This window comes from Oenanthe melanoleuca, chromosome 1A (genome assembly GCF_029582105.1).
Source record: "Oenanthe melanoleuca isolate GR-GAL-2019-014 chromosome 1A, OMel1.0, whole genome shotgun sequence".
NCBI classification, from domain to species: domain Eukaryota; kingdom Metazoa; phylum Chordata; class Aves; order Passeriformes; family Muscicapidae; genus Oenanthe; species Oenanthe melanoleuca.
In genome coordinates this window covers 36,767,777-36,911,955 of record NC_079334.1, presented here as the reverse complement: position 1 = coordinate 36,911,955, position 144,179 = coordinate 36,767,777, and the positions used below count along the sequence as shown (strand labels likewise).

The following is a 144,179-nucleotide window of genomic DNA, read 5'->3' as shown; positions in this document are numbered from 1 at the left end:
AGAGCCTCCTCAGGGCAGGACATATAAAGGCAAATGGTTCCAAGAATAGCACAAGGAATTTCTTTCTCCCCCTTCTGGTTACAGTAGCCTCAGTAAACTTGCTTGTTAAAAAGATTATTTCTTCTAATATGCAGTTAATCGTCCTCTGCTTGGCATGCTCTTTGCACTGCCTTGTGATTTATGAGCCATCTCCATTTTAGGCAATGAAATGTTGACATGTGACATGGGATGCATGGAACTGCTCTCAACTGCCCTTGGGGCTAAATTTAAGCAAATCAGTCTGGAGTCTGGCTGTTGCCAAAAGCTTCAAATGGGAGCATCCTCTCCTTGGCAATCCCTTTTATGGTGTGTGATCTCTTTATGGGCATTAGCTGCTCGGGACGCATAAACCTCCATTTATTATTTCCAGTAGCAACTGATATTTTCAAAGAAGGAGGAGATGCTAAGAAGGAGATCATTAGTTCTGAAGTAGTGGTATGAGTGACTGACATACAAATCAGCCTTTAATATGGTTCATCTGCCTCTCTGAAGGTATCTCCAGCATCAGGAAGCCCCCAGGGGACACAGAGCTGCTGCATCTGCCCCCACTGCCTGGGGACTGGCATTTTGGCATTCACCCCAAGGTGGCAGCTCTCACACTGCTGGAACAGCCCTTGTGGTTGGCAATGTAATTTATGGCAACCATCAAGTTTCCTCACTTGCAGCTCTGGCCAGCACTGCTGTGCAGCAGCAGGGAGTGGCACAGGCAGCCATGTACCTCTTCACCTCCTGTTGCTCACCATCTGTGCCCCTGGGGCCTGTTGTGCTGCCCACAGCATCAGGAGAGGGTGCAGCCAGAGTAAAACTTCAGAAATAGCATAATATGCTATGACAAATGAGAGAATGGTACAGCTTTTCATCATCCACCAAGACACCTCCATCCTTCAGAAAGGCAGCTTGTTTTACTACTGCCTTTTGAAGCCTGGTGGCTTCTTGAGCATGACTGGTGACTCTGGATGCACTGATCATGAAAGATTTACACAGCTGACCAGATTTTCCAAATTAGTGAAAATTAATATTTATTTCCACAGCAGCGGCAGCTTATGGATGTGAGATCACTTGTTTACCCACAGAGATACAGAAATCACTCTTCTGCCTTTGATTGGAGCACCTGGAACTTATTTAGTACCTGATAAATGATTTGTAAACTGCTAAATTCAATTAGTGTCAGTAGAGAGCTCTCCCTCAAACACATATTTTGCCTCTCTCAATGTACAATCCATATTTGGGGTCATGTGTGAAATAGTCTGAGCTGTTAATGAACTTAATAAATCCAAGATTTTTTCATTGCATTCTTAAAGCGAATATTTCATGATTGGTGTTGTTATTTCAGAATACTCTAACAGTTCCACTTTTCAGTAGGGACCACATTAAAACCAAGGAACTTGGAGAAATCATATTGTCCTGGGTTCCTGGTACTCGAAGACTTTCAGAAGTCATGCAGAAGGAAGATGCCTCAGAAAGTGTGCAGATAAAGATTTTGCATGGGAATACCAGCACAGAACAAATGATGCATGAAAATTTCTTTCGGGTGCTAAGGGTCCTTGTTCACAGGGTTTTCTCCAGATAATTAGAGGCTTGTTTTTGTTTTAACTTCAAAGAACTTTATAAGCAAGGGAGGGGCTCAGGAGACCTGGAAACTTTCACATACATTCATTTCATGATCTATAATCATACATATCTGCTCCATATGAGAAGCTAGAAATTCTGTGAGTAAAACAAAACTAGTTATGAACAATAAATCAGCCCTTCAGTAGTCACTGGGTATGACACTTTTTAAAGTATTTCAAAGCATAACTCGAAGAGATGTGCAGGCAGTTCTCCATTTTAGTGAATTTTCCTAATTTTGGTGCCATTTAAATCCAGTCTCTGCCCCAGGACCCTCTGAGAAAGGGTAGAGGAAGGGAGTCAGGGGGTGAAGCTGCAGCACTGCTGGATGTTAGCTCTGGTGGGACTCACTGAACCACATCCATCAGAGGAAAGAAACACTTTTAGAGGGACTTTTGTAAACAAGAAGACTGAATTAGGATTTGTCTTACCATGGTATCATTTGCATAGCCTCTGTATTGGAGAGAGTATTGGAGAACTTGGGCTGTCATTTAAAAAACCTTTCCATGCTCTTTTGCTTGTTGCTTGGGGTCTGTTGCTGAGCAAACTCAGCAAGGAAAATGAGGTGAATAAATAAAGCTTCATTAATAACAGATGATCCCTGCTTTCTGTAAAAATACTAAGACCAAGTTATTTAGCTGATGCAGTAGGTGCTGTTTAAATCACTCCTATAAGCAGTAAGGTTTAGAAAAGTGCAACTAGTGCAAATTATTCTACATTTTAATAGTGTATCTTTTCGTGTAATTGGAAACTGGCAGGCAAAGAACACAGCAGAAACCAAATTTTTGCAGGGTGAGCAGTAATGAAACAAAAACAGTTTCTTCTGTGCTCATGACATAAAAATTACCGAAATGAGATTACCCAGTCTACCCGAAATAGTAAGAAATTAAGAAGTGGGGGAGGGAAATTATCTAACTTTGAAAGAAAAGGAAACAAATGGAGAAATAGCCTCATGCTGTGGTAGAAACTGGTTTTGCATTAAGAAAGAGACAAATTTCATTTTGACATTTAGAGGAGCCAAACCTTCGTTCTTGTCAGAGCTGCCTGTGCTGAGCCCATGACAATGTGCCTTCTTAACCACAGAGCTTTAGCTCTTGCTCAGATTAATATCCTGCTTGAGAGCAGCCAGATTTGGGATTTCTTTTAACATACAGAGAGAGAGAGAGAGAGAGATGGCATATGTAGCCTAACCCCTGTCCCATCATTACATGAGAAGGTTCCAAGATCCAAGGAAGCAGTGAAACCTTTATCTTGGACCTTCATAGAGCCCCAGACCTCAGCCACCTTCCCTCCTGTTTCAAGAGTATAGATGCCAGCCTTGACAATCCAGACTTGCAAGCCACATTGGACATTTAACAGGCAGTAAATCCATAATTATATCATGAGCACATGGTGCTAGGAAAAGCTGAGAAAGATGCAGCTCAGTCTGAGAGAACCAGTTTGTAGGACAAGGGTGATGTGTGCCACTGACTCACCTGTTGGTGCTGGAAAACCCTCTGGATAGGGACTGACAGAGAAGCTGAAGATTCTTCCCCCATACATTTTTTATAAAGATGGATTCACAAAAAATGCTGCAACACTGGAAAGCAAGGGTAAGATAACATGTGAGAAGAGAATAGTTGAAAGCAGTGTCTGGAGGGGAAAGGACTTGGGAAGACTAAAGAAGGGGAAAATAGAGGCCAAAATCAGTGCAGTACAGTTGTCATAGTGAAGAGGTTTTGAGTTTCTGAAATATTAATAGTGACCATTTTCATAATAGTTTTTTATGTTTATCAAATAGATAAATAAGTGAACAGCAAACATGCCAGCAAACATTGAAAAAGTAAATGGTTAAGGAGAACATTTACAAATATATTTTTCCATATTTACTTGAATAACTAGAGATACAGCAGCCAAATTTAGGGACAAGGCACAGAGGTAGCATGATGTGATTATGTTCTCTCTCTCTGTAATTAGACAAACACTACCATCCTAAGCCTAGCTTGGTTTTCTAAAAACTGCATTGTTATTTTCACTACATGATGTGATACTTGGCTGTTACCAAAGTGCCTTTTTCCTCTGGAAGGACAATACTGATGAGATACAATTCTTTGCCTCTTTACAAGCAACAGGTTTGAATCTTTACAGGGTGTGTTTTCTAAATCCCTGATTCTACAAATCAAGTTAGACTAATGTAATCAAATAATAACCCAATAGGTATGAAACATTGTGCATTTCTTACCACTTCTTAACTAATGTCTTTTTTTCATTGCTTATGACTAATTGTTGCTATGTCAAAAGCAGTAGACAGGAAAATTGGTGTTTCTCCCAAACATATCATTACAGTCACTAAAGTAATGAGAAATACATGAGATATTTTTAGGTCATAATTTTTTTCGTCAGGGAAAATAGCAACCTTTTTGAATAAACTGAAAATCATTATTGCTTCCTCTGGGATTCACACTGAATGCAATAATTATGGTAAATTCATGTGGTACTGACAAAGTTACAACAAAGTAATTTCCTCCATGATATGTTGCAGGGGGCCAAGTTGTCTCTGGGCCAGAAACTTTTCTTTTGTCTCTGACAGGCAGTCTGTCCCCTGATGGGCTGCCAGAGGGAGAACAAACTGGGTGGAGAGGGTGCAAATCCCAGTCCCAGCAATCCTGCAGCCATGTAGGAGAAGAACGGACACCCTGGGGCTGGGGGAGAGGCTGGGAGCAGCCCTGGCCCTGCTGCAGGGCTTTGGGGCATCTCTGGGAGCAGTACTGCACACACAGGAGTGCTCAGGGGTTCCCTTTGCAAGGTACCTTCATGTACAGACACATCCTCAGGAAATTAATCCACATTGACTAGAGGTAAGTGTGTAAAATGCCTCATTAAACCACAGCAGGCTGCAGTACACAGATGCTCCCTAGACTTCCAACAAACCAAAGTAAAGCTATCTTGCTTTCAGCCAGGAGAGGCTCAGTGCAGCCTGAGAAATGTGGGTATCAAGCACAGTGCTTGATTCCACTTGACATTGCTCAGTCACAATGTCAGCTGCAGGCTCTCCTTCCCTGGCAGGTCCTGGTGACAAGCTGCCACCACTGTTTGTGGGGCTGAGCAGGGAGTGCTGCCAGGGACTGCTCCAGGTGCAAAACAAAGCCTTCCCTCTCTTCATGCAGGGCTGCTTTCAATGTGAATCCATTATTTGACACAATTTTACCTGTGGCTCTTAAACCAGCTGGGGAGGCACAGAAGGTGATGGGGAGCAGGAGTGGGAGGCTGAAATCTGATGGAAACGTTTGAGCCAACATTAGCATGGGAATAAAACTGCGGCATGTGGAAATAAAACTGTGGCTTTCACTTGCCTGTTAGCATCTTCTCCCTCAGAGTGTCCTTGTGATCCTCTGTGCTTTGAAGATGCCAAAATGCTCAGGTACTGTCCTAGTACAGACACCAGACCTAACTTAAGAAGTGAGAAATGCCCACAGAAGCAACTTCTTGGAGGCTTTTCCATAACTATGACTCATGGAACCACCAGAAAATACTTCCTTTTGTTTTTTAAACCTTGAAAATCAGGAGAAGGGGAGGGCAGGTCCCTTCCTAACACCACCTCCAGTTTCCTTGGTTGTTGAGAGGATCACCTGCACAAACACAGCTGGTTTGCCAGGAACAGTGATACCACAGTGATCACTTCCCTACCTGAGCCCCCCTCATCTCTGTGTTTTGATTGGTGCTGAAATCTGGTTGTTTGGTACAGTTTCCCATAAAGGCAGGTCTGCTCCTCACAACTCTCCCAGGTGGGAGGGAACACTGTTGGCCAATGCAGCTGAATGTTCAAAACTAGGAATATCTGATTTTATATATAATTTCCAAACACAGTCATTAGAAACTCAACATTTTCTGTTATTCTCCAGTAATGAAATTATTTTTTAGTTTTCACTGATTATGTTTACATTCTAAACTAGAATCTAGTTGCCTGAACTAGAGCAGTAGGAAGGTGTGCTTTTTGTCTTTTTTTTTTTTTTTGCTTTATTTAAATAGAAAGCATTAAAAACATAAATCAGTTTGGCTCATAATTTATTTAGAATTAATATCTTGGTATTGACTGCTAACAATGCTCCTATGTTTTAAAATTCATATCACAACCTTATATTTTATTATTTTCAAAGCTTAGTGGGCTGAAGTGAGGTTAACAAGTATTGTTAAACTTTGTCCATTAACTAATAGGCAATTCTGGAACAAAAAAATATGCTGGAAGACATAGAAAAATCCTGCAAGGTTTCTACTAGAAAAAAAGAAATAAAGAAGAGAAAAAAATAACCAATTGAGATGTAATAACAAGAAAAATGTCTCAGAGTCAACTTACCTAAAAATAAACATGCCTAAGTCATTCCATAGATGCAAACTACTAGGATAAATATATCATCCTGCTCCTCAAATGTATCATGAATCAAAAGTCAGTGTTATTTTTTATGAGTTCCTAAAGGAGATAGTCATAACCAAAGTATTTATGCTTACTTACTTTTTTTGATCAAAGATTCACCTCACAGAGTGGTTCCCATAGCAGGGTAGGAGAGTGATCAGAAAATGAGGATGGATTTTGCTACAGCAGGCAGATTTACTGATTCAGCTTAATTTAGCAGAAAGGTAATTAATGTTTTAAATAATGGAATGTATTGCAAATTGATTAATGGTCACTTCCATGAAGCCCTTTCTCTTTTATCTCAGTTCAGTATTTGGAAGCTCAGGACTCAATTTTTCTTTCTCTTCCATCAAAGGTCCATATTAAAGATTTCCTTTTGTGGTCACCAAAGGATTGTGTTCTGCAAACTCATCTCCTCTGCTACAATAGCCATGAGATCTCCATGACCATTGGAGACCAGAGGAGCTTTCCTATCACCAGATCCAGCATCACACCTCTTCCTCCTTCAATCAGCATTGAGCCCTGGGAGCCCTGCTGACTTGTTTCTGTGGGCAGACTGGGATGCTCAGGGCATTCTGCAGATACACTATCTGGGTATGGCAGAACACCTCCAAAGGTGACCTTGCAACTTTTTGGTTTGGTTTGGTTTTATACAAAACCATTTGTATTTTTATATATAGAGCAGAAAAATAAGTCTGTCTGATGAGCCAGCACTCAGAAGCACTGCTAAAGGATCAGCATCAGCCTATGCTGATAGAGGCAGATATCAGCTCAGATACCTTTAAATCTCTAATTCAGCATTCCTTTGATGCACTAAATTCTGGCAACTAATTGGGAAAAACCTCTGCAATGCTTGGAGGTGTTGCAAGACTTCCAGGAGTGAAACTTAAGGAGACTTAGACTCTTGAATGATGCTGTGGCTTCTGAAGTCACAGTCATGCTGGGAAACAGCAATACAAAATGAGTGGAAAAGATAGCCCCACATCACTTTCTGTGGTGTACAAAGACTGCCCCCAGAGCCTTGTAGCTGCACACCACCAACTCTTGCCATTTGTTGAACCTGTCATTCAGATATGGGTCTGTGCTGTTCCAGAGGGGATCAGGTTTTTTGTCTTCTGTCCACAGACACATATGGGTTAAAAGACAGCCATGGAATGCAAATCTATTGCCAACAGTCTGAAATCCACTGTGCAAGGACTGGCATCTCAGCTGGAGGTCATCAGCATGTACTTTGCTACCTATAATCAAGTGCCTTCATAGCTTCACAAAGGCATTGTATTAGAGAACATCTGGATGAAACCCTGACACTGCTAAAGTCAACAAGAGCTTTGACTGTGATTTTCTAGGTCTTTGTCTGCAATACTGCTTCATTTTTTGAAGGTCAGCTGAAAGGGCTGTGTAGTTTTGTGTGTACAAGAAAAGAATGACAAGGCTGAAAAGCTTAATGATAGTTAATTCAGGGGCACTATTAAGGCTGAGTAAAAGTCAGTATTTAGAGATATAAGTGGATGAATTCATTTCTTGAAAATAATAGAATTACTGTAGTATCAGAAAAAGTATATTTTATAATAGTTTTTCAGAAAATGTCTGTTCTGGGACAGAAAGAAAATTTATATGTTGTTCTTAAGCTTTCACATATATTATAAAACTGCTCTCACATTAATTTTCTTGCAATTGCATTTCGCATCTTCTCTCTTTTTGAATCATTCAAAATAAAGGCTGTCAATATTCTTCATACTTTCACTGGACATAAGGACACAGTTAAAGCTTTTTAGCAGTCTGTGGCTGAGTAAATAGTTTTCTTAATGCCCCTTGCTTGGTGTCTGGTGTCCCATTATACAAAATGATTGTGAGCTAAGGTTTATCATCCCAGGCATTGTCTTTGCAGAACAAATGGAAATCACTGAGTTTCCTGACATTCAGGAGGGACTGCAGAGATGTGTATGCATGTATGACCTACTTTTGTGTACACAACCTGCATTTAAGGAGAGGAGACATGCAAGGTGCCAGCTCTGGTGAAGCTGTGGAAAGGGCACAGCCAGAGTCAGACTCAAAGTCCCGAGTCCTCAGATTTTGTGTAACAACTAGAATATAACCTGCCCCCCAGCCATGGACTGTACTGCTCTGGATAGATGTAATAAGTTGAAATAATTACATAAAGTGTCTAAAGATCGTGTTCACATCGGGTTACACACAGACAAATGGAGACTCACTTTGCTGGGAGGACTCTGTGTCTGTGCCACTGGAGGGTACTTCCCTCACAGCACTGCACCTTTTGCTGAAACATAGCTCCTGAATTTAGCTGATGTTATATATAAAAAGACATGTGAATTTGGCTTAGCTTGCTAGCTGCAAGAACCATAATAAAGGAACTATCTTGCCCAGCTTAAAGATGCCATTGTGTTTTCTCTCCACTGGTGTTTAGAGCAGAGGCAAAATAGGAAGGCCTGAAGTCCGGAAAGGCACAGAGGCAGCAAGAAGAATAAGTCTCTAGAGGTAAATGAGCAGTGTAAATTACACCTTTTCAGTTTATTAAGTGCTAATTAAGGCTTGCAAGCCTGGCATTCTTCTACCAGATGTGTGGTGCCAGGAAAGCAGCCACCCGTGTATTTGGAGGTCGATTATCCGGTGGTTATACAGAATCCAAGCGTGGCTTTTTCTTTTTTGGGTATTGCTGCCATTTGAATAATATATCCCCAGTATGCCTGGCTGGGGTGATCCTTTACTCACAGGCAGTTGTTGTCCAAGACTGACTGCTTCAGGAGGCTCATGTGACACTCAGGCAGCCTGCCCGTGCACTGGGAGCCTCCTGGAGGTCTGAGCGACCTCAGGAGATGAAAAAAAGATTCCCTGGCCATCCCTCAAAAGCAGTGGGAATAAGCTGATCCCTGGTAACTTTGGTCAGGATATTCCTGACTCTGAATGAAGCCATTGCTACTGAATATACAATAAATCTCCATGTAGCTCCAAGCAAAAAATACATGCTCTCTGAAGCCCTCCTTGGTGAGGAATGTTTCATTTGCAGAAGGTTTGTTCTGGCTTTTTTCTGCAGTGAGGCAATGAACTACAGAACCTTCCAATGTGGCTGCAACCAAGTCTGCTACAGCTGTCAAAGCCAGGCAGAGAGTGAAGGAAGGGACCATAAAAGGATGACAAGGTAAATCCAGGAGCAGGTACAGGGAGCATCCTGCAAGCAGGAAAGTGCACATGAAGGACCTGGTTTGAAAATTAGTGGAAAAGTTTAAGATGAAACAGAGGATCACCTCCTCATACCTAAGGGAGAAGGAAGATTTATCAGGGGGTGAGGAACAGAAGAGATAGGGAAGTGGAATAAACACTGGGAAGCTGCACCAGGGAGGACAAGCAACCTGTGCTGCAGAGGAGGGAGGAAAGGGAGGTGCTGCTGAGGAGACCAGCAAGGAGATTGCTGTCTGCAGCCCTGCTCTGCCAAGGCCAAACAGGAAACCTCAGCTTTGAGATGTTGAAAACCCAAACAGGACCTTTGTCTAAGAGTCTAGCTTAGCTGTCTTGGAGCTAGTTTAATCATGCACTAAAGTGTTTTTCTCTCACATTCCAGCAGAGGCAAACAGTAGTAACTTCACCAAAGAGTTTTAGTGGCAGTGAATCCAATGTGAGATCAAGGGTGGCAGTTTGGTCATGCACAATATGATCTGCAAACTTCAAACAAGGAGCTGGCTTACTCTTGGCTGTTCTCACACGCCTTTCTTTGTGCAGTCACTTTGTGCTGCTCTACAAAGGCAACTTAGTCTAGGCTATATTTTACCCATACTCTGTGAATGTTTACAGTGAGCATCTCCCAGACAGGAAAAGAAGCATGATGGATGTTCCTGCTAAATCCCATACCAGCTAAACCCCAGCAATCTGAACATCTTCAGCATAATTCCAAATAATCCACTTGACTGAATACAGATAAATAGAAGAAAGGTTAGGCAAGATTAGATTACTGGCTTTCTTTCAATGTTTTAGATGTTTTGCTTTCCCTTCCTTAAGTTGCACTAACAAATGCTAAAACTATTTTTGCTTTCACAACTTAAGGCAACTGTGATATGACAGGTTTTTCGGTTTACTGACAGGTTTTTCAGTTTACTGACAAAACTATTAAAAAAATACAGGAACTCCCCCAACCCTGTTCATTTTTATGATGTTTTCAAGATTCTTTTTCCTTTCTTACAAAGCTAAAAGCATTTGGGAAAAAAAGTTTGAGGACAGATGAAACTGAGTTTCAGTTTTATGCTTGCATAGTAATAACAGAGGAACAGCTAGGCTGAAAAGTTTAACAACAGTTAATTTAGGATAATTATTTAACAAAAGAGAAGGTAGCATTTAGAGATAAAAGAAGATAGAGGTTTTCTGAAAAAGTATTTCTGGGAAAATAAGACTAGGTGTTGGATCCCAGAAATTTTTGAGTTTCCTGTGCTTTCTTGCACTGATCCCCTGGAGACACTTCTTTTGAACTGAGGCCTTGGAGAAGGCTTCCAAATTTGAGTGATGGAGTTAGAGTCATGAGTGTGTAGTTAAAATAGAAGTGTGTGATTTCACATGGTGAAGGGTTTTAAATTTGAGGTTTTTATAATATAGTAATAGGTATGGGACAAGATGGAGAATTTTGAGTATTGTTTCCTTTCTGTCTTCTTCTTCCTTCTTCTTCATGGTTTGAGGTGGTAGTTTCTGGTTGGCCACAGTGCTGCACTGCAGGTCACAGGATTTTGGTTGTTGGGTCAAAAGTAATATAATATATAATATATATAAACATAATATAACAATATATTCATTATAATCAATTATATTAAATAATTAATCATATAGCTGATTATATTTAACTAATTATATAAAATATTATACTAGTATATAAATAATATATATTAATAATATAATTATATTGGACTGTGTAGTTTTAAGAGACCTTGTAGCTAGCTAGGTTCCCCTGCATTTTGCTCGCTTTTAGCTGGTAGCTAGGAGTGTTGCTGAACTCTCTGTACTTTAGATAAGATTTAATGAACAACCAAGCCCAAACACAAGGAAATTCTTCTCCTTCGTGTTTTTAATCCTGGCTCTGAGTGAAGACAGAAGAAAAGCAGACAGGTCACTAATTAAGTGGTGCAAATACCACCTTTACAACTAGGAAATGCAAAACCTCAGCATGTACTTCCCTTAATAGCTGAATGACAAAATTACATCTCAGGACATTGCAGAGCCCAAGGTAACACCTGCATGCCCCTGCTTTGGCTTCATAATTAACCAAATATTAGCGGTGGATATCAGCATAAAACTGTTATTTGGCTTGACTACATGTAAGCTGTTGTGTGTAAAACAATATTGTGTGGCACAAACAGGAGAGAGTGCAATTTCAGAGCCATCCCTCCCCAGGTGGCATTCCTTAATATTGCAACGACTTTGTTTAATTATGCAAATGCTACTGAGAGCATTAAAGGAAAAAGCTGGAATTGTTAACTGTGTGGCCCTCCTTGCCTATGTTCTGGGTACATCCAACTGTTAAGCTGTAATACTTTTAAGACTGTTTGTTGTAGTAATAATTTGGTGCTAACTCTATTCTGCACAGCGGAATTACTGAGTTTTTCTAATTTTGGAAGAGACTCCTCCATTTTTGGCAATCATAGTTTGAACTGTAAAATAATTAGTTGATAGATATCTGTTTAATCAGACATTAGTTCTAGAATGATTTCTGCTAAAATGTGTAGAAACAAGACTTCAAATTTTAACTTTAAAATAGTAGAAATGAAATAAACATGTGGACCGAATACCTTTTTTTTTAATAGATTCCCACCTCAGTTTACAAAAATGCAACCAAATAAGAAATGTTAAAGTAACAAATTCCCAATCCTACATTATTGCTAGGATAGCAGTATGTAATTATAAAGAACCCCAAACACTGTAAAAGTTGTCTCTGCATCTCACACCTGTGGGGCAACTGACTTACCTGGAATACAACAATACATAAGCAGCATCAGTTTAAGTCTGGATTATTTTAAGCTGTTTAAGAGGAGGGTTCGATCCAAACCCACCTTCCATCACCACATGGGACTGAATATAATGAAGATTTACTCATTTGAATGAAAACAGGGAGAAAGTAACTTCATAGGTTTTTTGAAGGCTTATCTAGTGATGGGTCTGTATATTTTTGTCTAATGTACCAACATACCATGGGATACAGAAACAAATTATATCATCTCTAACAGATTCTTTTCAACTAGATGATTATAAATTTGCCTTATTCAAGAAGGGATTATTCTGGGATAGTATTTGAATCTCCACTATCACTTTTGCACTTTGCATCAGGAGGAGAAAAAGAATGTGATCAGGAGAAAGCAAAGCTGCTGAGGGCAGCAAAAGTGGCTGGAGAAACTTGAGTTAAATTGCAGTGAATCAGTTCCTCAGCAAGAAAGGGGATTAATTACTGTGCACAGGTATGCAGTCAGTAATGGCAGATAATTTGGAATGAAGATTAATTGTTTCCTTAATATGTTATGTTTGCTGGCCAGACTCTTCTTGCCTGCTACCACAGCCTTGTGAGAGCCCTGCCAAACACTCTCTTAGGACCATGAGAAAACAATGAGGGACTATCCCTTCATGTGCCCTTTATGGTGACTCCCAAATATTTCAGTTTAGGTTGTGCTTGTGTCACTGCATCAAGCTGAGACTGCCTCTGAGGCTGACTCATGCTGTGAAGGTCTCCATCTCCCCAGGCAGAAAGCTTTCACATTGGAGAGGTCTGGGAAAATGGAAAAGCTGGCAAAGGAATAAGAAATATAATGTCTAGAGAAGACCAGTATTCATTCTGTAAGGATCACTTCTCTTTAAGGAGGCTGGGATTTAGTGAAGCTGCCATTCTGAAACATCTGCCTCTGGTTTCTGTGCTTACTTGTATCTGTCCTGCACTCACAGCTTTTTTCTAACTCCAGAGAAGCTACTTACTATCATATGGTGATCCTAGAGGATAGGAAAATCAGGTAATGTGTCTATCCTATGTAAACATTGTCATCCTGCTATGGTGGAAATTGTCATTACAGGACTAGGAGCTGACTTTTAGAAAAATGAGTTTTGTATCAGTGCCTGGAGCATCGATGAGATAGATCATCAATGATAGTTTGTATTAAAAGTACAGCAGCAAGAAAGTTGAAGCTCCACAAGATTAAGCTCTTGGAAACTTTTAATGATTATATGAACAGGGTTCCTCATAGTCTAGATGTCTTGGGGATCTCAGATATTTACAGACTCATTCAGCTCTCTGCAGGCAGTAGGCTGAAATTCACCCAAGTCTTTATTAATTGATGCTTGCAAGTGACTCTGGTTCTGGCAGCATAATTCCCCAGGAGCATTTGGATGCATTGCAAAAATTACCAAGAATTACATCTTGTCTGCAATCCCAGTTATAGGACTAAGTAGTAAATGGATGTGTAGCCTGAATTATCCCTTTCCTTTTGGAGGTGGCTCTTGCAGTTAAGGAACAGCTTGGAGGAAGAGGGCTTAAGCTCTCTCTTCAGGTGTCAAGCCAACATTTGTTCCTGCCACTTATTTGCTTGAAATAAGCAGTGCATTATTTTTCACAGCACAAGAGTTGAAATCCTGCTCTTGCACTGAAAATGTAAATACCAAAGGAAAATAAAAAGCACCAGTGAAGATGGCCTTAAAAGGATGGATCTTTATAAATACTAGTGTTGCTATATAGACCCTTAGTAAGCCAATATTTCCTTGTTTCACTGGACTCCAGAAATGTATGAAGAATTACTAAATTAATGCATGATGTCCGGAAGAATAGGAATTTTTATGAATGTCATGTGTTAATCCCTCTGATCTAGCAGCATGGTTGCAGCATATAATTAGCAGCTCTATCAGTAGGAGTCAACATTTGTCAAATATCATTACATTAAAATATGCTTTACATGCACATCTTGTATAATCACAGAAGCCAAGTTTTGTATATTCTCAAACAGCAAATCCAGCCTTCCTGTAGAGTGATCCAACTGACTTCTTTAAGGGTGATAAGTTAAGGTGATATAGACCACCTGGTTATGGATATAGAAGCATCTAGCCCTAAGCACTCTGTAGTGCTCTCAGTTGACTAGGGAAGGTGGAAGTGAGTGAAAGTACGTTGATGTAATGTTGATGTAAAGCCCTTCTTAGCCCACATTATTATGGGTCTCCTCACAAGAGTTATGAAAGAAAAATGTAAGGGTAAGGGGACTAGGACAAGGAAAGAGGTATGTGGTAGTGAAGAGATAAATCATCTATAGTTCTTAGAGTTTATTCATGTACATAAAAAAATTAATTTTAAGCAATTAATTTAATTTTAAGATTGCAGATAAGGATTGGTTTTAATTATGACTTCCTGTAATTAGGACTTGTAAATTTGAGCTTCTAACTGTGCTACTTGCAGAGCTGTTTGATCTGTATCCAAATGTATTGCTGCTGCAGCAAGACATGGTCTTGCAGTAAGACATGGTCTTACTGATAGCTTCACTAAGTTCAATGTTGCAAGAGAAAGGCACTGCTTTTTAGTCTCAGTTGTTACTCATGATTAATAATGAATCCTATATTAGTAAGGCTGTCTATACTTAGCAGTCCTCATAGAACAACTTTATGAACCTTTCCCTTGTAGTGATACAGATATGTGACTTCAACATGCCATTTAATTAGCATTTTAAGTACTGTGAGGTTTCCTGCTGGATGAATTTGGATGCTGTTCTTATGGTTTAATACCATACCCATGCAGTGCCAAAATCTGCTCTTGTGTGTATGACTGCAAGCTCACTGGGGCAAACTAGATCTTGTTGAAATGAGACATCTACTGAAGTGAAGCATGTATTCACCTTGATTTCCTTAACAGCTGATGCAGAAATTTCAGTGGACTAATCAGCCAACAGGAAGATACCTATGTCCCTTATTGATGATTGGGCATGCCCAGACACCGAAATAGCTGAGATGAATCTGAGCCAATGAACTAAGATATTCTTAATATTTTGAATGGTTCAGTTGAAGAATATGCATATAATCAACAAATCAGTGCACAGAATGGTCAAAAACTCAGTATCTGTCTTAAGAAAAAAAGCCCAAAACAATGAGTCAAAGTTAGTGTTTATTTTTTCTCATGTTGCTCTCCACACTGGTGCTGTTGGTCACATCTTGGTATACAGATACTTCTTTCTTCTTTTTACTAACTTCTTATAATCTAAATTACAAGTTAAAATAATTTGTGGAGTTTTAAACTTATTTGGGGAGAACGCAAACTATTTTATCTCAGAAAGCAATGGCAGGAACTAGATCTTAATGTAGAAAACTTGACTGTGGTCCTTCAAGGCCACACCACATCAGAAGTCACTTAAACTATATTTTAAAGTAATATTTTGGACTCAGTTCTGATGGACAGGAAAATCAATAAACTCATCTTGTGTTGGAATCTTCCATCAAAAGCAAGCATTACATAAAGGATGATATTGCAGGCAAACAAAATTAATCTTTAACTGATTGGAAAACAAGACTTACACACTGCATGGACGTGTAAATCCTCTCTGCCTCTTGACCTCTCTTGTGATTGACAGGATGTCAATTAATCCATCACGAGGTTTGTGTGTTTTCTGGTGAAGAGCTAGACTGAAGTTGCCAGCAGAAACTTCCAGTCACCATTTTTCAAGTGTCTTTCCTACCATTTCAACTCTATGTTTGGTAGTCCAGGAGTGATCAGAACTGTAGTAACCTAAGATGTCTAAATAAACCACTCTCAGGTTTTGAGTGAAGTTGATTAATATGGCTGAGCCTGTGTTAAGAATTTCTTAACTTGCAGTGTTTCATTGCAAAGCCCTCAAAAGTTTCTCAGTATTGAATGCAGTATTTCTCTCACTTATTCCTTAAAGCCTAAGTGAAATTTAAAAAATTTAATAGTGTCATTTGCAGAGGTCAGCTCCCTCTTCCCCTTCCCACAAAAGAAATATATGTGAAAAATCTCCAAATATGAAAATCAGTGAAAATAGCACCGATAAAACATGTATCCCAAAATCACTTGGTAAATTCAAACAAGAAAAGTGGACTTTACTATAAGCTAAATTTTAAAAGCCACTATTTGATTTTCAAAGTTACACTAAAGAAACTACCCCATTTCTGTGGGTATACAGAAAATGCATTCACTAAACATTTCTTATTTTCAAGAAGTATCCTAAATGTCTCACAACAGCACTGAGAAATATGTGAGAAAAATCTTTATAATTGTTTTCAATTTCATATTGTTGTAGGTATATACTTTATTTTCCCCCATCCCAAATAATTTCAAAGGTATTTTACAAACAGATAGAAAAAACAAAGTGTTGGGGAAATGTTTCAAAAGTTGGAGGAAATATGTATGTACAGATGAAAAGCTAATATTTTTTCTTTCCATGGTTGTTGTCTATCCAGCTACATTGAAAATATTGCCATGTGTATCTACTGTTACTAGTGAATGAAGAAAATTAAAAAATTTAAGACACATGGCATTTAAGAGATGGCAGAAGGAAATAGAAATTGCCTGGTTAAAATACCAGTTTGGACTTGGACCACTCTCATGTTTCTGTCTTTTAACCAAAAGTATTGTCTTTCCTTCTGACCATATTAACAGTATATATGGATCTGTTACAATTACAAAAAAAAAGCCCAAAACCATCTGTATTTTTGCTGGGGTGCATACACATTTTCTTGCATGTTAATGAAACAGTCTGCTATATGGAAATATATTGATTGCTATCAATATGAGCTACATTTACAGGTCCTACAACATTTAACATCTTCACCTTCAGATACATGAAAGCAAGGCTCACTTCCTTTACTGAAGTTGGGAGATCAGAGCCTTTTCCTGAACAAATGAATCAGAACCCACAGTGTCATAAATGGATAGGAAAACAAAAAGTTTGTCTTAGAAGGAAGATGCATAAACACAGCTGATGCAGAAGGACAGAGCAGTATTCTCCCTAATACAGGCTTCCAGCATCTGGCAATATCTGCGTTATTCCTGGAGCTGCTCCTCACCAGGACCTATTGGGTTACTTGCAGCAGCTGGAATCAACTAGTATACAATGGCATGTTAACCAGCATTTAAATTGCCATATATGTTGCCCAGTGTTATGAAAGAAGTTTTACAGCAGGAACTACTGCATTCTTTCCCTGTAGTATTAAATTTCCATTTCAGTCGCTAGCAGCATGAAGGCAATCAGATAATTTCTTTGTACAGGCTGGACTTTGATCCTGGGAACTCCCTGCAACAACATAGCATTCCAAGAAGATAGATTGGTGCACAAGAATCAGAACATAGGAGCTATTTTGTTTATTTATGGTGCCAGGAAAGTTTCAATTATAATAATGAACTTCTATACATAAACTTGAAAAATAATTCTGTATGTGAACTTTCTCTCCTTTTTTAAAGGGAGACTTGTGAAGATAAACTCACAGAAGATGAGGTAGTTTTTTCCAATAGGAAAAATCAACATAGAGCATCTCAGAGATTAAAACTCTGAAATGCAAAGCTTTTATTTGTTTTTGGTTTACAACAATGATACAAAGAAGATGATTTACAGAAACTGTTAGACATGTGGGATCTGTACATTGTCTGGGCTAGTCTGGCATAGGCTTTACCTTATCCTTTTCAAAGTTTGCAACAAAATGCTGGAAACCATACCTTTCTTTAGTCTCCAGCTGTTCCTGTAGCCCTGCTCCCTGATTTCCCCCTGCACCCAGCTTCCTTCCACTGCATCCACCCTGCTTCTGGGCAGGTCTCAGTCCTTGTGCCACGATGTCTCCACTGCAGGCTCACCATGAAGCGCATGGAAACTTCCACACCTCCTCCTTAGGGCAAATGGCAGCACAACAGGCCTTGGGCAGACTGCCAGGGCAGCACCTTTGCTCTCCTCACACAGGGTTTATTGATGGGCAAAGCTGATTGTCAGTACCTCAAACTGCTCACAAGAACAAAATTTGGAAAAGTATGTGCGTTGATCAAACTGCTTATGGAGACAACCTCTCCAACCTCTCAGGGTTGAGCACAACCCTTTCACTGGTGCTTAGTCCTTAGGGCTGGCCTGCAGAAGTCAGTGATCCTGGCATCCCTTACTCATTAATACCAAATTAATGCTGAAGCCTGGAGAAGCACAGCTTCAGTCTTGCCCAGGCATGTCTGCAGGCTGGAGGTGAGTTAACCCATCCACATGACAGAAAGTTCATGTTTCCAGCCTGGCTGTGGGAACATGAGCACTACTTTGCTTGCAAGGGTTGCACATCCCAGTTCCCAAAGATCCGTCAGGCAGCTCAGAAAGGGAGAGCAGCCAAAGTACAGGAGCACTGAATAGTCTCAGAACCAGTTACACTTCAAATCTGCTTGATGCTCCTGCTGTGAGTTACACAGATGCAGCAGCATTACTGTTGTAGGACTGGCTATTTTAAGACAGACCAACAGAGTCAGATTTCAATATTTGTTTACATTCTTACTTTTGCCATTGCATATGTTAGCTCTTTTTTTTTTCCCCCAAAATGGCTCAGTTAGACCTAATACCTAACACATATTCCCTGGGGAGGGCTGCCAAACTGAACTGTGACATACACTTATTGTTTCAGGCTCTTCTACTGTTACTTGGAGTGATTTTGGTTACACCAGTGCTGCTCATGCTCTTCTAAAACAAATGAATCAGATGGAGTCTGTGATTGTCCACAAATTTTAAGAGCAGCAGAGATGTGAGACTGGATAAAGGAAACTGTGATCACTGTTCAAAAACTTTTCAGCTGTTCAATCTATTTAAGATTTCTCCTTGGTAAAATAGGGGAAGCATGTCAAAATTTTTGGTAAATCAAGTTAAAGTCCATGGACAGAGTTGCAGAGAAAAATGTTTAGGGTTTATAAGACTTAGCTCTCAATGATGAATTTTCTTCCTTCCCAGTGAGACTGCTGTGCCATCCCACCTAGATTGCCATCATTATTTTTCTCTCCAGTACTTTCTTGCGTTTGGCATTTTTTACTATATTTGAGAGTAGAAAAGACCTTACCGTGACCTCTTTACAAGGATATTAATAATTTAAACTCCCTGAGAATGAAACTCCTTTTGTCACTTAGCCTCAAATAAAGAACCTTCTTAGGATATGCAATTTGATCTCCCATTAGTCTCTTCTTGTGGCCTGAATTTCCTCTTTCATGTCCTCTCTTGAGTTTTAACACTGTGGAGATTGTTTGAAGCCAGCAGCAAGCTACAGAAGCTTTTTGCTGCTAGAATTTCTTTTTCAAAGGAGCCTTGCTATGGCCACTCCAGTCTCTATTAGCAGAAAATGCCTTTGAAATGCATGAAGTTCCACAGCATGGTCATAGTAATGATGAGCACACACACACACACATACACACACACATACACAAAGCCCAAACAAAAACCAAACACACACATAAAAAAAAAGCTGTTTTAACTGTTGGTAGCCACCATATAATTAAAGTGATGAGAAGGTCTGGAGTCTGTTTGTCTTTTACAGGAAGGTTACTCACACAGTGGTTTCTGCTTTACTGCAGGTTGGGTCAGCCATAGCCCTGCGACTCGTGCTGTGACTGCCTTGTTATTTATTATATCCCAGATGGATTTGGCTCTTGCACCTTGTCACAACCTCAGTGTTTCCCTGCTAACCTGTGACTGTCTCCTGCACAGTAATGGGAGGTTACCCACGCAGTGCAATCCCTCCCACAGCAACCACAGCATGTCTGGACTGGGAGGCTGCCCACTGACTTAGGGTCTGACAGAGACAGCACTGGTGCTGGCAGCCAGGGTCTGCCTGGAGATGTAGTTACAGCATATTTTTGTTTTGATGAGCCTTCTCCTACTGGACCTGGCTGATAACCCCTCCAGGAGTGAGACCTCACCACAGCCTCAAGCCACAGTGAAGACCGTAGGTGTAGGTCCTGGGATAAGTAATATCAATGAAGTAATGCAAGGAGAGCAAAGAAAAGAGTCAATCTGTTTCATCCTATCTGTAAGCACTGGCAGGTAATCCTGGCCTGGATAGAATTAAGTTTGTTAGTGCCTTCAGTGAAGCAGCATTAGCTAAAATGAGGGCACATTATATTCAGTCTATCAAGCTAATCTGCTGTGCTAATGCAATAATCTTGGAAAGAAAATTTTTGGGAGATCTCTAGGAAGCTGTGAGTTACTTTTGTTTTTCTTTTAGTCATTTTTGTGAGAGTTCTAGGCTAAATATATGAACCATCCAACTACTGAGAAGGTATTGGATTTAAAAAAGGTTAGTAGAAAACAATATAGCTCCATCCATGGAATGACAAATAACTTCATCATTGCAAAATAAGCATTTTGTTACCACTGTGGCAATGCTTCTTTATAGTCCATTTCAGAGTGTAGCCATGAAAGATTAGACAAATATGCTAATAAAAGAGCAAAATATGAGATGCTATATGAGTGTAGAAGAAAAAAGCAATGTGGATTAAGCAAACACAATCTTGCTTGCTCCTGCAGGTTAGCCTCTCCACATATCTGCTCTGCCCTGTGAACCTTAACAATAAAGATAGCAAAGCTCACATTTGGAGATATTGAGCTTTTTAACTTCATGGAGTTAGGATCAGGCCTGGAGGGTCACGAGGCACAAAATGACCTTAACAGAACACTAAGGCATTTTAGAGTCTAATGATATCTGGGGGGAATCACTTCCATGACAAAATGAACTGTAGTGATGCAGGTACCTCACTGATCAGTCTTTGTCACAGACAGGCAAATACTGTGATTTGCTTGGCACACTCAAGGTCTTATCAATTTCCTCTCCTGCCCAGGTGACCTGTAGCCAACATCCACAAGAGTGTCACCCATGTTACCCTCCCCTTTAATTCTTACCCATAAACTCTTAACTCATTCTTCATCCACCCCTAGGCAGTGCTCCACCCATTCCAATTGCTCTCTCACATAAGAAGTAGCTCCACCAATTGGTCTTGCTGTCCTGTTTTACCTAAGAAGTCCATAGCCATCCATGGCAGCACTCCCAACCTGTGAACTATGTCACCATGTCCCTGTAATTGCAATGGGGTCATGGCACTGTGACCACACACAGGCCTCTAATTGCTCCTGTTTATCCCCTGGGCTGTGTGTGTTGGTGTGCAGGCATTTCAGAGAGGTAATCAAGCATCCAGACTTCCCAGGAGGTGTGCAAGAGGGTCCACCACAGCTACAGACACCCCTGAGGTGGTTTACCTTATGCCTGTCTTCTAGGCTAAGGAATATTTGTTGCTGCTCTGGCAGCAAAAAGTTATTTGGGTTATTCCCCAGAAATTCCTCAAAGCCATTTTGGTAAAGCTGTGCTCCAGTCAGACCACTTAAGCTAATGTATTCCTATTTGAAGGGATGTCTACAATATAATATGCTGGCATAGTGTGTAAGGGGCTGGAAAACCTGTCTGTGCTGTCATCACCTTGAATTCAGCAATAGTATAGCTGCAGGTGCTCTATGTATGTAGCCTATAGCTTTCATGAATCCAACTAGATGGATATGTGAAAATACTTGTCTTTTATTCACCAGTGGTATCTGGAACTTGTTGAAATTTTTATTTTCATTAAACATGCAAGAACACTATGTACTGTGGTGTGATTTGAATGTATAATTTAGAGGGAAAATTATTTCTTTATATTTTATGAGGTTGTTTGCTGCCATTTCTGCCTAGAATTTATTAAATCTGACTTTTTTTGTAAAACCAGTTACATATAAGGTAATAAAGGATGCAACATTGCATTTACAGATTCTTTTGCCAAAAGCAATACTAATCATGTACATGCAAAACTTTAAAAAATATTTTTGTCAGTCTTTATGAACCAGCTTAAATCCATGCTTTTTAACAAAAAGAATCTATAGAGTATGAAAGGTTGACAAGTAATTCCCTGTATAATGCATTCACCAGGTCAGAGTAATTATAATAAATATGGATTGTCTGCCCAGATTTCAACAGACAAAATCTCTGAGTCACTTCTGCCTTTACAGCTGCAAAGGTTGTTTGGTTGGATCCCACACTTTTAATCTCCCCATTCAACTGACCTTCATCATTGTTCCACTCCTTTCTTCACAATGAAATCCAGAAAATTTCCTAGGCCTGTATTGGTTTTGATATAATCCCAGCACTGCACTCAATCACATACTGCTCCAGACACTCTAAAAAGCCCATTCTCCTGTACATAAATTTTATCAGGTCACTTATTAGTAAAGTTTACTTTAAGATGAGCATGTTCACCATGGAGAGAGCAGATTATGAATATTGGTATCACCATATATAATTGCAGTGTTTAGTGTGAAATTCAAAATGCAGATATGCACCATAAAGCTCTTGCTTCCCCGAAGTCCACTGAAGGAGAAAATAATTTTGAAGCTAAGCAAGGCATGATCAAATAAAATCCCCTGAGTGATACTCTGGATTTTTAAACTTGCCTTAGTCAAGTAATTTTCTACAGTTTACAAAATTCTAGCAACAACACAGCTGAAAAATATGATCTAGTATTTTAAGGGTCTTTCAGATTTTCAGGAAAATACTTCACCGTGTCATATCTGTTACAATGCATTAACATTGGTGACTATTTTGTTTTGTTTGTGAGATGAACTACTTTATCTAAACTGCATTACAGCAGCAGAATTGCTAACCTCCTCATGAAGAACTTCAAAAACATTAAGAGGTTGTTTAAATTTTGATTGCAAAAGTTTTTGCTAGAAGAAGTAGGACGTAAATTAGAGAGGAGGGAAAATATCCCTCTGTTTTCTTTCAAGTTCCATTTAAAAAAGACAGAAAAAGAATAATGTGAAAATAGTGGGAAGGCAAATAGCTTGGCCATATATATATTTGCTGGAAATGCTGTGTGTATTAACATGAAGTGCTTGTAGCATTCACTTTTAAAAACCTTAACAGGGAAAAAATTTCTCTGTTGTGCAGAGCTAGAGAGGTGATGCAGAGCTTGGCTTGGTCTGTGCCCTGCAAGTGCTTAAGTGTGGATGCTATGATATCCTGGGCCAGATGGGGATGGATATTTTGTCCCAGGACTCAGCATGGTATGGTATCTTCCACTCAGCAGCAGCACCCGGACCTGGTGGGCTCAGGCAGCAGCAGGCAGGGAAGGCAGTGTCCATGAATTTCCTCTGGTCTCCTCCCAGGATGTCTCAGTGCCGCTCAGTCAGCCATGCTCCATGTTCTCTTGGCAAACAGACCCTTAAATCTGACATGACAGATGACATTTTCCATTTTCATACTTCTGCTCCGTCTTTGCTGAACCTTCACTGATGCCCTGAACGTGGGCTCATTAAAGGTTTTCTGTGATATCACCAAGGTGCTGCCACCAAGCTCTACTGTGCCCATCTACTGTGCCAGGGACAGCCAAATTCAGCTATGTTTATCCAGTGATGCACGATGAGGTGTGTGCATTTGTCATTCCCAGGCTTTACCATGTGCTGTCCTAGCATTAGAAGAACAAGGATTTGTTTTGCAGCGGTAACTTTCATGAGGAGGTACTAGAATAGATCCATGTGATGGGATGCAAAGTGCTGTTTAGAGGCAGCAGGATGCCTGAAATTATCTCACTCATACTCCCCATTATACAGTGGTAATCACAGGGGACTGGCATTATTTATAGGCAGCTGGGTGGGGAGTCTCAGAATTTGTTTTCCATGGGGAAAAGTTTTCAGGCTGTTTCTGGTTTCAAGATGCCCAAGGAACATGAAAAAGAGCTAATCGTTTGGCCAGAAATGATTAAGGAAAGACAAATGAGTGGTTTTGAGGCAGTTTGCTGCATGATTCAGCAGCTAGAGGCAGTGACCATGTGATCTCAAACTTAGAACCGAGGAGAGGAGAGGAGAGGAGAGGAGAGGAGAGGAGAGGAGAGGAGAGGAGAGGAGAGGAGAGGAGAGGAGAGGAGAGGAGAGGAGAGGAGAGGAGAGGAGAGGAGAGGAGAGGAGAGGAGAGGAGAGGAGAGGAGAGGAGAGGAGAGGAGAGGAGAGGAGAGGAGAGGAGAGGAGAGGAGAGGAGAGGAGAGGAGAGGAGAGGAGAGGAGAGGAGAGGAGAGGAGAGGAGAGGAGAGGAGAGGAGAGGAGGAGCACTTGTACCATGTAACAAGAAGGACATAGATTTGCTTCTCTTGGCCCAGCTCACTGCCAGAGCCATCTCAGCACACGGATGGCATCTCTGGTGGCCAGTGAAATACCGAGAGGGCCACTAGAGGGCTCAGAGACTGCTGCTGAGGATACATCCCAATCCCATATAATTACCGTGCACGGCAACTCAGTCATCTCTGCAGCACACATCTGCGTGATTTACTGCGGTGTTTACTCCACTGACCACTACCAGGGAAAAATGGCATCTGCAAAATATCTTCTTGCGGGTTTGACAGTCTATTCACCCAGTGATGCATGTCAGCATCAAGTCCTATTTGCAATGCAGGGCATTAACTATGACTGAAACTGAGTCTTCAGAAGTTGAAAGCAGTTACTTAAGGAGTGAATGAATTCCAAATTGCCACCTACAGGGGATTTCCCATTCTGGAAAAAATTTTTACTTTCATCTTACTGAAAAAAGAAGAGATAATAATTTACTGAATACTTCAAAGGTAATACAACAGGGAATTATGTCACAGTTTCAGGTTATATTGTGTGCAGCTTATCTGTGTTTCCCAATTACTGAATATAAAGGCAAGCTGTTGCTCATGTTGAAATTACTGATTTCTGCAATATTTTCTTTCTTTACATAGCCTGTGAAACCTGTTCAAAAGCATTTTGGCTGACCTGTGTTCTGTCATTAAAATATAAATATTTTTCAGGACTGTTTCAATTTAAACAAGCTAAGAGATTAAATAAAAGTCTTTCAGAAGATTTCATCATGTCAAATTTTAGTATTTTTTAAATATTGATTACTAGCTAACCAGAACATCTTCACTTAATAGCTAAAACTAACTGCTTTTTCTGGGATTCTTCATGGGCCTAATCTGCTGAGTTCAGACACATAATAATGTGAAGTAATATACCTTTAAAATGCAAAATCTTTCACATAAGAAAACTGCGTGACCTGATGTACTTCTATTTATTTTCAGTATTTAAGCTGTAATTTTAAAGTACAGAGCTCACAGTTCACGTTCTTATTATTGTCACCCATCCACCTACAAGACAAAGTATTGTCTAAGCATCATCAAATTCCTGCTTAATTCTGCAGACAGGGTGCTCGTGTTTACTTTCATTTTAAACATAGTACAGTGAATTTTATCATGAAGACATCATGACATAGTTAAAGAACATCAAGAAAGCCAAGTTTATCAGTGTAAGTAATGTTATTTTATTTTATTGCCCTTAAAGTAAACAATGAGATGTGTGATGGTTTCCATTTCACTTCTTACCATGAAGTGTGTAGGTAGGAATAACACAATTATTAAAACAGCTGAATTAAATTCACAGACTGTAAGACAAACAGTTCTAACCTCAGTCTAACAATATTACATCAGAAGAACATATTTCTAGCTCTGAGTTTTTGACTCTTCTTTGCCAGAGCTCATGGAGATACTTGTATGCTCAAAAGTTTCTCCTAGTTTTTGCAGATGGTTTAACAAAAATATCCCCTTTTTTTGAAAGCATTTGCTTGTATCAGATTTTGGAGCATCATGCTTAAAACACTACTATCATAGGTATTTACTAAAAAAACTGATTTTTTGTTGCCTGAGAAAATTTGCTCTAAATATTAATTTAAAATATATATTTTTGTGCATCACTGATTATTTTTGATTCACTAGCAGCAAATATCCATTTCATTGCTTATATCATCAAAGAGGTCTACTATAGAATTTTATTTTCTTAGACCTGGGAAGTCTGTGTATAGAGGTCTGAGTTACAGCCCCTTTTTGTTAGTACCAGTGAATTGCACTGTCCTTCCCATTATTAAATATTTCTGAAGTAGCTCAGTCTAAAAATCTATGACACAGTATAACTAAATGTCAGAGCTTCAATAATGAAAAACCTCAGGGCAAAATTCAGCAGATGCCAGGATTTAATCCTGGTGGAAGGTGCCTACTGCATAACCCCAAATTATTGCACAATGGGTTGTGACTACAGGACCCTGCTGTGAGCTGCCAACAGCAGAGATCTACAGGGACCTGAGCATGGTGCAGAGAATAAAGACAGTCTGTTCTGAGAAGGGTGCTCCTGTTAGAGAAAAATTTTGCAATTCACCTCTGTTTTCTCTCCTGGTCAGGCAGTGAGTGCTGAAGAACCTCACTGTTAACAAGTGACTTTTTGTTGGTTGCAGGAGATGGAGACAGCCCCTGTTGATGCCTCTCAGCATCCTGACAGGGCATTGATTCTACAGTGACTCAGAAGGAAATGTGTCACACAATGAATCACCTGCATTGCTGCTCCCAACACCTCTGCTCTAGCAATCCAAGTCTCCCATGTAAGCTGACAGTGACCTCATCTTACCTGTGATTCCTTGGGATAGTGAAAGCAAGAGATGGCACCACTATGAGGCAAAATTATCATGGAGACTGCTCAGCTGTTACTCTGGAGTTTTTTTGGGGGGGTTTTTTTGTTTGCTTGGTTGGTTTTTTTGTTTGTTTGTTTGTTTGTTTGTTTGTTTGGTTTGGTTTTTGTTTTTGTTTTTTTTTACTAAGGATGAACAGCTGCTCAGGTTTTCAAGAAATGAAAACCCAGGACAGCATTTTCAGTACACTGTGGCCACTATCAGGATAGGGATAAATATTACTTATGATAAATCATTGTACAATTTAGACTATAGATATCGAACTATGATCCACAGCTGGATAAAAATTGAAAAATTTTTTCTTTTTGGTTTTTTTTTTTTTAAAATCTATTAGAAGCATTACTACAAGGAAGAATCAGTTCACATACAAAGTAAACTGGAAATTAAGAAGACTGAGCCATTACAGCAAGCAGAATGTGCCCCAAAGAAGCTACTCCTAAATAATACATACTTTTCAGAGGAGGACCTAATACAGTAAACAATCTCTCACTTTGTTTCCATTTAGATAAAGGTTTTGAGATTTACTTTTTAATTTTTTTAGGATTTTACTTTTCAATTTAATATTTCATTTTTCTCAAAAACAATTTAGATTTAAGTAATTTTTAATTTAAGTGGGTGGGTTTTTCTTCCTGTGCTAGTGTTTTTAGCAATTGTCCCAACCTTTCTAGTCTGGCTACTCAGAAAACACAAGATAGAGTAGCACACTGTTAAGGGAAAGATGCTTCTCTAAAAGATGGTATTTCTAGCAATAAAATACCATAAAAACGTTTTTGCTTCTGCATCTCTTACCAGAAGTGGATCACATTCCCCTGAAGATCTTAAATCTCTTTGTTTGAAAAGGCACCAAACCCATTAAGGGCACCTGAAAAATGAGAGCCTGCCATAAGGTGCTGTGTGACCTCTGCCTTGTCACTCCAAACCCCATCCTGGTGCCATGGAGCAATGACCACTCATGTCTAAAAGATAGCTGGAGTCAAAGAACATGACCAGAGGTGCTGCTGAGCTGGCATCAGGCATCCTTGCAGAATTTCATCTCCTGATTAAAAACACCTCACATAATCAATGGGTTGCACTGTATGAGACACAAGTTCTGAAACATCAGCAGTTTGGTGATGTGCTTTTATGAGACCTGTCATCAACCAATATGCATATAAAGGCTTTTGATTTTCTAATCAAAAGGATGAATTTATCTTGATTCCCCCTATGCTAAATGAGATTGATTAGTGAAAGATGTAATGTATTAAAACTTCAGCTTGATTAAAACAAAATTATTCATTGCAAATAAGTTATCTGACAAGTTTGCCATTATCCTGTTTCTGAACCAATCAAAAACCAATCTAACATTCTTAAGCTGTATTTTGCAAGTTATTTCCAAGTGCTGACAACACAGGACAAAAACATTTCAGAAGATAAACATGGGCACTTATGTTGATTGCCTGCCAATGTAAGATGGATAAGTCTGGATAACTTGGACTGCTCTTAACAGCTTTACTAAAAAAAAAAATACAGATACATCTTATGCATCTTCCAGTACAACACCCTTACACATGAATTTTTCTGTATTTTGCTAGATGATATTTAGTTGTTAAGGAACTTAACAGGTTCCTAAGGACGCAGCAACGCCTGAGATGGGGACGGAGATATCTGTGCCTACATTTTGGCACTGGTTGGTGGCTAAGGCTGGCACAAGCCCTTGCCAGTGGGCTGGATGCCACATGAACAGATGAAAAGCAGCACAGCCATGCCAGGGATCTGGCTGACTTCATCCCAGGAGCAGCAGCACCGGGGTCGGCAGCAACACACCTGCAAGCTCTTGGTGCCAATGTGCTTGGCTAAAGTTTTTAGACTGAGTTTAGTAACAGGTGGGCCACATGGACAGAGGAGCATGTTTGTGTCACTCCAGGCCAGAAGTAGATTATTCCAAAATTTTTAAATAGGAGTTTATTGGCTGCATGTGAGAAACTGTTGGATTGAGTTTTTAAATGAACAAAGAGGAAGCATTTATTTGCGAGGAAGGTTTGGGCATGGGTTATGTCTGTTGGGAGGGTTTTCAGGCTGTCAGGTTTTATGCATTTCAGAGTCATCAGATTAGAAATCCTGTTTGAATTCTTCACACTAGAAAATGACTAGCATGATTGGTGTCTGAATTTTTATCATGTTTTTGAACATTTTTCTTCTTTCAAACCAAAATCTCTACATAAATGCATCTTTCAAGGAAAAATGTCACCCAGTTTGTTCATAATTAGAAGGAGGTTTCAGCAAAGCAAAAGCTTTTATCTACCTTTTAGACATGAATGCCATATTTCCATCTGACTAGGAGGGTCACTAGAGTTTGAAACTGAGGTGCATAAAACGCATTTCCAGGAAAAAACTGCTATGTTATTGAGCAAGGCTGCAATTATTCAGACCCAACCCTCCCATCACAGTTCTTTCAGACAAAAAGAAGTAAAGGAGCTACCTACTGTGGATTATGTCTTTATTGTTCTGTCTTTTGCAAGAGGAGTGGCTAAAGAGGGGCATAATTTGCAGAGAATTGTGCTCATTTAAGTATTGCATGTCCTGGGTCGCCAGACTCGTGTGTGTGTGTGTGTGTGTGTGTGTAGCTACCAATAGCAATGCCAGACTTTTTTTTTAATCCAAGCACCATTTTAGCTGCAATCTTTCTCACTCCTTTGACACAATTTCATGTATGACACCAAAGCATGTATGACACTGTAAGCAAGGCCAAGGCTGGGGAGAGCCGGAGTGCATGACAGGCAGCATCCATTGCTGCCCTCCACAGAGACATTCCAGGATGAATAGTCATGGTTACCACACCCTTGGCCTTGGAGGTGATTCTCCATGAGTGTCGCTGTTGGAAAGAAGCAGTTGCCTCCAAGGTGGGGTTCCCAGATGCAAAAGCTTGTTTTGGCATGGTGGGGGATGAGAACAATCCCTGATGTATCAGTGTGCTCTGATGGCACTGAAGAAATCTGTGTACTAGACCTTCCCTCCGAGAGCAGCACCATAGCTAAAGGCTTATAAAAATCCTCTCATGCAAAAGAGTAAACAGGAGCTAAAAAGGTCATTAAGACTGCACAGTGAGAAGGTGGGGGTGCTAAAGAAAGGGCTGGATGGAGGCAAGTGTAAAATGCAGAACCATTCCAAGCAGGGAACTCAAAACAAAGGTCCAAGGAAGCATCCAGGCTAGCAAAGTGCTTGCCAAAATTTGAGAAAGACAGAGGTTTATGGGCAAGAATGCCCTTTTCCACTGATGAGCCAAATGGAGCTGAAGAAATCATCAGAGGCTAGAGGGAGAGAGAGAGAGTCCCTGATGAGAGGAAGGGAGTAACCTAGAAGGGAATCCCAGAAGTAGGGGGAGGAGGTATGATGAATGGTGTCATGAACAATAAAAATTTACTGACCTAAATCCTAAATAACACTAAAATGCAGTAGGGAAATCAAGCAGAGATTTATATGCTAAATTTATTATGCTGCTTAAAACGAAATACAGTTGAACATATTTAATTCAGAATTAGTGTTTCCACAAGATTTGGATTCTGGGACAACACAAACCAAACTGATAGGGTGTATTCAGTGGTTATCACTGCTCCAGTGATGTTCACCACAGCTGTACAGGAGCATTCCACACACAGTAGATACTGAGATCTATATATCTATATATCTATATATCTATATATCTATATATCTATATATCTATATATCTATATATCTATATATCTATATATCATAGACCTTTACTATCTACACTGACACAGGTATCCAGAGGGTGGCCTGAAGGGGCAATGGCAGAGGCAGTGCTGTGGATTACCCAGCCCAGGAGAGGCTACACAGGTCAGTGCTGGCACACAGCACCCAGGCAGGCAGTGAACGTCCAGCATGGACTTCTGTGTTAGCTTATGACACTCTCCAGACATTTCATGCAAGATCAGAATTTCATTTTGAAAGGTAGAATAATTCAGAATAATTAATAATATATATAATTTATATATTATTTATATAATATATTATTTATCATTATTTATATAATAAATATATAATTTAGAATAATTCAATGTTGAATATATGATTTAGAGAGTACCAATGGTTGAAAAATGCTTCTTTCATAAGATGGGAAAAGAAAATCACTTCAGGTCACTCCTTTGATGAAGAAAACAGGAAAATATTTTTGTATGTAAATTAAAAACAAAATAGTAATGCATCTACAGTAGAATTGATATAGGGAGGTGAATATCTGTCGTTTTTATTGTTTTATGGCATTTTGGCTCTTTCTGTATGTGAAGTAGATTTCGTTTTTCTGGAAATTTTAGTTTGATGTAGAAGTAGTTCTTCAATACTTCCACCACTGACATACAATAATCAGGTTATATTCCCTCTGGAAAAGTTCACAGTCTAAAATAAACAAGAACTTGGACTTGAGAAGTATGTCTGTTGGCCAATGAGTGCAAATGCCATCTGTATCTTGCAGACAAGAGAAATCAGAATGCATTTTAAAAATATTTTGATTTTACCAATTTTTCCAGTTAATTGTTATACCAGAATTTCAAGCTGGCAATGTTTGTGTGAAAATTATAACTGAGCATCTCTTTTTCTCATGAAACCCAAAAGAAATAGACAGTAATGTGATATGCAGCATCAAGGATGACTAGTAAGCTTTTATTTCCATCCCAGGAGATGGGTTTAGAAAGTAGGATCCACAAATTCTCTGTTTTTCTCCAGAGAACTGTAACAGTACAGTATTCACACACAAGACACACATGCATGTGACACAGCCCTTAAAACACAATTCTTAGTTATTTTCCTTGCTGTGGGTGGGTAAAGCCTCAATGTTCTTATAAAGAAGTGAAAGACTGCCCAGTTTGGAGAATACAAATGAGGAATTATTCTAAACTAATTCAATAGCTTTTCTTTTCCCCAAATTGCCATAAAATGTAAAATATTTGATAACACTGTAAACAAAAACACCATTGTTTGCACTTTTCCAGATTAATTTGTACAAATTATTGCTATATTATACCACAGGGATTTTTATTATATGTTACAAATGATAAATTCTTTAATGCATTAGATGTGATTAAACTTATGAAAATGCTCAGTGATAGTAAAAAACACGTAAAGATACATTTTTATGATTAGGGTTAATTCCTTCCTCCAACTTCATTTTATCTATAGCATCAGGAACATCTTCTGCAGAAACTACTGTGAGGCCAAGACACAAAAGTCACTTGACACTAGACCCAAGATATTTACTTGCTGATAACTACTGAAAATGTCATTGAATCATGCATTTATTTTATTTACAATGGCCACAGATAATGGATGGAAAAGCTGAGGATGGACACTTGCAGCAGAGCAACCATCTGGAGAATGAACACAGAGAGAACAGGCTGCTTCTGGGGGCAGGGCTCAAGGGATCTGAAAAATGCTGAAAAATTATAAACCTGGCTCCACAGCAGCTGGCTGCTGTTCAGGGAACCTTTCAGGGCAGGTCCTGACCTAACACACTGCAACCTGGGCTCAGTTAAACACAAATCTTCCACAGGTAATTAGCAATTATAACAATGATAATACTAATAATAATACCAATAATAATAATATTGGATCTTGTCTTCCCAAATCCTGTTTGTGAAGGCACATGGGAATTGCAAGGGCATCTATAAAACTCCTTAGGTAATTGTGAATTCACTCCTGAAGAGATAAGCCAGCAGAGGTTAATGCCTAGCAATAGGTGTTTCAGATTCAGCTCAGACTCAGAAGATTTTGGCAATGAGTGTCCCATAACTCTCTCCCTTTTATTGCTTTGTTTGTTCAATAACTGGAAGTGATGGCTACAGATGCTGCTTCAATGGTTGATGGGACAGTGAAACCCACATCTGCACCAGAGGAGAGAGCAATGCCACCTCCACAGGCTGCTGTGATGGCTGACTCACACTTCACCCAGGAAAAGGGGGAAGAAGGCTGGTGCCTCCCTGCACAGCAGAGCAATGCCAGGCAGTGCTCTCAGGGCAGGTCCAGTGGATGTTTTGCAGACAGATGTGAGGCCTCTCCCACAGCTCATCCTCTCTGAAAACAGCACAACTTTGTTAGCTGAGCACAGAGATCTGATTATTAGGGCTCCTGGGCTAAGCAGCTTTTTGTCGGTTGGCAATGTGACCAGCTGTGGAAAAGAAACCCCAAGCCCAGATATGGCATGATGCTCATGCTGGATCACTGCACACACTGGTCCACCCCAGAGGGGCTTGCTGACCCACACAGAGCCAGTTCAAAGCCTTTCCTGATTTTATGTCAATGGCTGAAGGATGGACAATACATGGTCTGGCATGAAGCTAGGCTCTTGATTTGGCACAAGGCCTGCTGCCACAAAATTATTCCATTTACATCTTTCTAAGCAAATATGAACCAACAAAAGAAAGGCCACTGTCTTTGAGAAACAATATTGGGAATGATTGAGTCAGATTTATTTACTGACCAAACCTCAACTGGTTTCAGGGCTCATAGCACCTACTATCCTTTTACTGGTTGAGCATGAGAAATATCCATAAATGTCCTCAATAAAGAAACCCTGGAGGCTGAGTGGGGAATATGGCAGCAGGCCAGAGTATATCTGGTCCACCGAAGATATCTCAGATTATCTCATATTTGTACACTTTCAGAAAAAAAATCATACTCACCAGCCTTTGGTTAATAGTTTACCTGGGTGCTGGTACAGATTGCTAACAAGGATATGGCAACCACAACTATTCCTCACAAAATATTTTGCCATTCTAACAATACTAAAAGGAAAAAAAATCTTGTTAATGATATTCCATGCTTGAATATAACTGTGATTTGTCATACTGTTTCTCTCCCAAGGGAACTGGACAACAGGAAAGCCAAGTTAACTGTAGGGTAATCTAGCCCATATGAAGTCCCAGTGACCAGCTTTACCCCCTCACTGGAGCTTGGGAGAGGATACTGTTACATGACTTTTAGCAAGTCACTTCAGCTCTTTTTCATCACCTCCTCTATTTCTGTCTTTTCTGTCTTGACTTTAAGCATTCAGGAAAGATGGTCCAGCTATGTATTTATAACACTAGAACCTTGATCTCTGGAGCTTGTAATTTAAAATAAATACACCTTCATACTGAAAAACCAGATATAACTTAATCAATATGAAAATAGAGGATGCTAGAGTTGATGCCTACATTTTAAAAAGTTAATAACAATTTCATGTTAAGAAATTGTTTTCCTGCAGTTGAATTTTCCAGCCCTGAGAAAGGCAGGGTCCTCTTGAAATTTTTTTTAGCAATACACATCAGGATGACATTATTTTATATCTAGGATTTTTCTACTAGACTCAATCTTGCAATCAAGAGATTTCTGATTTTCTTATGCCAACATAATATTTCACCATATACTTTACCATATAGTGTACAAAAGAGAGACCTTTGTGTATACTTTCCAAACACAGGCCTGAGCAACAGATCTTTGTACTTGTGCACAAACTTATTTTTTATTAATACTTCCTGAATATGTAGAAATAATAATGTTAGGGCTTTTCACTTGAGGAAATGGATTGTACAATCTCTCCAGCTAGCAGCAGCCATCCAAGTGCCACACATCCCACTTATGCCAGACACCAGCAGGGACACCCACCCTCAGGAGGTAGCAGGAGTAAAAATTCCCCTCTCCCTGCAATGACTTGCAGGAAGACTGGATTAATAGCTTGGATCAGGCACCTCCTTCTCAGACAGCTAAAGGTGGTGAGATGAGTCATATCCCAGCTTTCAAGTTCATCTGACTTAACATCAAACGAAAATACAAAAAGCAAAATATATTTGTGTGTATGAGATACACCACTCCTGCCAGTATGTGATACTGTGTCCTTTCAGTCACCAGTGGGAACCAGCGTTACTCCATTGCTTAGTTAGAAGCGAAAGCACATGTACTGTCCCTGTGCCCAGGCATGCACCACCTGCCACAGCTTCTGCCTGAGAAACTGCTGCAGAAATGGGGCATTAATGCTTCCATTTCTAGCTATCACAATCCATAACGAAACAGGAAACATCCTGATATCATAACCAGATATCATAACCATAAGCTTTACACAATATGAGCCATGTGTTTCAGGCCTGTACCAAAATTTGTAAGCAGAGGCACAAACAGGCACAGCAGTTGGTCTGCACAGGAGCCACAGCTGAAGTGAGGTTAGTTTCTTGTCTCAAAAGGATTTGCTGCCTACTGCAAGAATATTTATATTACTGTGCACATGATCTCTAAAAGACAGCAAGATGAGAGAAAGTGATACATTGAGAGAGAGAGGAGAAGGAGAGGAGGAGAGACAAGGAGAAAGTCCAGTCAGGCATTGGAACAGGATGCCCATGGAAATGATGGCATTATCAACCATGGAAATATTCAAAATGTGAGGAGGTAGCACTCAGGGACACAGGCTAGTGATGAGCCTGGCAATACTGGGTTAACAATTAGACTTTCTGATCTTAAAGGTCTTGATTCCATGATTCAATAGTTTCAAAAGAGAAATAGAACTTCTGACCAGGCAGCTCTCCAATGACCACCAGCTGACTGTAATCTTGAGAACTAACATAAGAAGGGTTTCTCTTTCACCACTCCCATCTCTTTGGGGATAATGTTGTTCATCACCTACTCTGGCACTGGGTTGTGTTTCTAATGCTTCTCCCCCCTAGAAAGCATATTTCCATCTGCATCATTATTCTTCTATTTGTCTGATGAAACACTCGAAACTGCTATCTCTAATTCTTGATTTATCCTCTCATTAACTAGCACTCTGGCAGGCTTCTTAGCTGCTATACAGCAATGTGAAGCATCTTATTTTAGGAAAATGCTATATTTTATCTCCTCTTTGGGGTCATATTATTTTCCAGAATTGGCAGACATCTTTTTAAACTTGGTATTTTTTTCCCCCTGATACTCTGTTATAATTAGCACTAAATCAGACACTGAAGGCACTAGAGCAGAAGGCTGAGAAAGGGTTTCCTGGTAGTAAAAATATGAAAGACTGAGATAAAGATACTTCTGCTCCCAATATTCCCTCCTGGAAACTACAAATCCAGCAGATGAGAAACCATCTGTGTGGATACCTTGTGATGCATTTTAACGCTAAAATAGTAATTGAGCTGCACTTCTAGGGCTTCCCTTGCCAGCAGCCATCCCTGGAAATCCCCTGTAGGAGTGAAAGGATAGATAAGGACAGTGCCATGGAAACAGCTGATCCTTCCCTTACCTTTCGTAAATACACTAGCAACTGGAGACTAACCTGCAAAAGTCAAACTAACTAACCAAATCTTAACAAAACTAAATATTTTGTGCTCAATTTCAGTGTAATTGTTAGGAACTACGAGAAAATACACTAAGAAAATGTGAGGTCTCAGCGAAAAAAAAGATTTGTCAACACCTCTTTGTGGTGAGATCTCTAATATTAGATATGGTGTACGTTTTGACACACCTTTATCCTTGTGTTTTAGAAATGATTAAAAAATCAAATAGTCTATACTAATGAAAAAAAATCTACTTCTAGGGCAAAGATTAATGCAGAGCAGTACTGTAACCCTACAAACTTCCAAAGAAAGCAACGGAGAGACATCATTCAGTAAGAAAGGCATCAGGGAAAAGCTTCAAATTCATGAGTTCCACACTCACATTTCTAAGTCCAGCAGAAAACAGAAACCTCCACTTTGTGCTGAAGAGGTATTTCGCTGTTTTAGCTGATGAAATGCACTTTGCAATCAAGGGGCAGTGTCTTCTGGTTCAAGCTGTTTCTTTCAAGGGACTTAATCACTAATCTGGGAAAGAAAAATACAACTTTTTTCACCACTGCTGAAAAGCTGCCAACACTTGCTCTAGGTGACTGCACTGTATTTGTTCTTCCTGAAGAATACAGTGATAATAAGTAAGTAGGAGAAATAAAGACCCCTGCTGCATTACAATTAACTTTTTTTTTCTATTTAAAAATTACTTATAAGGTTGCTAATTCACCATGTTCTGCCTCCACTCATAACTGAGGATGGTGTTCTTACTATGATTAATTTAATTCCATGTTCTGGTAAAGTGGAACAGCCTAACTTTGCCCTACACATACTCTGGGTAATTTCTCCCACTTCTGCAACTGCATTGCTCACATCTATTGGTGATACTTTGAGTCATCGGTCACTAATAAACTCTCTGGAGTGAAGCCTCAGAAAAACTGCAGAGAATTCCCAATGAACACAGAGTTCCATAACGTATTTGGGGATTCTAAGCACACCTGACTCTCTTGATGACCTCTTCCCAAACTTTGCTGGAAAGTGCTGTAGGCTTTTAGCTTTCTGTAGGTATTAGCAGAGGCATTAGCCATTGAAGTCCAAACAGCTGGTAGACAAGTGTTGTGACTGCTTCAGCACACACACATTCAGGGCCCAGCTCTCAGGAGCATCAGGTGGAAGGCTGTGTCAATGGCACCACATGGATTGTTGATTGCAGGGGCCTGCACACAAGAACACCTGCAGGACAGGTTTTCTGTAATCATGCCTTATAGTTCCTTCACCTGTGCTGCTATAGACAAAAGTTTTCATATTAGGTCCTACAGGCATTCTTACACTGATTTAAGATGGATGTGTATCAGCCAAGTCTGTGAAATAAGTCAAAAGAAAGGGAGCATTGATTAAATGAGAATAAAAATAACAGATACATATCAGTTTGTGGACAAAGGGTTAAAGAAGGAGGTAAAACTGTACCATATATGGCTCAAAATTGATTAGAACCGTCCACACAAATTAGCAGTCTTTGTGTTAAATGAGCTCAGGGCACTTCTTTAATTAAGCAGATGCAACTATGGGAAACAGGCCTCACCTTTGTAGCAAAAGATATTGAGTCAAGACTAAAAGCAGCAAATGTATGAACACATACTTGACAACACACCTTCTTTATTGGTAGCCATGAGTGTTATTTTAACACATTAAAACAGTAAACGCTTTCACTTTCTTTAAGAAAACAAAAGAGGAAGTAGAATACACAGCTACTACAGCTTGAGTAATGAACTTCCTCAACTAAACACAGTCTTAGGCAGAAAGTCAGGTTAGATTTTTTCAATTAACAGAATTTAAATCACAATTTACACACGTTGTGAGTGCTGGTTAGGTTGTTTATACTAAGCTAACCAGTCAAATGCAAGATAATGCACTTTTTTTCCCCATTACCTAGCTCTGTTGAGCTAATCAGGCTTCTTTTCCTATAAATGCTAATTGATTTGCATGTAAACTGTAACTTTGTAATGGACAGAGAGATTGGTCCATGTAGATGCAATGACAATATCAGGTTCTTAGTTTACGTGCATTATATTGTTGGGTACTGTCTTGAATGACTTCTCTTTGGGAAAATGGAATGAAAAGTAGCTTTTAAAAAAGAAACTCAGATCACTAAAATGTGAAACTAAACATAATGAAGCAAAATATTTATAGGTATAAAAGAATCAGACTATATAAACACTTAGTAACACTGAAGGTTAATAACATTGATTGTATTTTTCAGTCTAAAAGTACTGCTTTTATGTTTGATTTGTAGTAAGAGGAAACGTTGGATTTTTTAGACTTAACAACAAAAGTGGACCAGAAGTTCATACTCTAAAGAGCATGTCACTTTTGGTACTTTCTAATGGTTTGATTCTAGCAAATGCATGAGTGTGTGTCACAAAGGAAAGGTTTATGATTAGAATAAAATGTGGTGCTTTCCTGGATGGTGTATATACACATTCATTTCAATGACATGGCAGCCATGCTCACCACACAACTAAAGCTGGTGACATTAAGAAACTGGTCTCCTGCTTGAAAAGGAAGACTGCTCTTTTATCTTAAAAACATATTTATGTTGACTGACAAGTTACTGTAGTACCAATGTTTCTATAAATTAGTTGTGTAACCTACTGAATTCTTCAAACCTAAATTCAGTTTGGACGTTCAAAATCAAACCTGAGAAGTATACATGCGAAACTACTGAAAGAAACCTGCTATTTCTGTTCATCTCTTTGCTTGAAACTTTAAATTTTATGATGATTTTACAACCAAACTAAGGTGTCAGTGCCATTGTATTTCTTGATGGAGCAGAGCAGCCAGTTCACAAATTATGTTGGCCTTCATACTGTAAACATTTCTGCACAGGCTTAGCTTTTATACCATTGACAGTCTCATTGAATTCAAGGGGATTATTTGCATGAGTGCTTCATGCATTGGCGCTTGCAGTACTCAAGCCATTGCTATAAAATACACGTTTTGACGGCTGATAAATTAAAAGTCCACTTGTAACATCTTGTAAATGCTTTTCCACTTTATTCACAGACAAACTGGACAGCAGGACCTGCCCCTCTGCTGCTACCACACTGCAGAGAAAATAGGAACTTTCACACAATTTAGCTCGTCGTTGGGTCGTTCCTGACCTAAAACCTCCACAGGTACCACACAGCCAGCAGAGAGGCCAGGCCGTTCCAAAGGGAGTTGGCAGAGTAGGGGCACAGGGGACGGGACACCCCCTCTGGAAGCCAGGGCGCTTCCAAGGGAGCGCGGCCACCCGGGGCGGGTCTGCACAGCCCCCGGCAGCCGCGGGGGCGCAGGGCTGCGGGGAGCAGCGGGGAGCCCCGCTGTGCCCTGACCCTGCTCACCCCCGCGCCCCGATCCAGCCCGGCGCTCCAGGCCCGAGCGCCGCCCTCTCCCCTCACAGAACGGGATCTGAGGCGGGCGCGCCCCGGCCAGCGGCGTCTCAGCGGGGCCGGCGGAGAGCGGCGGCATCCGGCAGCCCCGCGGCCTGCGGGCCCTGCCCCCAGCACTGGGCCGCGTCTCCCGCGGGAGGCGGAGGGAGAGCAGCCGAGGGAGCCTCGCTGCTCCTTCCTCCTCCCCTTCCTCGCCGTCCCCCTCAGCCGCTCCGCAGGGCCGGGCCGTTGCGGGCGGTGCAGCAGCGCTGCCCCCGCCCCTCGGCGCTGGCGGCCGGGCCGAGCGGCGGCGGGGTCACGGCGGCGGCCGGGTCAGAGGGTAAAGGTTGCTCCCCCAGCATCCTCCGTGCTGGATACTCAGCCATCTTGGATTCGCGGGACAAGAAAATTCATGCGGTGAGTCCGGCCCCGGCCGCCCCTCCCCGGCCCCGCCGCTGACCCGGGCCTCGCCGCCGTCCCGGCCGCGGCCCGATGTGGGAGGCCCGGGCGGCGGCGCGGCCTTCGGCGGGGCTCGGCGGGCCTGGGGCCGCCCCACCGGGTTTCCGTTTGCTTTTGTCTCCGAGGGGGAGCGGGGGGGACGCGCGGCGCCCGAGCCGGGGGCGCAGCCGCAGGCCCGGCCCGGCCTGCCGCCCCCCGCCCTCCTCCGCGGCCGCGGGCGGCGGCGGCCCCCGGGCGCCGCTCCGGGACCGGGCGAGGCCGCGGCCTGGCGGTGTTTGGGCCCCGCATCCCTGCGGCCGCCGTTGGCAGCTCGCCCTGCGGCCCGCCCGGCCCGCCCGAACGGCTGCTTCCCGCCGCCGCTCCCCCGGCTTCTCCCAGGCCTCCTCCGTCCCTCCGAGCCCGGCCCCGCGGGGCCGCACGGCCGCCCGGCCCCCGCCCGTCGCCTTCCCGGGCCCGGCGCCGGAGCAGCGGAACCTGCCGCCCACGGCCGGGGCTGCGCCGGCCCCGCGCTCCGCCGAGCGGCCGTGCGGCCTGCGCCACGGGCCCCGGGCGGAGAAAGGGGGTGAGACGGGGGTGCTGCTGGCTGGCTTTCGGTTGAAAAATATTTATATATATATATATATATATATAGATATATATATATTTTTTTTTTTTTTTTTTTTTTTTTTTTTGCTTGCGCCTGTTTCACTCTCCTCCTGGCGGCGGTTAAGGCGGCGTGTAAACAGGTTCTGGCTTTCTCTCGGACGTGTTTGTAAAACAAACTTGAAAGAGACCGAAGGAACCAGCCTTCCCCTGCCCGCCTAGGCGGCGATGACAAGCTCTGGCGTGAACCTGACCCGTGCTGGGAGAGGAGGTGGCTCAGGGTGACAGGTTAGGGATAGGAGAGGGACAGTAGGGCGGTGGGGAAAGATGCAAGGATCAGTGTTAGCAGTCTAGTGTATGTATGCTCCTGGTGAAAACAAGGTACCAACTAATGGGTATTCTTGGTTTTTGGATGGGTTTTTCTTGGTAAAGTTCAAGTAACTTTGTTTTGGAGGCTCTTTAATGTGGGAAAATGAAAATATGCTTGTGTAAGGTGTTAGTTGCTTCTGCTGCTTATCCACATCTAAGATAAGCATGTTTAATTTCTGCTGTCTCTTTTATCAGGGAAAAAGTTGTTTCCAACTTCGCACCATTTTATCCCCAGGGGAGGATAAGAACTTTCTGTGTATCTTCCATAAATATATGTGTGTGTGTGTGGCTTGAGTGTGTGAAGGAGATGCTCCTGTATGCCTGCACATCAGCAATTTCTGATGCTGGTGACTGGCTGCTAGTCTTAACTCTTTGGTTGGGGAAAAACAGATTAAGATGATCAAACACGCTGTCATGTCTGTCATTGGAAAAAGTTATGTTTTGGGAAACTTGAATTTGTTTCAGACTGTTAAGACTAGCTAGAGCTAAATAACTGTAGAAGTTTGTGTTGCAAAGGCATCTTCCTCTGGACCTGAAAGAATTGTTGTGCATGTGTTGATGTACTTCGAGTTCTCTTATAATCATGTGTTAATAGAACATAGCTCACAGGATCAAGTTTTGTGATCTTGAAAATGATGTATCTGTCCCATGCTTTTTTTTCTCTTCACTTTGCCCCCAACTTCCACTGTTGTTTATGTTGAGTATTCAGCTGATATGCTAAACATCAAGGCGTTGACTGCTTCTGATTTTAGAAAGGGATTTGAATACTCACTTATCGAGAGCTGACTGACTTGACTTGCAAGTGTATTTCCGTTTCATTTTCAGGAAGCTGTTGATAAAGCTACTAAAGAGTGTAGTAGTAGATAAACCTTGTCTACACATCTCTTCTAGCAACTTAATATTGCTGTCAAAGTAGTCATTGTTATTGCAACCTATTTATGTGTCAGTTCTATCAAGAAATGAAAGAAAAGCTCTTGGCTAAAAACTGAAAATAAGGAAACCCCAGAAAATTATATTTGAAAACGGATTTGAGTTCTCTTTAACAGAATCTAATTTTAGCCAATTGTTATTTAGTGGAAGAAAATAGGACAGTGTGTCCTGAAGTTTGATGCTAAAAAACAGTCCCATAAGTGGCTTGTTTCCACCTCAAAATCTTGGTCTTTACTTCAGTTGCTTCATGTGAAAATTCTTTGTGCCCACAGTGGACTGGTAGATCTCAGAAAGTATTTCTGTTTTATTTTTTTATATTTTTAAATGCATTTTGGTCTGGATAGAGATTAACTTTGAAATCAGGAACATTATTGCTTTTTTAGCATTTGTTGTAGCTTTCTTAAAAATTACCTTAATATTCCTGTTGATGCAAGGTCTGTTGGGTAGTAATTGCTAAGTTGTAACCCCCTTATGGTTTTAAAGGGGCCTTTTATCATAACTTTGATTATTCAAAAATGTCTTCCACCTCCTTCTTTTTACAAACTCAAGAAGTGAATAGAACTTAAAAGTGCACCATATTGAATTAAAACAGAGGTTTTTATCACCTTTCTGACTTTATCTGGAAACTGAATAGAAGTATTGAATGGCTTGTTTTCCTATGAGGTAGTATAGAAAATGCGCCAAGTACAGAATTGTGTTCTAAAGGAAGTAGGCCCCTGTATCTAACTTTTTAAAATTGTCTTCTCTTAAAGCTATAAGGTGCTTGAATAAAAGTCATCATAAAAATGTGTTATTAAAAGAAATACTTAAATTCGTGTCAGAATGTTTGCCACATTTGTTGTGCGTGTTTATAAATGTTAGCTTAAATATAAAACCCTTTACTAGTTTCTATGGAAGTATAGTACCTTAGGAAGTCAAATCAGTATTTTTGCAACAGATTTAAATGATTGCTCTGTAAATGATAGTTTGTTATTCTTTTTTCATTTAAAATTACTATTAATTCAGTAATGTAAGTTTCAAGGATTGACAAAAGCATAAAAGTTGAAGTTAGGTTAACTTTGCTTTATCTGAGCTTTTGAGACATAAGTAAAAAAATTTATGCAAGCATTCTGCTATACAGCAGAAATCTGCTAATATATTTGCTTTAAATATATGTCTCAATTGTACTGCACTGAACAATTCAATGCAACTCGTTTCAGTTGTCTTTCCTGAGTAAAATTGGCATTTTTTTCCCTTTTGAAAAATTTCTTTTCTGATGTGCTTTAGCACATAGATGTTGTGTTTGTGTGTGTCTTGTTGGTCTCCTGACCCACGTTCCTTGGAAAGCATATGAACACCTAAAAGTTTGTGTATAGTCTGCTGGAGTTAAAAGCACCTGCTTATATGCTGATGTTAACTTTGTGCATGAGTTTTTGGGATGGATGGTGTATTTTGACAGCTAACTATGCTCTTATTGAGCATTATAATAGTGTAGGAAGAATTGTGTCAAATGAAAATACCGCACAGTAGGATATTTTAAATTGTCCTTGTGGAATTATTTTGGTTTTGGAGCAGGTGTGTATATGCCAAGCATAGTCTGTGCTAATCAACGAGAGATTCTTACATAGGATTGAAAATATTTTTGTGTTTGTATTTACAAAAATGATTAAAAAAACCTAACCAAAACCCCAGCCATAACATGTTCATAGTGCTTATAATATATATTTTATCTTTCATTTTTAATACTCTTATAAAATAGAATGTTTTTGTTGTAGGGGTCTGGTCTGGTTGTGTTATAGGCTCCAAGTGAAGGTGTAAGTGGTTCTTGCCCAGAGGGGTTGCTGAGAACCCTTAATTTGTCTTGCTGTAGCATTGGTTATTAGTAGCATTACAGAAAAGTGTGCATTATTTTTTCCCCCCTGACTTGGCTACTCTGCCACCTGATTGCTTTTTGCAGTGCTAATATGTATAATTTCACAACTCTACATTTCCTTGGAGGATTTCTTTCAGATTATGCTGGTTAAAATTTGATTATAATGAAGATACACATCCTCCTCTTGTTAAATTGCAATGCAAGGGTTGTTAATCAGAAATTCAGTAGTAAGTAAACCATTATTTCTTCCAGTTTTCCTTTTGATTTGGGATAATTTATGGGGGAATATTTTTAAGTATTATTTTTTACCCCCTATCACTTGGGATTTTTTTTCCTGATTTTTGTTTATTGACCTTCAGAAGCATTTTTAAAATCCTGCTTTCAGATTTTTTGTGTGCTTGAGATTGATCAATGATGTTTGAATACAGTTTGCTGAGGTCAAGTTATTCATCAAAAGGTGTAGTTTATTTAGGCTGAAAACTGGTATAAAATGCTGCTGTATTTGTGGTACATAAAATGGAAACTCTTACTTTTGCATTGCTGCTGCTGAGCAGACAGTAATCCAATAGGCTGAGTTGGACCATGCTTTCTGTCTGAGTTACCTGCTGAAGTGGTGGGTTACTCTAGGTAAGTCATTTGACCACTTCATAGACAAGTTCTAGTCTGTGGTAAGAGAATAATGATTTCCTGTGTTTTACTTGCCTGGTTCAAGACTTCTGTGGAACCATGTACCAGTAGCAGAAAATACATATGGTTAGCAAAAGCAATGTTAACCCCCCCGAAATGGCCCTATACCAACTTCAGTAGGTGGCAGTTGAACTGTTTGTCCTTACATATTTCAGGAGGGGATGTCCACAATATTTTCATTACAGTCTAAGTATGTGTGCATTTGGAAACAATAGGAGGGAGTTTTCAGGCACCAAAAAGAGGCAGTCAGAGTCATTACAGCCAACTATTTTTAATTATAAAATGTTGACATTTAGATTTGTAGTCAATATTGTGGCAAACAAGTTTTTCTGAAGCCATCTTTCTAACACAGACAATGATAATGTAATATCATATATTATCTTTTCTGTCAAGGGGTTTTAGGAAAATCTCTGTCCTGGTGCAAAATGAGCAACTGACGCTTATGTCAGTGGACTGTATACTTGTCTTGCAGTCTGTATGACTGTAAGAGTTTTTGCTTTGAGCTTCAATGGAATAATATTTTTCCCCTTCCAGTTTATGAAAACCTTGCATTGTTTGGGGCAGAATGACTATTCCTTGTAAGCATTTTTTTATTAGAATTGTGAAAATTATTCTTGTAAAGAAAATGTTGCCAGAGAATTATAATGATGGAAAAAATGTCTGCCAACCTTCCTTCTGTTGCTCTTCTGTGTAGGGGACTTGTTTGAAGTCTTGCTTGAAGTTTTTAACTATTCAGTAGTGATGAGGTTTGTGGGAAAGTACTTGTTGCATACAAATATCTATTTTTTGAAGAAGTTATAAAACAGGAAAATAGCTATGAAGCAGGTATTTTATGTAATGACTGAGCAGGCTAAAAGAATGTATAGAAAGTTGTCTCTTGAATGTCTGTACTGTGTGTTGTGATGTGGAGAAGTGGAAATCTGAAAGGTTTTCAAATTGAAATCAGCTGTAAGCAATGTCAACTTTTGAAAGACTGACAAATGACTGATGAGCAGTCCTGAATGTTAAAGTGTCTTGCAATACAGTGTCCACCTGTAAAACTGTTTGACGCAAAAATCTTTTTAATGAGGTATTTGATTATTTATTGCAGTGTCCTGATACTTTGCTGCATGGTGTACTTTTCATAACATGTCAAAAGCACCATCGTAAAGTAGAAAGATACTGTATGTTGAAATCTTAATTTGTTGGCTTATTTTCTGAATGTGGATGCACATTTCCAGTAAGATCAAATCGATTAAGTTTAACATTATTAATGAGAGTAAGTCAGTATCACTTATTTCATGGTGGAAGTTGAAGTAAATTCAGGAATTCAGTTTCCTTTGCTTCTGTGGTATGGAGTTAATTTTGTTTGTTTGTTTGGGGTTTGTTGTGTTTTCTTTTGTGTGTATTCTGTTTTTTTTTCTTTTTGAAATCTTTGGCATTTTCAGAATGATACGTTTTGGACAATAAATGCATGTTTAGTTTGCCCCAATTTCCTGTTAGGCAAGAACATAAATGTTGTGAGACATGATAGAACAGGGACTATCGAAATTCCTTGCAAGGATTAAATGTGGTTTTCAGGAGTTTGCTGCTCTTCTGAGCTTACCTTAGGTCAGAGTATGTTGTGACTATCAGTAGTATATGGTTGGTGGCAGGTAGTATTTTCATTGGGATTACTATTTTAATTAGGAATTCACAAACTCTTAATATTAGTTGTGATCCTAATATTTTATTGTCTCTGAAAGACATGTAACTAGTTAAAATGATTTTTTTAAAGCAACTGCCAGTTCTTTTATGGTCCACAGAGTAGATTCAGTTTCACACTAGTCTGAATTAGGTTTTATAGCAAGAGTTCAGCAGGTCTTGAAAACTGGGATGGCCAAGTGTAGGTCTGGTTGGTAACCAGGAGTGGCTCACTAAGAGCAAGCATCTTTAACTCCCCGTTAACAATGTATTCCAGTGTCCAGCTGCTGGCCTTTTCTATGTTATAAATACCTACGTCTGCTGAGTCCAGTTATTAAAGCAAAACCATTTTGTGCAGTGTATATTAAAACTTAGTAGACTGAAGGTACTCCACAGGCCCTGGTGTTAATGTACTTAGGAGAGAGCCTAGAGTGGAGTAATAGTGGCTGCAGATGAATAAATGGTGGTAGTAAGTGAATAAACTGTTGATAGTAGAATGTGCTTCGTGGGTTAATTGATGCTTATAACTGCAAGAAACATAAAAATTTGAAATAAGTTGGATATACGTAACCCAACTTTTGAGTTAACTCTGAAGTTAAGTATTTTACTGAATTTACATAAATATGCTTCTATATGGAAACTGAAATCAGAAGGAGAAGTTAAGATTTGAATTATGGTCCTCCAGACCTCACAAAATTGTGTCTAGGTGAAAGAAGGAATTTCAAATTAGTGCACCCTCTTGAAAAGAAATGGTTACACATGATCTGCTATGTATTTGGTAGGATGGCGGCTGGTTAAGCATCCTGTAAACACATGCAGACTTTCAGAGCATCTGCACCACAGCTCTTTTCCCTGAAGTGGGGGGAAGGTCACAAAGAGATGTGGGAAAGAAGGAAGTTGAGGGTTATCATGGTTTAAGTATTAAGAAATAGAACAAATCTTTAGGAAACTAATTTTTATTAATTCTGCTGTTCATAACAAAGGTCTTTATAATTAGTAGGGTTTTTGCGTTTTAGTTTGTTTTTTCTTCGTCTGCTGAATGTAAATTAAATTGTATGGTCTCAGATGGTTCAGTATTTTTGGGACTGTCAGGAGAGAGCTTCAGTCTGAGTCGAATCTAATATTCTGCTCCAACTGAGCAATTGTTTGTTCATATTGATGTAACTGTCCATGGCTCTGCAACAGATTCCAGTGCAGTACTTAATTTTGTAATGTGCTTCTAAAAATAAGTGCATATCTTATGTAACACATCTTGTATTGTTAGCACCTAGAGGCTTCATCCCCACTGGTATGAAGTAGAACACATCCTACATAATTTTTGATTATGAGTATTTACATCTGAAATACTTTCTCTGTCAGTGTCTGTGGGCAAAGAGTAGCTTGGATTTAGGAATGAGTGGTAGTTTTAGGGATATCAAATACCTTGTTTGCATGATGAAGTATGTTACTCCTCTGCATATCTGAGCAGAACAACAGTTGGAAAGGTACTATATAGTTCAGTAGACATTTGTTTCCCTAAAGAAACTCCATGGATTCCTGCTTACAGGTATGTGTACTTTCTCAGAGCTCTCACTTAATTTGGCTGTGCACTGCAACTGATAGAGTTCTGAAAGTCTGTGGATAATGCAGACATGAAAATGAGATGTTAATCATATTAATGCAGCTTTGAGAGCAAACTCAAAATTTTCTTGAAAAGAAGGGTGACATTTATGATCAAATTACACTGTTCTGTTAGTTTTTGTGCACTTCTTGCTGTAGTCTTAGCAATGTTTTGATCTCTTTAATGTGACTTTTCTCACGCTTTTTGAACTGAGGCTGCAAATAACATATTAAATTAGATAATAAAATGCATCGTGTCTTGCTGATAGGATGACACCTGTACAGAACAAACTTGTCATATGTAAATAATTCAAGGGACAGAAATCAAATGTATCAAGAATTACAGGTTTCTCTGAGTAACTTGGTTCTCATTTTTCACCACTTCTTGAGGCTTTTATGTTGAAATTTCAGACTAGAGGATTGAAAGTTCATCTCAAAGTCTGAGGCCAAAATGGAGGCAACCATTCTTTATTCTATTAGTTTTCCTCTAAAAATTCATGTATAGGCTTTGTTGTTTGTGTAGAAAAGCTGAGACTGTGGCTGAGCCCTGGTAAAGCAGACATGCACATCTGATAGGCAAGGGACGGAAGCATCCCAGAAAGGAAGAGCCTGTGTGCAGACCATGCCACGTTGTTCTGATCCTGGTGTGTCAGCCCAGGCCTAGGATGTCAGTACTTCTTGTAGAGAAGAAATGCAGTATTGTTATAGCAAATATGTTCTTCTCTTCTGTCTGGTATTATTTCCTCTTTTTCTTGAGTAAGAGTTCAGGGAGCCAAATGCAAGAATAATGCATTAGTTGTGTATTTCAGCATTTCTGTGCCCAGTCCTTTTTTTTTTTATTATTATTTTTTTTTAATTTTTTATAAGAGTGTATCCCAGTTTGCTGACCACAGCTGTCTGTCATCTGTTTGTTCACTGGTAAGAGAAGACTGCTAACATGAGGTACTGAGCCTTCTTGGCCTGGCTTGAGTAGAACTGTGTCAGGAAAATGTTGGTATCACCAGGTTCATGAGGCATTTTTAAGTGAAAGGAGTTTAATGAAAAGAATGTGCCCTTTATTTTTGTGTGGAGAATCAGTACACGCTTTTTATTTTAAACACTTTGTGAAGTTAGTGTGTTTATTCCAGACTTATCAAATAACTTGCTAATTATGAAAAGCTTGAGAGTTTTGTGGAAGATGGCATAACCTCCCATTCCTGTCTAATTAAGCAAAACTTTGAAGTTTTATATGAGGTTTATTCAATATCTATCTTTTTGACTTGCAGCTTATAGAATGAATAGTCTATTTTATTGATTAATGCAGGGTCAGAATAAGCTCACATCTCTCTAATGTTGCCCTTGCCATGGCACGCTATAAAATTGTGTGGGTATGTTTTGATCCTTCTGAGATATGAATATTTTGGCAGTGAGCGTGTTTTCTGTAAAAACTTCTAGTCACTAACAATTGTAGTGACACACTAAAGTATCTGTTACTGTTTTTACTGGAAAAGCAAAAAGTGCATAATACCACAAGAGAATGACAGATTTTGCTTGGAAGGTAAGCTTCTGAAATTGTTATGCATGAAGACCATTCAAAATAATTCAGTTGTCAAACTGAAACAGGAAAAAAGTGAAAATGGTCTTGCTTAATCAGTTGCCCTTGCACTTTCAAGTGTCAAACCCAGAAGACATACCAAATTTTGCCTTGGTTTGCAAGAGAAAATTTCCTTTCATGGTGTGTTTCTTCTGTATGAATACAACTACCATGGTCCTGCCCACAATATAATTCTTTCTTTTCTTTTTTTTCTCTCTCCTCTCTATTTTCCTCTCAGAGGTGAGAGTCCCGTGGTGGTAAGGATATGGGTGGTAAGGGTACTATCTTAAAACAAGATAGACAGCTGCTAATAGAATGGGTTCCACAGCAAGGCCTTGTCATTCCTAGGAAATGTCGCCAGGTCCTGTTCCCGTCAGCAATCTGACTTCTGTGGAAACTTCTGTGCCAAGCTGGTAAAGTAAAATGGGCAAAACATCAGAATTGTAAATGGTAAGATTACTAATGTAAGTGTGTCCCTTGAGTAAGAATGGGACTCCTGGTGACACCTTGTAGTTATGCATCTGTTGTGAGAATCTAGTCTGAATTTGAGGTTTGAAATGATAGAAATCTATGGAACACTGCTGAGATGGTCCTATTTTTATGTATTGGTTCTTTAAAATCTTAGCTATTAGAAATGTAATTTTTTTTTTCACTTTGTGTGAGAAGCTTTGAGTTGGGTTAGTATGTAAACCTGGAGAGGAGCAGCTCTGTTCCATCAAGTCATGAAGGCATATAGACATATTATACTGAGGTCTAAAGTTTTGTCTGAAGACAGGGGTTTAGGTAAATGCAAGGCGCTCCAGGTAGCCTTTTTTTGTCTCCTGTATTCCCAGAATGCCTCTCTTTTTTGCCTTAGGTATTCTTATGATTTGTTGGTTTGGTTTTTTTGGTTTTTTTTTTTTGTGCTTTTCTTACTCTTTCATAGCTTCTTTTCACCGAGTTTCATTTCTTCTTCCGTAATTTAAGAAATTGAAAAGTGAAGTTTTGGATCACTTCATTGTTCTTCCTGATGCTTGGTTTTTGTATTGGAATGTCAGACTTGTCTCATTTTCAGTTCGTAAACTGAGAGGGATATAGATCACTATTTAAATGAGTGTTTGAAGTTTTCTTGCAAACAAACCCCTCCCTCAGTACATAAAACCCTGCTTCAGAGGCTATTAAAATTGCAAACTTAAGGGAGTCTGAATTCAAGGAATGCTGGAATGAAGGGCTTTTTTTCCCATCTTAACTCAGGTTCCATCTGCATGTCACTGTTTCAGTTTTTTTGATCAAATAGTGTTTTCCCCAGAGCACTCTGGTCTCATTGATTATAGAGGTTTCATGGTGATCTCGCACTGAGGCTTTTCTTTTTTAATCCCGTTGTTCAGATCATGCTATCCAAAATTATAGGCAAACATGGGATTAATGTTTTCTCTCCAATTTCTTCACTGCAGTTTCATGGAAGTGCTTTATAATATGTTTTTGAAAAGTTATATTTTTATATTGCCTCACTGAAGTGACAGCCATGCATTACAAATAGAGAAACTGAGACATTAGCTTAGTATTTCATAACAAAAATAACTTAATTTAATTTGAAGTTGTGAATAATGCTTCTCCATCAACTCATAAAATATTTCAAGCAGAAGGTACTTGTGAAAATATGTGTATGGCTCCCTCAACATTATTAAAAAAAAAGAAAATACAAACCTTAATGGACAGACATAAAATTGGTTTACATACGTGGCATTTAAGCATCTTAGCTAGACATGTTTTCTTTGTGTCATTAATTAGAAGAGGATAGAGGTAAATCTTGACATTGGTCCCTGGTCCATTGGGCAAAAGAATGGGAAAACCCAAAAGGGGTGGGTCTAGGACCTGAGGCTCTGTATGCTGTAGTGTCTGGGTCTTTGGGACTTTGTCTACTCGTCATCTGTCTCTTTCTTCCTGCAATTTCTTTTTCTCTTCCTGTTCTGTACTCCAATTTCTCTTCTGGTTCCTTCCTCCCCTCTGTTCTAGCTAGTCTCCTGATAGCACCCAACTGATGTTTAAGACAATGACAAGCATTTCTCAGTCCTAGGATGACAGGTCCTTAGCTATCTCACGGCTAAGCTTACATCCACGCCATTGCACAGCAGTCCTGTGCAAGAAGGGGAAATGTGTTGTAGATCAGCAGAGAGTCTGCACAATCTGGGTGACCAGGGTGGTGCAGAGCCTTGCAGATTTGAGCAGGTCTTCATTGTGGTAGTATAGAGTGGCTTCCTAAGACAAAAACATACTGTACTTTTCACTGTTGCACAGTGTTCAAGTACTAGGGCATCCCATCAGACTAGATTTTAAAATGTTTTCAGCTGGAAGGATGTATTTTCTATTGAAAAACATTGAACTATCTTAGCTGCTTTATAAAAGAATAAATTTGATCAGTTTGGCCTGAAAGATGGTTAAAGGTTGTGTTTGGTCCTAGAAGGCTTATGCATTCTGTAATTTGGGCAAGTGAATGAATATGGAGTCTTAATAACTACTATTATACAATAAAATATTACTGCCTGTGCTTTCTGTAACAATTTAGGTTGGTCTTAATTTAGTAAGACTGAATCAGTATGTTTTTATAGCTTTTTCTTCTTCCTAAGTAGTGCATTTGAAGGCAATTTTAAACAAGGCCCAGATTAAAGTGCATTTCATGTGTATGCAATTTATTGTGCTGTTCTGAGCATGAAGCATAAGAAGAGCTATAGAAAATTTCTTGAAAATTTAGAAATGTTATCTTAAACTTTAAATTAAAGGATTTTGTTCAGAATTCTGAACTTTAAAATACACAGTTTTCAAAGAGGGCTATCTGCCCAAGATTTCTTTTGAAAATGGCTCTGGAGTTAAATGCTTAGAAAATGTATTTCTGTGCTCTTGAATTCTATTTTGTTTTCTTTTCTGAAAGGAAGCATTACTTAAGGAAAGAAGTTGTTGCCATCAGAAAATTATAGATATTTTTAGAAGTGGATTGGAAAGCAGTTAGCTGTAACTTCATGGTTAAGGAATGACTACCATTGTTTATGTTGTAAATGAAGATACTTTCTGTGTAAGGGTATAGAAGGATTATGTCATGAAAAAAAGGGTGAAGTAATTAAAAGTGAAAGTGTTACAGGAAAGAGTGAATGTTCTCAGGTGAGGTGAAGGTTTTTGTTTTATTTGGTGTGTTCACCTGCATTAAAACTACTGTGAAAATAGTAAAGATGTTTATTTAAGAAATATATGACTCATTTTCTCCACTTCATGTTTTGCAAGTGAGACTTAATACCCAGACTCAGCTGTAAGTCTTTAGGTGTCAGCTATAAGATCCAGATTTATCCCACATATCTTTCTCCACTTAGTTTTATTGCTTTATTGGCTGTTGAGTCTTCTGACTTCAGCTGGCTAAGAGGTAGGCATGTAGGCCTCTGGTAGTCCAGGTAAAGAAGAACTTGAGTATCCTTTACAATATGTGCCTACAGCAGAAGTGAGCATTTGCTCTGTGAATGAATATGTGTAACTGAAAGAGTACGAGTGTTATGGCAATGTGTATAACAGATCACAGAGACATCATAAATGTTACTGTACCCTTATCCTCCTTTGCAGACTCTGCTTGTTCAATGCACATACAGCCAGTTCTTTATGTTGTACAGATATGCTGCAAATAATAATCAGCAATTTTCACTAGGATGGACTTAGAGGTGTGAGTTGCTGACATTGTGAGTTGCTGAATTAAAACTTCCTCTTTATTCTTCAGTTTCCATGTAGGGATATTTTTTCTTGTTATGCAGGTCTTGGTTTCTGTGTGCAACCCAAGGTTTTGGTAAAAATCTTCCTCTGTAAATAGGCAGTAGAAGCTAAACCTGTGCTAAAGCATAAGAGCCCTTATAAACCTGGTATCACTATAGCAATTACAGTATAATAACAATTGAGAAACCTTTGAATAATCTTAAAAATCCCCACAGAAACCCGAAACCAAAACCCCATGCAACAGTGTATAGTCAGTAAGATCCCTGTGGGATTATGCATTTTTTGAAGACTGCCTCTATGTGCCTGTCTGAGTAGTGATTATAGAGGTCTCAAATGAGAATATGGTTAGTATGTTTTTCTGTTAGTGATCAGTTCTGGACCCGTATTTTCTTCTCCCCCACTCTGTCCTCCATGTCTTGTTGTGCTTGTTCTTGGTGAAGGGCCTGAATTGAATTATGGTTTGTTTACTGGCTCTTCACAGGCTGCTTAGTGCTTGCTTTTTAGACACAGTGCCTCTGGGATCGGGATCTTTCCTCTTCTGCCTTCTTTGTCTGGCAAATCCAGTGTCTGTACTTCAGAAAATTTATTTAGATTCTTTTGATTGAGAGATGCGGTGATTTTTTGATGTATAATTTTATAAGGATGTGCAGTGTTGCTTTTGCAATCTCAATGTGTGTTTCTCTTTTCAGATGCATATATAAATGGTTACCGGTTCTGTCTAAAAAATGTGTTTAAGTTATAGCTTCATGCCGCCTTTTTTCTTTTTTTTTTTTTTCTTTTTTTAAATGAATCAGAGCAGTAGGAAGTGGATTAGGAGTAGAACATTCAGAATAAAAAGTCTGCAGTATGTAATTTTTGCTCAGTGACTCCGTGTCCTCTCCAATTGTCCACTTCTTTTGCGATCTATTGGGAGAAGGTCCCTGCTGGGCCATCATGCTGACAATATGAAGTTAACCAAGGTAGAGTTTGCTTGTGAAAACCTCCTTAAAATATGAGTTGTAGTACTTGCCACAAGTTTGTGTCCTGACAAAGTTCAAAATGAGGCTACATTGTTTTCCAGTTTTTTCAAGGCTTTTTTATTGTATGTTTTTTCAAGTATGTAATGTACTTGAGAATCATTGAGTTTTATCAGTGTTAATTTATCTTTCTGATGTTTTTGTTCTTTAAAATGTCTATTAGGCTTTCTAACTGTAAAAATATGCTTGATACTGATGGGTTTACATAAGCTGGTGGACTTGCTTATAAACAGCTACTTGAATTTTTTTTAAAAGAATTCTGGGCCATCAAGAAATATAATGGAAAAAAATCGAATTTTCTGAAAAGATATAGATATATAAATGATTAAGGGATCATCCTTTAGGGCAGCAGACATACATTACTTGTATATGTCACGTAACTGACACGTGTTAATTGTGTGCTTCCAAGAAGTATACTACTGACATAAGTTCTTTCATTTGGGTTTTTATCTAACTAGACCAATCAGAAAAGATCATAACACTCTTTCATACTTAATTTTAAACTTTTAGCTTATGTTCCATACGGTTACAAAGATTCTTGGAGGGTCAATTCTTTTAAAAGGTGAAATTTCTGTTGTATTATGCATCAGCCTCGCTGGACATAACTTCAGTATTAAAACCAATAGTTTCTCAATATTGCAGTTAATAAATTTAGTTGTGAAGATTCCTTTTGTGTGTGTGTGTGTATGTGTCTTCATTCTCTTACAGAGAAGTCTTGAGATTTCTGGATTTTTTTTCTATTTTTGCTAATTCTTTAGTGTAAAGTGTGTGTTTACTCTTAATTTGCAAATATGACTTGCAGTCTCCAAACTGATATGCCATCAGGTATTTACTCCACAGTTGGACAGTTGGGTTTTTTCCATGTAGATTTGTTTGTTTTGAGGGATGATGTAGCCTGAGATTGTGGATATGGTACGTTTTTCTTTTTTGCAGAATTAAGTAAGCAATTCTCAAGTGAATGTCTTCCTTATAGAACCTTCTTACAGAAAATACACCAAAATGAAAAGCATGGTATCCTTTTAAAAATATTTTTAGCTTGTGTCCAGATAGGAGACAGAGAGTACTGTCTCCTATTTGTTTCAAAGTACACCTTTGGATTATTGGGATGCTTAAAATGACCTGTTAGACTTTCTAAATAAGGTCTTGTCTCTCATGTCTCTGTAAACCCATTAAGTAAATAAGGCCTCTGTTAGGGGGTTAACACAGACATTACTTAGGCATGAAATGTAGCTTTCCTCAGTTAACTTCAAGGAACTTGCCATAAGATTGTTGTGAAAAGGAAAAGTTCAGATCCAGGGATTCCACTGTCGCGGCCAAATTAGGAGCAGGAGAACAGATTTGAAATCTCCTGTTTTGGCTTCCAGTGTCCTGGAAGGTACTAGTAGTTGATAAACAGATACCATTAAAGACTATAAGGAGGACTGAAAGCTGTTAAAGGGTTATGAAGTGGAAGTTATTCTTATTAAGCTGTTCTTAGTTTATGTGATTTTTCTGATTCCTTGCAGCTGGTCTTTTAGCTCACCATTCCAAGACCAGAGAGGAAAAAGCTCTATCTCTTAGAATTGTTTTTACTTATCTGTCATTTCTTGAGATTGCTGGTGTTAACTATTCATAGTGTGGAAAAAGTGTTTTCTGCAGGCAGTTGTAGTGGGTTTGTCTGAGATGAATTCATTTTCCCACAGCAGCCCTCACAGTGCTGTGCTTTGCATCAGTGGCTAGAAAGGAGTTGATAACACACCAGTGTTTTGACTACAGCTGAGCAGCTCTGGCACAGTATCAGTGCTGTATCTCCAACAGTTCCCCCGCATCAGTAGGCTGGCTGGGGGTGGGCAAAATCCTGAGGGGGGACACAACTAGGCCAGCTGACCCAAAATAACCAAAGGATATTCTATACCATGGGAAGTCAGCTCAGATGTAAAAGCTAAGACAAAGAGGAGGAAGGGGGGCAATATTTGTCATTTTACAAAGTTTGCCTTCTGCAGCGGTTGCTACATGTGCTGAAGCCTTGCTTCCTGGAAAGTGGCTTGCTGATGGGAAGTGGAGAATTAACCTTCTTTTTTTCTTCTTTACTTCTGCACGTGCAAAATTTTGGTTTTGCTTTAGTAAACGGACTTAACTATAGAGTTGTTTTTTACTTTGTCTCTCCTGTGAATGTGGGAAAGGAGAGCAATAGAGTAGCTTGGTAGGCACCCGGTATCCAGCCATGGTAAACCCATCACAGCAGCAAAAAGCATTGGATAGAGAGATTTTAGAAAAAATTGTGGGAATTAAGTTTTTGGACAATGTGAACTGCTTAGAACAGTGTCATGTTTTTCTCTTTTGGAAGGAAGACACAGAAACCATTTATGCAAGATGCTGGTTTCCCCTAGACAGAGATCATGGAAGAACAGTGTAAACATATTCTGTGTGGTGTCAGCCTTCTGAGTGAAGTATCAGCTGCAGAGCAATGGCTTTGAGACAGCCATGTCTGAGCAAGCTATTTATGATCATTACCAGCACAAAAAACTTTGTGCTTCCTTATTTCCGTGCCTTCATAAATGCTTTCTGGCAAACAATGGTCTGCCAGCACAGGTACCTGTATGACTGGGAAGTGAGCAACTAAACAAACCCAGGAGATCTGGCCAGTGAGTAAACTGGCTAGAACACTGCTGTGAGAGCCAGTGGAGAAGGTGGTTGGCAGTCTTCTCTGATAAATGAGGGGATTAATTTTTAAATTGTTCCTTGCTAGACAGGCTTGCAAGCACTGCTGTAGGCTCTAACAGTTATCTCAGATTTCCAGCAAGGCAGTTGAACTAGAGAGCTGCTACATCAGGGAAAGAGGAACCAGTTTCTAAAGAGATATTTCAGGTAGTTTACTGTGTTTTTCTCCATCTTAAGCATGATCTAAGAAGTTATTACTGTTCTTGGGGGCTCTCACAGAATTAGATTTTGGAGGTCATAGATGGGAGTATTTCATAGATGGAAGAAGATCTTGGCTCAGCAATTAATTTAAACGTGTCATTGCACGAGGATGTTTTTGGTCCACTCATGGTGTGACTAATGTGATATTTCATGGAGTGTCCATTGGAAATTGGCTGAGTTGAGGTGAAGTCCAAGATTATTTCTGTATAGGATGCCTTTTTCTGTAACTGTCTGTAGCAAGTATGTTTCTTTTGCCCAACATTTATCAGAATAAGATCAGCTTTTTACAAACTTCACTTAGTAAGCTACTAACCCAAAATAGAGCAGTTCAGTTGGGATGAGTTTGCAAAATTATTTACGGCAAAATTAAACTTTATGGACGAAAATCTGCCATCTTATATGCCTCTGAGTATTTTTTTTTTTTTTTTTTAGTTTGGTTTTGTTCAGTTTTTATCTGTATGACTATCTTACCCAAAGGTAGTTTTCTGATACTTTCTTAACAATCAAATGACTTTTTGTCTTCAAGTGTGTCTGTTTTTAGAAGCCAGACCTCTGTAGTAGCAAGTCCTAAGTCAAGCAAGCTCTTGGCTGCTGTAAGCTGAGTATCCATCATAATAAACTTACAGAATTTATTTTGCTAAGAATAGCAGTTTTTATGGTAAGTTCTGTTTGTCTCACTTCTCAAACTTTAAATGGAGACAGAAGCTGCATTCTTTGCATTCTATCCATAGTGGGGGAATGAAGGAGGGAACTCGTGCCTTTCAGTAAAGAGTGTAAACCTGGGATTTGCTCTTATGTGGAGTTGCAAAATATGCTAACAATCCTCTGTAACTTCTGTTTGTGCTACTATGCTCAGTTGGTTAAGATCTGTCCAGGTCTAAAAGAATTCAGTACAGAATTTTAGCTTTAGAGACTCTGATAATTTGCAAAGTAAGAAAAAATAGCTCCTATTGTGTTAATTATGATTGCCAGTGTTAGGGACAGTGGGGCTTACAGGTCTGTTGCTCTCAGTATTTAAATGGTACTGTCTGAGACCTTTGGGTTTTTTTCCCTGGTCTCAGTTGCTCTTTATGCACTTGTCAAAGTGAGCAAAAATGAATATAGGCATGTTCAATTCAACTAAAAGAAAACTCAAAAAGAGATTTATTATTATTTAATCATATTCTTAATTAAACATGAATTGTTGTTAGGCTTTTTAAAAATCTTTCAATTTGTTCTGTTACGCTTTTTTTGTTTTATGAATGTGTTGAGCTTTCAAAAAATGTTTTGCATATTGATATTGTGACTTAAAACATACTCAGAGTCCAGATACATATAAGAACAGTGATTATACCAGCATTTTTTAAAAATTGATTTGCCATGGAAGGGTTTTGAATGCTTGTTTTGTTACTGTATTGTTACAGCATCTCTTTTTAAGGAACAGAAGGCTGACAAATAGGTAGCAAGAGGTATTGGAATGTAAGGTAGCTGGGGCTGAAATTATTAAGAAAAGTTCTTAAAAATGCTGTGTATTTTTATATTTAGATCTGTAAATATCATGATCTCTAGCCTTGACTTTGGGGCATTTTTGGATGCTTTTGGATGATAAATACCTTTTAATCTTAATTACATATAGTCAAGATAATCTCTGGGTCCTCATTTCTAGATGCTTAATTAAATACTGCAGAAGGATTTAGAATACATAGTAACATTTATAATAATGAAATTGACTTAGTCTGAAATGTTCTACTGTATCTTACCTTAAAAAGATGGTTTCAAATATATGGTAAAATAAAGGAATGCTCCGTATGGCTGCATTTATGAGTGTGCCTCTGTAACGACACCATTTTAATTACGAGGTCATTGTGCTTTCAGAAGTATCTGTGCTTACATTAAAAAGTTGGTTTTTTCCTTTAGCTGATGTTACTAGTGCCTTACGAAGTAGTGAGTGGAATTACTGTTCTGGTCCATAAGGAAATTGAGTGTGGGGTAGCATAGGCAATACTGAAGAGCAATAGGCAATAATTAGACCCAAAGAGTTCTCACACGATCACCTGCAATACATCAAAAGAAAAGTTTGCCATTTAGCTATTCCAATTTAAAGAGCAAAAGGCTGAACTGTTCACTGACTTGAGAACTGAGAAGGTTTATGAGAGGTGAAATGAATAAACTTCATGTTGTTTCTGAGTACTTCGGATTTACCAATCAGGAATAAAAGGTGTTTTCTAATCAAAGGAAAAATAACCTGGGCACTGACAGCTGGAAGAGATGTGCAGTTGGCTTCATTGTCAGTCTTGCTCCATCTTACTAAATGAGTGTGAAATCTGGATGGGCCCCTGGGAAGAGTAACTAGAGGCTTATTTTTCATGTTAAGTGCAGTTAGATTTTTGTAATTTTGATTGAGAATTGCAAGTTTGCAATTGCAACTGCAAAGACTAAATTGTTTTATCTGTTAACCAGTGTCTGAATATAAGCAGTAAAGTCTAAATTGTTAGTGTATCTGGCCAAAGACAGTTTTCAGTTAAACATTCAGTTGCAAGAGACTGTGCTGTGATATTTAAAGGAAGCACAATATTTTTAGAAATTCTCATATTAAGGATATGTTATTACGGGGCAGTTATATATCGTGGTGATTTTTTTTTATTATATTTTTCTCCTTGAATTTTTCTCCCTTACTGTCTGTTTAGGGGAAAAATTAAGGGAAAAGTGAAAGTCTCTTCTACAATCCTTCTTCCCTGCTTACAAAAAGGGGTATGGATACAACTTAATTTTCAGACCCTAATTTCAGATTTTGAAATAGTCTGGGCCCTATTGGTATCAGTAAAATCCCCCATGTGTAAAAGCACTTGCTTTGGGGAGAGGATTGGCCCCAATCCCAAACTAAACATAGCTTGATTTAAGTAATGATTTTCTGATTTGACTTCAGTGAGGACCATTGTGTATATAGCATTTTCACTTAAGAGTATATTGTGTAAAAATAGAGTAGAAGAGTGTTTGAAAGGGCACTGCTGATTTAAGTTGATATTTTCCAGTAATGCATTTTGTATACTTTACCATGAGGCCTTTTTGTTTATTCAAATACACTTCTTTCCCCCTGCATGTCACTTACTGATTTACAATTTGCAGCAGAAACCTTTGCTAGTCAGCAAAGGTATTTTGCTACTCTCTTCTCCCAGAGCACCTTGTGCTGTCTGCTGTCTCTTCAGGGGTGGGGTTGTTGCCCTCGTTTGTCGCTCTTATTCACTGGTTGGTCTGGACACTGGTTGGTGGGAGTGCATGAGCACAGCACAGCAACCACGAATGAGCCACAAAGGGCCTGTAAGAATGAAACCAGTGATCTGCAAAGTGCTCTCAAGCCAAACAAGCAAAAAGGCTAATGATACTTTGAGTTAACTTTCCTCAATGATTTGGCATTTGTTTGCTAGCAGGGCTGATAGGAGCATAAACCACTATTTCATGGTTTAATAAAGTCCACGAGGGGTATTTAGTGAAGTCATGTGCTCTTGATTCTCTGCAGAGTATGTGTATATTAAGGGTGAAGGCATATCTCCTTACCTGTGTAGTCCTGAGTCCTACTTAGGAGATATGTAGCTGTTTTTCATGAATTGCACTTCTGTTTTGCTCTGTTATTGTATTACTGTAAAGTTGCTGTACTGACAACCTGAAAAATAAGGGTATTCTGGAGTTATCTTAAGTTATCCACTTAGATATCAGTGGATAAAATTCTTGAAACATGCATAGGATTAACTTACTGTGGTGTTGAGTTTATGGAGCAGTTGGAGAAAAAAGATACACCCATGTCTGGGCTGTATTGTTCAAATAATTTGAACAAAATGGAACTTCATCAGTGGCTGACTGGGCTAGACTAGCACAGGTGTGTGCTTGTAGCTCCATGTAAATATATGATTTTTGAAGAATTAAGCAGGAGAAGACTTGGAGAAGTCAATGTATTAGATGAAACAGAATGAAATTCAGTTTCAGTGTATGTATGAATTGATTTAGCTGCAATAGTGTACACTGACCAACTTCAAACAAAAAAGCAGGAATATTGCAGATGTGCTCAGATGAGTGCTGTTGATGTGTCCTGAACTGCCAGTGTCCTGGGGGCTGGGTTGTTGCTGTTGGGACTGTCTTGGTTCTGTTTCTGGACACATTGTGCCAAAGGCGGCATGTGCTCTAAAGCTGGAGCTTGGACCCTGCATGCAACATTTGGACAAATACTTTGTCAATGTATAAACTTATTTGCCCAAATATCTAATTAGATGTAATGTTCCTTTAACTATACCAAACAAAAAACCAAAAAGCTGGAGTATTCTTGGTGCCCTCCCCTGTTTGCTGACAACACTTGGCTATTTTTGTTTTTCCCTGAGCTGTGCAGTTTTTTCCTTGGAGTTTCTGGCCTTTGAATCTACTTGCCCTACTTGTCATTGGCATCTGTAGTGGTGGCTTTGTGGTCTCTTCAAGTTCTGTGTGTGTTGTAGGGCAGGGCCAAAAGATGGTGGCAAGGTGCAAAAGCTTCTCAACAGCTGTGAGATGGGTGCTTGCTTATTTAATCTGTCTGAGCACGTGCTCCAGGCTGTCGATTTGTGGGGCACAGAAGTAGATCTCTCTTTCCCGCATCATCTGGGAATGAAATAACTTTATAATACAATATAGGTCTGCAGTCATCTTTGTCCATGAGAGACAGTACAATCCCCAAGTATTAGTAGAATAATGGCTTTTCTTCTAGGATTTACCTGAAGGCACAGCAATGGCCTGTATATTAGAAAGAAAAGAGGGAAGCATCTTAAAACCTCACAGATGCTGTGCAGTGGCTAGATTTATCTTACCTGCAGGTGTGGCAGAAGCACATTTCTGCTTCACTGCTGATTTATGTTATCTTGCCAGTAGGAAAGAAGGGTCAGGAGTTCTAGCTTTCTGGGGGATATTTTTTATGTTGTCATCATGTGTGGCTGTCTTGACATCAGAGAAATTTTAATTGTTAGGGTTTAGGGACAGACAGGAATATACCTTGTGTTTTGCCAAAGCCCTTGTATCTGCTGTAGAGGATCTGCCTATGCTGTTTGACCTGAAAACAGATGGTCTCTCATGTTGTCAGTTTTTCTAGCTGACAGCATCCTTTCCTTTGCCTCTTATTTTTTAGAGTTTTTTTTTTTTCCCAAATGAGGTGGCTTTTACACTGCTTAGAGACCTTGGCTTCAGCTTTTCCCTATTCTGTTTTCAGACTTAAAGAAAAATAGTTGAAGGCTTTATAAGCTTCACCTCCATCTCTAATGACCCATTTGTATGCACTCTGTTACTGTCTCTGTAGGTCCCAGCAGGTGCATATTGCCCGCTTTGTCCACCCTGCCTGCAGTTTCCTTTCTCTAAAGTGAAAGAAAAGCCAAACCAGACAACCAACCCAAACCCACAACAAACTCTCTCTCCTGTTCTTGATGCACTTAGCCACAAGTCTTACCAGTCATACATGTCCTACAGTTTGTCACTACCTTTATCTTTCTGGAGTCACTGTGGAATTTTGCTGTATAAAATTTCATTGCAGTACAGAAAGGTTGGTTTTTTTTTTGTTTTTTTGTTTTTTTTTTATGGCCTGGTTTTTCTAATATCTCAGAGGAGGAGAGCAATAAAAGAATTTTATTCTGAAGTATTCATCATCTCCTCTCCCTTTTCTTTCAGGCTTTGTGACTGGCTGTTCTCTTAGCCATTCATAAAATTAATTGGTGTCTCTCTTGATTTCAAGACACTGCAATGGAAGTATGGAAGTGAGTGTCACAGAGGAAGTGTCTGTATTTTTTTAATGATGCAGATCTGCTAACAGTAAAGTACTTGATTGATTGGCTTCTTTATGGCACTAAGGTATGGTTATGATGTCTTCTTCAGTGGGAATGAAATAGAGTTCTCTTAACTGAGACTCAAGAAACTGTATTGTTGACTTCAAGCACCCTTTTTTTCTTCTCAACGGAAGTGTAAACTTTAGGCCCAGTGCCCAGAAATTTTGCCTATGTTGTATTCAGTTGCATACAGCTGACTGAGGTAATTTGTCCTGCTACCTGGAGTAAGGCCCTAGGTTGTTTTCATAACAGCTTTCTCCTTCCAATGTAAAGTTAAATTAGGATTAGTTATACTTAATCTACGATGGGATGCACAGGTCTTGCACCCAAGTAGAGGGCCTGAGAAGTTGCTGTCTTTGGGTGACAATGGTTATGTATATCACTATAGTATAGCAGTATTGAAGAAAATGCTGTAAAGTCACAGGATGTTCATCAAGACAAAATAATTTAACATATCAGGGATTGAGTTTGCTTTTCGTTGTGCCCTGGATGTTGTGAGTACCTTAGCAAAAGTCTCAGTCACTTCATGACGTGGATCCTGAGTGGGAGATTTGGACCTCCGAGACAGACAACTACCGATAGATCTGTCATCTGTTACACATTTAGAGAATAATTCTTGAAATATCAATCCAATTTATGATTGTGCTGAAGTGGTGTGTGTTGTGATTTGAACACCTTAGCACAGCAGGGTCAAAGTAGACTGTAGACTAGTGAGAAAGTTTGTTGCTCTGTTAAATAATATACATTCTCCTGTTGGGACTTGCTTCTGCCTAACATTGGAAGCCCAGAGATACTTCTCGTTTTCCTTTTTCCAGCAGTAATGTCTTCCAGTTTTTAGGATAATATTGGTCTAATATTTCTTGAATTAAAATTTGAGATTAAAGTAGTGATCACCTGCAATGAACATTTTGAAATATCCTTATTAAGAAGAAAAACACTGTAAAACAAGATGATGATCTGGATAGCTGTAATTTCCAAGTAGAGGAAAGAAGAGAGATGAGACCATAAAACCAGGTAGTATCAACTGGAAATTGTGTTTTTTCATTAACATTGTAAACACTTATGCTGGCCCAAACCAAAATTACTACTCTTTTTTTTTTTTTTTTTTTTTTTTGGACCATATACCTATGTGAAGTTGCTTTCATCTGTATATTTATTCTCATTTTGGGTTACTTCAGCACTGGAAATGGCTCAACATTACAGTGAAGTCAATTAACAGCTTTTCACACTTTTCCCAGTACATTAAGATTTTCTTGCTAATGTATTGTCTAAGAAGACTACTGGTGTTCATTCTTACCACACCTTCTTCTAAGGAACCTTTGTTATATCTCTGCAGTGTGGACCAAGTCAGTGTCCTTGGAATGCTATATTTTTGTGAGCTTTTGTGGTGACATTTACTTTACTCTTTTTATCCATTTTGCAATCTGAAATCCAATTAAATTAATGTTTTGTAATTTTTAGTTATCTTTATTAAAAACAAGTAGTCTTTCCATTGGAAATTTACTCTCCAGATGAAATCTTCGGTGTATATGCTCTCCCAAATGCCGAGAAAGATACGAGTTTGTGCACAGATAAGAGAAGTTGATTTTAGTTATCTTGTCAGTGATCCACTATGTGGAGAAATTAAAAGTGAAAGATGAAAAAGAGTTGTCAAGTCATACAGGCTAATGAAGAATTTTGAACGAGGCAGTTGAGAAATGCAACTGAATGTGAAAATCACTATCCAGAAACTGAATATTGTCTTAAGTTTTATGAATTTGAATACTCTTCCATTGCTCTTTGTGATCTTTTCAGGGCAGGAGGGATAAAATAAAGCTTACGTTATCAGAATTTTATATTAAAAAAAAAAAGTAAAATTAAAATCCTACCAGTTGGTAAAGCTTTTGAAATCTTTACTCTGTTGGGAGACCTTTTTATTGAGATCTGCATGTACACATACGTGTGTGTGTATTGTTTATATCTTTATATCTTGATCTGTGGATTGTTATAGCCCCATCTCCTAAGTTTGGTGAAATGAGAGTCTTTGTTCTGTTGGGCTTGTTAGGTTGTCTGTGTGATGCAGTGAACAAGGGTGTGGTTGTAAGGTAGCAAGTAGAGAGGTTCATTTTTGTTTACAAGTATACTTGACAGAAAAGTGCATGTTTTAGAATTATCTCTCCATTAATATGTCACAGCTAGTAATTCATAATCCTGCATTCTTTTTCTTCTTAATTATTAGGTGATGACTCTTTCTGAATAGAAATCATTGTTGTAATTTGGACTTAACATGTGCAAGGAAAGACAATGGTGATTTTATTTCATTTAGTGGCTAAAGGGGAAACTGATGCTAGAACAAGCTCTGAGTATTTCTTTTTCCCTAATTAATTTTACCTAGATAGTTAGATGATTAACTTGGATGTTTCTGTGCATCTGTACATACTAAGTGTGACACTTGAGTCTTGGAGGTGAACTTGTCTGCAAAGTGGTTCTGCTTTGAGAGCTGTTTCCTACTCAAGTCAATAGTGGTGATATCTATAGTAAAAGATCATTCAAGATTACTGGTCCTTTGTGCTTAATGTTTGTTTTCTGTTAACTGTCTTTTGTGTAGTTATTTTGTGCTCTTGCCAAAGCTCTGCATGTTTGAGGAGTTTATAAATAGTTTTTGATTGTCCTAAGTGCAGTTCATTGATGCCTGTTCTACTTTAGGCTTCAAGTGCTGTGTCCTGAGATGCTAATGTCAATGTAGAGCTGTCTTAGGCAAGTGTAAGATGCAGTTGAAATTGAATGTGGGAGAGAATAAGTAAATGACCTGCAGATAAATACAGTAAATAACAAACTTCGTTTTAATTTATTGTATGTGGTTGTTCAGTTATTCATTTCAGATGAATATCTGGTTGTATATCTGTGTGACAAATAAAATGATTGTATGCTTGTTGGCATGAGCCGTTAGAATTACAGTGTGGCAAATTTACCATTATTGGCTTTGTTCCAATCAGTATGATCAGAGGAAATGTGAAATATGCTCCATTAGATGCAGTGACTAGGTCCGCCTCACTTATGTTAATTACTACCAACGAGTTTGAAATCTGATTCACCTGCCTCTTCAGACATCTTTTCTAGGCACTGGCTTGAGATCACTGCAGTAGTGATTCCTTCGCTGACACTTCTCTTGCCTGTTGGTAGGTGTTGCTTTTGAAAGCAGGATTCTTAATGTGGCTGTTTGAGTTCTTCAATTACTGGCAAAGAACTTGTACTGCAGACTTGGTCGGTTTGGTGGAGCATACAACAGAGCCTTATCATATATAGAAACATTTTTTAAAATTATTATTTATGCATTAGTACACACAGGTGAACACTGCTATTTCTCTGTAAGGGAAAAAAAAAAATTTTTCAGGAACAGTTTGTTCCTGAAAATGACCTGAAGTAACTGAGATTAGGATCACTGATCAGATGAAGGTTTTTCAGGTATGTAAAGTCAATGCAGTATAAGGATATTTGAATTTAAAGGACAGTGCTGGAATAAAATTAATATTGAACTATGGCAAATGCAAATCAAAATTAAAAATAATGAAATTGTCCATCAATAGTCAAGGCTATTGACTCTGAGGCTACAGAGGGAACACCTTTCAGAGTAATTCTTCTACAGGAAAAAAAAATGCAGGCAGTATTAAAAATGCAAATATTAAACTAATGTATCTCAAATAGATGCAGACTATAAAACCCTATATATGAGTTCAGTGCAAAGGAAATTTTGCAAAATAACATGCATATTTTAATATGCATGTTTTGACTGGAATTTTTACTGGAATTTGAAAATTAAATAATGTAATCTTTCCAATAGTGAAATATTTCCTGTTGTCTTTGCTGTATGTGACCCAAGATTTTAATGTCAAAGGCATCTTTGTTTTAGCTTTACATTAATCTGAATTAAAGTTTGGAATGCTTAAAGAAATACTTTTCTGGTTTTCTGGCTCTTACCATGTGTGTTTCAGTTTGTTTTTTCAGTTTATTTTTTAAACTGATATTTCTTTGTATTGAGACAGTTATCCAAACTGTATGATCTGAGATTCAAGGTGGGATTGTCCTGTGAATACTGCATAGTTTTTCTGAAAATCAAACAGAGGAGAGAGAAAGAGAAGCTGTTCTTTGAGAAAATGTTTTAATTTTTTATTCTATCAAGTCTAATATTAATGGTTATTTTTTTCTTTATATTTTTCATAGATTTTAATTTATTTTTTCTGTGACCTCTACTCTGTCTTACTTTCTTCTAAAATAAGATAGTTCTTAGTGTATGATGTCTTTTCTGGAGGTTATTTTTTTTGTTTGTTTTTCTGTGTTTTTTTAATAATTTTTTTTAAAGATTTTTAAACACCTAGCAATGCTTTTTCTCAGTTTGTTATAATGGAGGGTGAGTCACTTTGTTAGGGTTTGTAAAGCTAAAGCCTAAACTTAGGTTGTAGATGGAGTCTGATTGGGTATTACTCTTGAAGTTTATTTTGAATGGTTTTGTACAAAACCAAACTGTGCTAAAACAATGGTGTTCTACAGTGGTGGAGCAGAATATTTGAGTAGAGAAACGGTAGATCCTGTATATTTCAACAAGAGCTCTTAGCACACACTAAAATGTATGTATGTGGTCTATATAACTTAGTTAAGGTGGTGTGTCATAGACTGCAGCTTCTATAAGTTGTTTGGAAAACTGCAGTATGAATATTACACTGTGAAATTGTAGGGAAATTTCATATTTCATATGCACTTTTTTAGCTGATAGAGTAGAAAGTAAATGTATGCACCTTGCATAAAAAGGCAAATGCAAAAATGTCAAACTGTACAAATATATGATGAGGAGCATGCTCAATTAGCAGGAAAGGAGGTAGTGCTTGCACTGAGCAGTAAGACATTCAAACCTGCAGTATGTTGTTGAGGGAAAGAGGGAAACTGACACTGTTCTGGCGTGTATTCATAGAAGTGCCTGTGTCCAAACACTAGTGAAATACAGTGGCTGCGTTCAAGTATGTTAGGACCTCACATGGAATACTGTACTTAAAGAAGTATATTAACTGTTACAAGGACTAAAAAGGAGTGGTTCTAGCAATTTGAACCAGAAATGCATAGAGGAAGAACTGAAGCTGTACAAAAGGAAAGTGAGAGGAAAATGAAATGGACAAGATTGTTATAATGCTTTGAATAAGAGGGTTTTTAGGAAGCTGGAGAGAATTTGGATAGGTGTGGTCAGATGCTGGGGATAGGCTCCTGAGGAGCATTGTATAAGGGCTCTCATGGATTTGAGAGCCATTTAATGGTATTACCCAGTAGATACTGGCTCCTACCTTCTGGAGAACTGGAAGATCAGGAGCCAGAAACTACCATATGGCAGCAGCTGCTTCTCTTGAGTATGAGGTATGTCTTTGCTAGCAAGAATCTCATGTTTCCTGCAAAATGTTTAATCAAGTTAACATCTAATTTGGAAAAGAAGAATACAATTTGATGCACAGCCTTTTGGCTGAAGAATTCTATTTCCTATAAAACATGGAAAATTAGGTGAAATTAGGGTGATTTTAATTGAGAATAGAGTTTGTGTTTGTATTGGTGAAATAGACTAATATTTGGATAAGCATGTTGTGTTCTTAATATAACATTATTTACATATGTACAAAATAATGAAGATTGGCATTTTCTCATTCAAAAGGTATTTATTTCCGATTTGATTTGGCTACAGTGCTCTCAAGTCTTGCCTATTTTGGTACTTGAGTAGGGTCCCACTCATGCTTTATCAGTCCCTATCCTAGGGATGATGTGACTGGAGTGTTGTGGAATTTCAGCAGTACTGTTTTAATTGGTCTGGTAAAGTTCATACTGTAATGGTGTGAGATGCCTTTCTTCTGTTGGAACTGAACAAAAGGCTGCTTTGGTGTAGTTGTTTGATGCAGTAAAGAGAGGAGAAAGAGCTGAGTGAAACCCAGCTCCTTCTGTGACACTGCCTAGAGGCTTTGCAACACAAGCCCTTTACCTTTCTGCAAGGCAAATGAGCAGTCTAGTTTTGTGTTGAAATGATGATACATTAGGGATTATACCCTGATACCAATTGCTGATGCAGTGATTAAGTTGACAAATCTGTTCAGGAAAATAATATAATCCTTTCTCTCTAATTTTTCTTACAACTTCATTATTATTTGCATGCCAGCTACAGTACATGCTTCCATCAGTAGGTTTATAAGACTCGTTGACAGGAGCCATTCCATGTATAGCAAATCTGAACTTTAAATAAAATAAATCTAGAACAGTCTTGATGATTACAGTATTATAAGGAATACTTAATATTGTTAAGTATACGGATGCCAGAATTGAAATTGTAACATTTTAAGGCAAGTAAAGAAAGCAGCATTAGAGAGTGTGAGGTGAATTTAGAATCTACCCAGAAGGGAATTGGGGAAGCTGTGAAGTTTGATGGCCTACATGTTGAAGCTCCTGAAGGATCCAGTCCCTTTCCAGGCAGAAAGATTGTTCCTATAGGACTTAGGTAGTCTAATTTGTACTTTTTTATAGCAAATGAAGTTGTTAACAGAAGTCTCTTCCTTGCCTATGGGTTTTCCACAGTATTTGATACCACCTCCATTTTGTCAGACACATGTACCACTGCTGGTACACTTGTATCCATCAGTGCCAAGTCCTACTTGCTTTGGGCAGCAGTACTGCTCTTTGCTAGCTAGTGCTGGTGAAGGAAGAGTTCCCTGGATTATCTGGTTATGTAACACGAGAGGCCAGGTTTGTCTGCAGAATCAGGGCCATCAAACTTTTTAGGTGGTGCATATTGACTTTGCAACCTCTGTAAGTAGAATGAGTAAGGCAGCAATTTGCTTGCTGTCCTGCTGTTTCTTTGCCGGATGTGATGAGGCTGAGTGTGCTGTAAAGTGGTGTAGCAACATAGCAGCCTGTCCTGATTTTCTTCCTCCCATTGCTCCACCATTGCCGAAACTGGGTTGTGTTGCATAGTGCAGTGGGCCTGGGGCTGCACTTGAGTTGCTCAGGGACCCTATGGCTGACTGCTGTGGACCTGGGTAACTTGGTTGCTTGTTTCTAGGCTGTGTTTGGTACCCTCCTTGAATAGGCCCCCTGCAGTGTCGGTGCTTCGGGAAAAATTTCACTTAAGTGTTTTGGTTGAATTGCTTAAATTTTTTTTCAGAATAAGTATATCCAAATTAGTTAGGAAATATACTTTGAAATGTTGCCACTTTTCTGAGGTAAAGAATTGTAGGAAAGTACTGTGAAAAGGAATGACGCAAAATGCTGGGTGAAGTTCAACCATGCAGCTGCAGGACCCACACCCGGCTGTGTTATGCCTCTCCTGGGCATCACTCTTACAGTGTGGATGGTGCTCTTTGGCTTTCTGGGGAAAAAAAATTACAACTTTGTGATTGTGTTCCACGGCTGGTTTGTTCGCTAGACCCTGAAAGGTCTTTCCCAATTGCTTTTTGCTGATCTTTTGTGTTTGTTTGTTTGTTTTTAATTTTTTTTTTTTAGTATTTTCTCAATAAACTAAGTTTTCTGTTGGGAGTGGTTTTTCTTTTCCTTCTTCTCCTTTGGACTTGGAAATAGGGATTCTGTGATTTCAGCTTCTGGTTTTGTCTTTCCAGTCATCTCTGAAAATCTGTTGGTTCATGAATTTGAACTTGTTATTTTGCTGTCCTGAGCATTGGGTTTGGAATAATTTCTGTCTTTCTGTAAGGAGGAAAAGTACCCTGTTAGATGGATGATAGAGTTGTCAGTATTCAAGTTCTGTTGGGGTTACCAGAGAATAAATTACACAGTTAAAAATAACTTCAGGGGTATTTGTGATTTTTTCTGTGGTTTACTTATGAGGCAAATCTGTATTACTAGAATAACTTGTCTGTGCAGGATCAAGACATCTATGGCTTTCTGTTTGGAGAAAGGGTCTCTAGACATTGTAGATCTAGATCTCTGCAAGCTTTAATTTTTTTTTGTGGGAAAGAAGACCACAGCACTTATTGCTGATCCATTTTTTTTCCCTAAATCTTCAAGTGAGTAATAATTTTGTTTCTAAACTGAAATTCCTCTAGATAATGACTCCTGCTTTAGTTTGAGTGTGATAATTGGTTTTTTGTTTTTTTTTTTAAATAGCATTTAGGTTTTGCTTTAAAACTACTCAGGACCTTTTTAGTTTATTCCCGTTTTATTTTCAGGGTATAAAATTTTTTCAAATGGATTTTTTCTTGTTTATTAAACAGTAGGAATTGGAAGAAGGTTGGAAGATAGCAATATATTTTTCTAATAATATTTTATCAATCCGCTTCATTTACAGGAAGTGGTCATTGGTCAAAATTTGCTTACCTGACCAGAAACAAAAAATGAATGGGTAAAAGTACACTGGGTAGGTAGGTTGAGTTTTTCAATGTGCTTAAGGTTCTTTGAGGAGAACCTTATTCTAAGGGAATGGGATTAGCTCTCAAAATGTAAGATTTTGGTTTTTAAAATATTTAGGTAGTAGATTCATCAATGAGGTGTTGAAGGAACTGGCTTTGAAGTATATTGATACGCTCCCTACCTTTTTGAATTTTTATTAAAAAGTGAGGTGGAATGTGGTGTATATGCATTTGAGTGGCCAAGAGAATTTTTTTTTAAAGTCTATTTTACTTTATTATTTTACTTTAAAAATGTACTTTAAAAATTTTTGCAAGTACTTTTCTTTAAGATTTTTAAACATGGTGTTCCCAAAAGTGATAGTCTTCCCAAATTTGAACCTTAATAATTTATAAAGTGGTTTGACATTTTCAGTTTTTGATGGATGGTTTTACTACATTCAGTGCTACATTTCACTATCATTTACTGCAATGTGTAATCAGAACAAAAGTTAGTTGAAATTTTTTGATTTTAAATTTGAAGCAGCTCTGCCACACAGTGAGTGGTTGAGTTCTGCATTTTGGAATATGAATAAGAAATAAGTTTTATTTATCCTCTTAAAAAAAAATCCTTCATATTAAGTCTGCTTTACACATAAGCATTCTTTGGAATCCCTAGTATTCCTTCAGCTGAAATGGCAATGGCTAAAAAGATCCACAGAAAGTCCCCTTGGTTTTGCTCATACAGAAATGTCTGTTGTTAATAATGATATGAAATACTTTGGGATAGCATTGCCTTTAATTCAATAAAATCATCTTTGAAGATGAAAGATTAAATTTTAGGACTGTTTTGTTTTTTCTTTTAACATCAGTAAGTAGAATTTCAGTGGCTTTGTTTTTTGTTACAAGTCTCAAACTGTGGTGCTATGCAGTGCAGCCAGATTTTATATTTATGGCCTAAACACAGAGTAGGAAGGAGGTGACGTTTCTAAAATTGGGTATTATGCCGTTTTAAATGTAAAATTTGTTACATTCTTGTGAATAAGGGAGGAAATTTGGGTGGACTGGACTCTCTGGATTAGTAAAAGCTGACAAATTATTGGGGGGAAAAAAGTGAGTATGATAAAGCATGAAGCTCAAAAGAGATGAGTTAGCTTTGGGCTTTTGCCAAATTGGGTTTGAAAGTAGCATGGTCACGTTCCCAGGAACATGTCATGACATGCTTAGGATTCATTAAGCTAAGATGAGCAGCAGAGTCAGTAAACCTCAAGAATTGCTTGCTTTTGTGATTACTCTGTTTTACATTTTGGCAATATGTGTTTGAATTTAATGATACACTGTGGAAAGTCCCAGAAATTATTTTGAAGAATTTTTCCTTTCTGTTGTCATGTATTGTTTGTTATGCTCAGTTAGAATTCAGTTTGAGGATTTAAATGTGAATGTGAACTTTCTCCTGTGGGCTCCTAGCTCTTGTCCCAGAATCTCAAATGGTTGGGAAAAAGTTATGTTTGGCATATGTTGGTTTCATATTCTTCAGGATAATCTATCAGTGTGCTCCTTTTGTGTCCAAGACAGTCTCTAGATTGTTTTGGCTTTCCTAGAGCAAGGCTGGGTAGGTACTTTGCCGTTAGGGACTGTGGTTTCGGCAGTAGTTTCTAAAAATTATTTTTGTGGTGGTGTATTTCTCCTCAGTCTCTCATGTAGTGCTTAAAAGGAGCTGAGACCAGAGAAGCCTGTGGTGTGGAATTGCAGTTCCCTGTGCAGGTGAGAGCCAGTGTTTGGTGTGAGTAGACTGGTAATGAGGAGTTTGAAAAGTTGTAGTTCCAGATATACTTGGTATCAGGATGACAGAAGTTGTTGTCCTGACTTAGTTGCTGTGATAAGGAAGGCAGATGAGTGTTCTTGTTCATGAATTTATATATTCTGAACCAGGCAGTAGGATCCCTTCTTAGTCAGTAATGCTTGAGACACATGCAGGTGCCAGGGTAGGAGGAATAAGGACTAGTAGAGCTTGAGAGCCCCATGGGATGTGATTCAGCTTATTTAAATTTGGACCAGATCTGATACTTCATGAAGCAGTACCAGACAGACCTGTTTTGAAAAACTGGATCCACAGATGAAAAGTCATTAATTTATTGAGAGTAATCTTCAGCTTTATTCTTTCTGAAGCATTAAAATGAGTTTGCCTTGTAAAAGAAACCTTCTTTGGTTGAGCACTTCTGTATCCATGTTGTCTCTCATTTCCAGTCTAGCACTTTTTGTAACAATGAATTTTACAGAAGCCTCTCATCCAAGACTCTATGTTTTACTTCCTGTAAAAGTAGGTACTTTAGAACAGGACTTAGAGCTGAGGGATGCTTTTCTAAGAATGTTATCAGATGTAGATTTTTGTTGGTATTAAATCCTTTCTTGATTTGAACAAGAATGAGAAAGTTATGTTTCAGAGCCCCTGATTCAGAAGATACGTTTGTCCCTATGAACATATATAGGAAGAGAGAGCAAACTGTCAAGTTCTATTTTATGTTAAAGTGCAAGGCCAGTTATAAAATTTAGTAATCTTTACAGAAAGGGATTGGAAAATTGCTGTAGAGAACTGCATCCATACTTTGCTCTTGATGGGAAGAAATACAGAAACATCAATATAGAGCAGAAGATCAGATAAGTATTGGAATTCACAAAGTTCCCAGAGGAGCCTCCTGTCTTTCTCCTAACTAGGCTAAGTTACAGCTTTTCTTCCTTGTTTGTTGGATCACTATAAATAATTGACATTTGAAATAATTTTTTCCTTTGAAATTTATCAACATTTTTAAAAAGAAGGCTGTTAAAGTGGAAAATAATAACAAAAGCAGAAAAATAGAGCGAACCAAGGATGCATTTTCTACACAGAAATTAGAAAACCTAAAGGTTTGTGTTTCAATCTCTTGTCAATTAATCTGACTATAGACTTCACAAGAAGCTCATAGAAATGAATACACAAAGGATTTAGAGAATACTTCCAAAGTGCACAAAGCCATAGTATAGTGGAAGTCTTAGTAGAATTAAGTCTTCCTAAGTGACATGAAATGTAGAAACTTTTAAGTCCTTTTTAAAAGAAAATTTATGCCTCCTTAATTTTATTTGCTTATCTAGAGCTATGCCTGCCCAAACTAGGTATGTAAGCATTTAATCTGAAGTTTAGCAAATTTATCTTTATTAACAAAAAAGGCACTTCAGATCATGCATCTTTTCTCTGTATGCTCTTCATGGCTTGCTGACGGATTCTCCTTTAGTGTTTTTGAATCATTACTTAACAGGCATTGGTCTATATTTTGTTCTTTTCAACTGAAATTTTAAACTGGGGCTAATGTGTGACATTATATGAGAAACACGAAGGTAACAATAGTTAAGATCTTTTAGTACCTGTGGGTTTATTAGGGTTTTGTTGTCATTCTTTCCCAGTGAAAAGACAATTGAACAAATGAAGAAAACCACGTGCAGGTGCTGACTGGCATCCAATGCAGGGGAAGTGGAGTGGTCCATGTGGTTACTTCCCTCAGCTGTGCTCTTGCTCCTGTCCCAGAGGGATCTGTATTTGCTGTAGGAATGGTTGGACAAGGTATTGTAGCAAATCCTGTGTGAACTTCAGTATAACCTACCAGAAGTAAATCAGTGGTACCACAGTTGCGTTTGCAGCTTGCCAGCAACCCCCGTGGAATAGGCATGATGGAAAAATTTAGGATGGCAGCTTCATTCATGATAGTTCAATTTTAGCATCACAGATGATCAGTTACTTATTGTACTTGCTTAATAGTGTTTTCTATCATATAAGAATTCATCCTTTTGATAAAGTGAATATGGACAACAGGGTGCTTGCCTTGATCTTCAGATACAGTTTCTTGGCTATTAAGATACTGTAAATTGGGGCTGTGGCTATTACATTGTCCCACCTGCTATGGCATAGTGTAACCATGGCTGTAACCACACAGCACAGCTGGACCAAGAACTCATCTGGCTAAAAACTTAAGGATCCAGCCAGGAGCAGGACTGTGGCAGACTTCACTGCTGTGAAGCACTATGCGAAACACTTGTGAAAATTCTGCTTAGTGATGAGTCACACTGTAGTGACTCTTTCATTATAAAACACAAGTCAAAATCCTTCTATTCAAAGCCTTAGTATAAAACTTACAGTCTTAATGTAAGAATTGTCCACTGAATGTGTAGAAGGTTTCTCTCTATCACCTCAAAATCCAAAAACTTTCTATTCATTAAAATTTTATTGTTGCAGCCTGTAGTGTATTGTGTTTGTTTTCCATCTTCCCTGTAACTGATTTACTGTCACTTTTAAACTAATTTTAAAGTATCCTAAACAATCTTACTCTCAAATAATGCTTTGAGACTTAAGTAAACGGCATTCTACCAGATATCTGTAAAATATCTGGCTTTCCTTGTTCTGCTTTCAAAGCTTTTGTTAGGTGTTTAATTTATCAAATCATCTAGGCTTTGCATTGCAGTTGCTTTAAAAAGTTCATGTCATTACTTTAGAAGTAGTAGATCCTCCTTTCCAGGAATCTCCAGTATTGGAGGCAAATGGTTTGTGTGCATTAGAATTTGTTTGATAGCTGTTTAAGTTCAGATTCTTTAAAAAAAAAAAAAAAAAAATCATGTTTCTGTGTCTGATTCTTTTTCTGCATTTCACTTAGATGTGGGTGATACAGTTAGTCTTGTCAAGGATTTTTTTCTGTTAATAAGCAAAAAGCTTTTGATGTATGATATATATCCAGTCACTATATGAAATATATATTTTTGGTTCTTTTATACTTAGCTGTATACATTAATAATGTCACCGTTTCTGAACTACTTTGAAGATAAATGCTGGTCAGAACTAGGAAAACATACTTTTTTGTGCATGGCTAGGTTTTGGGAGTTACAAATTGTGCACTATGCTTGCTCTATAGGCTGTTCATTTATGCTGCCTCCAGGAACATTTTTCTTCGTAGCAATAAGCATTTGGGTAAATTTCCTTTTAAAAGGATGGGAAACATTAACAAAAGCTGCAAGGAGTATATTTGACAGAAAAATATGGCACCACAGACATAAGCAATTTTTTAAAAATGACAGTATTGGAGGAGAGCAAACACAAAGAATGCTCCAGGATTTGTAAATGCTTTCAACATTTGTAGTTTTTGAGAGCTAGTTACTGTACACTTCAGTCACTTAAAGAGAGCTGCAGTATCTGGGTGGTATTTTGTTTAAATTAAGAATAACTATAAAGTTATGCAACATGTAGCTGCCTCCAGTTATCTGGTATATAGGTCCATGATGAAATGTATCACCCTCCATATTCTTGCCAGCCTGATGCTAAAGAGAAAGACAAATTCATGACTTTACTGCATTCATTTAGATTTTGAAAATATAGTAAAGAACTTAGTTTTTATCTTTCCTGAACAAGATTTAATTCTGGAACAATGTTTTGGTTTTTTTTTAAACAAAACTTCTAAGATTCTGCTTCAAAATTGTGCAGGCTGGGGGAGGGCAAGAACAGGATTTTATCACTCAAGAAGGAAGAACTTCTTTCAGGACTTGGCTGACCCTGAGAATACTTCAAAGAATTTGGCATCAGATTGTGGTGTAGTGATTTAAATCTTCTGCTTTCTCCATCTGCAATACTGGTAAAATATGTTGAGACTAAATTAATTTGAGTGTTTTGCTATTGCGAGTTTGGATGACAGTGAAATAATGCTGCTGGCCAGGATAACTTCTGAATCTTGTGAAATCAAAAGTAGGAACTGTGAGCAAAGTATGTATATTAGCTGAAGATGGAGTAGTCCCAATTTCAGTAAAAGTACACTCTTTTTTTTTTTTTTTTTTTTTTTTAAATTAAATGAGACCAGAATAACAGGAAGCAGTGCCCTGTTGCTTGTTTTACCAGGCTGTTGAGACATTAAACATTGCTGTGCTGTTTTGGAACAGTATATACAACTGTTTTCTAAGGTGTGAGGAAGGTATGAGATACAGGAGACCATCCCATGTCTGGGGCTTGGGCCATGTCTCATCAACATTTGCAGTCTGAGATTAGACTGCCAATTTGAGGTAGCTCTGTTTTAAAATATTGTGGCGTAAAGTCTGTCCATTCCAAGAAGAGTTGCTTTTAATTTAAAACTGGTGTGTTATTTCAGTTCCTGATAGTTGCACAAAGTTTACAGCATAAAGCCAGTTTTTTACACTATGGGAATCTGACTGAGTCCGTGTGCATAAATGAGAGGGTGCATAACTAGTCTAATTCAGTTTTTGATACCTTTAATGGACAGCAGAGTGATTAGAGACGTTAAAATTGAGCGTGTGGAGAATTAGTACTATGGAAAGGCACAATAGCTACATTTACCATTTCCTTAATTTTACTTATTCATTGCATTTGTTATAGCATGGTAGGAAGCTCAGTCTATAATTTATCTTTTCCACTGTGGAGTAGTATCACTTAACACTTAGATGATGAAAAATAATGAGGAATTGCAGTTCAGAAATTTAAAGTCCTAAATAATTCCAGTACTTTTCTATTATCTTTTTAAAAATACCAGCAAATTTTTTTAAGACTGTTTTGGCCTTGTACTTCAGATATGATGTAAAAACATTCAAAGTTGTTTTGTCATACTTCAGTTTATGTCTGAACCTGGTACAGCTGTAATCACCACATAGCCTGGCTGTGTAATCAGAAAGTTACAAGAAACAGGCCCTGGCATATTTAGGAAGCATCTGAAGAGTTTCATTTAATAAAAACCACAGTAAATAAATGACCAAAGGGTAAAAGTCTGTAATTTTGACTTTGATTTTTGCATTTGACCTGAAGAGTCACAGACTCATATGTATGTTTTAGGAGGACAGTCCAAAACCATGTAAGTGAATTTAACTTTAACCTGTCTGTACTCTTGGGAAATGTTTCTGCTTTTGCAGGCTGTAACATTAGTCTGGAGAAGGAGAGTCACTGAGAGGCAAGTGTGCTGCCAGGAGGTTGTGGCAGCTCGTAAATATTTCTTTTCCTTCAAGGATTCAATATATTAAACATACTTAATGTTTCCAGTTGTATTTGAAGGTAAAAAAAGATGTTTGATGTGCTGTGTGTGCAGAATAAATTTTTTGGACAGGATATTCTCAGCTATTTCTATTTTTAGAATACCTCTGGGAGAAAAAAAAAAAAAGACAAAATCAAAGGGAAGCCTGTATTTCTTAAAATTCAACTTAAATTAAAAATTGTTATTACCTCTTTCTTGAGGTCTTCAAACAAATGGTTTACAAAAGCTTACATTAAATACTGTATGTGTGAATGTACTGACAGAAGATAAATAGTAGCTGCTCTCTTACTCAGTTAAAAGATTTATCTACCTTGTGCTCCCTGAACAAAAAGCACCCCCTCCAAAACACCAACAACACAACTTCCCCCGCCCTGGCAGAAGCTGGAGTAGTGAAATGGGTCTGGTACTGATTTATTTAATATCAACAAATTCCATCAGAGTAACGAAAGAAAAAAATATTCTGTTGTATCTCACTATACAGTGCTTAACTGCAGGAAGTGCTCAGGAAACCAGGGCTTATTAAAAATACAGTATTTTAGATAAACCAAACATGAAAGTTTTGACTCTATCCAGGAAAAACTAGGAAGGCAGTGCAGCTGTCTTAAAAAGTTAGTGGAATTGGTGTTGTGCTAAAAAATAAAAAAATAGCTGCAGTATTCCTGGAAAGAGGAGCCTGTTCAAAATCATTGTGGAAATGTCCCAGCTGGAGCAATGGCTGCCCTTTTAGCTGAAGCACAGATGAAGAAATCTAGTCTCCTGGCTGAGAGTTTCAGCTGGAAGCAAATAAAAAGTCAAAGGAACCCTGTTCTTTAATTTTTAATCTTCTATTCTTATTGTACAATAAATTAGATTTGACATGATGAAAACACCTAAATAATGTGATTATGAACCAAAATTGAATTAACACTTCAAAGTTTGTTTTTCGCATTTGGTTTGCAAGCTTTTATCTCCGTGTCTGATATATAGTGCAAATGTTTTTAAACAGTAAATGAACCAACCAAAAACAGTGTCCAGTGAACAGATGCAGAATACCTAATAGATATTGTGACATACATCATCTAATAATGCTTAATATTTTGTAGGAATACAGATCTAGAAAGCTTTTTAATTGGCATTTTTGTTTTCAAGTAATTTGAGTGTGTAGGAAGTGTTAAATATTGCTTGAACAGTATAGTATGTAAGGTGATGACTACAGAGATAGCTGGAGGCACTTAGCAGATGAAACTCTTGTCAGTTTGGCTTAGGTGTGATATAAGGGACCACAATAAAATTAAGATAAATGGGAAAAATAACCACTCTTGCAGCAATAGAGCAGGCATGTGATCATGGTGCTTGCTCACTGACAAGCATATCAACATTGTCCTTGCAACCATCTTCCCTTGCCTGTGAGGCCCAGCTGACCTTCATGTTTCCAACTCATCTACTCCCATCCCTGTGCTACCATCTCCTGCCCTGACAGTGTCCTTGATGCAGGTTATTTTCACTTTAGACCCCCTGGAGGGATCAGCTTCCCCAAAACCTGAGTATTGTTTCCTCTTTCCTCACAACTAACTTTCCTTGTAAAAGTTTTGGATTTGGCAGATTCTGATTTCATTGTAAATGCTTGCATGTTACGCCACCAGGGGTTTTCTTTTGTTTTATAGCTTCTTAGAGGATTCATCAGCATAAAAGGTTTTTGAGATGCTCTGTATAATTAAACCTTTATATCATGTCTTTTATACTGGGAGCAGTTGTCTTTGCTTCAGAAGTCAGACTGTAGTGCTGGCTTAGACGAGGACCTGGTTTGTTTTCAGTTTAAGCTGTGTTGGTCCATTTGTGTGTTATCTGAATTGACTGTTGTTTGTGGAAAATACTTTTGAGCAGCTGTGAGTGATACCAAATATCAGAGGTGGCAAAGTATGCCATGCTGATATCAAAGCTTAGTAAGGAAATAACACTTATTGTAGAAAAAGTATTTAGCACTGCAGCTCTCTTAATTGTGAAGCTGGAGTCCAAACTACTTAATCTTACTTAGTTGACTTCTGTAACAATTGCTATTTAAAATGTCTCTTTTTAATATGTCATGACTATTAAATACCAGGGAAGAATGAAAAGTCTTAAAAGTGTTTTTCTTCTCCCAGAACTGTTCTAAGCTTTTGATAAAAAGTCGTGCTGTATTTCTTTGTATTTTTTAGCATATTTGACCTGTCTGGGGATTCAGTGAGTTAAGATGCTAGAATTCCAAACCTGGCTTATGGCCTGTCTGATTATCACTTAACCTGCTTAGCTCTCTTCATAGGAGTGCATTTATGTCCCTTAAGAATCTTTTCTCTGCTACATGCCTATGCACGTGTCACGAAACATGTGTTAAACAACTGCCCTGTTTTGGTGCATTCTAGCAAAGGAGGAGTACTACCTGAGGAAGGACCGGTATTTTGCGGTGAGAATGGTATGTCCCTGTTAAAATCCCATTTTCTGTTGCCAGTACAAGCTACAACGAATTTTTTCAGACTCAAGCTTCTTATTCCCTATATCTGCTTTGCCTTGGCTTGGCACCCTTCTTTGAGTTTTCAGCTGAAGTTACTTATAAGCAGTTCTATGACTTATTTCATACAGAAATGAATTTTTAGAGTAGCAAGTGCAAAGTTCTTTGAATTGTTTGCTTTGGTCACAATTTCCTTTTTGCTTCCATGAGAAATTTATAGAATCTGTCTCATTTCTAAGTAATTCAGAGCAATGTGCATGTGCTTAGTGTGATTTTACTTTATGGAGTCATTTCTCCAGTTACCTGATGCTTTCAGCTTTCAGACTGCACATGCATCATGTGAGTTTGGCCACATGCACGGCTTGCTGCAACAGAATTTTGCTGAACACAGAAGTTGCATTTTTGTCAGTTTGCTCTAAGGTTTGCAGTGTTTAAGAAAATGCCACATTCCAGCTTCTTTCTCTGGGGCCTGGAGGGAATGGTAGGATTTTGTAATATCTGAAGAACTTAGTGTAGTAGGGATTTTCTGATCTTTGAAAACTGGGCTTTACAATTGTATATGCTCTATTAAGGAAGTCTCCAAAGGGTATCTGGGTAGATCTAAAATTTCTAGTTGGGTAAACTGTCTTTGTTTTTTAAAAGAACATGCCACAAAGCAACAAAAAAGACAAGCCCAAGTATGAAACTGGAAATAAAATTCAAATAGATAAACTTGCCAAATAAGAGGTTGTCTTATTTTAATTTGTTATAAAAGGGTAATTTCTGAAAAACAGCAAAACTTACTGTGTCAACAGTGAAATCCTCAAAAGCAGTAGTGCAACTCATATGGCAATCTGCGATCTTTTTCAATTACAAAATCAATTTTAAACTGCAAGTAATTTTTAACCAGTCTGTTTCTGAATTACATAATGGGATGAGTCAAAGGTTATCAAGCAGAAAAAGGTAGGAAGGTGCCATCCTGATACCTTCCAAGGCAGTTTTTTATTATTGCTGAGATGCAAAACACTGGTTGAGAGAAACTGGCAAAATAAATTTTTGAGGAGCCAAAAGTGCCACTGTAGTAGTAAGTTTATTATGAGGGTATTTGAGGACATTTCACTGTCTTTCTGGAATGGAAATTTGAGGTTTTTTGCTTATTTATTTACAGACTTTACAGCTGAATTTCTCCTAAGATTGACCCATTCCTACATTAACCAAGTACCAGTTTTTATAGGAAAATACTGTTTTTATAATAATATCAGACAAGTAGTCATTGTTTCCAGTGGACAAAATTCCTAAACCATGCCCTTGACAGAAAATGCAGCTGTATGTTTTACAGTATGTGTGTGGATGTGCAGATGTGTGCCGTAGTCAGGATTTGTGATTTCATGGCCGTGTCTACAAAGGAGACACATGGCTCCTTCTCAGGAACAGTCGAATTCATGTGGCATCATCTTGATTTCTCCCCAAGCTGCTCTAGAAAGAGTGTGAATTTGTTTGCCCTTGTCACTTCTGCAAATCTATTGCTGCCTTTTTTTGTATTTGAAAAGGGTTTTTTTTGTATGTATTTGGATTTTGTTGAATGGTCTGTCAGAAGATTATTTTCCTTACATGTAAACTCATTGATCAGACCCATAAAAGGCATCCAGCTTAATGGAAAGTCATATCCCCAGCTACTGTTGGTTTTTAATATATTCCAAGTGTTATGTCTGTAGCAGGGGGAGAACCTGCAGGACTTTGTCCCTGGATGGGCATGGTGTGTCAACCATGCTACAAGACCAAATGGAGTTTCTTGTAATCACAATTTTCAAAGTTCAGCTTTAGTAATTTCAGTTTTGGTTTAATCTTCTTTTAATGTAGGATAGTTTTTCCTACTCCTCCTGTGCTGTTCTATTTCAGGAGTGTTATGTTTATTTCGTAGGAGTTAAATATGGTTTAAAACAGTGTGTTGATCTTCTTCAGGAGAATTTCTGTGGCTTGCTTGATGTTAGGGGCTGCATTACTTGGATATAGTTTGCATGCAGCATAAATTCACAGTTTTAGTATAGCTTTTGAAGGCATTATTATATTTCATAGAATACTGGTAAAACTTCATCCTGTAGATGATTGTTCTTGAGAATATGGAGGGTAGTCTAAAATCATAACATATATCATAATATATGTCCTTTATTTCTTTGATGCTCAAAATTTTTATGTGGAGTTCCTGCGTGTAGGTTGCTGTGCGTCTTGTTTGTCATAGTTACTTTTTGAAAGGAAAGACTATGCAGTGTTTTAAGATTAGCTACATCTTCAACTACTGGGAAACTTGACCTGTGTCAAGTAATTGCTGTTATTTTCTACAAAGCTGTGTGAATTTGGAAAATAATCAGTTTATCATATGACTCAAGTACCTGGAGTTTATTCTAAATGCTATCAACTTAAGTTTTTTGACAGATTTGTGTCTCGTGTTGTGGTGATCTTTTAGTCTTCCATGTTTCTGAGATTGAAACTTAAAGACTTACATAACTTAAAAAAATATGAAGCCAGTTGTTAAAGATCACATGATCATTAGGATTGGAAGGGACATTTTGTCCAACCCCTGCCAAGGTAGGGTCACTCAGAGCAGGTCACACAGAAACAAAACATGAGCAGAATACCTATAACACTATTGTATTCTTGCAATGGGTATAAAACTATGCCAGTATTCAGCTAATTAAGAAAAAAAAAAACTTTTTTAAAAGGGAAATACAGTGAAATATTCTGTTTGCCGTGATGATGTTCTTTTGGTACTACAACAATGTTGTTTGAGGGACTATCATAGTATAATCATTGAGTGTACTGGTAGAGCTTATCATTCACCTTGAAGAAGTAGACAGACTGTGATTATGAAATGAGAGAACAAAGGATCTCAGCTTCTAGTTTTGTTTTGTCTTTTGTCTAGAAAATGAAATCTGTTTGTACCAGTGTACTTTTCATACTTTTTTAGTAGCTTTAACCTATCTCTGAAGGCTTGTGATTTGAAAGATTTTTGCATTTAACAACTTGGTAATATATATTCTACTGTATATCAGTTCCACTTAAGGTTAAATAGGAATTATCTTTGACACTGAGAACTAGGATGATAAACAATAGTAGTTTTTACTATAAATTGAATTTTTGCTTGCAAACCAACTGTTGGAATTCCAGATTCTGTATTTTGCCTTAAATTGCAGGCTCATTTGGTGGTTCATATGATTTTTGATAGGCATTTTGAGGGACACTTATTTCTTACTGAAAGGCTCATTAAGGGTCACTTTTGCAGATACTTCCAATGTGCAAGTGCGTTATCTTCTGTGAAAACAGTGATTTGTGAGAGAAAAGAAATAAAGCAAATTAGTGCCTTTGCTTATTTAAACCTAGGCAACAGCATCAGAAGCAGTAGTATACAAATGTGTAGGAGCTCTGTAACATCAAACCGAGATTACAACTTGCAGTTGCTTCCATGTAACATGTAATGGTAGCCTGTCTGTTGACTAACACTGTAGTTGCTGGAGAGGCAGGAAAGGGAAGATATTGCTAGAAGTCCAAAATGGTTTCTTTTTTTTTTTTTTTTTAACTTGTCTTACTGTGAATAGTTTTAATCTCTCATGAAGATATGAGTTTAATCAGCTGTAGTTCAATGTTTGTTTTTCTACTCTATGGAAAATTAAAAGTATTCATTCTCCTGCAAGATTTTATAGTATTGTCATAGTTTAGATTTTGCTGTGTTAGTGGTGTGAGTGAGCTCTCCTTGGGCACTGCCTATAGTAATATAGCAAAACAAAAAATGTTAATTTTTTAATGGTATAATTTGTTTCAGGCTGTTAAACTAGCATTAATATGCAATCATAGAACCACTTTATAAGTAAATTTTGAAGATTTTCTTGCAGCTTAAGACAAAATTTTTGATAGTTTTTCATACAAATTCAGTTTCAGTAAGGTATTTTCAGTTATTGGTAAGACGTTTTTGTGTAATGAGTTATGCTATACCTCAGTGCTCCTCACAAATAAAAATATTTCTCTTTACATCTTCTTTTAAATAGTTATTGATGTTTTGTGTTATTTCCTCAGCTGAAGGATGAAGGTCAATGACCACAGCAAACTGGTTCTTAGATGCTTAGAGTTCGTAACATTTGTACAGTGCTTCTGTTCTCCTGTAGTGTTTGTTAGGAAATGTTCCACAGAAGAATTTAAAGGTCTTATCAGGTTTCTGTCTGCATTTTGCTTGCTGAGCATTTTGAAGTTGTGAGTTTTAAACATAAAATCATAGAATGGCCTAGACTGGAAGGGGTCTTAAAGATTATCTATTTCCAGACCCCTGCCATGGCAGAGATACTTTCCACTAGACCAGGTTGCTCACAGTCTCATCCAGCCTGAAAACTCTGGGGATAGGGCATCTACAGCTTCTCGCGGCAGCCTATGGCAGTGCCTCATCAGCGTCACAGTAAGGAATTTCTTCCTAACATTAATCTAAACATACTTGCTATCAATTTAAAGCTGTTCCCTCTTGTCCTGTCAGTTTATGATCCATATTTTATGTAGGCTTCCCTCGGGTGCTGGAAGGCCACAATTAAAATATTCCCAAACCTTCTCTTTTCCAAGTTGAATAATGTAATTTATCTCAGCCTTTCCTCATAGGCAAGGTGCTCCATCCCTGTAATTCTCTTGGTGGCCCTCCTGTGGTTTCATTCTGTTAGGGCAATGTTCTTTCCAGGCTGGGAATCCCGGAGCTGGATGCAGCGCTCCAGGAGGGGACCTCACCGGAGCAGAGCATAGGGGCAGAATCCCCTCCCTGGCCCTGCTGGCCGCGCTGCTTTGGATAGCCAAGATCCAGTTGGTCTTCTGGTCTGTGAGTGCGCACTGCTGGCAGATGTCCAGCCTCTCACTCATCAACACACCCTGGTCCTTCTTGGCAGGACTGCTCTCAGTCTGTTCATCCCCCAGCCTGTGTTGATACCAAGGGTGGCTCTGACCCAGGTGCAGTTCATGCTTTGAAAGAAGTGTATTCACTTGCTCAGAAGTGGATGTGGTTTGTGGTCACATGTCTGCTTAGTTCTCTTAACTCCATCCTAACATGTAGTTCCTCCCCTTTCTTTCCTCTGTCACCATGAACATTTTCTAATAATATTTTGCATGGGACTGCCAGTGGGAGTGGTAAGTACTTTTGCAACATTACGCTGAAGAATGAATTGACCTAAGTGCACTGTTTTTACATTTTTAATGAATGGTTACACTGCCAATGTGTCTTGTGCAACAGAGAAGTGAATTCCCACAGTAGAACAGGAAGAGTAGTTAGAGTATTAGGAGGAGGATCTGCATGACATTAGTCTCAGAAACAAGAATTCTTTGCATAATAAAATTGCCGTGCAATTGGCATACCACATCTGTGAGATTGTGTTAGTGTATGTGTGTATGTACGTATATGAAAGAGGAACTTAAATATAAGAGCTGATTTCTACCTTTCTTCACCCCACCAGTCTAGACTCTGTACATGAAGGTCCAAAACTTCAGGTTCTTGTTACTTTCCAAAGGGTTTAAAATCTATTTGTAATTGTATTGTAAAATCTATTTGCTTCATGAACTTTGCTGTATTTACTTTCATAGCTGATTGGGCAGTGATCTGTCAGTCTGTGAAAAGGGAGCACCAGTCTCTGTATGAGGTTTCCCAGTTACTTCTTGTCCTAGGAAATAAGCAACTAAGTTCCATCTGCAGATTTGCCTGCATTTGGCACAGACCCAATTATTCTCACACCTTCTTACAAAAAGTACCACAACAGTGTTTTTCCAATATCTGTGCATATGCTTCTAGCATGAGTGACTAATGAGTGTGTTAGTGAATACTGGAATAAGTTAACATGGATCAGAAGGTGCCTGCTGCTAACCTGGCAACAGTATGATACTGTCACTGCATAAACCTGCTGTAACATAAAAGTCGGCATGGGGATGAGTGCTCTGATTCAGAAGTCTGCCAGCCGTTTACTGTCACCAGTGACTATGGGAAGTAGATAAATTGGCTGCTGGTTTTAGCTTCAGACTGAGCGCAAAGTAAGCAACCTGGCTACAGCAGCTGCAGTTTACATCTCTAATCCCAGTTCCTCCTCGTTCTCTTACTGGTTTTTAGCAACTTGCCTCTGTTATTGTGCTATTAGTTTTGTGACAGGGCTGGATAGCAGTGTGAATTGTACCACCACATTCCTCTGTTGTGATCTTTGCTGTGGTTCACCCTAAGAACAGGTGACAGCTCTTTCTAGTGGAGTGGAATCCCATTAGGGGTGCAGGCAATTGCCAGAATGCCCTCCAGTGCCTGTACCACTTCTCTCGCTGGGAGTTTGGACAGCTTGACACTGCATGCGACTGCTTCACTTGGCAGCATTGAGCAACACAAAATCAAGTGCAGAAATGCTGTTGTAAGAATGTGTCAGTCTCTTCAAAAAGTCTTCGGAGGTTTTCAGGGTAGTTGGGTGCAGTGATCCAGCTGGGTAGCAGGAGCACTGCAGGCTTCTCAGTCTTCCCCTCTTCTACAGCTGCAGCCTGCTCTGTTCTCTGGAATTCGTCAGCACAGTTCTGTTAGGTGTCACATAGAAATATGGATTTCCAATAAAAATATCAATATTTATCTAATTATCAAAAGTTTTCTGATTTTCTTAATTTCTTTATAACCATGCTCCTGATAGACTCCATATTAATATCATTGTACTTCATCAGTCTTCAGGGAATAGTCTTGATTAGTTTTTTTGGGCCACTGTCATATATGATTAACAGTATAGAAAATAATCTTTTAGAAAGTTTGAATTTAGTGGAGGATTTGAAATATCTTTAAACTTTTCTGTAGAAAGACTGTATTTGAACATACTAATTTTCTTGCAGCAGCTATAGACATATATTTTGAGAGCTCTGGTCAACTGACATAGAAATCTTTGCAGTGCATATGTAGCCAGCCTCATGTAAACCTTTGCAGAAATAAGATCAAAATCTACAGGGTCAAAGGCAGAATAGTTTTCTCCCCTTATATAGCTCCTGTATTGTAGCTCAGGGTTGTGTATTACGTTAGTACAGTACCATGTATGCATGACTTGCTTTCTATCACAACTCAGTTGTTATTCTGATGATGTGTCACAAGAGAAGGTTATGTGGCAAAAAAATAATCCTTTTCTTATCCCAGGTATTGTTAAAGGAGCACCAAAGAATTCTTTGGGGCTTGTGAGAAGCTTCTTTTCTGCTTCTCAAGAGCAATCATTAGTTGAGTGTGACTCCAGTTTCTCTTCCTTGCTGAAGATATCTTCGCCAAAGCATTCCACTATCCTTTTTACTGCAGTTAAAGATAACTGCTCATCTCTCTGCACTTTACTCAGGCAGAGCAAAGGACAAGATAATCCCCTTAGCTTGTTAAATGCTCCATCCCATCTGGTAGGTGATAATTGCATTGTAAGGGGATTAACACAGTGGAATATGCTTACAGTGTAATGAAAGCTTCACTATAAGTGTGAAAGTCAGCTGATTGCATTCTAGTGCTTGGGGACCTTATATTTGCACATATTTTGTGAAAAACATAAAAGACAAGTTTCATCTGGGGAAGATATGCAGTACATTTACATACCATCCTTCACATATTTGTAACAGATTTTACATTTGTTCTGGAATACTGGTAGTCTGAATATCTGAAATCCTCTTGTAGGAGTAGTGCAATAGACTTTTGTTTAGCCAAATGTTGTGAGATCATTCTGTGGAGTATAGCTATATTAAATGCATCCCAGGTGTTGACTAGTGTTAATCAAAAGTACTATTTGAAATCATGGGGTTTAACTGTTACCAGTCTAAGAACAGTCATGTGTTTTAAACATACCTGGAAATCTCCATCAGTAAAGGTGAAATTTGAATAAGCCACACTGTGAGGAATATCACAGTAATTTTGTGTCAGCGGGGATTTCTGTCAAGAGGACTTCTGGCTGAAAGTAACTCTTCTTGCAGCCAACCAAAATAAGTATTTTTGAAATTTCAGTTTTAAGCAAGAGCCTAAGGTAGCACAAACTTTATTAAAAAAATGTTTAAAAACCATATGCTTTTTATCTAATGCTGAAGTGAAGAGAGTAAATCTTAAGGTTCAGAGCATTTCATAAGCTAGCTACCTTAGCTTCGTTACCTTTCAAGATGATAAAGATCCTTGTGAAGATAAGTTTAATGTAGGGCAGTAGCTCAAGGTTGATTATCACCCTGTTGATTGCACTCTCTCCAGTCTCCCTGTATGGTACAAGAAACTGGGTAAGTTTCTCTGTGCTGACCTGCATGTGCCACTTTGCTGGTTTGAACATTAACCTGTTTGGTTAAAACAGGGCTTGGTTAGTGCACACTGTGCTGGGATATAGCTTCATAGTCAGATGATTAAATGAGAGTCAGGTATGGAAGTATGCACGGTGTGCAGTAGATGCTTTAGTGACATTGTATGACCTTGCTGCGGGATTAAATTTTGTAATGAATTAAGGTTCTGTGACCAGCTGTATGGCTGCTGTTTCTCTGGTTTCCATTTCCTGAATTAGCAGCTCTGTGTGCATGTGCACTTCTGGGAGTAAGGGTAAAATAAAATCTAGTGGGTTTTTATGGGCTGTCTGCAGTAACTTTGCCAGTCTGTGATGAGGTTGTTGAGTGTGGTAAGCTCAACCTTCTTACTTAGTCATGGAGCCTGAGTGGGGTCAAGTAGAAAGCTGGTTTTCCAAGTTCTGGTCATGAGACAGGGAAGATTTCACAGATTTTATTTTTATTCTCTTTTTTATATTTGTTTGGTTTTTTTTGAGGTACTTAACTCTAAGGACTATTTGTAATTATTTCCCTTTAAGCTGAAAATGTTTACCTGAGGAGAGGAAAACAAGAGAAGTTTGCTCTTTTATTTTCTGACGTGTTGTAGTTTTAAGTAAGCTTGCGTGTAAGGTCATGAAACTCAAAAAATAAACATAACAACACCCTTCCAAAAAAATGAAACCATGCCCCCTTTCCCCACCCCAGTGTTGCATGAAAATCTCTCTTGAAAGAACACTGGCAATATACGGAAAGTAATTTTAAGAGCAATTTTCAGATATTTAGTTATAGGTTTTTGACAATTTTTCCATATATATATTTAAAATACAAATAATATATGGTATATAATAAATTTTCTTCTTATTTAGGTGACAAACAGCATGTTTGGTGCTTCAAGGAAGAAGTTTGTAGAGGGGGTTGATGGTGACTACCATGATGAGAACATGTACTACAGCCAATCATCGATGTTCCCACATCGGTCAGAAAAAGATGTAAGTTGAATAAGCTTAGTTTTTCTCCTTTCAGTACTGAGATAGTTTCAAGAATGAAATGTATGTGAGGAAGGGCTTCATTTAGCTTTAAGCTCTATGTGGCTGTTTCTGGTGATAAGTGCTTTAATTTCAGTAAATTTATTAATGTAAACTTCACCTATATGCTTGCCAGTGTTGTTTATTTCTTTTTTTCATCTTAAAACATTGTATTTGTAATTTAAATTGAATTATTGATTATATCTTGTGCTTCCATGCAGTGCCTACAGGCTTTTTGTTGTGGTTTTGCATTTTACATCATCCATTTTTAGTTTCTGAAAATGCTTTGTGCAATTTTTTTGCTGAAATATTCTATGTTAGGTATTTAAGGTAATCCTTAGGTAAGGATTACCTTTTAGGTAATCCTGTCTTAAATTTCAAGGACTTTTGACATGGAGAAAGAACTAGCAGTAAATAATTTTGGACATGTTATTTTTGTTTCAACCTCAGTGTAGCTAAGAGCTAAAAGTTTTCTTTTAAATTACCTGTTTTTCACTAGAGAAAGCAGTTGTAGATAAACAGGACTAATATGGTGATTGAAATTGAAAAGTTGCATGTTACTCACATGCACAAGTGCTTCCAAGATCATACAGATGTTGACTGGATAGGTTATTTTAGGCTGACAATTTTGGTTTCTTAGATGAGATTATATCTTGCTCAAGCCATCTTTTACTAAAGAAGTTGCTTTGACTTGAATCATTACATGCTTGCTGAGCTAAGTGGGGAAGAGGAACAGAGTATATGCATGAATGCTCTGTAAATTTTTCTGCATTTGGTCAGTGCATTATAACCAGGTGAATAATCCTTTGCAGAGAAATTAGGTGTTTTATAGAACTTTCAAAACACTGAACAGGTTAAGAAAATAGTTTAACTTTTTGCTGGCAGCAAGTGGTATCATTGTAATATGAATTGGCAAGACGATGCACTGGGTGCCCGCAAAACAATTGCAGAAATAACTTTTGTGGCTAATTTCACCAACAAAATTGAGCTGTCTGTGCACTCAGAAACATAATTTTCAGGACTTGGATACATATATTTTTATTTGGATGGAGTGACAGTGGTAGAAATTGGTAACTCAAGGCCCTCATGTACTTTTGAAACTACAGTTGTTAAATTAGCAAAACAAAAATGCAGATGAGAAAAGATTAGACCAGTTCAGTCTGAACTACTTCGATTTCTCATGTATGAGAATGTAAGAAGGGCTCCACAAGGTTTGATCAGTCTAGCCCAATCCACTGAAAAATCTGTATGTGAGTATATAAGATCAGGGCATCTTCTGTTGCTCTGAACTGTAGTCATATAGACACACATGCATTTCAATGAAGGTCTACCCAATCAGAAAAGTTAGGCAATTTTTTTCAATTAAGATTTTTTTCAGATCTTGGCCCAGTCCTTTGCAGTTCATTTTCTTTTCAAGGGTTTCTTCCATCCTGAGCTGAAGCATATCTGTGATGGATGAAATGCAGGGGTTCCTCTGTTGTGGGACAGTTGCACGACGGCAGATCTCAGTGATGCTGATACAACAAAGGGGGGGTCAAAGGCCTTCTACTGTGATTCTACTAAACTGATTTGTAGAACTTTTACTGTGTTTTGAAATACTTGGCCTTATAAGGAGATGGCACTTTTACAAGAGAGAAAACCCTGAAGATTTAGCTTGCTATTGTGGTTGAGATCCAGAATCTTGCTAAGTTTTGGAAATGAAGTGTGTAAGAGTTTAGTCAGTTTTCTGGAGACAACTTTGACTTTAAGGCTGCTGAACCTCCTTGATCCAGATGAATTGCTGACTTTTTAATGCTATTATTTCAGGATTCTGAGGAAACCTGTGGTACCTTCTTTCCTAAGCTATCTTTCTTGCCTTAGTGATAATTTTACTTCAGATGCTTCATGTGGAGTTGTATGTATTTAAGAATTCCCATGAAACTCCCTTGTGTCAGGAGCAGTTTTAGCATTCACACTAATGCTGGTTGGCTGAATAGAGATACTGTACATTAACCTAACTTGTAATTGTCTTAATAGTTTTGATCCATTTGTGAAGTGAGAAAGAACCCTAAAGTTTATTTTGAAAAATAAATGGATTAATGTCTTAATTATAAAATGACAGACAGGTATTTTCACATGCATTACTTTGCATGTAGACATTCTTGTAGATTTGACTGAATAGTGAGTTGGTTGCTCTGCTTGCTTAGTCAAGCACATGGCTTGGGCTTCACTCTTTGAAGTGTGAGTTACAATGCAACAGAGTTACTTTTCACCTTCCAGAAGAGTGATTAAACATTCTTTGCATGTATTACTGAGTATGCAATATGGTTTTTTTGAAAAAAAACTGCAACCAACCAACAAAAGGCAAAAAAAAAAGGAAAAAAACCAAAACCAAACCCCTAATGGAAACAAACAAATAAACTTTAAACGTATGAAATTTGCAATGCCATTGATAGTGGCAAAAGTGGTAAAAAATAGTTGGAAGGAATTGCAGGAAATAAGATTAGTAACAATTGAAGGAACTTTGTGTTTTAGTGCAGTTCACTTTCAGAGCCTGTCATCATCTGCATATAGTGTGCATTTTCATACGAAAGTTGTACAGTGTGCTGAAAGAACAAAAAGTTTCAAATGCAAAATGCGCCCTGTGTTGCCTATAAGTTTGCACTGGAATGGATTTATCAAATAAAACAATATATTATAGACTAATTTTGCTTGGAGACAAAAGTGTGTTTTTAACTATTTCACACAGTATGCAAGTATGTATCTGAAAAATGTGTATCTGAATATGTTAGTTCACATCCCTTTACAATTTGGAATTCTGTCACAAGGAAATTAATTTTACTGTTGATGACGGTAGTGTGATTTTCACTGTGATTATGTTTGTACTTAGACTTTTTATAGAGCAATTGAATGACCATGATAGGTGTTCTATACTTTTCTGTGCTTCATCTTCACTTAATCTAGAAGCTTTATTTTACTGCATCTCCACTTCACAATGTATTATAATTTTTATATGTCAGCTCTAGCTTTTGAAGTGGTGCCTTTAACTAGATTAATTCCACACATAAAATCATGTGCATTTTATAGAAGGGGAAGATTATGGTTTCTTACCCAATAACTCAATTCATTTAACATTCTATTTGGTAATATTGATGGTGTATGAGCTCAGTGGTGGGCATTTTGTTTAGTTTTTGGTTTTTTTGTATGCAGCTGGTTATTTAGTCGGTATAAAGTATTTGTTTTGTTGTCCTAGTTCTTAATTGCTGTGGCATTTATAGCATCTTTCAGTGAGCTTTCAGTAGTCATGTGGCTCATTGGTAAACTGTGCTATCAAACTGTTTCTACACAGGGAGAATTTCTTTTTACTTGGGTAGCCATGTTAACCTCAAAGTAATAATGTCATTGTCCTTCAGAAGCAGCATCTTGTCTCTAAGATCTTGAGATATTGCTGCCATCAACAGTGTGGTTCTGCCTTCTTGTGCTCTCCAAGTGCTGCTGGAGGCAGATCACAACCAACCTGAAATAATGAAATATGAAATACTGAATAAAATTTCATTTATTTTACAGTATTATATTTGGGTTTCTATTTCACAAATTACTTACAGCAGTAATAATTTTCACTGGCAGATAATACCCTGTATTTATATATGTATACATGGTTTTCATTGATTTATGATACTGAGATTTGGAAATACTTTCTTGTAGCATGGAAATTTTGTGAGTGCTGTAGTGTATTAAAAAGTGGTGTAAAGAGGAAGACTAATAATACTACTTAAAAACTGTCAGAGTCTAGGAAAATTCGCATTTTTATGTGTTATTTGCTAACTTGTTTTACTACTGTTTTTTACATCAGCGTAACACTTTCTTCTTTTGAGGCTGTGGGTGGATCAGATGTTGTTATTATAAAATTGTGCAGCACAGATGGCAGATACCAGAAATAAAGTAATGTAAATACAAAATGATGCTGATGTTTGCAGCTGTGAGAAAGAAACCATCATTTATCAGGCCAGATATTACTCACAAACTTGCTTATTTTAACACATTGTTCTAGGATTTGACTTTGTAGTTCTAAATCAATGTATTTTAGCTACAGCTTGCCTCATGTTAAAGAAAGTGGCTTTAGGCTATAACTACATAATGTAGCAGCCTTCACAGAACTGCTTTATTGAGTTTCCTTGGTGCCACCCTGCTGACGTGTGCTACCATGGCAGTGATGGTGGCAGGCAGCTGTCCCCAGGCCGAGTTGGGGCTTTGCTTGGAAGAGGCAGGAGCCTGTTTGGCCAGCGCTGTAGGTGGACCTCCCTCCCACCACCTCCCTCTGCTTTCAGGAAGGCTGCAGCCTATGTTCTCCACTGTCCTGAGAGGGCTGTAAAGTGCAGTGTTTTCTTCACAGTTCTGGCAAATTTAAGCATTTCCTGGTGCTGTATTTTTTTAATATATGTTGACACTCTCAAATGAACTTACTGCAGTAAACAGATCAAGAGTAATGAAAGCAGTTACAGTAAAATCTCTCAGCACTAGGGGTAGGAAGTTGTCTGATAGCCCCTTGCAGCTTACTGATTCTTGGTGTGGACCAGTCCAGAAAAATCAGGCCATCTGCTTGGATCATCCGTTGGTCTGAGTTTAGATGCATAGCCTTCCATGATCAAAATTGCTCTGTCACTGTTTGAGACTCTCGAGTAAAAAAAATTATGTCCATGTCTTCAGTGAGTGTCATGGACTCAGTCTTTCAGCCTGCCCAGTACTGAGTGTTGATCTTTCCTATATCCTGGTAGAAAAATGTGCAGCCTTCATTTTACACAGGGTCTTTTTTGCTCAGTAGTCCCCCTGTCTCATGGGAGAGGCAAGTTCTAGGCCTTCTCTGTCTCCTCATAACGACATAGGAAAAGCTAATTGAAAAAAAAAAAAATCTGCCTAGTTTGGTGATACTGCTTTGCGGGGTTTTGTGGCTGTTAACCACTAGCAAATTGATTTTGGTTGTTACAACTATAAGTCTGAGCATTTTCTCCCTAAGATTCTAACATAACTGGCTAAAGCTTAGTAGGTCTTAACAGCTGAAAGAGGCTTTAGTCGCCTTAAGGCTGCTTTGATTTTTATTAAGGTAACAACTTTTGGCTATTGTAGACAAAAAGAAATTCAAGTGGCTTTCAGTTACAGTTGCAAGTATGCTCTTGGAGAGTTGTTATATGTTATGTGTCATGTAACAAGTAGCCCAGTCAGATGAAATAAAGATTGCAAAATGCCAGGAGAAATGTTTTTAGTACTATTAATACCATTCATCTTGAATCTTCGTTATCTTGCTAGACCAAGTTGGAGTAGACTATAATGGTGACTCAGTGGCTTTGAATGCAAGTCAAGATTCTGGTAATATAGATGAAGGTTTTGCTGAATTTAATTTTTGTTGTTGATCTAAATTGTATGGAAATAGTTTTTAAAAATAGACAATTTTAAACTGTTCCTTACTTAGATATGACAGAAAAAGGTGTTTAATAAAATAAAGATGGAATAAGTGAGATACCCATACAGCATATTCCTGGTCTGTAAGATTTGAGAAATGCTGCATTTAATCTGCCTGGAACAGATCCACAGGATTTTTCATTGATTTTTTTCGGCTTGTTATCTTTGATGTCCGAAGTGTGTTATGGCATTAAATTATCAGACTTACTGAATTTAACGCTTGGTCTTTATTATGGTTTTCTGTAAAGGTTTCTCTACAAGTCATTTTGCAATTAACTTTTCATGTAAAAGTAAGTGACACAGTAGATGTGACCTACTTTTCAATATTTCAAAAGAAAATCCTCTTTCTAATAAGAAGTGTTCAATATGTATTATTTGCTACTGCTTCTAACTGAATTTTAAAAATCAAGTAGTACTCATTGTACAGGAGGTCAGATTCTTTTTTCTCGTTTTAAAGGAATCTATTGCCTCTTTGGGCTTTTCTGATTATGGGAGTTTTTTCTCCAAATTAACATTATAAATAAAATATTTTATGCTGAGGTCTGTACCATCTTCTGCTTATTACATCACATGCCATCCCAGCAGTTTTTTAGTTTCCTGAGCAGCTGTGCTTATGGGTTATTCTTTTTTGGCTTAGCTGTTTTGTTTACCTGACCAAAGCTGGTACTTTTTGACTGATGTCTCTTTTTGAACTTGAGTCTCAGAAGGTGTATTATAACTTTCTGCCTCTCATTTTTCCCCCATAGAATTACAATTTTTCACACCTTGCAGTATGTTCTAAGATTTTCCAACTTGTCAAACTAGAATGTTGTTTTTACTTTGTCTTTCCTTTCTTAAAAACTGCTGTGTCAGCTTGTTTTATCGGTGTTTGTTAGTTTTGGGGGGAGGAAGTAGTGTGCATTTGAAATCTTGTTTCCCAAGTGTCTCCTCTTCAGCATGCTTTGGTGCGTGTTGCAGAGCAATATTAGTGTGAGTGAATTTTATTCCTTCTGAATGGAAATAGGTTGGAAGAGATGCTCCAGCACTGCACCAGGCATGTACCACTCACTAATGGGCCTCTAGTGCATGGCATCAAGTGTTCTAGTTAGGAAAGCATATGGTAGCTGGTAGGCCCCCAGAACCAACTTTTTTTTACAGATGTGCTTCCCTCTAGCTGCATCACTTGTTGATGCAGATATGGCCTGTGAACCTGGTTATATGAATGCTGAGCTGAAGCCACTGGGTATTACAATTAAAGTGAGTTTTTGTTCACAGTGAGTTCTTCAGTAAGAAAGAAAATCTTGTCTTGCTCTTTCAAGCCTCTTTGTGTATTAGTGTGGTAGTTTGTTTCTGTAGTTCCTTACTATCAAATACCTGCACTTTGTTCTTAATACATTTGAGTAAAATGTATGCTGAGTTAGGTTCTGATACATTTTTGATGATCTACAGTAACTGCCTGCTGTAATTTATTTCATGTATGTATTTAAAAAAATCATAAATACCTAGTGACTTACAGATATGAATGCCACTTTTGATACTTAGTGACTTACTGTGCATGTCTTCTTTTTCATTTCTACCATCTGAATTTGTTCCCAGTATAGGCAACTAGCAGGTTCAGTTTATAAGGTTTGTTTGAATTTTGCATCTGCCTAGTTTATTTCAACAGAGCAGTTTGAAGTTTATCACAGTAAAGTTATTTTGATTTGAATTCTTTACTCTCAAGTTGAAAACCCTTGAAATTGCCTTATTTCTAAGAATCCAGACATTCCTTTCCTTGAAACTATCCTAAAATTCAGTCCAAGTCCAGACTAATTCACTAAACGAGCAGCTATTTGCCCGTGTGTTACTATGTAGAAGTAGCATGTTCTGTTTTGGGAGGAGGGATTAGGTCAGCTAATAACTCCTCTTGCTCCAGGGGAACAATCAGCTATATCTAGTTGTTGGTGAGCTAGTCAACAAAAAGTGTACAGGGATGGATGTTCCAATATTTAACTTCCCTTAAGATTACAATGGGTTTGTTTTCCAAGTATTTAGATTATAGGTCCTGTTTCTCAAATTTATTATTCTTTACATTTCTTCAGAAGCATGGAGAACAGTTTGTTTTCCTCTTAGAACAATGTCTGTAAATCTGGTGTCATGTGCCTACATTGGTTGCCATCTTTCTGGGCTATGCAAACCCAAATCTCCATCTTTCTTCATAGAGAGTGATGGTGGGGTTTTTATGGGGTTTGTTTGTTTGATGGGGTTTTTTGGTTGGTTGGTTTGGTTTTATTTTGGGTTTTTTTTAGTTCTTACTCTTCCCAAGAGTCTGTTGTTTGTCACATTTCTGGTGTGCTCTCTGAACGTTGATAAAGAAGAGTTTAATGGAAATACTTGGAAATATGTGATTTCTCTAAAGTGGGCATGGTAGAGCAGGAAGTATTGCTTCTGGTATTTGTTGGTTCTGTTTGTATTTGCATGAAGCATGAAGCCAGCTCTTAGGGCAGTATATTATAATTTTAACATTGAAATCTTACCTGAAGTTTATATCTGTTCTTATATACTTGCTGCTACCTATCTGCTCATATTGTAAATGATAATATGAAACTCTCACGTGTTGAGAAGGAAAGTATCTGTTTGTATCAGGCATGTTTCACAGAGGAAGATTATCTCTGATATAATTAAATGAGTATTTCTTTTTCTGTAACAATGAGTCTTCTAGCTGCAAGGGTGGAAAACCTGAAAGGTTTTAGATCTTCTCTGCTCTTTTGTTGCAAGTAAAAACTGAGTTTATACAGGTAAAGTAATTTTTATTGATGTGTAATATACTGCTACAGGTGTTACTGTGAAGGTATTTTGGGGAGTTTCTAAAATTTTTCATGACTTTGAATGAGTTTTCAGTTTGTTTTTCTTGCCATAACATAATGTTGTATACTTCCAGAGCAAGATAGCACAATATCTTTGTCTTTAATAAATTCTTATTCTTCTTACATTTTAGATGCTGGCATCACCATCAACATCAGGTCAGCTGTCTCAGTTTGGGGCAAGTTTATACGGGCAACAAAGTAAGAATTCTTTTTATTAATAGTATATTTATTTTATGCTAAATATATTACTGTTTGACACTCTGGAACATGCAGATGGCTTTGTTTTCTGGTGACTAAAAATGACAGTATGTCTCCTTGTGTACAATTATTTTAAGATACATTTTTGCTTTGCTTAGTATTTTTGTAGTGTTTAGTATGCAAAATATCATACTGTCACTTTATAACTGCTACATATTCAAATACAGTACTACTGTAAAAGTTTTCTGTGATTTAACAGACTTTCTGAAGGAAAACCTAAAGAAAGCTAGCTGAGCCAAAATGAGCCTAGTTCATAAAACTATGTAAGGAATAGAAGGAAATTATGCCTTAAATATAACTGATACTTCATGCTCTACAGGAGCACAGTAAATCTTGCGTACATGCTTGGCAGCCTGCATTTGGCAGAGCTATGCCATTAAGCTTATTGCTTTCTGCATCACTGTTTTTCTTTCCTGTACCTTGAGAACTTGTGTTTGCCAGTCATATGGACACCGTTGCAATAGAAGTGCTATAGAGCGACAGTCACGGTGTAATGCCCACTTAAAGACCACCTAACTTAGGGCCGGCTTTGGGAACTGAACCTCCTGGTAACTGAGAGGTGCACTCAGGCAGTGACTCAGACTATCCGAGTTAGATACAGTTCCACAAGTTAAACTGGTTGTAAATATCATCTCTCCTGTGTCATTTGCCACTGTATGCTTTTAAATGTTTTCTGCTGTCTTGCTAAGTGCATCTGACTCAGATTCCAAGAAAAAGTGTCTTCAGAGTACGTTAGGGAGTCTGGACTTTTTTATCTAGACAAACTAAAAGCTTTGTTTGCTAGATGCATGGCCTTCCCAGCTTCTTTCGGCTTTCTTCAAATGGTTTAAAAAATACAGTGGAGTTTTTTTGGGAGGGGTTTATATTTTGGTGGTGATGTTTTTGTGGAAGTTTGTTTTTTTTATTTTTTTTGCTGTCTCAGTGGTTGTCAATGAGTGATCCTGAAATACAAAGTGCCATTTTATTTTGCTGTTGAGATTTATATGAGCAGCTTCTAGCCAGTCTGAGAGTCATGTTTAGCTCTTGTCTTTTAGGTGCTGATTCTGGCACTGTTGAATTTCCCAGACTACTGTATACAGATACTGAAGTAGTTTATTCAGTTCTGTTTATCACAGTTTTTTGGTTTTTTTGAGGTTATCTTTTTTTATCAACTTGGTTTTTGCATTCAGTTGGTTGCTGTGCCTAGGATGTAATCTCTTAACGTGGAGACAATTATGTCTAAAACCTTGAAAGCAAATATTATCAGGTGTCAGTTTTTACCAGATCTTGAGAAAAAGGAGGAAGAAACTTTTTTTTGTTGAAGTCATGGTTATGATTAAAATACTCTTTAGGAAAAATAAAGCTGATAGTGCCTATTCACTTTTAATGATTGCTGGCTGTCAGTCCTTAAACAAGATGTCATGTTACAGCATTAATGTAACTTAATTTGACCATTAGGAAGGAAATCAGCCATTTCATTGGCCTGCCTTCAGCATAGCCCCTGTAGATCTCGTCTCAATTAGAAAAGTGGAAAAAGAAAGTGTAAGAAAAAAGGGTTTGGGGTTTTATTTTCTTCTTTCAGTGAATATTTCAACTGCTCCTCCTTGTCAGGAATATGATTCTTCACTCTAATAACCCTCATCAATAAAAAAATCTAGTTTAAAGAAAGACAATAAGAAGAAATAATCATCAGTCTAAAACTGGCTTTGCTAAAACAAATGCTTGCACAAAATTAAGTTGAATATCCCAATTGGTTTTTTTGGTGTGCTGTATCTAGTTTGGAAGTGTGCGTATTTTTTCTTTACTATTTTGTTTTTAAAATCCTATGTAATTGTTTATCAGCATGAAATATTATTTATAATACATATTTATGCTCGTTGAAATTATTCTGATGCAGCAAATTGCCAAAATATTTACAGTGAACACTTCAATGTAATCAACTTTTAATGAAATGTTAGGATGCTTGTTATAGCAAGTCACACTACCTCTTAATCTGAATGTATAGCGATAAATGTGAGTGTTACACACTTGAATTTTATTGTAAACTCCCTGCATTTGCAAATTGTAGGGTGGGACAGAGACTGCAGTTCTAGTAGTATAAAAGCTGAATGTGTGGAAGATTTCTTAAGACCTCATCCATGATAATAATTTGAGCATGTGCTGTGTCTGTTCTTTGCATTCTTAGTGTTTTACTGCGTTATACATTGGCATATTCAGTTCTTCTGCTGGGGTGTTGTACCATGGGAGAGTGCTGATCCATCAGAATTTTCATTTGTTTGGTCTGCAAGATAAGGTTTTGAGTTCTGTCAGTCTGCCTCAGCAGCCTTATGCCAAAGCAGTGAGAGCTGACACAGCCATAATTTTTTATATGCTAGGTTTGTTATTATTGACATGTTGCACTAAATTACTTTTCTTGTCTTTGAACATAATTTTGAAACTTCTTAAACATAGAAAAGTGATGTGAGAGTGGTGAAAAAGTTTTTCAGCATTTTGAAACAGGGCAGTAACTGGTTATTTTCTGCTCTTCTCAGTTAAAGTAATTTAATTTTTTATCTCACTGAAATGCTTTTTTATTCTGTCACACACAATTATTTGTGTAGAAAATACTTTTGATCACATTGTTAAAACCATTTTATATGTTTTTAAATGCTAATAGGGGTCTATTAAAATTCTGCTTCCTTTCTTTTCTGATAACATCAAACTTGATCGGAGACGCTGAAGTACTGTTGCCATAAGCAACTTGAACTGTAAAGAGAGAATTGGCCTCAAATGTTGCTTTTGTTGTCCTGAAAACAGTGTTATTGTTAATTAAAGATCCATCACTTTGGTTTTTAATCAGAGATTTGCTTAATTTTTAGGAAGACAAATCAGTGTTCTAAATACTGGTCAAATAGATACTTATTTATTCAAAAGTAATTAGCATATTTCTTGAGTGCAGTTACTGATTTTCTGAAAATGCTGCCTTCTTTTGAGATAATTAGTGGACTTTTCATGTCCTTATAAAAAAACCTCAAAATTCCACCCTTCATCTACAGTATATGGTATCAAAGGAAACAATATTTTGTGACTTCAGAGAAATTCCTTTCAGAGCCTTTCCAGAGTTAAACAGAAATGGGGCTAAATCTGATGATTGAGTTTCTACTATTCAAACAAGGACTTAGTTTTCACACTGCACTTTCCATCAGTCTTTACACTTTTTTGTACATTGTCAGCATAAATTGTTTCCATCTATACCTGATGGAGAAGACTTTGTTCCTGATTGCTCTGTATCTCCACCCCTCTGAATTTTTTTTCAATAGGTGCACTAGGCCTTCCAATGAGGGGAATGAGCAACAATACCCCTCAGTTAAATCGCAGCTTATCACAAGGCACTCAGTTACCGAGCCACGTAACGCCAACAACAGGGGTACCAACAATGTCACTTCACACGCCTCCATCTCCGAGCAGGTATTTATCCATAGCCAATGTTTCTGCCATTGTGTCTTTCTGCAGAGATCTTGGTAAATGTTCTGCATATTTTGCCTCATATTTTACCGTCTGATAAATTAAAAAAAGAGGAAAAGTAGTTTCTGGGGACCACTGCCTGTGTTAGGGAAATAGTACCATAAAAAAAAGTAAGGATTTACTGTAAGAGAATATTTTATTTTTGTATGTAAGGGACAAATTGCTGGCAAATTCTGCTTCAGAATGTAAGAGGTTGTTACTTGATGGTGCAGTTAAAATTTTGCTTTGATGTCATACACTGCGTAAGAATATAAAGGTAGCAGTGCTCATGAGAAAAGAGCTGTAACACCTTTTCATGTGTATAATACTGAAGTATTTATCTAGACCTGATGAAGACTTGATTAGCATGTAATAGGTCATTAGGAATTTCTGAAGAAATTCAGAGCTGCATTAATTATGGAGAGTAATCCAAACACACTGTTTGGTCACTTGAGAGCAAGTTAAGTTGCAACAATTTGGAGTCCATCCTGCGTTAGTAATCTAAATGAGTAGCCAAATACTTTTGTACAGATTCATCTCTGTGGATGGTTTTTCTCTTTCAGGGGGATATTGCCTATGAATCCTAGGAATATGATGAACCACTCCCAGGTTGGTCAGGGCATTGGAATTCCCAGCAGGACAAACAGCATGAGCAGTTCAGGGTTAGGCAGCCCCAACAGAAGCTCTCCAAGCATAATATGTATGCCAAAGCAGCAACCCTCTCGACAACCTTTTACTGTGAACAGGTAAGGCTCTTTAATTGGACCATCCCTGTACAGCATAGACATGCTACTCTGGAATGTAATTTTTTATCCATTAGAACAAATCTTAAAACCTGCATCGTGTACTCATGTCTGGGCAATAAACTTGGAAGCTCCTTGTAATGTTCTTATAAGGTCTTTGAGGGCTTTAAGCTGAGTTCTCTTTCTGACTATTGAATTTCTGCTGCATCCACTTTAAAGTATGTAATATTTCTCATGTATTCACAAGTTTATTTTTGAAACATACCTTGAATTTTTAACATCTGCATCTATTTTAAAATTGTTCATCTAGGGCATTGGGAAGAAGTAAGGCAAAATTTAAAAACATGATAGTTTTCCTGGAAGAGTAGTAAACTTATTTAGACACAGTAAGGATCTGGTATTTTACTTCTTTAAATTCTGCAATGATACAGAGAACAGTGGCCTACCATTCATTTAAGGATTTAGTGCTCATTTGGATGCCAAAATTTCTCAATTGCTTCTCTTTTTCTAATTCTGACCAGGATACTAACATCATAAATCATTAGACTTTAACTGTGTTACAGTGCTGCGTTTATGCTTCATTCATATTGATAAACTTGTAGTAAGCACTGTCTTAATTCTAATTATTTAATGTGTGTAGTCACAGCTTAGCATGGCTGACTGCTTTTAGAAGCTTGGTTCCACTACCTCATGATCTCTCCCAGTTAAGTCCTTTTTCTTCCTTCAGGCCCTTCTTTAGAGGAGTGTCTATTAAACAGAACACAAACAAGCTCACAATGGTCAGGTCTGACCCAATCTAGTATTTTACAAAATAGATAAAGGAAAGTGAAGACTAATGTCACAGTTACCTGAATCTTAATCAGATTGTTTAGTTTTGTAGTTTCACACTGATATAGGCATACAGGTACTGTACTCAAGCACAGCAAATAGTGATGTGGTAATAGCAGTCTTTGGTCTTGGAGCATGAAAAGACTTTGTATCTTGCCTCTAATTAGGCAGAATTTACCTTTTCTATCATGTCTAGTGGCAAGAGAGCTGATAACTTTAAAAGATAATATATTCTGAAGTATTTTTGAAATTTGAGATTACAAACAGATGAAATAGTAATATACTTTAAAACTTTATGTGTAGAGGACAATTATATTGAATATTGATACATGCATACAAAGTACTTGTTTAAATATCATTCAGTTGTAGGATAATGAAATCCCTGTGTGTAGGAACATTGGAATTAAAATGCTCTTCTTTTACTCTTTTCTCACTTTCAGTAAACTACAAGTTTTACAAATTGAGAAGGAAATATCTCTGAAACAAGGACTGGCTCTTATTCCACAGTTTATTAACCTATGGAAGTATAATAGTACTACATATCCAATGGCTATTTGAGCGTGTTTAACAAAATTTTGAAGTTACTGTTAGGGAAAAGAATTGACGGCATTTGCTTGTCAGGTGCATGAATTATGTGACTTTCAAGAAGCATTTTCTGAATAGTTGCTTAGCTGGAGCAAAGTAAGTTTTTAGGTTTTTGAACATGTAGCATTTGAAGGTATTTCAGAGTGGAGTTAAATGCTTCAGATTTATAACTGTAAAAAGTTTGGATAGGTGAAATTTTCACCAGGGAATCATTTCATATTTTTATTTATGGAAACTTCCAAAATATCAGCTTCTCTCCTGTTACAGGGGAAAAGTGGATGTTGTGATTTCCCACAGGGCAGACATTCAGAATTTCACTCAGCTGAGCTTTGAGCTTCTCGACATCTCCAGCTCCCAGGGGATGAAATGGATTATTTGTGAAGCTGTCTGTGCAACCATAGTAGTCCTGTATGATATTTAGATGTTTTCAAACATTTTTGCTTGACTGTATGAAACTTCAGCTCGTGTCCTTGTATGACAGAGACCATCCCTCTGCTCACAGTAATGCCTTGTGTACATGGTCATGATTGTACACCATAACTGTTCAGCTTATAAATGAGTCATGGCCGCCTTGGTAATTTTCATGATCCAGCTTCCCACCTGCCAATGAATGGATTACAGCTTGACTTTTAACTACTGCATTTAATCCTGCTTCATTTTTGTATATGAAATTATTGAGTAATGATCATGTTAGTCATAACTTTGTTTGTTGAGAGATGTGTTAATACACAATGGCTATTAAAAAACTTAGCTATTTTGAAGTCGTTCCAGTTGACCTGATTGAGCAGTGCCTGTTGATGCTGCGCAGTGTTTTCAGAAAATAATTAAAAACCAAGTTTAGGCTAATATGGCTTGCTTAGGCCTGAAATAATTTCAGTTTTTTCCCCCTTAATATCTTCCACTAGAAATACAAAGTATGTGTATCCTTTTGTCTGACTTCCTGGATTTTCTTCACAGTATGTCTGGATTTGGGATGAACAGGAATCAGGCATTTGGAATGAATAACTCCTTATCAAGTAACATTTTTAATGGAACGGGTGAGTTTACTCTCTTTAATGTTGACCGTAAACTACAGTAGAGATTTTTTTTTTTTAATAAGTCTAATTGAAAATATTTTTTTCTGTTGGAGTGCAACTTTCTAATAATTTCCAGATGTTCCATAGAAATGCTGCTCCAAGAGCAGTGCTAGATAATTGGTACTACTTTATAGCAGTGGATTTCAATACTTTTGAAGACAAAGTGACAGTAGTTCTATAATATATTTGCTGTATGTCACACGCCTGTAGATTATACTTACTCAGTTAGAAATGCAAAACAGCTCTTGAACTGAAAAAGGGTATTGAGGAAGAAAAGATTTATCCATATTCTATAAAAACATTAGGTATGTAAGAACAGTGGGAAAGCATTTTTGTTTTTTAGATCTCAAACTCCTTTTGAACAGCTGGTTTATTGTGTCATCCTTTCAGCCAGTAGTTTAAGTTGTGATTTTTCACTGGGAATTACTTTTTCACCTGAATTTAATGAACTAGAGAGGGGAAAATATCTTCATCCATAAATGATTTGGGTTCATGTGTGCTGATGTTTCTGTATGTGGCTGCGTGTATGAAGCAGCCTGAGGTGCTGGTGATGTCACAAGAGTGGAAGGGTTTGGACATTCCCTAAGACATTGTGACATTTTTATAGATCTGCAGCTCTGGCCTCACTTATGTAGCATTTCCTGCTGCAAATCAAAAAGTGTTCCCATGTAACTTGCACTGCATTGGCTTTTCAGCTGCTTCAGCTTTATCTTACCTAATCTAAGGACAATAGAGCTCTTTGATGCTGCTGCTAATATGGGTTATTCTTTCAAATTTCTTCTTGATAGTTCTTCAAATTTAAAACTAATTTTAATACCTATTCTAGAACTGTAATTTTGATAGTTTGCCTGTATTTTATGTGTAAAGTCTTTAATTCAGGAGGAGTACACCTTACTAAATGCTATTGACAAGCTGTTGTTTGAAAGCAAACTTCAAACATACTGATGCTCTTTAAGGTAGTCTTGTAATACAAAGGCTGTAGTTTTTTGTAGTAATTACAGAATGAGAAAAAAGATCAACTTGAAAGAAAATCTGTCCTACATTTATCTTGCTTATAATGAAGTCTTTGAAAAAAATACATCAGGGAGTTAAAAATGCCTGTTTTTATTGTAGATGGAAGTGAAAATGTGACAGGACTGGACCTCTCAGATTTTCCAGCACTAGCAGACAGAAACAGAAGGGAAGGAAGTGGCAATCCAACTCCATTAATAAACCCTTTAGCTGGAAGGGCACCCTATGGTAAGATCATACTTTTGAAAACTCTTCAAATGAAATGAAATTTTTTTTTTTTTTGCTATTCATAAGTCAATAGACAGTCTTTTTGAAAATGCCAGACATGAGCTGCTAAGACTCATTTTTAAAAACGAATAATCGATACCTGTGATTGGAGACTCCCATTCATAAATATTAGAACTCATCTGTTTTAATTTTTCTGTCAGTAGGGGTTGTTAGGATTTCTGGTCTGTATGGCATGATTGCTCTGAGACTACTCGCTCTAGAAATTTCTTTGGTGATAGGTTTTATTCAAATTGCATATATACAAGAGCTGTTGATGTCTGGGTAGCAAATTGCAGTAACAGTATTTTATTAGTAGAGGTGGTTTTGTGTAGACAGTCATAAGCTGTAAACATCCTGTAAACTTTTACTGTTTATTGGTAGTATTTGCTGTTGTACTGTTCAGTATCACCCTTACGATAAACTTCAGATTTCAAAAAATAACCTGTAAGCATCAATTATTATCACTCAGATTCCAAGTATGTGTCATATAATTCTTGCTGTACAGGTTAAAAAATAATAAAAGGAAAAACCTTTAGGTGGATGCAAATCTTATTATTTGGGTCTTGAAAATATTCAGGTAAGCTTAGTGTGAGGCACAAAACTTTCTTTTTTGTTACTGCTTTAGTAGATTTTGTTACGCATGTTGCATCAGCTACTATGAAAAGTTGCTTTTATAACTGTAAGTTATTTCTGTGACACTTGTCAAATTTTGAACCAGAAATAACCTAGTGTTTTCTAACTATAAAACGCTAGTGGTTTTCAGAGATAACTCCAACTTTAATTGGGCAAAATAGATACAAGTTTATCAAGTGAAAGTAGCCTCGTAGGTTTGGCTTAGCTAGGGCCCTCTGCATAAGATAGCCATGACAAAGAGTTTGACAAGTTAAACTAAATTGCTAAACAAAGGAAAAAAAGTGACTTCCCCAAAAAAAGACACTCAAAACTCACACCAAGCATAAGTGGAGACTTAATACAGTTAGAGGCTTCTGTAAGATTTTGCCCAACATAGAGTGGCTTGGGTTGTAAGGAACCTTAAAGACCATCTTGTTCCTGCTCTGGAAAAAGACAGGTTGTGAAAAATTGATAGAAGATAGGAGGGAAGTCCACATAGATGTACTTCCAGCAGGGAGCTTGAATTCAATATTAAACAGCACTGCAGCATAAAAATATCTGTAACTGCTCTTGTGCTTACACCATTTCCCCATTTTGGTGCTAGCATAGCTTTTTTGCATGACTGCATGATAAATCATAAAATAAAGTTCTCTGAAGAGCTACCCTGAGCATCTGCTTAGTGCAGCAGATGTGTACAGGGGTAGAAACAATCAAAAAATAAAAATGTGAAGTACATTGGATGTTGTCTTCCAGCACAAAATGTGGACAGCACTTTTGCTAGGGACAAGAAAGAAAAGGTTTGAAATAGAGCAGAGACCTACTTTCCTCATGCTTAGTAATTCAGGAAAATTATACTTCAAATAACTTTTAGATGGAATAAGAATGTCCATTAATGTTAATTCATTATCAGTTTTATTCATCCAGTGGAAGAAATTGTAATAACTCTGGATGAAAAGGCTGAACAGCAGAAACAAGATTAACTCAGTATTGAGTTTTTTCTTAAATATAGGAACTTTGATCTCTAATTCCAGAACACTGAAGAAAGTCTCATGTTGTCATCTACTGAACCATTTTAGACCTATCCATCTACTAAGAATCTTCAAAGAACAGGACCTAGACTTTCTTCTGTCTTCTGTTTCTCTAGTGCAGTGTTCTTCGCCACCAAATCACTGTATTATTTCTCAGCAACGTCTAGTCACCTTTGGGTGTGTGGTGTGGTGATTGGTTTCGTTTGAACTGGCATAAAAAAAAAAGTTCCTGTTCAGTTGTCAGAATCCTTGTTCCAGTGTGACTGGCCTACTACTTTTTTTTAAGTTAGGATTGGATCAATGAGAGTTGCAGGCTAAATGTTTTCAGTTTTCATACTGAAAGTTGGAGTCATTTTTATGTCATAGGCAAGTATTTAATTGTTGACATATTCTGCTGAAGTTAGCTGGTTGTCCTTTGAGAATATATGCTTCTGAAGAGATTATGCAAAAAAATTCTTCATGCATTTAGGGGACAGAGAAAAAATGTATGATAAAATGTATGATGCTTTTAAAAGCAGTACATCTTTCATCAGCGGATTTACCTAAATTCAGCTTTAACAATGCCTGTAAATATGATTTGATTATTTAGATGTGCGAAACAGGTGCAGGGGATGTGTCTATGAATTTAACCTGGAGTGTTTCTCAGCTCACACTTAAATAAGAGGCTTTAGTCTAATATGTGTGGATGTCTTGAATGAATATGCTTTGTTTTGCTTTACCTGTTTTTTAAGTCATCGCTATACAGCTTGTGCAGTAAGCAGGCTTGGACAGCTTGGACAGTAAGCAAGATCAGCAGAAGAAAAATTTTTACCTTAGCAGTCATTTAATGTTGTTCTTGCTTTCATTCTGATGATAGTTGGAATGGTAACAAAACCAGCAAGTGAGCAGTCCCAGGACTTTTCAATACACAATGAAGATTTTCCAGCATTACCAGGCTCCAGCTACAAAGATCCAACATCGAGTAATGATGACAATAAATCTGTAAGCAAACATTAAATCTTCTCTTATTTTCAGTGTTCGTACTTCTTTTGCTAATTATATTTTTAAATGGTCAATGATTTTATTTGTATCAAGAGATTTTCAAATTTGGCCCTCTAAATTAATGACACATTTTGTAAAAGCAGCATTTGAAATATAACATAAATGGACTTTCTCAGCAAGGTTTTTGGTCCAAACAGTCACCCTGCTTGGACACATCTAAACTTATTTTTGAGAATTGATAATATCTTTTAAGTTTGCAATTTGTAATTCTTTTTTCCTAGCAATTGTATCTCATTTTTTTGCTACTGGTGCCTCTCATCAGTAGTAGTAACCTACACATTTTAAGATTTTTTTTCAGTGTTGTCCAGCCTGTTAAATGTTAGGTGGTACAATATCGCTTTAAGATAAAATGCTTAATGGAGATGTGGACTCGGAGGTAACAAGCTCTTTTAATAGAGAGCATTGATGACTATATTGTTGACTAGTGAGGTATGTTATATCTGTTGTATTGGTATAATTATTGTGCATTAGATATATAACTTAGAGTTAATATTATTATTAGAGCTATACTATTATAGGCTTTTCTTCATTGTTTACTCTGAAAGCTTTGAAATAAAAAACGCTATTTTATGCAGACAAAAGGTGAATAAAATGTGGATGGGAGAGGACACTTTCTTACAGGATTTGATAAAATATTCTAGTTTCTGATGGTTTTATTACTTTCAATAGCAAAAAATACAGTAATGACAGTGGCATGAATACTGGTGAATAAGTAGTAGACATGACTACAAACTCACATGAGAGCTAAAAAATGAACTGTTCAAAAAAAGACACATGAGGAAGTCTGGCTCCCAAGTGTTGTGGGCAGTTTTATCATGAGGAAAATACAATTAGTACTGTGTACAGTAAGGAGAGAGAGAGTAAATGTGATTAATTGTATAATTGTAGATTTGTTATAAACAATATTAAAGAGTTAGAAATTATATGTATGACAAATACATTTTCTCAGTATACAGATTTCTGGAGCATAGTCTGGCATACTGTTTATATCAGACATAGTGTTTACATGTCTTTCCTGATAGCTGCAGATGTGCCAGTTGTGTGTTGCTTGTACCTGAAATAGGCTTCAGTATTATCTGTTACTGTGTCGTGGAGTGTTATGAGGAAACAAGACTACGGGGAGAATCCATAATGTGGTGTGTCCAGAAGAACCTCTAGTCACAGGCACTTGAGATATACACTGTGTTCCAACTCAAGTGTAAAATAATTTCTTCTCTTAGACTGCAAAATTTTAGCCTATTAATAGTAATTCTGCGTGACAGATATACTTGAGAAAATGGTAAGTAGTACATAAGGTTTATCAACAGAACTCAGGGGCTTCAGCTTGATACCATTTATTGGAGCTACTTGATGTACTGGCTTAGAGTGCTTGACTGATAAGATATGGTCAATAAGTATTTCCATTTTGATTTGTTTTCATCATAACAACTCTGCAAATAATTTTTAATAGAATTTGAGTACATCAGGCAAAACATCATCCAGCACAGATGGGCCCAAGTTTCCTGGAGATAAAAGTTCAACTACGCAAAACAACAACCAGCAGAAAAAAGGGATCCAGGTGTTACCTGATGGTATGTGTCATTCCACTTCTTCTGCTTTAAAAGTTTTGACAGTCATTTAGATCACCTTGTTGATTCCTCCACTTCTTAAAAGAAGAAAATTAATTTGTTCTTCTTGCCCAGGTCGGGTTACCAACATTCCTCAAGGGATGGTGACGGACCAGTTTGGAATGATTGGCTTGTTAACATTCATCAGGGCAGCAGAGACAGATCCAGGAATGGTACATCTTGCGTTAGGAAGTGATTTAACAACACTAGGTCTCAATCTCAACTCTCCTGAGTAAGTTTCTGGGTTTTAATCCTATCTTCACTTTTGGTTTTATTATGCTGTCATTCGTAGTTTATTCACTGGATTCACTTGACTGTCAACCCCACAAGCTGGTTTGCCAAATAAAATCTGAAAATGTAATGACAGTAAAATAAAATATTCGTAACTAAGAGAATTGTGCTTCAGGGCAAGCTTTCAGTAAACCTAGTGGCTTTGCTTATTCTCTTGACTTATTTAGGACTTTCTTCAAGAAATTGACGGTATATTGTTTATAAATGTAATATATACATTCCTTTTCTAATAATAATATTCCTTGGGGATATCTACACAACTCTTGACAGTTTTGGGGATAAATTAGACTGATACAGTGTAATGATTAACAGAACATCTGCAGGTTAGGCTGAAGATTAGTTTAAATGAAAGTTTTTAAATGTAGTTTTACAGTTAACTTCCAGTGGCTCAGTTCACTTAAGTGAGCTAGTTTAGTCATGTAGGTTTGCTCTAGAGGCAGTGAGGAGAAAAGTAGTTAGTGATTGCACTGATGGTAAGAGAAGTGCTTAAGACAGGTGAGATGAATAACCAGCCAACCCAAGGTGCCTCTGTTTTTCCACTAGTTACAGAAGGAACTCAGATAATTTTGGACAAAACTGGTGTCTTTTAGATGACTTATGCAAAAAAAATTAATTTCTGGTGCTCTGTCTTTCAGCTAAAAATTCACACCTTTTTGTTTCATCAGATTATATAATGTTAGCCTTATAGACTAAGTAGTGTATGTATTTTAAGGTTTGCACTTACTATATTAAACAAAGACCAGACAGCATGCACACATAATTTCCATCTTTCATAAATTTATATGGAGCTGCATGTAATCGGGGAAATATCATGAGTTTGGATATCAAGCACAGGAAGAATGGCTCCCGTTTATTCTACTTTTCTTAGCAGCTATGCTGTAAATAACTGTATTTTTAGTATTTAATTACTGTATGTAATATATTTAGGCTCTTGAATGGAGAGGATAGCGTTAACATTTGATGCAGACAGTTCTATGCTATAAAGCTGGTTTTACTTTATGCTGCAGAAAAGCTTTGCAAACAGCCCATGTAGACCTTGGTGTCTGGCCTGCCGTCCTTTCCTTATGATAAATGTTCATCACTTGCTTTATGGATTGTTGTTTGAAAATCTAAAACTATATCACATGTGAAAAGACAAGTTTTTCTGCCCTGTGTGGTAGTTTGGTTGGTAAAAATATCTGTGTGACATAAAAACTTAGCACAGTGAATGTTCTTTTAGAAACAAAACTTTATAATTCTGTATATATTGCTAGTGATTAAAATTATCCCTTCTAACTCCTGCTTTGAAGAAGAGTTAAACGTTTACAGGTTAGTTTTAAAAAGCAACCTGCAAGTATGAATTTTTCCTCACCTTTTGAGTCATAGGCTAATAAATCAGAACCCACCAGGCTTGTGACAATTATCCCTAGTTAAGCTGAAACCCTGCATAATAACACTGGATACCTGAAAAAGGTTGGGACCTCTGACACCTAACTTGAAGGAAAGATAGATTTAAAAGGAATCTTGACCCTGTAGTTTCCTATGGAATTTAAATGTAACTTTGCATATTAAAAAGAAAATTAATAAATGTACTTGCTTTAGGAAAGTTTCCTTCTCACTCCAGCTAGGAATTTGGCTATTAGGTTTGTGAAATTGATTATGGAGGGGGTTGGTTGGTTGGTTGGTTTGGAGGTTAATTTTTATAAATTTATGCTTTTCTTTTTTCTTCAGAAATCTTTATCCCAAATTTGCATCCCCATGGGCATCATCACCTTGTCGACCTCAAGACATAGGTAAGAGAGAAATAACTATTATATTCAATATTACTATTTGCAAATTATATTCATTTACATGTCTTAATAGTTGCATCAATTCCGATTCTTTTTTAGACTTCCATGTTCCATCTGAATACTTAACTAACATTCACATTAGGGATAAGGTGAGTACGTGTGTCTGTGTGCCTGCATTTTTTGTTAATTTATTACCAGTAATTTTCTAAATTTTCTTTCAGATAGGTAGTGGTCAAAATCAGTCCGTTTTGTGCATGTTCTCAGTCTTTCTAGAAGCTGTGTTAACAGGCTGATTGGACACATCAAGCACCCATTATATCTTACATAAAGGGAATGGGCATGCAAAAGAATAGCTAAAATGCACAGTATGTTTTTAAGACTTTGCCCTTCATGTGTAATTGAGGTTTTTTATTATATAATTCAAACAGCAAATTAAATGGAGATATTCTTGAGATAAGCTCAGAATTGTGTTTTATCTGTTGCATTCCATAACTACATGAAAAGGGATTTTTTGAGATATATTTTCTTTCAACTGTTTGTAGGGTTCATTGAAAAATAGCATAAGAAATTTTAGTACTGTTACTTAATAGGGCGTGGAGGCAGCAAGTACATGCAGAAGTTGTTTTTTTGGGCTTTTTCAAATAAAGTACACAGATACAGGGAGAAAATTCTGTCTTGTTGGTTTGTTACATCTGTAGTTTTCTATTCTATTTTCTATTTCTTTAACTTGGAAAGGTCAACTAAAAGTGAAGAAAAATTGATTGTTTTAATAATTATTACTCTTGTTGTATTAGAATATCATTTTCAACACACTTAGAATGGAAGGATGAAAGTTCTGGATGTATCCTTGTGTTATTTAAGTGGGGTAGTGTGTTTTAAAACATTTATCTATTGTGATTTTTCATCCTCGTTTTCTTCAATCTTTTGCAGCTGGCTGCAATAAAACTTGGCCGATATGGAGAAGATCTCCTGTTTTATCTCTATTACATGAATGGAGGAGATGTATTACAGCTATTAGCAGCAGTAGAGCTGTACGTTCAAACTATTTTGTCAGTCTTATATGAGCTAATCTATTGCAGTAATGAAATGGCAGATGTTAAAAAAAAAAAACGAAACAAAAAAACAGAGCACCCAACCTAGTTAGATGTTGAAAGCAAGAGGCTTAGTCAGTCTTGAACTGTAAATCTTTTTTTAAAATACCTCCTCCAACCTTGTCAAGAGTTTTTTTACATTTATGTAGTGGAAATCAAAAGCCCATCTCATTTATTTTGAGTTATGAAGTACTGTGGAAAAAATAGCAGGTGCCAGTCATTATTGAATGTGTAACTTACCTGTTGTCAACAAAATCAGAACCAGTAAATACTCATAAAAAGATTTGTTTTCGGAACCTACCATACTTGAAGTTTCTCATGTGTTTTAGTTTGAGGTATAATAACTGTCTGGAAGAGGTATGAAATCACAGGTTTAACCATGTCGTAGAAATTTTATTTGGGATTTGAAAGCATTGGTACAGTCCTGATTGAAACCTTTAACTAACAGTAAGAATTACTTTTCGTTTCTATTGCAAATGAAAGATTTAACCGGGATTGGAGATACCACAAAGAAGAACGAGTATGGATCACCAGGGCACCCGGCATGGAGCCAACAATGAAAACCAATACGTACGAGAGGGGAACATATTACTTCTTTGACTGTCTTAACTGGAGGAAAGTAGCTAAGGTATCTCTTTTCCCTTTCATAGGTATTTTAGGTCTGTTGACCATGTATTTTTACAAAGACAAGAGTAGAACACAAAAATCTTCACAAAAATCTCAGACTTTCTAATCTGGTATTTATGTTCATTACCTTAATTTTTCATGTCTGAGGGAAAAAGATTGAAACACTGCTTGCTTGTGGAAAATAAGGAGCTGTCTCTCTTTATTTCCAATTTTCTTCAGGAGGTAGAAGGATATAAAATTTCTTTTTGGAGTTATGTTAAAATTGAAAGCTCTTCCCACAGCATAGAGTTGATGAATGGAAAGCGTTATTTGGTGTTTTAGAAGCTGTATTTGCAAACATTTTATTACTCTGCTTTAGAAAATTAAATAGAATGCTACCACACATCACTTAGAAGTTTAAAATGGATGTGGGATGGGTTCAGGGAATGCTTTTTTGGTTTTTGGGTACAATCTCTCCTTAGCCATACTTAGGAATTCCATGCTCTGTTGTTTGAAAATCAGAGTTCTTTAAAATAAATAAATAACTTCTTCGAAGGAGAAGGCATATTTCCATGATGCTTGTTTTCTATACTGTAGACGCAAGAGACATTAAAAAATCAGAAAGCTAGAGCTTTTTCCCTTCCCAACTTTCATAATCTAATTGTCCCATTCTGTTCATTAATATTGTCAGTAAAGTTCTATGTCAGACCATCTGTAGATACTCTATCATGCTCTTTTTTCTCTAAAAAACAACGGATCAGATCAGGTTGACCTTGAAGCCTTGACCTCAATAGATGTGATTCCAGCATGTTGTCACTGTATTTTGTGGTTCCACTTGCTTAGGTATTTCATAGAATAAGAAGTCTTTTCACTTGCAGTCCAACTTACGAATTGTTTGATGAAAAGGCATTTAATTTCTGTGGGGAAGTTGTATTTGTACACTTGGAGATTATGGAGCATTGCATTAGTTACATGTCTGTTGATGTGCTTTTAAACATCTGTTTTAAAGAGAATAAAGTTCAGTGTCCTCCTCTGTCTATACAGCAGTCTGCCATCTAGACATTAAATAGATACATGCTATTTTTATTTCCTCCCCCACTCCCTCCACCGAGTAATTCTGTGTGGTTTGTGCAAACTCTCATCAGGAATTAGCATTGTAGTTGCCCTGAAGGATACAGGAGGTTCTTTAGTCCAATTGCAAGTGTGACTCCTTGCCTCTGCCTTTCTGCTGCCAGAGGAAAACCCAACAATCTGTAACTGACAGTTTTAATGCCAAGTCCTGTTTGTATGGTTTTTCCTAAGTGAGAGATAATTCCCAAACTTCTAAACAAAAGCACCACTCCTCCAGAAGAAGACCCAAACAAAAGGAAAGTTTTTGTTTATACTTGAATTATTAATTTGCTGCATGGTTTGTTTCCTTAGGTTCCCCCAGATGCTGTTTCAAGCTATTTTATTATTGTCTAAGATAATCAGAGGTGAAGTAATTACTTTTTGAAAGGATAGATTTTTTTTTCTGGAGTCAACTGAATGTGTTCCATTTATTTACAAGCAACGAGCCTTGTGTAGTTTCACGGATCAATGGAATTGTGTTTTAGCTTGTGTGGACACAAAACATTTCTGTTTTACTAGGAGGAAGTGGTGCCCATTGTATAAGGATAGTAACTTTTTCAGTGTCTCCTTTTTCTACCTGTAGTAACTGTATGCAGCTGCTATTAGATGCTCAGCATTACTTTTTAAGACCTTGTTTTCTCTATTTAGAATCCTGAGTGCTATTCTGAAACTCAGCATCCAGTGCTTGAGTGATGTACACTCCATCCTGTTATGTTCCTGAGATACTGGAGAGAAAGGAACACTACAGTTCTTGGAATGGTTTTTCACAAGATCTACATAGATCTCTTCTTTTTATTTGCATGCTGAGGGTAATTCCCCCAACATTAAGAAGCAATTTACAGCTAGTAAGGAGAGGGATGGAATTTTCTTAAGTTTTGCACTTGCAGTGGTATTGCAACAAGGATTGTTATTCCCCCAATGTCCATAAGAAGCAATAATATCTATTCTTCTAGGCTTATGTATTCCATAATGTAAAAAATCGAACTGGAATATTATTTTGACAATTTTATTTAACTTTGAGCAGGCAAATTGAGCATTGATCACAGGATGCTAAGAGAATTATTTTGAGGAAAATTGCAATTTTTGTTACAGTGAAAAGGAGTTGGAGTTGCATACTAGAAATAATTCTGTGACATTTTCACCTTTGATGAATAAGAAGTTAGATGCATGTGGTGTGATCTTCACATTCCGTGTTAATGTTATTACCTCTGGTATTAATTTCTGGAGTGGATATTTTCTCTGAGGAAGACTAATACAGACTCACATATGGCCAAGTATTTTTTTTCTTACAAATGCAGAAGTAATTAATAAATATTGCAGGAAATTAGGCCTATAAGGAGCTGGAACAAAAAGAATTCTGATAAATTACAATCTCTTGTTATAATTGTTATATTATTAGTGGATGCTGGTTATATCAGTTCCTTAGAAGGCCACAATAATATTTGCTGCTTAACAGTTTCACTTGTCCTTTTCTGAAGCAGGCATGCAGGAATACTTGCTTATAAATTACTGTCTCATATGTGCACATTCAGTTATTTTTCAAGGTGCTTTATAAATTTGGTTCTTGTTCTAGTGTAGATGCTCAAATATAGGGCAGCACACACTCTGTGTTGTACTTTGCAGACATAGTGTATTTTGCATTATGAGTTTATGTGTTTATTGTCCCTATTTTAAATTACACTGCTGTATGAAATATTGCTGCAGTGAAATACAGCAGTTTACCTTAGATAGCACAACTAAATCTCAAGACTTGTGTTTGTGAAGACATAAACCACATGTGATTTACTAGATATAGTGTTCTGGATTGGTTTTAACAAAAGTAAAGAAGGCTGAGTAACTTACTTCAAGAAAAATCAAGTCATGTATTTATCTTTTTTCTGTCGGCTCTACTTTTATATTATTAATAGATAATAGACTGAAGAAGTAAATTCATCCAAGTAGCTGAGTAATAAGAATTCCTAAACTATTAGGAAATAAATTGTCTCCTTTTGACGCATACTTTGACAGCCATGAAAGGCAGAGAAAGCTTGATTAGTTCTTCTGTATTATAAAATGACTGCAGAATTACTGGAGATCATGGAATCATAGAATGGTTTGGGTTGGAAGAAACATTAAAGATCCTCTAGTTCAACTCCCGTACCATGGACAAGAACACCTTCCACTGGACCAGGTTGCTCAAAGCCCCATCCAACCTGGTCTTAAACACTTCCAGGGATGGGATAGTCACAGCTTCTCTGGGTAGCCTTTTCCAGTGCCTCACCACCCTCATAGTAAAGAATTTATTTCTAATACCCTGTCTAAATGCTGTTCTTCTTCAGGTTAAAGCCATTCCCCCTTGTCCTATCACTACATGCCCTTGCAAAAAGTCCCTCTTCACCATTCTTCCTGTAGGCCCCCTAAGACCCACCCAGCCGAATCCAGCCTTTGACACCAAGTGTGGACATGTATGTACATATATCTATGGACTTGTATGGATTTGTACCCCTTGATCTTGATTCTTACCCAAGGGGGGAGCAGCATCTCTTCAGTCTCAGCATGTGTGCATCTGCACAAAAAGAGAACATACAGCAACTGGCATGCAGTTTTTATTAGGAATGCCAGAAGCAATTCACTTGCATATATATGAGTAAAAAAGGCCAGACAAACAAACACACCACCTAAATAAATAAATAAATAACCCCAAAAACCAACCAACCAACAAAAAGAAAAAATACAAACTTTAAAAAAATCTTTGGTTGGAGTAGAGAGCAGGGAACTAGAAATTAAGCAGATGTGCAGCATTTCAGTGCAGATGACTATAACCTCACATAGATTTTGCTAGGGTTTTCCAGTTTTAGGGACAATATTCTCAGGAGAGTACAGAATGCTTCATATTTTCCACTACTTTGTTTCCTTACCATGCTGAATGTTTTTTTCATGCTAAGTGGACCTTGTTTTGCCTTGAAAGAAGAGAGATCTGAGAGCTGGATTTCCTCAATTTTATTTCTGTTCTTGCATTAATTTAGTACAGATTTATGTGTACAGAAATAATTATGCTGTTTAAACACTTTAGAGAGTATTCTAAAATGATCTCTTCATTATTTGTATGTTTTCATCTCTGTGTGAAAACGGTGGGCTATGTTTGCTTGGCAGATACAGATGATGTTCTGTTGAGGTTCTCCACCAGGTTAGATAAAATAAATTACTGTGCATGTCCAATGTTGTTGTTGTTGTTGAATTACCAAGAAGTACCCCTAAAGAACAGTTCTCAAATTTCTGCTTACCCTGTTTCTTGAATGGAGATAAAATAGGGATGAGATACAGTTACACTGCTGAAAGGATCTGGGAAGTAAAAGGTTTCAGCTTTGATGGGTCTGGGGCTTTAATATGAGGATGAAATATAGAGGAATATTTCCATAAATTCTGGCTTAAGTGGGTCTCAGTACTTTTTACCTGACATTTTCACAGAATCATTTAGGTTAGAAGAGACCTCTAGGATGAAATCCAGTCTTTGATTGGTCACCACCATGTCAAACAGACCTTAGCACTAAGCCCAGCTGTTTCTTGAGCACCTCCCTGATGTCCAACCTGAATCTCCCCGGTGCATCATGAAGCTATTTGGTCTGGTACTGTTACACAAAAATATTCCCAAACTTTAGTTCATCCAGAATAAGCCCCTATACTCCTGCCATGTTGAAAGACAGCTTTTGTTTATAATTCAGCTCATGCTGTGATTGTGTTCTTGTGTTTTGTATATGTGAATATATAAAATTGTTTGAGATTATAACAATGGTTCTGAGAGTCATGTAGCATTCAAAAGAATAGGAGAGCCTACGTTTTGTGGGTATAATGACTTAGGATTGTTGTAATTTACTACTTTTTTCTCCTTAAAATATGAAATTTAAGATAGCAAAGTTGTGTGGTTTTGCCTTAGGATAAGCTAGTACTTGATCGCCTCTGTATTTGTGCTTTTCAAGTATGGTTGGTAGACCAGGTCTTGACAGGTAAATGACACATTGTTTTATTTGGGTTTCTCTTTTTTTTTTTTTTTTTTTTTTTTTTTTTTTTTTTTTTTTTTTTTTTTCTCCCCTGTAGGAGTTCCACCTGGAATATGACAAATTAGAAGAAAGGCCTCATCTGCCATCAACCTTCAACTACAACCCTGCTCAGCAAGCCTTCTAAAGACTTCCCTTTTCTTGGGGTATGGCTGTCTCAGCACAATACTCAACATAACTGCAGAACTGATGTGGCTCAGGCATCCTGGTTTTAATTCCTTGAGGATCTGGCAATTGGCTCATGCGAAGGGTCACCATTTGAGGTCCTGCCTTACTAATTATGTGCTGCCCAACAACTAAATTTGTAATTGTTTTTCTTTAGTTTGAGCAGGGTCTGAATTTTTGTTTTTGTTTTCTTTTTTTGCCAGCAGACAAGCTTGGGTCTGTAAAGACAAGCGAGTACACTGACAAAAGTTTACCACTTAGTTTTCCAAAATGTAAAAACAAAAAAAAAGAAAAAAGACAAAAAATTAGACAACAAAATTTGCATTGTTCATTGTAGCACTATTGGTAATAAAAAATGTTTGTGCATTTTTATGTGAAGATCCTTCTCGTATTTCATTTGGAAAGATGAGCAAGGTTTGCTTCCTTCATTTTACTTCCCCTTCTGTCTTTGAAAGGCAGTTTTCGCCAAGCTTAATGCAAGAATATCTGACTGTTTAGAAGAAAGATATTGCCACAGTCTCTGGTTAGTTTCCAGAGTTGTGTATTACTGAGCTTCATCTTTCCAGAATGAGCAAAACACTGTCCAGTCTTTGTTACGATTTTGTAATAAATGTGTACATTTTTTTTAAATTTTTGGACATCACATGAATAAAGGTATGTATGTACGAATGTGTATATATTATATATATGACATCTATTTTGGAAAATGTTTGCCCTGCTGTACCTCATTTTTAGGAGGTGTGCATGGATGCAATATATGAAAACGGGACATTCTGGAACTGCTGGTCAGGGGACTTCTTTGTCGCCCTGTGCACTAAAGGGCCAGATTTTCAGCAGCCAAGGACATCCATACCCAAGTGAATGTGATGGGACTTAAAGAAGTGAACTGAGACAATTCACTCTGGCTGTTTGAACAGCAGCGTTTCATAGGAAGAGAAAAAAAAAAAGATCAATCTTGTATTTTCTGACCACATAAAGGCTTCTTCTCTTTGTAATAAAGTAGAAAAGCTCTCCTCACTGCAGTGTTGACTTTGATTTGAGATTGTGAAATTATTTCTTCAACAATGAAAAATGGAAAAAAATTGAAGTATTAAAACTATCAAGCTGTACAGTGGTTAAGACACTTGAAGAGTCTTTTTGCTGCTGACAAGTAAATTTATGAGAATTTAATATTCTTTTCCACAGTAAAGTTTCCACGGCCAAAAACTTTGGTTAACCTTGCTTTCAGATCCCCTCTCTATAAGAGCAAATAATTTTTAGAAAGATGGGTGGGTACCATGTCAAATGATAGAAAGATGCTTCAAGAATTTGTCATTTGGGAGAAGCTTGGGTTAGAACTGATCACAGCTTTGTTCCGTGTTGATGTTTTCCCACATAAAACAGAAATACATTTCATTTGGTGATCACTATAACTTCCAGATGCAAATAAACATGAGCATATACTGGTTCTGAGAATTGTAACTGTTCTGAGCAGAGAAAGAAAAACCTGAACTGTTGGGATGGTTTTCGTTTTTTAGATATGATTACCACTTCTCATTGAAGTGCCTCTGGTTGATCATTGAAAAATACCTGAAATAACCAAAGCAGGAAAAGACATGCTAGTGAATCCTGGGATTTTTTTTTTTTTTTCAATTTTGACCCATTTTTCTGTGTAGTGCAAAAGCAGCTTGTTTGCATGTATTGAATTATGCTTGGAAATTGGACCATTAGTGGCCTTGCTGTGGTTCTGTATCAGGTGTATGGCAAATTTAAATTCTGAACTTTTTTAATATCTATTTTAAGATGGTAAAGGTAAAACTTTAAGCCTGTTGATTATACTTTTTTCTATTATTAAAGCAGTTTTCCCAGCTTGAAAAAAGAGAATGGTTATAATCCATATAACTAACACAGCTGAGGAAGATGGTAGATTTTTTTTTCTCAAACCGAAGCAGATTTAAACATATATTTGATTATCCAGACATAAATTTATAAATTTTCAGAATTATAATTTTCCAAAAGCATCTTGTTCTCTCCACAGTTAACGTTACCTTTTTTTTACTGTCAGAGGTTCACTATGACCTTTTTTTTTTCTTTTTTGGGTAAGGATTCCTGAAGTGATATTTCCTTCTTCAAATCAAATTATTTCTCATGTTCGTGGAAATTAACAGCATATGGTAAAGGGAGCAAGATCAGTTACATTAAAATACTAAATATCTATGACACTTTAAAAACAATTAAGCTGAAACTGGGAACATAAGTTTTCCCAAAAAAGACTTGATGATACAGTTGTATTCAACTGCCCAGTCTTTCAAAAATGTGAAATATCTGATTTTGGGAGACTTCTCACCTGTGAGCACAGAGTTGGTGCTTTGCTCCTTCCAGGTGGAAGAGCAGTCTGGCTCTGGTTCATCAATTAAATAAGTATATATGGAGACTTTAAAATCTGTGAATATTATACTCTGGGTTGAAGCAAGAGAAACAGATATAAACAGACAACAAGATGTAAGATTGAAATCACTTCTTAACTGATACCATATAAATTTTAAAAATTGAAAAAAATAACATACTACTTTTTTTAGTGAAAGAAAGAACACCTCAGCCCTCATTTACATACTCAGGTGGCAGATGGGTGACTGAATTGCCTTGCAGATTTTCAGACTGACAGTTAAGGTCTGAGGCTTATTTAATATGTTTTTACATTCCACTAACACTATAAATAGATAATAGAGTGCTGTTTTTAAAATACCTTTATTTGAGGTGGGTGCTTTTCCCCATAACTAGTTTTATACAACAATGCAAGGTAAGTTCTGAGTAGAAAACCCAGTGTTCTTGGAAAGAAGTATTCCTGTTTCTGGCCTGTCATGCTTTCATAGTCCTTCTGGCATATTGTTCACAAATCTTTATTGAATAGTTAGCTCCATTTTCTCTGCAAATCCACTACCTTCAACTACCGGGCTTAACGTAAGTTTCAGTGATTTGATAACATCTGGTATTGTAGAAGACACTTTGCATTTTAACAATTGCTCAATTAACTCAAACCACCCTGCTTGTGGAAGAATCAAGGGCACGAGAGAGTCACGTAGGAAAGGGTTAAGGATGCTCCACTGGGGTTTTTAAAAATTAACAAACAGAAAAACCAGCCTGCACTCAATCTCCTGCACCTTAGTGCCTGGTGCCACAAATACATAAGCACATGTGAACCTTCGTGGGCTTGATTAATCTAATTGAAGACCTAAGTAATCCAGGGAAGCCTGCAGATACTCACATGGGTAAAAATATTTTTCACGTGACTGTGATCTTCAGTGAAGTGTCAGCTGCACCTGTGTCGGGATTCAGGACTGACTACACCACTCCCTCATGGCTGTGACATTTCTACACTTCAGAGATGCATGATTGGGTCACTTGGCTGCGTGGCATGTCTGAAATCCTCTCTGTCCCCAGGCCAGGACTTCCTGTACTCGTCTGTTTCCATGTTACAGTTTCCATGAAAAAAAGGAGAATGTTCCCAAATAAGAATTTGTGTATTGTAGTCAGAGTCAAGATTTTTGCAGAGGGTCTGTTTCTATTGACCATGAAGAGACCAGAAACAGTCTTTGGCATGACCTAGGCGGTGCTGGGAAACAGAGGTGTAGGCCATCTGCTTGGTCCTGAGTGACTCCTAGGTAGCCATGGATATGGAAGAAGGCTGTCCATCTTCTAAATAATGCAATTTAAAGTTACTAGTCACCTAAAAGAAACTTCCTCCACCAAATTCCTGGTGACTTCCAGTTGAAAATACCTCCATGGCTGGACATTGAATGAAACAAAAAGGAAAAATTGGTTGCTGTCACACTCCAGAAAAGCCTCTAAGTGCACAGCTGCCATCCTAAGCATGGGGTAGCTAGACAGTGCTTTTGGTTTAAGATTCTAAATACAATTGCTATTAAAGCTAAATTTCAGAGTGTGCTTAGTTCTCAAGTACCTTTTCATTGCATCCCTCAAAATTTGCCACTGCCCAAAATCAATGCTATTAGGAGTTGAATTCTGGTAATACAGACTGGATTGAGAAGTTAGTCTGGATTGACAACTAATGCTTTTATTTTTTATACAGTATGTGAATTAAGGATTTTTTTTCTCTGTGATAGGCATGCGTGCTCTCATTTCCATAAATCTGAAAGCTTCCAGTACATTAAAAAGACCTCAGGAAATGCAGCTGAATAACTTGCTTTAAAATTTTGGCTTTAATCATTTCAGTAGCTTTATCACTTAAAACCACTTTACTGTTAGAGGTAAACTTTTATTTTTTTGAAAGTAGTATTAAAGCACATCAAACAATAGTTTTGGCTGTTACTGATTCCGTTCGCTTCTGGATGAGCAGTGCTAACCAAGTTGATGTATTATTTTTCTAGGCTTCAGGGTTTTTTGTGTTTTATACTGTCTTCTTGGTATTAATGAGCTAATATATGTGGGGATATGTCAGGTTTTCCTGCTGAAACTACCAAAATAATATTCTGTAAAATCACCTTTTTGAACTCCCTCTGGTTTAGCAAACAATCCAGTGAAGTAGCTAGTTTTCGTGATTGGACCATCCTGCATCAGATACTGGTGAACCTCTGTGGAATCCTTCAGTGTTCCCTAAGCTCTTATTCTCCACAAAAGGGTTGGTTTGGTTGTTCCAGAGATCTCTCTTGACTTGGAAGGCCAGTTTACTTTCTGGTGGGCATCACAGTATTGGTTTATAAAAGGCATTCTCTTGCTTATGTAGACATTTGCTTTTGGAAAAGGCAGTTCATTACTGGCGCTTTCCTGGAAGATGTGCAGTCAGTACCCCAAGGACCAGCACCAGGCTCGTGCAAGGAAGCAGGGAGGTGTGAGCCCCATCCTGATGAGCAGCCTGGGAGGGTGTGGTGGCAGAGCTGCCCTGTGGCTACCCTGCTCCAGGTGCCTGACCAAGGCAGAGGTGTCTCAGCACTGGCCATACCAGGTGGGTCATTGGCCACAGGTAAGGCTGTCCCTTGGCTGTGGGGCAAAGAGGGGCCAAGAAGAGCAGGCAGCAACCTGTTCTGCTGTTGAAGTTTTCATACAGACATTGAGCTTCGTATGCCAGCTTTCTCAGCCCTCATGGCTCCTGGAGCAGCCCATGCTCCTGGAGCCAGCATCCGCACTCCTGCCCTCAGCAGGTGACAGCAGAGCTAAACTCTTCACAACAGGCCCTTTACTCTGCTGCAGTGATCAAGCATTGATGATAATTTTTCACTTCCAGTTGATCTAAATAGACTTTGAGTCTTGACTGAGTCTTTGTGCAGAAATTCAAAATCTATGAGATCGCCTGGTGAATGCTAAGGTGAATGCTAATCCTGGTTAAAATACAGCTTCAGCACCTCCCCGGCTGTGGATGATGTAGGAATTGGATGCACACAGAAGGACTAACTCAAGGCTGCTCTGTCACTCAGTGAGTTATTGCCTTAATTTCCATCTGACAGCACTTTATTATGTACAAGGGATTGCAGGGAGTTGAACCAAGTATGGAAGGCCACCTGTTCAGGAGGTAAGACAGAAATAAGCTACAGCTCATTTACACTGAGAAAGCAGAGCTGGAGCTTCCCTTTCAGATGCTAAGTGACCAATTGACCTGATTATAATTTTATTTTTTATATTATGAAAACTCTATGCAACAAGTCTCCACCATTAGAGACTGCTGTCACCAAATTGCTGGCAGCAAAACCTGATGATGGGAGTGGATGAACAGAGACAAGGACTGAGCAAGATAGGTTCAGTTTCTAGTATTAACACCTATGGCAGGTTTAAGTAAAAAACCCATAATCCCAGACTCAGCTGGTATACTTTTTCAGAAACCCTTTGATAATCAGGGCAGACTGCTGCAAAGCAGCTGGCCTGAGAGGAGTGTGGTAGTGCACTTGTGCAAGCAGGGGCAGTATTTACATCCATCTATATTCACGGCACAGTGTGGACTCTTAATAGCCTTCCTGCCAAACCTTGCTCAGTAGTGCATTTGGAGAACCTATGGATCAGCTTCATTTATAAAAGTTTGACGTTGCACTCTGCAGTGGGGAAGTGATTGAAAAAGCAAAGTGCTAATTCCCAAATGTTTCTGTTTCTTTACCTTCTTGTCTGCTGTGTCATCAAGTTCAGCTATCAGCTCTGAGGCTCACATTTTGTTCTACCTAATTGCCTGTGGTAAAGACGACAGAATGCAAATACAAGTACTGCATATGGTATTTTGGCACCAAGGAGCTTGTTGTGTTGCCACAGTGGGAAATGCTGGGTAATAACCAAACTTTATTTGCCAAATAAATATATTTTCTTTAATCAGCTGCTTTTCTTGCAAACCTTCTTGGAAGAGAGCACTTCTTAGGGAGAACCTTCAAAGGTCAATACTTTCCTGTTCAAAGCAATTCCTGTGTGTGATAGCTATCATCTTGCCTACCTGTTATCTGTCCCTGCTGTGCAGGATGCTGGTTTTGGGGCTGGCCAGAACTTTACCCTGCACCCAAAAAAGGTTAACATTTGTTCTATTCCCATTATGTTGCTTCTCAATTAGTAAGGTAAAATAGAAGCTGCCTTCTCACTTGTAGGTATTTAATTAATTTAATTTCATTTCAGTTTCCTCTTCTGTGCATAGAGACCTAGCAGACTTTGATGCCTGGGGGTACTAAACAGGACTTTGCACAAGATCTCCAGGATTTAACCAAGCCAGTGGTGAGATGTTGCCTTAGAGGGGGTTCACAATGCACCCAAAGGACCCCACGCACCCATCCACCCTCTTCTGGATATTGTACATTGCATGATGGTACCCAGTATTAATCCGGACTAGCCCTCCACACAGCAAAGCTCCAGGGTCAGATAATCCCGTTGCAAGCTGTCCCTTTCCACCCCCGGAGGGCCCTGAATTAGGTCAGACGGGATTAAATTTGCATTTTATTTATTTAGCTATTTCTTTTCCTTTTTTTTTTTTTTTTTTTTCCCCGTGCTGGTTACACGCGCAGTCAGCCTCGGAGGAGGCGGGGAGGGAGGCGGGGAGCGGCGGGAGCTTTAGCCGATGGCAGTGGCTGATGCCCGGCGGCGGATGCCAGCGGCAGCCGGGCGATGGCGAGGAGCCGGGCGGCTTACGAGTACACGGAGGCGGAGGACAAGAGCATGCGGCTGGGCTTCCTGCTCATCGCCGCCGGCTTGCTTTCCCTCCTGGGTCTGGGCTGCTGCTGGCTGCGCCCGGCGCTGCAGGAGCGGGGCGGCGGCGGCTCCGCCAACTGCACGGTGCTGGCGGTGCGGCAGCTGGGGGAGCGCTTCGCCTGCACCTTCTCCTGCGGGGCCGCCTGCCGCGGCACCGCCCGCTACCCCTGCCTGCAGGTGCTGGTCCGCACCTCCCGCTCCTCCGCGCCCGCCCTGCTCCATGAGGACGAGCGGCAGCTGCGCACCAACCCCAAGGTGAGAGCCCGGGCGCGCTCCTCCCGAAATGCGGGCGGTGGTCCCGCCGCGGAGCTCCGTGCCTGCCCTCTGCTCGGTGCGCGGCTTTATCTTTTGGGAGGCAGCGGGGGCTAAGCGAGGTGGGGGAGCATCCGTCCGAAATGCTGCTCTGCTTGTTGCTTATTGTTCAGCAAAAAGTATAGTATATGTGTATAGTGTAAATCTGTAAACTCTATACCCTCTACATCTATATTTATATGCTGTGTTTATATATATATATTTGTGTGTGTGTATATGTATATATATATATATATATATATATATATATATATATACACATACAGCATCTCAGGGGAGGTTTAGGCTCGATATTAGCAAAGGGTTCTTCACTCAGAGGGTGATTGGGCACTGGAACAGGTTCCTCAGGGAAGCGGTCACAGCACCAAACCTGACAGAGTTCAAGAAGTGTTCGCTCTCAAGCGCACGGTGTGACTCTCGGGGCTGTCCTGTGCAGGACCAGGAGCTGGTCTTGATGATCCCAGTGGGTGCCTTCCAAACCGGGACATTTTGTGATCCTGTATAGCATGGTATAACATACTGTGTATAATGTACAATATACTGTATACTGTATTACACTGTGCTGTATACTACACTTGGTATGACACACGCACACACACACAGACGCACACTCACACACAGACGCACACTCAGACACACACAAACACACACAGACACACTCTCACACACTCCCACACTCCGCGGCCGGCCCCATTCCCACCCGTCCGGAGCTCCGGGAGAGTTGCGGTCCCGGAGAGCGGAGTTCTTGGCAGCGCCGCTCCCCAGAGCGCACGGAGCAATGTTAACGGAGCCGCTGCTGCCGGGGCGCTGGGGAAGGGACCGAGCCACAACAGAAGTTTCTGCCGTGCTGTTTGGATTCTTAACTCCTCCATCACCTACACGAAACAGGGAGCAAATGAAGAATTCGTGAAAGTTGCATCTTTCAGCAAACTGGGGAAGTCTGAAGCAATGTGTGACTTGTGCTTTCTCTTTCGTTAAAGGCAGTTATTCTGCCTTCTGCTTTTTCTTTTTATGCTGGGTAAAGACAGCCTTGACAGCACGCTCTTGAGCAGAGGAGACCTTATTAAGCAGTTTGAGAAAGGGAAAAAGATGTGTCGGAATCCTCCTACTCCTGAAAGAACTTGAAATTTGGAGTGTACTGGAGAAGGAAATTTCAGCCCTTTGATCAAGATGTGGATGTAACACAGTGCCAAGGGCCATGCTAAGCACGATGCAGGGGTCTGTGCAGGGGCTGGGAGGCATGCTTGGGTGTCCAGTTGGGATGTGCAGCCTCACATCTCCTCAGTCACACTTGAGCTGGTGTGCTCCATCCCTTGGAAGGCAGGTTGTTTCACCCTCAGGGTTTGAGGGTTGCTTTTTTTGCCTTGGCAGCTTGGAAGGGTGGTCGGAGTAAAAATCAGCAGAGTAAGTAGCAGGATGGTAAATCTGACAGGATTTGGATTAAATTGTTGGCACCGCTCAGAAGTGATGAGTGATTGAAGCTGCAGTGCTGGATGGAGCCTGATTGCAAAGCAGATGAAATGCTGGCTTGTGAGGGAGCTTTGGAAATCTTTTCCTGGGAGTGCAGCTGCCAGGCTCCCTGTGGAGAGGGCTGTGGTGGCAGAGGTGTGCCAGGAGTGCCCTAGCTGTCCAAACTGCAGGACTTCTCTAAACTTCTCTATCAGGATTTATCTATCTCTTGATTTTCAGGTGGGCAGGGGGAACTGCTAAAATGCAGGAGGAAAGCCACCCTTTTGATACAGAGAGAAGATGACTGGGCTCTGCAGAGGGTGCAGTGTGGCTGTCCCTGAGCACGGCCCTGTGGCTTTGCTGTGGCCATCTCCAGCAAGGATGGCAGCTGGGAGATGGGAGGTGGGAGGTGAGTGCTGATTGCCACCAGAGCCTGGGCTCAGCAGCTCTGGCAGCATCCACAGGCTCAGCAGCAGCTTTCAGATTGGACCGTGACCGCAACACCTTTCTGAGTAGTCCAAGTGTTGTGTTTTGTTCTGGTTTTGCTTCTTGACCCTATTTTTTTCTGCCTTTCTGGAAGTGTGGTGGGAAGAGAAGGATTGCACCTGCCCAGGGGCTGAATTGCAACAGCAGGGAGGCACTCTGGGCTTCAGAATTAATGCCTGTAAACGTCACTCAGAAAACTATTTTTGTTTAACAATTAATTTTATGTTAACTTTTAATACGAAAACAGGGCTGTTGGCAGTGTGATACTTTCCTGCTTTTACACATATAATCTGTTTTCTTTTACACTCCACCTTTAGTGCATCTTTATCTTGCATCTTTAGTTGTGGGCTGTTTACTCTGGGATACTGATTGCTGAGGATTAAATCTGATTTACCAGACGTGACCAAGCAGAAAGGACTCATTTTTTTTACGTAACTGTATTCTTTGGTAGTAATTGAATTTATCTCAGTGGAAAACTGTGTAGAAAAAAAATGTGCTCTAGTTATTTTCCCTACTTTTGCACTATGCTTCCTTGTGTTCATGCACTTAGACATACATACAACATGTTAATCAGTTCCAACTGGCTAGAAGGAATAAAAAAAACTTTGTTTTGAACAGGTTTAAAATTTTACTATATGATTAACTGCTTCTCTTTACAGGGTAGCAATTTTTTCCTGTAAATCAATAGTGTGGAAAAGGAATAGTTCAGACTCCTTACAACACACAACAATACTAAATCAGTTGGCAGCTTCACTCCCCCCAGAAATCCCCAATGATTGATTTTGATTACAAATCTTCTACGTTTTGTAGTAGAGTGGGCTGACATATAAACATATCACAGATATGAATCTGTCTGTTCTAGTGAGGAAAAAATCTTCTAGATGCAGTAAAAAGATTTTTTTTTTTCTTCTCTTACTTTCTGAGATAATCACATCATTGTACAGCCCAGGATTCATTTTAGCTCTTAAAAGATTATATAGCTGGGTCAGAGTTAATCCAGGAATGTATATATAAAGCAACGGACACGATTACATTTGTGTTCAGTCTGAGTGATCTGTGGATTTTTTTTTTTGATTGCTGTCTCAGAGGAAGAAATTTATTGGAGTGACAGTAGCCTTTCTTCAGCTGCCTTGATAGCAATAATAATCTCTGAGATAAGGGTTAAGCAGGATTAATTCCAAAGTCAATTTGTCTCTCTCACTCTCCGGCCGTCGGGCACGTCAGTGGTGCACACAGCCAGCACAGGGACCAGGCCAGCTCTGCCTGGGGAGCATGACAGGCCTAGGTCAGCTCTGCTCTCTGCCTTTTCAGACATTTCCCTGTCTACATCTGCAGTTAAGTGTAGGGCTGGAAGAAGCTGCCCCCTGTTTTGCCAAAGAAACCTTTAGGGCAGTGACTGGTAAGACAGATGTTAGCAGCTGTGCAGCAGGCTCTCCCCATCCTTGTCCCTGCTGCCCCTTGTCTGCACTCCACACCTGCCCCTGCTCCTGTCACACTTCTCTGTGCAATGGCTCCACCTGACAGGATGATGTGCAGTCATCTCTTCTGTGCACTTGCAAATAGATCTGGGCTTAGTTTTTGGACTCTTAAATATGACCTATGGCAGAGGAAGTTTCATAACAAAATACAACTTCACAATAATTTTGTGAGAGTCTGGTGCCTCTGGTGAAGTATTCAGATCTGTGTTTGGGCTGGTACCTGCAACAGACAAACTATGCAGATGCTGCCTAGCAATTCCTCTGGAAGTGGGCCCTGGATAAACCCTCTCATCCATTTGTCTCACCTGGGGCACCACTCCCTGCCTCGAGCCTCTGAGAGGGGTCATGGTTTGATCACTCCTGATGGGCTGTGCTGATGATCATCATCTGCACTGACAGATGCAGGTGAAGCCAGACAGGGTGCTCAGCTCCAATTCCCTCAGGACACTCAGCTGGGAAGGGCAGTTTTTTATACTGATGGAGTGAGTCCAACCTGTCCCAGTGGGATGGTTGTGGCAGTGCTTCCTCCCTTCCATGCCATACAGGTAACCCAGGAGTGAATGGACACACACACAAAGTTAGAAGTAGCTCATATATTTCTTGGTGTGGTGGTTTGACCCTGGCTGGACTTTAGGTCCCCACCCAAGCTGCTGTGTCACTCCTAAGGTGGACAGGGGAGAGAAAATATAACAAAAGGCTTGTGGGTTGAGATAAGGACAGGGAGAGATCACTCACTCTCTATTGTCATGGGAAAAATGGACTTGACTCAGGGAAATTAATCTGCTTTATTGCCAATTAAGTCAGAGAAGGGTACTACATAAATAAAATCAAATCTAAAAATGCCTTTCCCTTACCCATCTTTTCTTCTTGAGGTTAACTTCACTCCTGGTTTTCTTTACCTCCTCCTTCCCACTGGCACAGAGGGAACGTGGGCTGTGGTCAGTTCATCACACATCCCACTCCTTCCTCTTCACACTCTTTCCCTGCTCCAGTGTGGGGTCTCTCCCACAGGAGACAGTCCTCCATCACCTCCTCCAGTGTGAGTCCTTCCCACAGTTCTTTGTGAAGCTCCAGCATGGGTTCCCCCTAGGGTCACAGTCCTGCCAGGACCCTGCACCCACGTGGGCCCCCTCAGAGCCACAGCCTCCTCTGGGCATCCCTGTGCTGTGGTGTGGGTCCACCAGGGCTGCAGGTGGATCTCTGCTCCAGATGTGCTCTGGGGCTTTGCCACACCAAACAAATGGTACATGCTCTGTCCATAGATCACCAGGAGCCAGGAGGATGCTCCTCCACATGTCACTTGGAACTGACTTTGAACTCTTGCTCCTGAACTATGGTTTGTCTTTTATTGGGCTGACTTGCTTCTGCTTTGGTCTGGGATGTCTCTTTGTGTTTGAAACTTTCTTGGACATGTCTTATAGTCTCTGTAGTCTGTCATTTTTTTTTTTTCCATTAAAAACTGGATTAGGCAGGAATTGATCTTTGAAAAGCATGAAATGAAACCTGGAACTTAAACCACAGTCAAGAGTTCATGCATCTGTTCTTTCTCTGTGATATGGAAGAGTATCTGCCCTCGTGAGGTGTTCAGAAGGACAAGGAATCTTCCCAGGCATCTGCAGGGGCACTGAAGTGAGAGCATCCAGCAGCAAACACAGATATAAATCCTACAAAGCCTTGGTATAAAGATGTATCAGCTGTTCACTGACATTTTTACTGGTGTCCTAGCTTGCTTTCCTTTGACATGTTTATGTTTTGACACCAGGATTTCGTGCCATGTCTTGTAAAGGAGGACTACAGAACTGATGTTTCAGAAACTGCCTGCTGCCAAAGTGGAAGTTATTTCACATTCATCCACCACCTCACAGCAGCAAAAGTTGTGAGGATATGATTCCCTTTTATCTGCCTGCTGCATCTGCTTTGAGGGTGATAGGGCTGGTCAAGCAAAGTGCCCCAGGAGTGTGCTTGGGAGGCTGAGTAAAGAGAGATCCACCTGCTACACGGATTGGAAAGGGACAAAAAGCACCTTGGGCTGGTGGGGACTGTGCTGGCATCCTGGGGAGGCAAACAAGCTCCAGTGCTTGTGCAGCAGCTGTGCTCACCCTGGGATTGCACCTTGGGTGTTCTCTGTGTTTTAAGGCCTTTGTCACATTGAGCTGATGTTTCGGGGGGGGCTGGGATTCATATTTGGACAGGGACTATTCCTCTCTTCAAGATTGCTAATCCTCAACAGGCTGAAGCAGCAAGACCACATCAGTTTATGGCAAGACCTTCGGTTGTCTCCTTTGTGTTTCCCTCTTGAAACCTAGAAAAATCCCTCTCCTGAAAAACTCAGTTTTTAATATCTTTATATTGAGTTAACAGCATGGGGACTGCTGGGAAAAAATGTGAAGCACTCTGTGATGGAATGTCCTGGGAAACTGTTAAAGCTTGATACTTGCCTGTTCAGATGGACACCTCTTGGGGAAAGAGACCTCTTTGGTTGTTTCCAAGCCTGAAACTAAGAAGGGGCTAACAAAGGGTTCACCAGGTCCTGAACTTTGTGAAGGATTCAAGTAATATTTTGTGGTGGTGGAAGGTGTCTCAAGGATCCAGAGACAGTTTAACCAGGACTGGTGGGGTAGTTGCACTTTCATAGCAGAGGACAGCAGGAGGCTCAGCCAGCAGGAAGAAACATTTCAAAGGATAGGGGAGATATGTGTACTGGAGCCATTAACACAGGAATAGGAGTTTTGAGATAGCTGGGTGAGTTTAGGCAAGATAATGTCTATTGGTATTCAGCTGTTTTGTCTAGTTCTGCATTTTGTGTGCTGGCTAAATAGTGGCTGGTTTGGGAGCTCTTTCTAGAGCCCCTAAACCTGGGGCTACCTACAAGCTAGGAGCTCAGGAAGAGCCAGACGGTGATTCCAGTCAGATGTAGGCAGTGAGTGCTCAACTCGTGGGATATGGTGCCATTTCCAGAGCAGGAAAAGCTCCAGGTAGGAAAACATCAGAGAGGGGGATGTTGGAAACACTGGACCCTGGGCCAAGCAGGAGGAGGGGAGCAGCTGGGATATGCAGCATGTTGGTGTGTCAGGGGGTCAGAGCAGAGCCAGCAGTGCTCTCAGGTGTCTTCGTGCCAAATTTGCTGACTCTGCCCAGCTGCTGCACAGATGTGTTTGTGCACTGGGAGTGTGGAGGAAAAAGGGGGGTGTTTGATGCTTCCAAAGAGGACAACCAAACCAAAAATTCTGCTGACCAAGGAATGTTATCTAAGATGGCAATAACAGTATGTGATAAATCCTGTGTTCTGATTTTGCATAATCAGGGGAATAAAATGCTGAGGTTTCTCCTTTGCCCTTGGAATGGCAAATGGAGCCTTGGTGTCCATGTGTCCTGAAGGGTGAAAAGCCTCTGTGCTGTGGGAGGATCAGTTAAGCTCTGCTACTCAGTGTGGCTCAACACCTCCTGTCTTGATCTCCTGTATGGATGCTCAGTAAAAATGAGAGGGATTGTGCTTGGACACTGATAGTGCTGACACTTGATTCAGGGCACTGTTTGTTTCCTGTTGTTTAACTGCCTGTGCCTGGGACTTTAGGGTGGTGTGTCAAAGACCTGGAAACAAGGTGTGTGTGTCTGTGTGTGACCTGAAGGGGAGCCTCTGAAAGCCCAGTCCCAAGGGCACCAAACTGGGAATTTCCCATGATTTCTGGGCTTTGAAGCAGATGTCTGGGGGTGAGATCTGCAGATAGCTCAGCTGCATGTTCAACTCCCCTTGACTCCTGTACAGCAGAAGCAGATGCTGAACCTTTCTGCTGAAGCAGGGCTGGGAACTTTTTTCTTCTTTCCTTGTGTTGTAACAGTGGAAGAATAACTTCTTTTATCAGTGGACATCAGCCAGATATCCCACCACCTGGGAAAGCTTGCTGGACTCTGGATTCTTTATTAGCATGATATTTAACAAACCTTGTGATTATGTGCCTCACTGAAAACAGGAAGTTTTCAAATCCAATCCATGCATCTGGCTGGGAATACATCAAAATGAAATGATCATTTTCACATTCATCATTCCAAACCCCAAGATGTTATGAGATGGTTTGGTTTAAGTGTGGAACAAACATGGTAAAGCCTTTATTTTCTGTCTGAATGCTACTATATTCTTTTCCAGTACCTGAACAGAATAATTAGCAATTTAAGTTCAGTTAATATTTATTTTCTGTTTTGTTGGATCTTTTGTTTATTATTCCCTGTCCATTTCAGTCATGCTGGTACCATGAGGAAATCACAGAGAGAAGTGATGCCCTGTGTTCTTGAGCACAGCAGTAACTCTGTTTTGCAATGTGTCTTGGCAGTGTTCATACATCCCTCCCTGTGCAAGAGACGATCAGGAGAACTCTGAGAATGTCACGTACAAGCAGAAATACTGGAAAGAGAAAGTGGGTTCTCAACCATTTACATGCTATTTTAACCAGCACTTGAGGTGAGTAATCTCTGTTTGGCTAGGCAGGAGTGCTTATGCATCTGCTTAACAGCTGTCCCTTGGTTCTGTTTGAAAATATAAATAAATACATGCATATGTATATCCACACACAGAGACCCCCCTCCAGAGCAATGTGGTTTATTACACAGAGCTCAGTGCAGAGCTTTGCAAGGCAGCTCTGTTGATGAAAAGCTATACAGAAAGGAAAGGAATATTTTTTCCACTTGAAGTAAAAATATAAAACTCTGGGAAAAGTTTTCCTTAAAACATGCAATTTTTATGGCAAACAGCATCTTGGCTTGTAATACTCAAAAGACAGATTTCTGGTGTGGATATTAGCATTCCTTTCCTCTACAGAAAAGAAACCCTTCTGTGTTCATGGAAGAAAAGGGGAGATAGTAAATACTACAAACTAACCCAGTAACTGTGTTCATAGAGGATTAATGGATCAGATATGTATAATATACAGAAACAAATCTGCCAGGTTTCATACATGCTTGCAGAGTAGAAAGCTGTAACCTAAAGCCCTTCTACAGCTGTAACCCCTTCTATTTCAGTTCTTACTTTTACTGCCAGTGTTGATGTGACTTCCATGTGTATGAGAGTGATGTGTGGTTTCCTTCCTCCAGTAAGGAAAGGGGAGGGAGTCCTTTCTCCTGCCTCTTTCCCATGGTGATATGCCAGGAAATAAAAGGTAACGTGGCTGCAGGGGAGGTTAGTCCTGTCCCACAAACACTTGGAAGTTAAATAGATGAGGGAATAGCTCTTGACTTGCAGGTGCCATTCAGGGCTCAGTGGGGGAGTGTTGGCACCAGATATTTAAGTTCAGAAGGACAAGCAGGAGGAAAATGGATGGCAGGTGGAGAAATGCCAGACTGTCCTGTGGGTGTCCTGGGGGCTTCAGGTTTGTCCTGGGCTGACTGTAACAGGAGACACTACAGAACTAGCCAGCATGTCCAGGATGAGTTTGTTGTCCCTTGTCCCCTGCAGAGGGACACCACCAAAAGTTTGTAGCAAAATTTTTTCCTTTAGAAGGGAAAGAAATGTTGTTTACAGCATGTGGAGGTTAAAACTTACAGCACTGTTTGATGATATCAGACCTGCCAGGGACCTTCCTGGGAGTCCTCTTGTCCACAAGGTGCCCATGCTTGGATCTGGTAACCAGGAGCTGAGTTATGATGAAGGTTTTATGGGCAGGCAGGTGTTGCCAGTTCCTTGTGCTCCTGAGAACTGGGGCTTGCAGCACCCACTGCCCAAGTGAGCAGGAGGGTCAGAAACATGGGATTGTCTGCAGGAGAAGTCTTGGTTAGGATACATGTAAACTGGTGTGAAAGTTAACTTGTTTAGTCAGTGGAGAGAAACAGGAACCCTGTATCTTACCCCAAAGTAAATGCCTGCTACAGGTCAGGTGCCAAGAGATGTTTATTTCTCTCCTTTAAAGGTGTGTAGGGTGATAGGTGTCCAGAGCTATGTGAGCTGACTCTCACATTAGATTTTGGTGAAGCAAGGACAAAGCTTTTCTGAGGCTGCATGCTGCCTAGTGTCTGACATTTATGTAAGCTGGAACTGAAGAATTGCACAGCACTCAGGAAGGGCTTTTTTCCCTAAAGGTGCTGAATCCTGTACTGCTAAAAGTTCTTGCCAGCACAATGACTGCCTTGAAACACTGCCTTTTGCTGATCATACAACAATTCATACACAGGATAAGAGAGGCTCTATGCCAGAGATCAAGAAGATAGTCTCAGCTGAAATGTGTGCACCATCTATTTTCTTCTGGAGATAGCAATGAGCCTTGGGAGATAAGTTCTGCTGACTAGGAATGTGCTTGCTTGGGTATACTTTTAGAGCAATGATGACTAAGCAGCCTGCAAAGCACTAAAAAGAACCCATAACAAACTGAGAGAGAAATCTGTTCCCTTCAAAACAGAAGTGTGCATATTTTCTGACAGTATATTTTTCACTGTGTGGATAAGCTAGCTGCTCTCTGTCAGTCTGTGCAAAACATACAGTAAATAGTTCCTTAGAGAATGTAGTATTTGTAATATTAATACTCTCTCTTTTGAAACAGTAGAATAAAATTCCAGGTAAATAAACAGGCAATGAATGAACATCATCTCCTGTTCATTGAATTTACTTCATCTTTGTTGTCAGAACTGTTGCTGCATGCAGAGTACACTGTTGGGTAACACCTCCCTTTCAGTTTGGTGGTTTCAACAGGTTTCTTTGAAAAGATGAAAACAAGGGATGCCATTCTTACAGTTCAAAAGGGATGAGAAGCAGACTTGGCAATTTTGACCATTCTTAGTTACTGTGAATCAAACTGCCCAGCACAATTAGCTGCCTGACTCATTAGCTGCCTTATCTCAGGGAATCAAAGTGCAGCTTATCTTGGAGCTCAGTGCTTTACTGAGGAGTGAGGCTTTGCTTTGTCACTGTAGGCACTTAACTTTAGTGTCCTACTCAGCTCTGACAAGCTTTGGGATGAGGGATTCAGGGGAAGTTGTTTTTCTGGTCTCTGGTGAAGGTGCCTGCCTGTTGATATGATGATATCCCAGCCTGAAGGAAGTGCAGCACAGCAGAAACCAGCCCTGAGTGTCCCGGACTTGAAAGGAAAGGATGGATTCAGATGAGGTTCTCAGGCTGTTGCCAAAGGTTTGAGAAGGCACAGAACTCCAGGGCTTTGGTGTCCTGGGTCTGCAGCCAGGACCTCACACAAACCAGGTCCACAGCTGCATGCCCTAAAGTGGGAGGCCTGCAGGAACAGGATGGGGAGATCCTGTCACTTCATTTCTTCAGGTTCCAGGTCTCATTGACATCCACAACTAGAACAGAAAGAGAGAAACTAAGACTGCTATGAGCTCATGCATCACTGTCTCATGCCATGTAGAGACAGACAGAGCAACCTGTGTCAAGTAATTTCTAATTAGTGGCTGATTTATGTGGTGTTATTGCCTGTTAACTCTGGGCCTGTCCCATACACAAGAACTCTCTGTTTCCTCTGCTGTGGCACAGCAGGTGAGCCAGCCATGCTTTAAACTCCTCTGTGTTTGCTGCAGGATCCTGTACACAAATTCATCAGAGATTTGAAAAGCAAACCCTGTCAAGTGATTAGTGACAACCTGTATGTTGTTGGGATGCCCTGCAGGGTTCCCACTTATCTCAGAATAATTATGTGTGTAAGCCAAGGGTGCTCAGGTAGTGGGGCTGCTCATCCATAAAATGTTGGAACATAAATCTTGGTTTGCTCTGTTACTTCACAGTTTTATTCATTAATTCCCCCCACCTGTGGAGCTTGGTCCTGATGGGGAAAGGACTTCAGTGTCAGTAAGACACTGTGCTGCCTCTGCAGGCAGCCATCCAGCTGAGAATCTCTGCATCTTGCAACAATAAGGGAAAAAACAACTGCTTGTCAGAGTGAAGGGATGTGAATATCTGTGGAGAAAAAAAAAATCAGTTTGTTGCAAACATCTTTAAATCCAGATTGTTTCAATACAAAATATTTGTAAGGTTTCCCTATCCTGAGCCTCCACCTCTGTCAGCTATTGTGATGCAGCATAAGGTTCACAGTGTGGTTCTGAAGTGATGACTGAAACGTTTATGTGCCTGTAACCTTTTGGTCCTACATGACTTTTTTAGTAATCTCTGCACTGCAGTTCTCCCCATGATGTTCAGTAATTGCTCTGAAGGCTCTGATGGAGGCCTATTTTATCTGGTTTGAACTACCTGGCAGAACCTAACAGGGATGTGTTGTATAATGCAACTAATCCAGTTAGCCCTGCTCAAAGCTCCACAAGGGTCTAGCCCTGAGCTCAAAGTCCTGTTAAAAAACAAGCCCTGGTCTCACCTTTTGGCAATAAAAACAAAATTCCTTCCTCCTTGTCTGCTCAGTGAAAGGGAAAGCTGTGGTTTCAGGGTTAAGGCAAAGGCTTCTTCAGGGATTTTTTTTTCAGTTTGTTTGTTGTTTCACCCTGGGACTGCTGCTGGGCAGTGGTGGAGCTGCACAGTGGCCATCACTGCTCACAGCAAGAACCAGGTCTGAATGCCTGAGCATGGCTTGCAATCACTGGGGGCTTTCCCCCTTTTGTCCCACTACCTTTGCCACTGTTTCATGCATAAATAACTGGTGTTAGGATTTTGGGTGCATTCCCTCAAGAGGCTTTGCATTTACTGGAAACCTGAATGGCAGCATTGCTAGGAAGAAGAGACTGCCAGTAATCAAAGCTTAGGGAGAATACACACAACCCCTCTGCCAACATTTTTGAACTGAAGTACTGTATAAAGTCACAGAGCAAAGATAGGTTTATTAAAGACACTGTACTTACAGGAGCAAGGCAACAAATTTAACTATATCTGCTGATTTTCATGGGGAAAAGAAACGTGTTTCTAGGCATGATGTGCCTCCTTTGGGTTCAACACCACTGCCTCAGTACCAGGGGAGTGATGCTCTCAGGCTTTCCAGCAAAGACAGGTCTTCACCATGAGAAGTCTTCCCCTGGGGACAGAGCACCTTTCTTTTTCTGTTTCCAAATAAAACCACAAGCCTTCAGACTGTGGGAGCAGGCAGGTTCACCTATAAAAAGTAGCAGGAATAGTCACAATTCTAGCTTTGCCAAGCAAACCCAAAGCAGTTAAATTACTGTGTTTCAAGTGCCACAGAATCACAGAATACTCTGAATTGGAAGGCACCCACAAGGATCATCAAATCCATCTAATGACCCTTAGCACCATTCCCAAGAGTCCCTCCATATGCCCAAGAGCATTGTCCAAATGCTTCTTGAACTCAGCCTTGGTGCAGTGACACCTCCCTGGGGAGCCAGTTCCAGGGCCAACCACCCTGTGGGTGAAGAACCTTCTTCTCATATCCAACTTGAACCTGCCCTGACAAAGCTTCATGCCATTTCCTTGGGTCCTGTCCCTGGGCACCACAGAGAAGAGATCAGTGTCTGTCCCTCCTCTTCCCCTTGTGACTGCAGCGAGGTCTCCCCTCCATCTTCTCCACACTGAACAAACTAAGTGACCTCAGCCACTACTCATAGGCTTCCCCCAAGGCCCTTCACCATCCTTGTGTCCCTCCTTATGCTCTCCAACAGCTTAACCTCTTTCTTATATTGTGGCACCCAAAACTGCACACAGGCATCAAGGTGAGGCCATACCAGTGGGCAGGGACTCTTGCTGGACCTAAAAGTAGCAGTAATACCCTTCTAAAGCTAAACCTCAGCTCAGGATTGACTTAAAGACTTTGTCTGACTCTTTTCCAAAAGGGAAACTCTTTTAAATTACTAAGTCACAGTCACATATGTAATGAGTGTTTGATATCCATTGCTGCTGCCTTTTAGGTACCCATGTTTTTCAAAACATTAAATATAGGATATCTTACCTTCCCCAGTCACTTTCTTTCCTTTAATTGAGTCCAATTTTCTAGGTTTATACTTGTCCCCAAGTTTTCAACTAACATCTACTGAAAAAAATACTTAAAATTCAATGTCACTAGTCAGTTCAGAGCTGTGCAGATTGAGTGTGGCCTCCTTGCCAATTAACATTGTTATTCACAGGTGATGATACAGTAACTGTGAGGGAGCACTATACCTCTTGTGAAAGGATGTCTCTGTTCAGGTGCATAAGCTGGTGAGTTTGCACCCATGAATTTAATACTGATTTCTTCAATTTATAGTCTCCACCTGTGTCTGCTTATATATCTGGAGGATTTTAGTTGCACAGAATTCATGCATTGCACTACTGAATACACCTGGGATTCTTTTGATATCTTTTTATGCTGCTGAATTTCAAATTTTATATAGCTGAGCTGCTCACAATCAGAGTTTTATTCTGCTCCTTACTATGGAAACAAAGAGAGATGCATGGTGCTGACTTTGGGGACTTTCAGGCTGACACAGAGCAGAGGATTCTCCACAGAGTAACTTTGGGTGAGAGACCCCCAAATGCAAATGTGGGTGTAATTAAATCTGGCATCAGGTGTAGCTTGGCAGTCTGGCTCCAGTAGCTCCTTAAGAATGGATAAAACTCTGTAGATTTGCAAGCATCTCCATTCTATTTCTCAGTGAAGGAAGAATTCCTTCTTTTTCCCTGACAGAGAATTCTTTCTCAGTGGTATTTTCTTTTTTACAAAGCTATTGAGGGAGGGACAGCGCAGTCATTGAACAGTGTCTGCTCCCATGTGCCACTGTGTTAGGGGACCTGGATTCCCAAGGTGTTGCTGGATGAGCCTGTGTTGCCAGGATTTTAGGCTGAGAGGTTTGCTGCTCCAAGAAGTGTCAGATGGCATTGACAGAGCAGCATGTGGTGGGAATGCTCAATAAGTGAGTACCAACATGAGTCAAGACTATAGATATTTTTCTAATTGGACAGAGTTCTGTTTCTCTCCTTTGCATATAGTTTTCCAGCAGACTGTGTGTCTCTGGCTATAGATGGGACAGCAAGAGCAAAGTGCAAATGTCATGGGACTGATTTAATAAATATTAAAGTGCAAGGGAGAGCAGAAAGAGTCAGAGCTGAGGAAAACCTGCCATCACATTTCCCAAACAACATCCCAGACTTGGAAGGGGCAGATGGACAGCAGATCTTTCAGACATGTGGCACAGCTAAATTTCCAAATGTCTTGAGATGCTTCTGCTGCAATTCTCCTCCTCTCTCCATTTCCCTTTGGAAATCCATAAACCTCTCACAGACCTCACCCTGAGTGTGTATTAGATGCTGCTGGTGGAGGCAAGGAGGTTCAGACCTTGATGGGAGCCTACTCAAGTCTACAGAGGCACTGCTGTCTGCAGCCCCAAACCACAGTTTATTGCTGAAACAGCCCCTGCTGGGAAGGAGCTGAGCTGGGAGCCTTGGCCACCCCAGGACAGGCTGTAGTCCTTGTTGGGATGGATTTTGTGCAGGCTGCTGCCTGTCAGCTGCTGGGCTAGCCTGGGCCAGCAGCAGCCCTGTGCTGAGGACAGGGACCAGCTCCCTGCCCAGACCCAAACCACAGCCAGGACTTGCTTCATCAGGAGCCTCATGTAGCTCCATGGACATATCAGTGCTCAAAGCCAAAAGCAAAGATTTAATTACTGTTTAAATCCATTTCACAGGACCTGATAACTTTTGGGGTAGGTATGTATAAATGCTGCCTGGTATTATGTTTTAGCAATCCACAGTCAGTGTGCTACTGGATCTCTCATGGCTGTTTTTGATGACCACATTCCCTGGAAGATGTAAATCACCAACACTTTTTTTTCTTTCTTTCTTTCTTTTAAATTTTATTTATTTTTTAATCCAAATGGACTTGTCAGCCTGCAAACACTGCAAGGGGAATGCTCTCACAATCTGCAATGAGTGTTGGTGATAAAAAGGCAAATGCAAGCAGTGAATGAAATGATCCACCTAATAATTTTCTAACACTTTGGCAAATAAAGCACCTTTACTCTTACCATGTTAGATGACTTCCACTCATGATGCATTGATGATTTTATGCTGATTTGTATTTTCTCCACCTGCTGTTCCTCCTCCACAGGCCGGATGATGTGATGCTGAAGCGCACCCACGATGAGACTGTTCTCTTGCACTGCTTCCTCTGGCCCGTGGTGACTTTCCTGGTTGGAGTCCTCATCGTGGTCCTGACCATCTGTGCCAAGAGCTTGGCTGTCAGGGCAGAGGCAATAAAAAAGAAGAAGCATTTGTGAGTGGCAAGGCTGCTCGTGGGAAAGAAAAACCTGCAAGAAGGTCTCAGGTGGGGCAACCTGGCACACCTGCAGGTCTGCAGGGGCACCCAGCTGCTTCTCCTTCCAGGGCCTGGTCTGTGGTGGAGCTGCTCTTGTCTCAGGATTGTTCTTGGGAGATTGCCCCGTGAAATGCCAGCTAATTGCTTCTTCTGCTATGGCACTAAATAAGTATATTCTACCAAAAAAAAAGAGAAAATCTACACTGCACCAAATATGCTGTGCTGTTAGTGCTGAAGAGTAGCTACCCAGTAATGGAGACAGTTTATAAAACTCCTTGATGATGTCATCCATCTCCACAAAGTGATCTTTGCTAATGTTTAATAATAAATATTTAAAATATTTACTTTAGATAGAGCATATTTCCAAAATAATAAAATTTTACTGGTTTGGGAGTTTTAACTCTTGGGGGTTTGTTTTGTTTTGTTTGCTCTTTTTCTTTTTCTTTTTCTTTTTCTTTTTCTTTTTCTTTTTCTTTTTCTTTTTCTTTTTCTTTTTCTTTTTCTTTTTCTTTTTCTTTTTCTTTTTCTTTTTCTTTTTCTTTTTCTTTTTCTTTTTCTTTTTCTTTTTCTTCTTCTTTTTCTTCTTCTTCTTCTTCTTCTTCTTCTTCTTCTTCTTCTTTTTCTTTTTCTTTTTCTTTTTCTTTTTCTTTTTCTTCTTCTTCTTCTTTTTCTTCTTCTTCTTCTTCTTCTTCTTCTTCTTCTTCTTCTTCTTCTTCTTCTTCTTCTTCTTCTTCTTCTTCTTCTTCTTCTTTTTCTTTTTCTTTTTCTTTTTCTTTTTCTTTTTCTTTTTCTTTTTCTTTTTCTTTCTTTTTCTTTTTTAAGACAAACGTAACATTGTGCCGATTTGTTTTTTTTTCCACTGTGTAGACGTTAATTTTAAAATTCAAACTTTACCTTCTGTCTAGAGAAAATTTTTCATAGTCACCCATTCACTGTTTTGAAATGTAGAAATCTCTCAGAAGTACTTCTAAAAAAACATGCAACAGTTATTGGAAAAGATTATTAAATAGTGGATTTAGCTTTATTGCCTCAGTGGTATTCAGTCCCTAGTTTTTTTGTCCCTTCTCAGATACCCTCTTCAGGAATGCTGCAGTCTGTAAGGAGCAGGGATTTTACAGAACTGGTTTTACATGAGTATGTTTTACCAGCAACTTGCCCAGAGTGCAGTGCCTGAGTGCTTGCTGAGGAGAGCCTGTGTGCCTCTGGTGTGACTCACCCCACCAGAGGAGGACATCAGCTCCTTGTAGGGCTGTGGGTGTTTGCTGCTGGGCTGCCCATCCCAGTCCCACCAGCCCCATGAATGCCCCCAGGGGATGCTCCAGAGAACACATGGCACTGTGGGCATGGAGTCTTGCTGGACCTGCTTTCTCTGCTTGCCCCAGCCCCTGGCTGTGTGAAGGGAGTCCCAGCTCCAGTCCTTTTGCTCAGCACACAGAGTTCTGTATTTCTGGCACCCTCCCAGAGCACATTCTGTGTGCCATAGTCAGGGGCTGGGGCCAGGGCAGCTTCATGGCACTTGTCATTGTCCCCACAATGTCCCCCCCTGGGACCAGCTGTGCAGCTTGGCAGCGCTGGAGTGCAGCAAAAAAGAAAAGCCATGTGGCTCCATCAGGAAAGTGAGTGATTACTGGCAAAGCACTTTAATCTACATTAACAATTCTGCAATTCTAAACATACTGCATTGTACTAATCTCTGATATTCTTGGTATTATGTGTCAATACCTTGGGGTTTGTTGTGTTTTTAACACATAGCAG

The 144,179-nt window shown here is 38.8% G+C and overlaps 2 protein-coding genes across 4 annotated transcripts; both read left to right on the top strand.

Annotated features, from left to right (window-relative positions):
• The first annotated feature begins 38,966 nt into the window (after positions 1–38,966).
• Positions 38,967–120,394, top strand: CNOT2 (CCR4-NOT transcription complex subunit 2). Of its 3 annotated transcripts, none has more exons than XM_056516276.1 (15): positions 38,967–39,641; positions 89,374–89,496; positions 97,925–97,991; positions 101,330–101,477; positions 102,077–102,259; positions 104,627–104,706; positions 105,859–105,984; positions 108,520–108,644; positions 110,155–110,275; positions 110,387–110,543; positions 112,313–112,374; positions 112,471–112,520; positions 113,302–113,402; positions 113,946–114,090; positions 119,253–120,394. In XM_056516276.1, the coding sequence occupies exons 2-15, from the start codon at positions 89,386–89,388 to the stop codon at positions 119,337–119,339; spliced, it is 1,563 nt and encodes a 520-aa protein (XP_056372251.1). In that variant the 5' UTR covers positions 38,967–39,641; positions 89,374–89,385; the 3' UTR covers positions 119,340–120,394. The 3 variants fall into 3 exon arrangements, with proteins under 3 accessions (XP_056372251.1, XP_056372252.1, XP_056372253.1); XM_056516277.1 differs by lacking the exon at positions 38,967–39,641 and adding an exon at positions 40,152–40,245; XM_056516278.1 differs by lacking the exon at positions 38,967–39,641 and adding an exon at positions 40,394–40,553.
• A 6,015-nt stretch (positions 120,395–126,409) lies between these two features.
• Positions 126,410–143,567, top strand: KCNMB4 (potassium calcium-activated channel subfamily M regulatory beta subunit 4). The gene is made up of 3 exons (XM_056515996.1): positions 126,410–126,781; positions 134,580–134,707; positions 142,218–143,567. The coding sequence occupies exons 1-3, from the start codon at positions 126,443–126,445 to the stop codon at positions 142,384–142,386; spliced, it is 636 nt and encodes a 211-aa protein (XP_056371971.1). The 5' UTR covers positions 126,410–126,442; the 3' UTR covers positions 142,387–143,567.
• Positions 143,568–144,179: the final 612 nt, after the last annotated feature.

Coding starts and splice junctions, on each gene's coding strand:
- CNOT2 (XM_056516276.1), top strand. CDS start 89,386: ATGTTTGGTGCTTCAAGGAAGAAGTTTGTAGAGGGGGTTGATGGTGAC. Junction 101,478..102,076: donor ACGCCTCCATCTCCGAGCAG/GTATTTATCCAT, acceptor TTTCTCTTTCAG/GGGGATATTGCCTATGAATC. Junction 108,645..110,154: donor GTAATGATGACAATAAATCT/GTAAGCAAACAT, acceptor AATTTTTAATAG/AATTTGAGTACATCAGGCAA.
- KCNMB4 (XM_056515996.1), top strand. CDS start 126,443: ATGGCGAGGAGCCGGGCGGCTTACGAGTACACGGAGGCGGAGGACAAG. Junction 126,782..134,579: donor AGCTGCGCACCAACCCCAAG/GTGAGAGCCCGG, acceptor GTGTCTTGGCAG/TGTTCATACATCCCTCCCTG. Junction 134,708..142,217: donor TATTTTAACCAGCACTTGAG/GTGAGTAATCTC, acceptor CCTCCTCCACAG/GCCGGATGATGTGATGCTGA.